Source organism: Thunnus maccoyii, chromosome 16, assembly GCF_910596095.1.
Source record: "Thunnus maccoyii chromosome 16, fThuMac1.1, whole genome shotgun sequence".
NCBI classification, from domain to species: Eukaryota; Metazoa; Chordata; class Actinopteri; order Scombriformes; family Scombridae; genus Thunnus; species Thunnus maccoyii.
In genome coordinates, this window is record NC_056548.1 from 28,206,324 (window position 1) to 28,323,736 (window position 117,413).

The following is a 117,413-nucleotide window of genomic DNA, read 5'->3' on the forward strand; positions in this document are numbered from 1 at the left end:
TCATTAGACTCTGATGTTTCCTCTTTAAAAGCAGAGATTTTGTCCTCATGGAGAGCTGGGTTTAGACACAGTGAATATCCATTGATTTTCATGATAATCTCAGCAAGAGATATCTTGTTGGATCATAGCTCCCCAAACTTAATTTATCAATTAGTTTTATCTAAGGTCAATGGTCAGCTTTGACGTCATTTATTCTCTGTTATAATAAAAACAGTGCCAACAAAGCAACATTTTAAATGGGATAAATTCTTATCTTGTGTTTCTGTTTCAAAGCTTGATGTGCCTGATCAAAACTTTGCAGCTGCAAACCACAGCAGTATGCAACTAGATCCCTCCACCACCCTCACTCCACAGAGCAGCACGTCAGTCCCGGCCTGAGCTGAACGCTGATGTAAAATTAGCATGAACTAATGCAGGTGACATGGTGTGTGCACATTTGAAATACAGAATGAAACAAATAATAACACCAAGACATTAAACTATTGTGTGTTCAGTTCATATTATTGATTATTCATAAGTCATAAGACACAAAATTTTGTGTGGCATCTCTCAGAGAACAGCAGGAGTAAGAATGAATGAATGAATTTTGGAAAAATCAAATCAAATAAAGTTTAAAAAAGGACAGTCAAAAAAATTAGATTAAAATATACATATATATACATTTCCTAAAAGTCTGAGGAGATTGTATCAAACACAATATATACAATGTGTAAAGGCAGTCACACACACACACACACACACACTGCCAATCCCTCTCTCCTGTGGTACTTCATGATTTGCAGTGTAAACATGATACTCAGACAGAGGAGCTTGTAGTGATCAGTTTCTAATTGAAACCGACACACCAATTGCTGTGGTCCGACGCTCAAAGCACATAACAATCATTCGACTTAGTTTCTCTTCTAATAATGCATGTCTGCTGGTAGCGTGCTATGCCTTCAGAGTACCACGCACAATCAAGCTAATATTTTCGTCTTGAGTTACTAATGACTAATAATCATAGGCTAACATAGTGGAAATATTAAGCTCAGCTCCACTCAGCTGGGCTGGGCTGTGCTCCTCTAAAGAGGCAGGATGCCATTTTGGCATAAGATGGTTCATGTAATAAAGTACAGTACGTGCTTTTTAGTGTTTGTGAGACTAGAAACTGTCAGTCATGGAGCACATCAAACAGAATACAACTGCTAGTTTAACTCTGGCCCATCACAAAAATGGAAATTCAATAAATTCATTTTAAGCTTTATTTATCTTTAAAAGCACCAATTAAAGCTCCATTAAAGATCCCCTCCAGACATGTTTTAAGATGCATAAAAATACTCTGCTTAGAATAATTATTTGTGTCTGACAAGTTCTTTCCACAAAAAAGTTAAATTACCTACTCAGAAATTCAAAATTGACATCTCCTCCTTCTCCATCATTAAGTCTGTGAATATACAAATATTTATCATTTCAGAAGTTTAACTGCTGGACACAAGATGTCTACTATCTCACTGTAAAGTCCATTCTCAGTGTATGTGCACTGGAGGCTTCAAGTTTCCATATGAATATTGGATCATGATTGGCTCCAAGTTGTGATGTCACAACTGAGATTTAAGGTGAGCACAGATAGATGTGAAAACAAACTCTGCACATACATCATTCTGCACAGAGGAGAAAACAACATCCAACTGAAAGGAACAAGAAAATAAAACATGTATTTGAGTGGAGGGGTTTTAACTGATATTTTCTTGTATTAACAATGGACGAAATGAGTATGTGTAATGTGAAATGTGTCAATCATGGTGGTAAACCCATAGAACATTATCACCAATTCTGCAGTTTCCATCAGCTCTATGATGCTTTTTAGCCTCTTTGGCTCATTGTTTTGGTTTTACAACCCACAAACTGCACTCCATCAACAATGTTGTCAGGCAGCTGTTTTTAACTTAAAAAGCACTAAAAACCCCACTGTACACTACCTGATCAGCACCAAACAGCAGACAGACACAGTTAGTGACTAGCTGGTGAACATAGTGGAGCATTTAGCAGCTAAAGAGCCAGATATTTTTCTCAGGAGTTGGTGGAGACCAAAATTAGGCATTCATCAGGTTGCCAGTAACTCAACTCCAAATGAATGCATAAATGCTAATGTTCCTCTGTGGCTGCTGGATGAGTAAATGTCTAATTGTTTGCAAACATTTTCACTATAACTTTTTAAAGCAATGATTATTAGGGGTGCACGATTCAGGAAATCTCACGATTCGATTCGATTTCTTGGGATCACGATTCGATTCACAATCGATTCACGATTCAAAATCAGTTCTCAATTCAATACATTCATAGATTTGATTCGAGACTGATGTTTTGAGTATTCTTTCCACTTGACTGCAGTAGACACTTTTATAGGTCTCAAATAAAAAAGATCACGCTGAATCAAATGTAAACATTTGCTACTAAATGTCAACCTGAGTAAGATTTATGTTCCTTTAGTCCACTTAGTCAATAGCGGCCCTGAGAAGGGTCAAATGAATACTTAATACAAAAATAATAATGATTGCAAAGATAAACTGCTAAGTGTAAAACCTCAAATAACTTAAATTCCTCCTTCAATCATAAAATCAAACAAACAATAGCTGCCTGCTACATTTAGCTGCAAAGTGCAAACAAGAAAATTGATCACTATTAGCGAGTGATTATTATAGGCTAACCAATTTTGTTTCTTTTTCTAAATTTCTCATGCAGATTACCATCTAATTGATATTTGTATATTTACTACATGAATATAAAGTAATGAAACAGGCAGCTTCGCTATTTACTGAATTTTACTGACTGTTTCAAAATACAGAACAGCTGTTTAAACGCTTGTTTCACTGCTGCATCTTGTTGGCTCGTTTTTGGCAGTTTGTCATAAGCTTCAAGGAGACGTTTTTCTTTGAGAGAAAATTAATTTCTCATTCCCATCCTCAGATAACCAGCTGGCAGCAGACCTGCTGTGCGTTGTGCGTTCAGGCTGCAGGGGCCGCAGCGAGAAAGCTGAACCAGAATCAACTTTTGGAGAAACGCAACCTGTAACGCCTTGGAATCCTGCCATACGACAAAAACATTACTAGGAAGAGGGGAGGACATTTCTCTTCGTTTGATAACGTTAAAAGTAAAGTTAGGCTTTGCTGACGGCTTCCTGACTCATTTCAAAAAGACGACAGAGAGTAGCATTGGTCGAGCGAGCTAAAGAGTAGATGAGGAGAGGGAGCGCTGGTGACGTTAGTGAGGAAGCTGGTGAATCAGAGCAATAAAATGTTATTTTCTGACTGTTTCACAGCGGTTACAAATAAATAAGCATACAATGGCACAAACCTGCTGAAATGCGTTGCAGCGCCTGGCATTAGTCTTGTCAAACTCCTTCTTCCCTTCGAGATAAGAAAATCCAAAATATGTCCAGACGATCGCCTTCATTGCCGATGGACCAGGTAGTATTTGTACTCCATTACTCGCGGCCTCTCCATGACACACACTTCACTCCCTTCTTGCCCCCGGATTTGGGTCCGGGGCATGGATGTATTATAAGAGCTGGATACCGGGCTAAAAAGGCGCCCATTCAGTCCTATGGGAATTGCTCGCCTGGCACGTACGCCAAAAAAGTTTCTAGCTTCCGGGTTTGCTTCCGCATTGTGCGGCCCACTGAATATGCGCAGTAGTGTTTCTCCCGCTGGCCCCGCCCACGAGCGCCCGCTCGGTCCATAGACTTTACATTGTGATGACAGTACGGATTTTTAAATTGCTTTTCTCGGCTCGAGGAAAGTTTTACAAACATAAAACCTCCATGGATCAAAAGTTCATAATAGAAAGAGTCATAATTGACGTTGTTTGCAGTTCGAGGTGTCCTGTCAACAGTTTTACAGACGTCTCTTTTATAATGGTGGTCTATGGGGAAAATCCTTTTTGGGCCGCAGGGGGATTTTTTTGCTGTAATACTGCAAGTGGCCTGTGGGAAAAATTGGCTGCAAGGCTGAGCGGTGGTGCTGTATCCAGCTCTTATTATACATCCATGGTCCGGGGCCAACCAAGTTCTGACTCCAACTGAGTTTTCTTGAAAAGCAAAGTTTGTTTGTCTGGTTACATTCAGTATTTGTAACCTAAACACATTCTGTGTATTATTGAGCTCTAACAAACACATCAAACACATTCTTGCTGCATTACTGTAGATGATCGAATAGTGTGAAGCCATTAGCAAGAATGTGTATCGTGTCACTCTCATGCTCGTATGCATGATACAAACAAAACGGAGACCTACTTGTAAAATCATTTTGTCAGCTGTGTTGTCCTCTTCCTCTCCTCCCTGGAGTCCTGGTGATCTCCATTCAGGATGAGAAGTGCGCTAACATGGTCTCATTTACTCTGTCGATCATTTTATTAAATTTGTGTGCTTGCTATTGAAGGATTGGTGGTTTGAGCTCTTTATCAAAAAGCAAAAAGTGCTCTTGTAAGAAAAACTTTCGATTCTTTTGATGTTATTGGTGGATTTCTTCTTAATGGAGGTTTGAAATCAGCGAGTCTGAGTCCATAAAATGTGTTCTCAAATGAATACACTTCCTGTGGGAGGAGATCAAATCTTATTTTTGCTGGTGTTTGAATGAAGTGCACAATTAGTTGAAATGCAGTGAGAGTGAAATGTAGTGACAGCCAGCGCTCTGTGGAATAGAGGACGGAGCCAACGCCAAAGCTGATATGTTTTTGATATATTATTATCTGTATAAGGTTTTTTTTTCTTTCCAGGAGAGTTGACATGACTTGAGTGATAACACACACACACCTCTGATGGTGTGAGTATCCCTTTCCATCAGCCAACCTAATATCATACTTTTACACTGTGATTCACCCCCTCTAGTTCAGCTGGGCTCATATCATATTTAAAGTCGCTATGATTGAGTCCCCCCTGTTGATGGCATATTTCTCATTTAGGTTAAATCAAAGAGACGTGGTGTCAGACCTAACCACCGCTCATTACCATCATCGCAGGAGTACGGGGAGCAATTTACCTGTGGAGACATGGTAATGCTGAATGGAAATAGGCCGAGCAGGAGCTGAAATGATATTTTTAATTATGTAGCACCTCTCCCATCGTTCCCATGCTGTTACCCAAGCCTCCAACGCCCAAACCTCATTTCAATATTTGCGTCTCATCAGACAGAGGAGAAGGGGACGAGTATTTGAAGGGCGAAGGAAGACCTGTTTGGGGCGGAGGGTGGTGACCGTCCCCACGCAGCGGCCACAGCACAAACAAATCAAAACAGCTGCAGTCGCAGCATTGTGGAAAGTTGACATTGCGTTGATTATCTGCCTAAGCGGGCGCCATCAGCTCATTTTCCTATTCGCTAACACTCTCTAAGGCTTCAATCAACAGCTTGATTCTCATTTACTTCTGGTTTACTCTGGTTTTCATTACAGAGGCCAGAGCTGCTGTATAATATCAGGTGCTACTGACAAAGGCAACTGAAGCTGAAAACAACTGCTACAGAAAGAATCAGAGAACTTACTGTAGAATTAGCTACATTGAACTTTTCCAAATGAAGTCCTCCTCTTTCTTTAAAGGACAGGTTCAGAATTTTTCAAGTGTGTCTTATAACAACAGTCAGGAGCCCACACTAACAGTGAAACATGTTTTTCTTGCTGTAATCATTCCTCCTGTTCATACTGACCATTAGAAGATCCCTTCATAATGACCTTACAATGGAAGTGATGGGGGATAAAATCCACAGTCCTCCTTCTGTGCAAAAATGTATTTAAAAGTTTATCTGAAGCTAATATGAAGCGATAGAATATCTTTCAACAGTTCAGTCTTTTTAGTGCCAAAGTCCCTCTTTTTGTTACTATAATTCAATTCAATTCAGTTCAATTCAATTTTATTTATATAGCACCAAATCACAACAAAAGTCATCTCAGGGCACTTTTCACATGGAGCAGGTCTAGACCGTACTCTTTAATTTACAGAGAGAGAGACCCAACAATTCCCCCATGAACAAGCACTTGGCAACAGCGATAAGGAAAAACTCGCCTTTAACGGGAAGAAATCTCATGCAGAACCCGGTAACACTGTCCGAGGAAACACAAAGAGGGAATTTGATGCTAAAAAGACTGTAAATGTGTCAGATATCCACTTGATATGACTAACTCAGACTGCTGAAGACTCATATAAGCTTCACATCAACTTTTAAATGACTGTGTGGACACACTGTGGATTTTGGCCTCCATCACTTCCATTGAAAGCACATTTGAAGGATCTTTTAATATCCAGTATGAACAGGAGGAATGATTACAGCGAGGAAAACCTCTTTCACTGTTCATATGGACACCTGACTGTTGTTTTAAGACACACTTGATAAATTGTGAACCTGTCCTTTAAAATGACAGTCGTACTGGGAAACACTGGGAGTCTCAGATGGCAGTTAGAGGTGACAGTTTGAATTCCGAAGACATTAAAACAATAGAGAGAAAAGGACACTGTACTTTCTAGTATGCTGCATTCAAGTGACTGTATGTGAGATCAGTGTTGAGAGGGCCCGGACACCAAATACTTGTAGAAAGACCCGGGAATGATTGTAAATGCAAACTATTGTACATGTAAATCCAGCACACACCATCAAGTGAATGTGTATGAATCTGTGCACCAGTTTCCAATACATCCATGTTGACTGCAGTGGGCCCTGAATACAAGCAGATATATGTTAATGCAGGATACAGGACACACTGTCTGTCCTCTTTGTGCAGTGGTTCCAACCTTTCTGTCCTGTGACAAGTTGAAAAAAAATAAAAGCTTTTGTATGCATGTGCAGGACAAAAGACTTGACATGGAGAAAGTAACACCAGAGCGGCTGGATGAATGGAGAGATTCTTACATGGAGTGATGTATTCTTGTATTTAAAACAAAGTTCAACTACAACTGAAACTAACACAAAGTAGCCTGTTGAAGTTGAAAGAAGCAGCTCCATTTGACTTTGTTAAATTCACACATTTGCACACACTCATTGTCCGCCCTGTCTGTTCCCTCTGCACCATCTGCTCTGACACACGCACACACCAAAAAATCAATAAAAACACATAAATAAGGAAGCAGATGTGTCATCAATACAGTACAAATAAGCAAAGCATTTGTCTAAATAAAGTGCAGGGCAGGTTTTTGGATGAGAATATTTGTGCTGAATTCACCATCTTTGTGTTTGCTGATTATCACTCCTAAAACCAGCTTGTAGTTGTAGACGTCTTTCTCTGTTGCCAAATAAAGATTATTATACATGTCCAAATGATCTGTCTTTATGGTCCTTATTATCAGATGTGGGACACACTTGCCTTTCTATGTGGTGGCACATGGATACAAATTTAAAGGACCAGTGTGCAGGATTTAGTGGCATCTAGCAGTGAGGTTGCAGATTGCAACAAACTGAATACCCCTCCCCTTCCCCTCTCCTTCCAAGCGTGTAGGAGAACCTACAGCAGCCGCGAAACTCATGAAAAACACGAAAGGCCCTCTCTAGAGCCAGTATTTGGTTTGTCCGTTGTGGGCTACTGTAGAAACATGGTGGTGCAACATGGCAGGCTCCTTAGAAGAAGACCTGCTCCCTATGTAGATATGAAGGACTCATTCTAAGGTAATGACAACACAATGATTCTTATTATCAGGTGAGTATGCACTAATTAAAACATACTTATAAAAATTATACTCCGTTTCTGTCAAATCAGTTCTGCTAAATGCCACTAAGTTCTACACACTGCACCTTTAAATGTTCAAGACTGCAAGTGTGTGTGTTAGGACAGACAGAATAACTGATATTTGTACATAAACAAACTTTATTCCTAAACTTTTGTAAGAATTGCAACACTTTATCAAACCATCAAACCATCATCCATTCCCCATCCCAGAGGACAGAGATCAGTTAGATTCATGTTGCAGTGTCAGGCAGCTAAATGACACACAGAGAAGAGAGCAAAAAGCATTTTGCATTTGAAAAATGATGATGAGGATCAAGTGTAACTCTAACCCCCCACCACCCCCGCCCCCAACACACACCCACACACACACACACACACACACACACACACACACCTGGATGTGGTTAGGGGTGAGGAAGACCAGGCCTGTCAGTAACTCTCAGTATTAACAGTCCATCGTTGTCCATCACAGTGGAGCAGCAGATACATGTACTGTAGAATGAAAAAAATCAACATTCATTTTGGTCCACATGTTCATCTGTGCCTGTGAGGTGAGGGTGAGGGACAAACCCCTCAATGACATTTTTCCCAGAATGCCACAGGGCTTTAAAAGTTGGAGAATAACAAGAAGTGGTGAGGTTGAGAGCTGAGCTGTGCGCGCTGAGTGACGGACACTTTAGCGCTAGCTGGGGACATCAGCTCTGCAGGCCACAGCACACAAGGTTTTTTTTGTTTTAGAGGGAAACAATGCAGACAGCCCCCCCCCCCCCCCCCATCCTTCCACTTACATATTTATTCATGCCCTCTTTTGTTTTTACAGCGCAGGATAAATGGCTCAAGTGACACAGAACTAGCCTGCACATTGTCAACACAGGCAATAAGTCACCATTAAGTCTGCTCTTTCCCACACAGCAAACCCCTGACCCTCCATCCACTGCTCACCACACACTGGACTTTACTGAATTTAGCCTACAGCAGAACTGTGAAAGTCCTCCCTGTTTTATTTTCTCTTTTCAAATGTAATAAATCAATTAAAAATACATACACTTTAAAATCAAGTAAAAGAAATAAACACATACACACTTAGAGAATGAATAGAGGCAGTGGGCTCTGCAACCCCCTGAAAATATACAGTTCTGTGCAAAAGTTTTAGGCACTAAAAGTAAAGTGAGAATGCTTACAAAAATGTTGCTATAAATTGTTCTAATTTATCAATTAACTTAACTTAAGTTTGCCTTTAAAACAGCAGCAGTTCTCCTCGGTACACTTTAACACAGTTTTTCATGGTAACTTGCAGGTAGGTTGTTGTAACCATCCTGGAGAAAGAATGTTCTTCTGTGGATTTATTATTTAGGCCATCTCAGGTGCTTCTTCATGTAATCCCAGATTGACTCCGTGATGTTGAGATCAGGGCTCTGTGGGGGCCAAACCATACCATCTGTTGCAGGACTCATCATTCTTCTTGTTGCTGAAAATAGTTATTTTATGACTCTAGCTGTATGCTTGGGGTCATTGTCATGTCATGAATAAATTTTGGACCGATCAGACATCAACCTGATGGTGTTGCATAATGGATAAGAATCTAAACATCTTGGGTGCCTAAAACTTTTGCACAGTACTGTATATTGGTGTTTTCTTTGGGGGGTTTTTTTTCGCTGCGACCACAACCAACACTGTCTGATGGTAACTACATACAATATATGGAAAGGTTCTTGCCATGTCAAAATGGCCAAAGATTGCCAAAAGTCAACCTATTTTTCTGTTTCTAGAAACAAAGAAGTACCTTAAAAAACATCAAAATACTTTTAGTCATTTATCACATAGAAAAGGACAAAACCAGAATAGTTACACCAGTCATACATGATACTAATAAATAGATTTCTCACCATCCTTATTGTTTTGCTTTCCTTCAACTGTGTTAATTTGTGTCTACAAATGTATAACCCACCACTGTAATCTACCTTTTTAAAGTTAAAATGAGTTCAAAACATGTTTCTTTAAAAGTCGCCTGAGTAGTAATGATGTGAATATGTGAAGTCAGGATGCAGTTATGAAGGTTTTAGTATTTTTAGTATTTCTGTTTACTTGAAATTTGATGCTTTTACTTTTCACAGTAAAGAAATCTTGTGCAGATAATTCATCTACATTTGTCCCACAGCAGCAGTAACAGTTTACAGGTTTGACATGCAGAACACAGAGAACATTACTGATGATTGTAGAATATTCAACTCACTTTCCAGTCACAAGATATGCTATTAACTCTGTGAACATACTACGCTGCTATGAACTCACGATGCCAAAGACACACGCAGTTACATCCAGAGTCACTGAGCAGATTACACCCAGGAAGAGCTGCCACTGAGGACACCCAGCTCATGTCTTCAGTATTCTTTTTTTAACAACCTAAGAAGTTTAAATTCCACAGATTACAAGCAGATTCTTATATTTTTTTTACATAAGATATAATTTTTTAAATACATACGGCCTTGTTCTTATACTGTAGTTATACTTCACAGATTAACAGGCTGCCTTCCTGTTTCCCCTTCTACCTGCAAACTGTCCTTGTTCACCTCATCAAACCAGGTACACGCTTCATTCATTTCGCCAGAGTCCTTAAAACCTCAAATACACAGGCTTATTTCATGTAACAGTATGAGTAGATTAGCACACAGCTGGTGACCTCAGAGTCAGGTCTCAGCTCAGTTTACAAATCACTATGAATATAATGTTAGTTCAATTAGCTGAATATGCACACATATGAATATTAATGAATTATTGTGGATGAATTTCAAATGAGCGTTATCGTCTATAGTTTGATGACATTTTGGTTTGACTGAAAAATGAGTTGACTGTAAGCCTTAAGTCCAGACTGAAACCTGATCCTCTTGGTGAACCTGCTCTCCGGTCCCCGGGGCCCACTAAAGCTGCTGTCCTGCTTATACTGCTGTGGTGTATAGTCAGCAGGCACTTCAGACAGAGCCAATATAGTGGGTGCTGCTGACGAGCCTCAGAGCCAGACGCAATGCAGGAGCTGAGCAGATGATGGGCTCGTACAGGGCTGAAGGAGTGAAAACAGCTCTCTCTCTGAGCACTCTGCATGTCAGCAGAAGACGGATTTGACTGTCATGAAGAATAGAGTATACGTTTGCTAGACCTCAATCAGCACACTCGAACTTATTTAAGTTCACTTGGCAAGTACAGTTCCCTTGTGTTGTTTTGCGTGTTGTCTTACAAGGTTTTATGTTAAAGGATACATCCAGTTAACTACAACTTGGGTCTAATTTTTGTACTTTTGTCCATCTATTCTATCAGTTATTACATTGTACTCACCAAGTTAATCGCTAAGATCTGGGAACATGGTGACATCACTAAGACAGACGAGCGGTCAGATGATCAGCAGGTTGTAAACAAACCTCCAGATTAGTCAAATTTATTTGGAAGCGAAAGCAAGTCGATCTATAAAATTATCAGCCAAACTGTCGGTTGGAAACATACCTGAAAGCTTACAGACCCACCTCCTGCTTCAGCTTTGACCTACTGTACTTAACATAGTTAGTTCTCATCCTTGAAAAACCAAAAACGTGCCTGCAAACACTTCCAATAAAGCATAAATCTCATCTTTACACAGCTTGTCCAAGTTTCTTTTTGAGTGTGTGATGGAAAGTACAACGGCACTTCTCACCAGCTGTACTTGCAGAGGCTCTTTTATGCCCTCAAGCCACAGGAGGCAGTAAGGAGCCCATACTGGCAAACCAAAATGAGGTGAAGAGGAGGCCACACTGTAAACGTTACTTTTTCAGTGTGGTTTAAAGCTTAAATCTCCCCTTCTCCACATGAAGGGGACATTTAAGCTTCATCAGGAGATCTCAGTTTCCAGTTCTGTTTTCAAACAGTTGCTGGATCCCAAATCCAATTTTTAAACTTCCCTGCTGCTACTTTGATGTTGTACTGAGATCTTAGCAATTACTTTGATCTGTACAATACTATCATGACTGATGGAATTGATGGCCAAAAGTATGAAAATAAATTATAATAAAATTACATTCTTCTTTAATGGCATGGGAGAAAAAGTGAATTCTGAATAAAAGAATCAATCCCATCTCTTTTTAGACACGTACCACCATTAAACTATATTCACTATCTGAAGGTTCCTGTAAAATGTTCATGGATATGTTTTCATATCTATCATCTAGAGATCATAGATGTCTTCAGGACCAACCTTGTGTGCAGAGGTTGACATTTTGTCCTGAGGGTTTTGCTAAAAGAAAGCTCATTTAATTTCCCTCCCTTCCATCCCTTTTCTGCAGCTCATCATCAGTGTCTGGGCTTCAGTGGCAAGAGGCAAAGTAAGGTAGCTAAGACACCCCTCCAGGACCTCCACATCCTCCAGCTCCTACTGGGTGATCCCAAGACATTCCCAAGCCAGATGGGATATGTAGGCTAATACCATTCTTACTGTTGGATGTGCATGGAGGCATTCTGATCTGATGCCCAAACCACCTCAACTGGCTCCTTTCAATATGATGGAACAGCAGTTCTATTCTGAGCTGCTTTCTCACCCAATCTCTAAGGATGAGTCCAGCCACTCTGAGACGGAAACTCATTTCGACCACTTGTATCCTTGCCCTTTTGCTCAATCGACTAGTTAATTGAGACCTTAGCCTTCAGGTACACCTCCCTCTTCACTAAGGCAGTCCGGGACAACACCTGCGTCACTGATGAGGCAGCATTAACCCGTCTGATAGTCTCATGGTTCATCTTATGCTCAAGTGTGAACGAGACTCAGATAGTAAAACTCCTTTACTTGGGGCAGCAACTTTCTCTGAACCTGAGAGGGATAACCCACCATTTTCCTGCAGAGACTTCTGGCCTCAGACTTGGATGACTTTATCCTAATCTTGGATGCTTCACACTTGTCTGCAAACTGTCCCAGTGTGGCTGGAGGTTGTGGTCTGATAAAGTTAACAGAACTGCAAAATGTCCAATTGGAAAGGGTTTACCCTCTGACGAACATGATTGTGCTCAGTTATTGCCAGATTAATTGGCCTTTAGGATTAAGATTCATCCTCTGAGGACCGTGAACATCCACATTAATTCCACGCACCCTGCAGTTTTTCATCATATCTACTCAGACTGAGTTTTCTACTCAGACACTCAATTAAGCCCACAGGACCACGGTTGAATGACCATACCATTACTTTTTATTGTAGATATACTGGGCTACAATTATAAAAAAGAAAAAAAATCCAAACAAAAAAATTAAAGGTATTTGTGATCCATAAGGTGCAGACCGCAAACCACTGCAGCACGGTATTACAGTATGAGTGAGGAGTTTCTATTCCAATGTCCCTTAAACATTTGCTGCAGGTTGTGATGGCCCATAATTCCCCATACTGATAACAGTTCATCAATCGTTCAGTTTAGCTCCACTCTGCTGGTGTTCTGCTGCTCGGTGACAACGTATACCTCAACAGTCACCGCCGGTGCTCCATGCTGGCTTTATGAGACCAATATCTTGCTGCTCCCCACCCCATCAGCATTTATCAAAGGCAATTTAAGTTCTCTTTTTAACATAGTTACCACTTTCCCATGGTCCTTAATGGAAAAATCCACCGTAAAACACTAATACTGTTGGAAAACATACTGGCTATCTGGGTTAATTTTCTTGTTTGTTGGTATAGTTCTTTTTCCAGTTCCTGTGAATATCTGGCTACATGTAGACAATGTAACATTGAAAAAAGCACTCCAAGGATCTCTGAATCACAGCAGATGTAGTTAGGATTTTTTGACAGTGGTCAACAGAAAATTCTATATGTCAAATATCAAGGTAAACACAAGTCAAATAGATTTAAATTAAGAATAAATATAAAAACAGATGCTGTTGGCATCTTAACATACAGCATCACTGGTGCAGCCTACTGGTTTTAGAGGTTGCTATCCCTGATCCAGGACGTCATACTAATATCATCATACTAATACGTATCGCATTCCTACATTGCTATCTGGTGGAACTCATACATTTCAATCCCTGATCCGCTCATATACAGTTTGTTACAAGAACGCTAAAAATACAAATTCGTCAGATGGTAGGAAATGTTCTTCTGGAACATAGGCAAGTGCAGAGTAACAAAAAAACGTGACTGCCTTTCAGTACATTCAATACAAACCAGAAGATATATTACAGTGTATAACAGTGTTATACCAGTAGCCTTCTTAATATAGCTTCTGGCCACTTGTTGCAGCACTGCATGAGAAAGAAACCCTGCTCCATCTTTGATTGGACATGATTTGTATTGATTTTAATAAAAGAGACATTTCTTGGTCTGGGTAAGTCAACCTTTGCCCAATGTCATTTTTTCCCCACCTTCCAACAGGCTAAGAGGACTACCTACCATCCTGTGAGTTTGCTCAGTGACTGTAATGTGAGAGTTCCAGGAGGTATTGATGCAAGGCTGTGATACGTTAGGAAACATTCTAAACTAATCAGTGAAAAGGTTATTGAGAAGAACCAATCAGGGGAATGATACAAGAAAACGTCCAAGGCACTCAATATCCCTCAGAGCAGTTAGGTCAGTGATAAAAACTGTTAAGACTACGGCACAGGTGAAAATCTACAGAGTCCCCTTGTGAGATAACCACTAGTCGAGGAGTCCTGTGGTCACTCAGAAGGAGCTACAGGTCTTCAGGACTGAGATGGTCTGATGGACCAAAGTATTCCCTTTTGGCCATCATACTAAATGCTGTTTGGTTAAGCCAAAAACAGTGAAGTCCCCATGAAATTTTCCAGAGCTAGAGTAGATACTAAAGCAGTTGATATATACGTTCGCAGATGATGCAGATCTATACGTGAATATGCAAAATGACACTTAATTTGTTTGAAATTATTCAAACATAACCCCTGTAGCCTAAGCTAACGTTAATTTAAGGCGGTTGCTTTTTCAAGAGGCACCAAAAAGCCTTAACTTTATCCACTATTGTTTTTTTTTTTGTGTTTTTATTTTATTTTTTTTAAATCAATGCTGTCAAATCCAAAATGCTTCCACAAATGACTTCTTAAGACTATTTGTTTGATGTGATTTGGCTAGTTTACTCTATTTTGTGTTAGCAAAAACAAAAATAATCTAGTTCACTGACTGACTAACTGGGCATGCACTGGGTCAAACGGACTGTGCATTTTAGGAGTGCCACCTACTGGAGTACAAGGCACAGCATTTCAACTTCTAAATTTGAGTAAATCATTACAGATCGAATATTTATTTTGTTCCAACACAGGAACGGTATTTCAAATTTCAAAAAAGTGATGGCCCCAGTTCACAGAAATTCACTGACTGGTCTAGAAACAGACTAGTGATGTTAGAGACAAGTGTGAACACTACTGTAAAAAATCATAACACACACACACATTATGGTCTATCATTTGTCCAAAAGTACAGGAGCAAGCTGGAGTGGATTTTTCCTTTAAGTTCCCAATAAAAGGGCTGGGGGAGGTTTGTCTTGTATTCCAAACTAACACACCACAGGAGTAGAAAAGAGACCGGGAGCATCGAAACATGTCCGTATGAAAGTAGTCCCAACTGAATGAAACCAAGTGTCAGTTCACCATTCAAGTCATGATTGGACGTGGTAGTTTGACTTACAATTTTTTTTTTCCGAACAACTGTTTAAGGCGGGACATCCAGACATTTTAGCCCCAAATTACAGAGAATCTTTTTACAGTGTATTATTTCAATGATAACTCGCAGGCATATTTTGTCTGCCCTCCCATAGCCCATTATTCTCTTTTAAATAGGTTTGTGTAATACCAGCAATTGAAACAGCAGCAAAGCCTGAACCACAAGTTAGTCCTCTTAACATTACGGCATCATATATACACTTCTTTTTTCCCCCTCCATCTTTCACTCCCTTTCACACTCTGACATGAGGTAAAGTATGGCGCCCAAGTGCAATGCTCAATTGTGCTACATGTACAAAAAGAAAAGAATAAAAACAAAACAAAGAAAAAATCTGCCAGTACAAGAAATATACGTATTCGGCTCTGAATTAACACGTGTCTACCTCAACTTCAGCACTCCCACAAAACAGTCCTCCTTCCTCCATTAAAAAAAAAACAACAAAACAAAACAAACAAACAAAAAAAAAAAAAAACAAAGAAAAAGAGACGAGGTTGTTGGATGCTGATGCCACTTCTGGCTGACAAGATTATTTGTGATCCTTATTTTCATCAGTCACAGACAAAAATAGAGTGGGGCGTGGCACCGTATGAGTGATTTCACATTCTTTTTTAGTAATCCCTCCCCCTGTCCATCTCAGAGTCTCGGAAAATTAGTGTGTTGAGCCAGAAGAAAAAGAGGGCCAAATACACTCCTAATCTAAAGTCTGACAAGGTTTTTCTCTACCGGGAAAATCTAAAAGCCAAAGGACAGATTTTCAGGTCTTTATAGGGGGACTTCAGTCAGACACCTGCTTGAGAAATAATGACAGATTGCACTCTGTTTGATAGTGACAGATCATAGCTAGATATACTGAAGTTTCATGGTGTAACTGCTAAAGTTTACATTTCGTTTTCACATGGAGGATTTCAAAAATGTACATTTAAGCATTCACATGGTTATCTGTGGGACCAAAATATGACAAGTATGGCGCCCGAAGACAGATCTGAGAAGAATTCAGCTGCTGGCAGACCACAGAGATGAAGAAGAGATCAGTCCCAGCAAAGAGTGGATTTAATGAACTTATTATGCTTGTTTTTGACAACTGAATTTAAAAAATGTTGTATTTTCAGTCAGCCAGTCAAAGTGTAGCAAACTACTAACATGACTAAGAACAAATTTATTTAGGAATATGGAACCCTTGAGTAATGTGCCTTAAAGCTGCACTAATATTTTTTAATCTAAACAATGGAGCAAATGACTATTTGTAATGTGAAAGGGAACACAGAATGATTACCAACTCTGCAATAAGCACAGCTCTACAGAGCTTTTAGCTCATTGTTTTGTTTTTCATCAAACTTGTTTTCCACCAGCAGCAGGCAGCTGTTTTCAGTCAAAAAGTTCTGATAAACCCACTGACAGAGCTTAAAGGAGAGTTAATATTGGACTTGGGTTCACCAAGTGGACAGAAACATGACCTATTATAAATGATAATGTTCCTGTGTCTCCAGCTTTAAAGTTGCATTTCTATGCAAAATTAAAGCTGCATTTTAATGCAGCTTTAAAATGGCATAGTGTCTGTTGGATGAGTAAATAGTGAACTTTTGTCCAACATATTCACCATAATCACATTACGAGGTGATAATATGTCAGTGTTCTGTTTAAAGCTTGTTGCACTGCCCCCAGGTGGCAAAAAACAACAGTTACAGCTTTAAGGTCCCCATCACTGTTAGCTGTTATCCACTTAGCTCATTTTGTCTAACTGGTTAGCACGTCTTGGGCAGCGCATTGAAAGGACCCCGTTTTGGGAGCTGAGCTGCTGTGGGGTCAGTTCATTTGAAGTTTTTTTAGTGAATGTGTCCACCTCAGGACTGGGTAGGTTAAGATTTCCTGTGATAAATCTACTGCTGCCATCTCTGGTTAAAATATTTAGTTGAAAATAGGTCATTTTTGTGTGTGTTCAAAAAAGTACATTCACGTTTATTTTCGACTGCATCTCCGAACTTAAATGCTGATTCATTCAACAAGTTCCTTCTTTGTTATTCATGTTCAGTATGATTCTAATAATTTAAATAATCCACTCTGTGCTGAAACTAACGCCCTCCCACAGAAAAGGCACTGAGTTTAGATTATATTCAAAACATGAGACACAAGTTACTGTGAGGGAATGTCGACTCAGTGAAACAGATATATGTGTGTTGTATTCTGTATATGTGAGACAGTACATATATCACAGTAGAGAGACTAGAATGTGTGTCACTGTCAGACAAGGTTACTGAATTGACATGTAGTTTTGTCCAGAAACAAACACCGAGTGCACCGTCCTTTGAGGTAGAAGCACCTGCAGGTGGGATTACTTGACTGTGAATTAGATTTCAGATAGCTATACTAACACAGTTGAGGAACCACACAGGTAAATATCTCTTCCAACCCTTATTCATGAGGATAGATGTGAAGAAATAAGTCAAGTATTTTTCCTGTCAGCCTATGTTTTGGAGTAAAGTGAGAGATTTAAGAGTGCAATCTGATTATCTCTACAAGCATTTATACCCATCTGATCAATACCCATCTGATCAATTAACCCTCTGTCGCTTTTACCCAGAATTCAAGTGATGAAATTAATTTAACTACTAGCTAATGAACGAGGAGGAAAAACAGTTAGGCTTATGTGCAGAGAATACACTTCCTATCCCCCCATGAAAAATCATCAACCTCAAGTATGGGAGGGGGAAGAGACAACAACGCAGCTCTCCTCTACAGCTTGATGGCTGACCGACAGGACAACCAAATCAAACAGATTTCAAAAAAAGAAAAAAAGAAAAAAAAAAAAAAAAAAAAGGTCAAATAAAGAGGTATTACAGTTACAGTGCAAAAAAGATGAGAAATTCAAGCTTAATACAAAAACATAGCACCAAACAAAAAAGAAAAAAAAGACAAGAAATGCATGCAATTAACTGAGGTATTCAAGTGAAAAAAAGGGCTTATTGATGAGGAAAAAAAAAAAAAAAAAAAAAGACATTTAGCGAGAAGCAAAATTTGTCAGAACAGAAACCACAAAAATAAAGAAGGCTGGTATCCTTATCCCTAGGAATTGACTTCAACCTCATAGTGTCACATCTGCTATAGCTTTGGTAGGTATGGGATGTGAGGAACACTAGCATGTTGAAATGAATTGGCCTTTTTTTTCATAAAGACTGTATCTGAAAAGATTCTGTGTGTCTTACACAAGTATCCAATTTGTAGAAAAGTCTGCAGCATATTGTACGTGTGATATGTCTTTCTCTTCTTATATCAAAACTGGATGATTCACTCTGTGGAAAGACATTTAAGTGCGCAAGAATGACTAATTCAACTCCCATCCATTCTTGGTATCAAAACATATTAAACCAAATCACCAAGATAATGCCATAAACATCGAATCTCGCTCTCACACACTCTAGATATATCCATTGATTTAGAACATTTATAGAAGCCATCCAGTTGTCATGGTTTATACATAAGCTACAAGAACATGCAACCTCAAGTGCGGTTAAAAACTAGTTTAAATTACAGTAATTGGGAATGTTGAAATTCCTATCCGTTTTGCAGGATATGAGGGTGAGCCTTAGCATCTAAGGCCAAGAATATCATTCATGTCTTTTATATTTTTATATATATTTATATACTTTGCTACGTATATGATTTTGGTGTCAATGTGACCACACAATTCTCAAAATAACAGACCCTAATGGACTAAGTGCAAAAATGATTAAGAATACCATTTCAAGACAGATTTCAGACAGAAGTGCCACCAGGTTTTTGCTCCAGTGGTATCTGTTAGCCATGTCTGCCGTTAGCGTTTTAAAAACCGCTTTAAAACTGACTGGCACTAGTGCACAGGCTGAGGAGTTTAGCGTTTTTTGTTTTTTTTTTCCGTCTTCCTACATACTTTGATTTACACCTTTTGATTGAACTATGTACAATCTAATACTACACAATAAGCATAAGCCTCATCTCACTGACACAGAGGTTAACAAAGAAAAAAAAAAAACTAAAACAGTGAGGAATAGACACTGCGACCTGACCTTTTTTTTTTTTAAACACTTTGCTAAACGTTAATAAAGCACTCATGTGATTACACAAAGCAGAGAGGGAAAGTAAAGATTGTGTTTGCGCATAACAAAAACAAAACAAAACAAAAAAAAAACCCAACAATAACAACCAAAAAAAAAAAAAAAAAAAAAAAAAAAAAAAAAATCCGATGTGAAATCTGTTGTGTGATCAGTCTGCTTCTTCTGTTGCATCTCCACACAGTGTTCCCTGGCTGCCTTAGTTGTGCCGTCGCAGGCTGAAGATACAGGGCTAGCATCACACTGTGTTGGGAAGCCGACGTCGCTTTTTTTTTCTCCGTTAGCGTCAATAGCTTAGGTGCTAATGCTGCGAGCTCGGAGGGGGAGCTCAGTTGTTTTGGACCTGAGGTTGATTGGCTTTGAGGCTGCGCAGAGCTCGCCGCGCCGCCGCCGACTTGGCGATCCGGTAGCTGCGACCAACTCCTTTAAACTTGCCCTTCCCGACGACCTCCACCGTTACCCGGACCTTCCCATCGTACGTCCTCTCTGCAGGGCTGAACACAGATGACAGTTAAGTTAACATCACTTCAGATACCATAGATTCTTCCTTATTCACCTCAGCTAGACAGAACCAGGCCTTCATACTTCCTCTGTTTACCTGCTAGCTTGATAAATTCACTACCTTCACATGCTAATTATTTCACCAAAACTAATCGACATGATAGTAGTGCATCTTGTCTGTATAATGTCACCTATTCCATATGATGACTGCAGTTTGACACCTGCTCCCCTACCTGAACTTGGCAGTTTCTGGTTCCATCTCGAGCAGCTCCCTCACAGGAGAGCGTGGCACATTGGCAGAGAACTTCTCTGTAAGTGGAAAGGGGATGGAGTGTTATGAGGTTAAAAAGACAATGACATCATAAACATCCTCAGACCTTCTTCAACATGTCAACACAACTGGCAAAAAATCCTGAATCACCGAAGCTCCCTACATGAACTGTTAAACAATCATGACCAAAAAATTAAAAAAAAAACCACAATAATACATGTGCTCTCACTCTTCCTCACCTATAAGTGGCCTCATCATTGGATAATACACCTGCCACACTGTCTCCAATGACATCCTGCTGTCCATGTAAATTGCCCCAGCTAGCGACTCAAAGATATCCCCCATGGCCTTAGGGACCTCGATGTCCTCCTCCTTCTCTTCGTCTTCTTCAGAGCGTCGCAGCTGCAAACGAAAACACACAAAGCTGTCAGGTGATGACATCGCAGTACACACTTTGGGCTTGGTGATATGGGCAAAAATGTATATTAATGCTGTAGATGTGGAGCGATGTGGCCAACAAACATTTAATCATCAGCACTGATGAAAAGGCTTTAGAACAATCAGTACAACCAGCTTTTAGATCTCCACAGACTGGAACAAACATTCTATCATTGAACAATAACGACTTAATAATCAGGTCCTAGCTGAAGAACAGCACAGCACCGCCACATACACTGACACACAATATCAACCTAAAGGTAGTCGGATATAGCAATAACATAGCATCTGAACAAAGTGAAATACAACTATGAGTAGTTAAAGAACAATGCTGGGACTAGGACTGCAATTATTCTCTTTATTGATTAATCTGCAAATTATTTTATGGATGAAGTGTTTTACATTTTAGCAAAATGCCACAAAATACAGATTAATGCCAAAAACAATTTCAGAGGCTCCAAGTTGACATTTCAAAGTTCTTGTTTTGTCCAACCAGCAGAACCAAACCAAAAACATATTTTGTGTACTATCTTAGAAGAAAAAGAAAACCAAATATTCATTTAAGTGAATTTTTGGCACTTTTGCTTATGCTGAAAAATGTCTCAATACCAGCAAAGACCAATATCTGAACTCTTAACAAGCATAGAGATGGCCACATCATAAAATATCAGTGGTGAAGAGCCTCCTACACAGAGCACAACATCTCATCAGGAATACGCTGTCAGAACACGTAACTAGTCTTCAAGTCACGAGGAGGCAACACTTTCCACAAACCATTTAACCCCCAAAGACATCACTGTGGCCTCACATGTGACAGGTGTAGGACACCATAGCAAGGACAGAAACACACAACCAGACCAAAAGCACTCCCAGCATCCACCGAGAAGAGGTCACAGGCCATCGACCATCTCCAGCCCTCTACAACTACCCGTTATCATGTGACTGACATCCCATACTGAGGTCACATGATGACGACTGAGCTGTCAAGACAACTGACATAATTCCATCCACTGATAAAGGCTGAAAGCTCTAGACGATGTGGCTGAAAGCTCTAGACGATGTGGCTGAAAGCTCTAGAAGGGCCTTGTGATAAGAATATTTTGTTAAACCACTTATAGATAAACTTACAACAACATGTGTTGTGAAGCACATGCAAGTGTTGAGTTAGCATCAGCATTAGCTTACTGCTGAAAATGAACAGAGCACAGAACAGCTGTGACTGAATGAATGCAACCCAAACACGCATGCAGTTCCCTGTACTTTACTCCTCGCTTATAAAATTCTCTGCTGACACCATCCAGACTGTTAATGTACTAACACGGCATATAACGGTTTAAAGCATGCTACATTAGCAGCTTCATCGTGTTATTTGATGAACAGTGAACAGTAAAGTGGTACCATGTTACTGCAGCACATTTCTTTATTCCTTTCAGCTGTTTTTTCAGCATGTTTGTGCATGTGCCTGCTGTCCCTAAGGCATACAAGTACCTCTCAAGCAGAATGAGGGAGATCTGCTGCCAAGATAGCCATTTCCAGGCAAATTAAATCCAACTGCATTTTCTCTTCAGTACTGAAATCATTGAATATGAAACAGATTCATAGAAGCAGATTTTTTTTTTGAATGCTGACTATTATTTAAGAAAAAAAAAACAGACTAAAACAGCAAAGATTAGGCTTATTCCGACAAGGCCGTGTTCTTGATAGAAACGGGACTCACCTCTGAGTCCATGCCTTGCATCTCATTCTTCTCCAGCTGAAACTGCACAAAGTCGTCGATGACATGGAAAAGCTCGGGCGAGATGGCCTTGAAGTACTTGTGGTAGTCGTACTTGACAGCCAGAGAGGCAAAGATGGTGTTGTTGACGAGTGCTGAGCGCAGGTCGGTCAGAACGCCGGGAGAATGCTGCCGCGGGTCTTCATAAAGGTGCTTCGTTATGAGGTAGTCTAGAATTGCATCACCGAGGAACTCCAGCCGCTGGTAACAATCTGAAGAGAAGAGGAAACAGACAGTCACATAGCTGCATGGATGGGAAAGAAAAAAACAGATTATTCATGCACCAACTCAAAATGAACCACATGACTAAGTATAATATGAAAGGTATCGCTTGTAGTGACCAACCCACAAATTATCACCCACTCTGCAGTTCCCCTCAGCTCTGCAGAGTGAGTTTTAGCCTTTTCTAGCTTGTTGTCTTGCCAGCCGATTCTATTCTCATCAACCTGGATTCCGGCTGCAGCGGTTTCTAGTGAAAAAGTTCATTCATCAGGTAGTCACGTTCTTAGTAACTTCTAGCTAGTTTCAAACTGGTGATTTACTAAAATGGGTTGGAGTATTAAAAATGCAGGTGGGTCTTTGTTAGGTAAGACTTCAGTAATCTGTAAATTGGTTGCTAGGAAACATACTGTATGTAGCTCCATCCAATTGAAAGCAATACACGATATAAACAGCAAGTCACTGAGGTATCACAAGCTGCAACATAACATGGGAGGTCAAACTTAATTTCCAATCCTTCATAATTGTAGGTATGGCTTTATTTATATCTACATACATGGAGAAATGTGTGGTATTCATGCTAACATAAACATTATTTCTTCACTTAGTCTAATGTTATTGGCCCAATAGTGTAGTTTTGATTTTTTGTGAAATGTTATTGAAAATCTCCCCAGTTTAGATAATTATTAAAACAGAATTTTAATCAAGTGTCAGGTCAGATGTGTTAACGCATCGGATACCTTTTTACTCTTCAATCTAAACAGATCATACATTAGCAAAACTATTTCAGCTGGTTCAGGCAGCTACAAAATACTGTATATCTCCACTTAATAAACACTTACAGTATGTTATCTTAACCACAATCGGTTTAAACTTACAAACACAACTCCAATTGAATGCTAATGATGTTCTGTGTCTGCTGGATGTGAAATAGTCAGCTGCTTGCCAGCATGTTCGCCTTAGTTACTTTAGAAAGTGATGATATGTCAGTGTTGTGGTTACAGCTTGTTATGCAGCCCTAAAAGTGGCCAAAAAATGTGTATTGCTGCTTCTTTAAATGTTTAAACCTGCAGTGCGAAACTCTTGTCAGACGATGCTGATTAAGCCTCCGCCAGATCAATCTCTCTGTATTTTGCAGTACATCAGAGTTTTTAATTTGTCTGTCGGGTTTGACATTCCGTTACTGGCCAGATGAATGGATACTGAGCATGCTTTATGGGCAGAGCATGTGTACTAGAGACTTCCACTGGCCGAGCGGCTAATTTCCAGTTAGCTCTCAGCTGACTTGAATGGGGATAAAATCATTTAATTGTGCGGCTCTTCTATACATTCCAAATGTTATTGGACCAAATGGTCCATTGTGGTCTATCAAATTCTGATAGTGAAATGAGTCATCTGGCAGGGGTTGTGTGTGTTGTGTCAACAGTGTTTTTATAATTACTCTCAATGCCAGAAGGGGGAGACAAAAGTCCCACACTCCAGCTTTAAATATCAATAACACTGAAGCGGAACTCCAGTGATTTTAGTTGGGGCTGAAGTTTGAAAAAGAAAAAATCTGGTGTTGTGGATTTAGAAAGAAGTGAGGTTTCCAGACCTCTGTAACCCACTCCTCAAGTGAACCTAGTTGAATTGCATTGTGGGAAATGTAGGTGCTAGGTTTTGACAAGAAGAATAGAATATATCTGGCGCTGCTGCATTGATTTTAATACTGTGTATTTAGTAACTGTCCAATGTTATAGGGGTGCAAGGAGTTCTTCTTTTAAATTGAATTCTCATTGCTATGGAAAGGCCTGTGCACCAAAGCCGGGCAGCATTCAAGGTTGGGAAGAGGATCAATCAACATGCACTGACCAATTCCAAAAGAAAAAAGATGGATGGATAACCAACTTATCCCTTTATCAATTTTGGCAACTGCCAACATCTAAATTCTGTCATATTGCATTTAATCTAAATAAACAGTCAACATTATCAACCAACAAGCATATTAAAGCCATATGTTCGACATCCACTGCCAATATTTTTTTCCTCAGATGACACATGTACTTCCCAAACATCTTATTCTGAACTGTTCTGTAAATTATACTAAAAAACAAGCTGAAAAAGCTGAAAGAATAACATAAAATGTCCTGATGTTGTGAGGTGCAGTCTGACCTGTGATGGTGTTGTAATGGTAGGAAGCGTGGGTGAAGGCTTGCAGGAGGTAAGCCTTGTTCTGAAAAGTGTAGTTGATCTTTGTTTCAAAGTTCTCGAAGCCAGAGATGAGGTGGTTGAGGGTTCGCTCTGCGTCTGGATGGTCCAGCATGCAGCGGGGCGGGATCTTCAGCCAGCCGTAGCACAGGTCGAGGGCTGTGGTCTGACGGCTGTGAACCACTGCTTCTGTCAGGCTCCCTCTCTCCAATGGTAACACCTGTTGTCATCAATACAAACACAGATTATTTCACAGGAACACATTTTAACATGTACTTAGACATGGAGAAGGTCATCCTCAGGCCTCCTGGAGTGCACATTTTGCTTTACTCTCTGAGGTCTGACAAGGCTCAATAGATGTGACTTTTGTGTGATATTGAAAAGTAACTACACCCCAAAAAACATTCCTCTTCAGTAGTAATCTTCTATTATTCTATTACTTGTCACACTGAATAAAACCATATTGGCCATTCTGTCAACAGCACATGATGTGCTGGTAGAATTTTTTCCCCTCAAAACCAGACTCAGTTTTCCACACTAGAGAAGACAATGAAGACGTCGTCTTGGGCTCTGGGTAACCATAACCGACATTTTTCACCATTTTATGCACCAAACAACTAAGTGATTAATCGATAATGAAAATAATTGTTAGTTGCAGCCCTATACCACAGAGTGAGTGAAACCAACAGGGATTCTTTAAGATGTTTGTGTGTGCAAGAAAAGCTTCACTATATGTCATTAGAGAGGAAAAAAAGTGTAAAAGCAGATTGAAGAAGATGTGGCCAATGACGTTACAAGATCATGATCTGCTCTCTATTCTTTATCACATTTTGACCAGGAGAGTAGATCTGTGAGTTATAGCTTATAGAATTAATAATCAGTGTTTTCCATTTATTATTTATCAGTTTCGAGTGGCTTCTGCACGGTTACCTTCAAACACCTGTGGCTGGGAAATGTGTTTGGGAGACCTCTAGTTTTAAGCTTATTCAGCAAGGCTCCTTTCACAGACACACTTTCTCTTCTGTGGCAGTACACACAACACTTGAGCCCTCTGTTGACTATTATACTGTATATAAATTTAGGGCTGATGAGCAGCATGGCTACAACTATGTACTTGCACACTGTAATGTATCATAACAGGACCCCCGCACACTAACTGTATCAAGAAATGGGAGGTCCGAGCTCACCTTGAGGCCCAATGAGCAGAGGAACATCTGGGCGGCTCTTTCTCCACAGCTGGTCAGGTAACAGCCCAGCAGAGCCTCCACACAGTCAGCGATGCTCTTGTCGGCGATGCACTGCTCAGTGTGCAGGTCGTAGGAGATGGACTGCTTGCCAAGCTCAGCGCCGCAGTTCTCCTCCGACGGATTCCAAAAACCCACCACGAAGTCGTCCTCCTCGCCGGCCTTGCTGGGGTCCAGGTAGCACATGGCGTCCCATGAGCTGTAGTCGAACTCGTCAGCTGAGGGCCCGCTGTGCACCGGCTCTGAGGGGTAGTGGGTTGTGGTTGGATGAAGGGGCTTCTTGGGGGCCTTCCATTCATATGGAGACTCCATAGCAGGGGACGAGCTAGAGGCTGGGGTGAGAGGGGGAGGGAAACCGCTCAGAGAGATCTTCTTACCAAACGCGCCAGATCCCAACAGCATGTTGTCGATGAACTTGATGTGTTCCTTGTAGTACTCAAGGTCCTCCTCCATGTTGACTTCGTCCTTTGGCTCGTCCTTCAACATCATATCGCTGTCCTCATCCGCCTCCTCAACCTCCTCATCGTCCTCATCATAGTCATTCCCAGATCGCCCGTTAGCCAGAAGCTCCTCTTTGGCCTGAATGATGGACACAAAGGTGAAGGTCAAGAAAAAAGTAAATAAAAAAACTAATTATGGTTAAGTAATGAGAAACGATTTTTAGGTCTTGAAGTGTCTCCATGTTCCTGTAGCAGAGGTTCCAACATGACTAGTCTTTCATGAGGTTGACATGCTGAGTGAAACATCCTGCAGCGCAGTGTGTGGGAGATGCTGCCAAACCAAACCCATGACTCAGACACAAGTTACTCTTTGATTGTGGTGGGAAATGGCCTTTATAACAATAAACCTATAATACAAAACCTGTTAGTAAAATACTTATTTGTTTGTAGAAACACAGAAATTAGCACAACAGTCACTAGAGACGTCCTGAGCCCAAAGGATCAGTATGAGGGATGATTCATGCATATTTAAAATAAAGCCGATCCTTTCATTGCTCAGTGTTTTGTCTACCTCTGCCTGCTAGTGTTGCAGCGCTGCTCTCCTTTACAACAGTCCACAGTGACTCCATATCTGATTAACTTTGCAAAAAACACAGATCTGTTCAACTCCAACACTAACAAAACTGTTATCAAAACTGTCTCTCCTCTCTCTGTCTTATTAGCAAAAAGCAGCGTACAAAACATTTAGGTAGAAGCTTGTTAGCCGGCACTGACTGTCACATTCACCCATTACAATGACTAATGATGCTGGCAGCAGCTTATATCAGTGGTCTTTAATTAGTGTTAATTCTGTGAGCAACTTGTTGACAGGCCGATATGAAACTTGTCAGGTTCAAGTGCACTCAGCAGCCGGCTCAGTACAGTCAAAGATTGTTTGTGAGGAAAAACAATCCGCTTTCTAACACCACTGTACAATCAGAGTGGACCCCACAATGCCAACAGAGTGATGCGTCCTGTCTAGTTAAATGATTGTCATGTCAATATCAGGAATTGCATTCTGCAGCTTAACGTTCATTCATATTATATTATTAATGTAACCTGATCAATTTAATAGTTCTGAATATTTGGATCAAGTAGCTCATGAAAAAAAAGGTCAGATTTATTAGGCTACAGCTGATCCACATTTATTCAACAATAAGGTAAATTTAAGTGTTGGATCGGACTCAGTATCAGTAATCAATATCAAAATGACTCTGATAGGGATCAGAGAGGAGACTTGATTGGGACATCCTGGATGGAATTATTTAACCGACATTTTATAGACCAAACGATGAATTGATTAATCAAAAAGATCAATCAGATCAGTATTAATGATTAAATTTGTTAGCTGCATCCCATACAATCATTATGTATAACACAATAACATTTTGGAAACTTTTGTCATGTTTTTGTGTAAAAACCAGGATATCAGAGGACGTACTGAGTAGGAGTGGGTGATGGGGATAAAATCATAAGGTCCGTCCCCTCTGTAGCATTTACACCGATCAGCCACGACATTAAAACCACTGACAGCTGAAGTTAAGAGGGGTTGGATATATTAAGCAGCAAGTGAACAGTCAGTTCTTGAAGTTGATGTGTTGGAAGCAGGAAAAATGGACAAGCGTAAGGATCTGAGTGACTTTGACAAGGACCACACTGTGATGACTAGACAACTGGGTCAGATCATCTCCAAAACAGCAGGTCTTGTGGGGCGTTCTCAGTATGCAGTGGTCAGTACCTACTAAAGTGGTCAAAGGAAGGACAACCAGAGAACTGGCGACAGGGTCATGTGCGCCAAGGCTCACTGAGGCGCGTGCAGAGGTCTGATCTCACAGAAGAGCTACGAATTACTGAAAATGTCAATGCTGGCAATGATAGACAGGTGTCAGAACACACAGTGCATACAGCTTGCTGTGTATGCGGCTGCGTAGCCACAGACTGGTCAGAAGGCCAGTGTTGACCCCTTTTCACTGCCAAAAGCACGTACAATGGGCATGTGAGCATCAGAACTGGACCATGGAGCAATGGAAGAAGGTGGCCTGGTCTGATGAATCACGTTTTCTTTTACATCACGTGGATGACCGGGTGCCTGTGCGTCATTTACCTGGGGAAGAGATGGCACCAGGATGCACTATGGGAAGTGTGGCAGTGTGATGCTCTGAGCAATGTTCTGCTGAGAAACTTTGGGTCCTGGCATTTATGTGGATGTTACTTTGACATGAACCACTTATACCTAAACGTTGCAGACTAAGTACACCCCTTTATGGCAACAGTATTCCCTGATGGCAGCGGCCTCTTTCAGCAGGATAATACACCCTGCCACACTGCAAAAATTGTTTAGGAATGGTTTCAGGAACATGATAAAGAGTTCAAGGTGTTGCCTTGGCCTCCAGATTCCCCCAGATCTCAATCCGATTGAGCATCTGTGAGATGTGCTGGAAAAACAAGTCTGATCCATGGAGTCCCCACCTCGCAACTTACAGGACTTAAAGGATCTGCTGCTAACATCTTGGTGCCAGACACCAGAGGGCACCTTCAGAGGTCTTGTGGAGGCAGGTGGTTTTAATGTTGTGGCTGATCGGTGCGTAATCAATATATAAACATTTAATAACACACTGTAATGCAGTTGTTAGCAGATGTAAATGTTCATGAATGTACTTGTCAACAACTATAACTCCTTATGTGGGCACCCATGAATGGAGGCTGCTGTATAAACAGATAATACACCTTTCATAGATAATAAAAATAAAATAAAATAAAATAAAATAAAATAAAATAAAAATGTCCTTATGGCTGCTTATAACTACATTATAGTGTGTTATAAACCATTCATTAAATGTTTATATATTGATTATAAATTATAACTCGGTGGACTTGAAGTAAAATGCTACCCATAAACTAATTGTGTTTTATTTTTAATACACTTTGAGTTGCTTTTCTTTTACAAATTACTACATAAAACTATTATAACCATATATTGATCATATTATATGTGAGAGTAGACTGTAGAGTCAAGTTGTGGGAATTACAACCAAAACACATTGTTGTCAGACAAGGTGAACCCTGCCCTCTAGTGGCCTGACAACATTAATGACAGAAATGAATGAATGAACATTTTTACTACATGTGTGAGAATGGCCTTTCTCTAAGTTCAATCATTCAGTAATTCTCAACCCTAACACACACCTACTGCTAATGCTCATTTTAATCGCTAACCCTAATCCAGCTCTTTGAGGAAGGGTAGGAATAAGAAAAGTGTCCTCACTGTGCACATTAATACACAATCACACAGCAGAGAGACAAAAAGAGGTGATGAGCAGAGTGTATAATGCAGTGTAGTGAAGTCTATGAAGGAAGTCTACTGACCTCCTCTGAATCCAGTTTGTCAGTGCTGCTCTTGTCCTGGTTGACCACGTAGCCAGGAGGCAGCCAGTTAACAGGGGGGTCGAAGATGGACACCACCATCCTGCTGGGGAGTCCCTTCTTCTTCCCCAGACGGTACAGGTTACAGTTGCTCACCTGGACAACGGGCAGACCATAGAGGACAGGTCATCATCAGTAACACACTGTAACATTTAACACTGTTATTGACCTCTGGATACTCAGTCAGGGAATGGTGTGTATGATATTTATCCACTGTTTATTCAGTTTTTTTAAGGGTAATATGGAATGTCCTAAAACTGACTATTCCAAGCACACGTATCTTTACTCCCATGATGCCCCATCTTCCTTTTATTGAGTCATGAAGTGTCTCACCTTCTTGCTGCGCATGTAGCTGAGTCTGCCCTCGTGGGCGTCGGGGTAGGTGCAGAACAGGTATGTGGTGATGGCGTGCTTGAGGAAAGAGTCACCGAGCATCTCCAGGCGCTCCAGGTTGAAGCCATCGCTGGCGTTGGACAGGGTCAGGGCCTGCAGGATGAGGCCTGGGTTGGGCCCCAGGCTTTTAGGGGAGTCTCCTGCCTCGGCTCTGGGCTGGGGGACAACAGCGAGGTTGGGAGAAGGTGCTGTGGGAGCGTTGGGACCCGTGGCTGCCCGGCTGCAGACTGAGGTAGCTTTATTGTTGTGGTCTGAGGTCCTCCCTGGTGTACATTCATCACTAGGCTGTGGAGGACTCGAGCTGGGCTTCTTCAAGCTGTGAGAGGGCTGCACAGGAACTGAGGTAGTGGTTTGTATTGATTCAGGGCTCAGCAGCCCAGGGGAGCTGGGCTGGGAGCATTGGCAATTGTCATGTTGGTGAAGGTGCTCTTCTTGGTGGCCGTTGTCACCACAGTGGGCGACTTGGGCAGTGCCATTAGTTAGGTTCCTGGTGCAGGTGGCGTCTCCGGGCTGGGAAGAGTGGTGACTACTGGGATGTGTTAGGGAATTGGAATCAGGCGATACAGTTTCTTGGTGCTTACAGTGACCCTCGCCGTCCTCGCTGCAGGACTCAGGACAGGAGATGAAGGTTTTGCTGTCAATTGATCTCTTCCAGCCAAAGTCCAGGTTCGGATACCTGTCACATACAGAGAGACCAGCTTTACATTAGGGTGTAGTGATGTAGAGTTGAGGATGAGCTCACACACAAATTGTAACAGGCTGGAGAGACGGCAAATATGCTAGCAGCATGGCTCTAGAAATGGCAATGTCTGTCAGTCAGTTGGTCCACTACTTTGGTACAGACTTAAATATCAGTCCCCCTGTTTGGCCTAAACCCTGCACTCCAGCTCATGCTGACTGAACCTAAGAAGTGACAGGTTGTACAGAGTATGTTATAGAGACCTGAAGTCAGGAGGGAGGGTCTGGGCTCCCACTCCAGCTTCACTGGCTGTCTGGGCTCTGAGCTCCTCAGCGGTCAGGAGGCAGTGGAGGCGGTAGAGGATGCTGGGCAGACATACTGCTTTTCTCCACAGGGAGGCAGGGATGGGGTGGATGGCACACAGCTCTGGAACCAGGATCTTAGAAACACAACACGCTTGTTAGAGAGGAACTGCTGAAGTACAGAAATAAACGTAATGTAACTCACACTCACATTTTATGTAAGTTTATACCACAGTGCTTAAACAGCAGTGCTTTTACAGGGAAAACCCAGAAGTTGTTTCAGCTATGTGTCCAAAAATGCAAGAGTCTACACTGGTGTGGGACAGTTTCAAATACAGGTACAGCTGAGCAAATTCATCATTTTTATCAAAATTGCTTGTAGAAAAAACAACAACAACAACAGTCCATTGTGGTGCTATTCAAAAACACCACAAGAGTGGTGGTTTTCTTAGTGATCGCCTCACATCAATTTCAGACAGGTATCCTGGTAATTGTGGAGTAGCAGACAGCTGGTGGACAAAGCTGTAGGAACCTCACGGGTAAACTTGTGAATACACTGTGTTGTTTTAATCTTGTCACCTTAAAAGCTCTGAATCAGAACCTCTGAGATTCCGAGCTGTGAACATAACATAATGATGTGACCTTTAACTGGTCAATGCTACTTGTTGCTGAATGACATCACATTGCGTTGCTGCAAAGGTTTAACTAGTTTCCCCTGTTGACAGTGTTTTTTAATGCTGTGCGGTCATTACCTGTTTATTCTGCAGACTCTCCCACTTAGCCTTCCTCTTCTCTGCACTGCTGAGTGGCAGGGCTTTGCCCTTCTGGTTCAGGTGGCGAGGAGTTAACAGGTTCAGTCTGTGAGCACAGGAAAACAAAAGCTAAACCCAACTTTATCTCGACACAAAACTAAGAGGCATGCTTACAAAGAACTGATTCACTGAGTCTTCATGACACTGAGCTTTGAAGTTTGGTTGATGCTTAAGGTTAAAGGACTGACTCAAATGTTTCTGTTTAACCATGTGCAAAATCTGTTGTCTAACACTAACTTAAGAAAGTGTCATAATCTGTTTGCCACTGACCTGGAGGAGGTGTGGTCTACGTCCAAGAGCGGCTGGTTCAGGTTGGACAGGTCCAGGTTGTACTTTGTTTTGTAGTACTCAGCAAACGTCTCGTACTCTGGTGAAGGAAACTTGCTGAGCGGTGTCAGGTCCGTGTACACATCAGCAACGTAGAAGCGATGAGGCTGGTCGAAGTTACGATACCTGGGAGAGGAACAGTGTTATGTCATTATGTAGCTCATTGTATACACAGCCACACACTTCTCACGCTATCTCAGTAAATGTCACATCAGCGTTGTCATGCAGTGCGGTGGTACCTTGGAATGATGACAGCATCCTGGTAGTCCTCCAGCTTGAAGGTGAAGGGGTTCTGCTTGGTGTACTGAGTGGTAGGAATGCCAGTGCGGGCCTCAGACTTCTCTATGTCCTCCATGAACTTAAAGTCCATATCTAGTGTGTTGGAATCCCCAACTAAACAAAACAAACAAATTACTCTTTGTTCATTACTTATGTATTAATGAATCATTTGTTTGTGCTGATTAGATTTTTTTTTAATTCTGAAGGAATATGCACTATGCTAGAACACTACAAACTTGGATAAGAAAGGCCTTACCACTAAATTTGAACTTGGAGGGGTCATCTGCAATATCAGGCCTCAAGATAAGGTAATAATGCAGGAAATGCTTTGGTGATTAAGTTTTATCACACAAATTTGCAATTAACATAATTGCCCCTCGATGAACTTTGGGCCAGATCTCTTAAAATGCTTGAACAGATCATCCACTGGTGCAATTAATCATTTCCCTTAGTGATTAATCTGTGGATTAATCAGTAAGGGAAAGATTATGTTTAGAATATCTTCAAATTGCTTGTTTTATCAGACCGACAATCCAAAAATATATATATTTAAGAACTAAACTGAGGGGTCATAAGGTAAAAAAATCAAAATCTGTGCAGATTGATGAGCTGAGTGAACAGATTAATAAAATAACTGCATGTAAATTAGGCTTTCAGAATATGCATACGAAGTTATGAAATGGAGCATTCAATTGTTATACCAGCTAAATTAGAGAACAGAATAATAACTGCTGTTAAAATCGTGAAAAACCATCATGGTGGCCTGGTGGTCCAAAACATACACCATGAATTATGTCTCTAGTTAGACTCTGGCTAACGAGCTTTGTCACATGTCATTGGTCTTACTCTCTCCTTCTCATCACACATTTATACCAATAGGCCCTCATTGTATTTGTCTGTTTGAAGTGCTGGCTGCAATGGTTACCTGTTGGGGGCTGGTGACATCAGAGGGTGAAGTGAATAGTAATATAACCTACTTTTATCATAAGATAACAGTCTTTGGTGCATATAAATCACCTTTTTTGGTGTTTCCTTACTTTAATGACAGACATATACATACATACCTTTAGGATTTTTAATTTCCTATTCAATTTCTGCCTATAATTCATGTGTGTTTAAGTGTATACATTTCAAAGATGGACAAAGTTTTGATGAGGTATTTGCTTTATTGTATGCCATAACATTTTTTGTGAACATCCAGTCCAAATTTGGTGACATTCTGATCATTATTTCCAGAGATTCATGTGATGAGGTAGACACTGTCCCTTTTGGAGAAACCTATATTTTCCAAACATCAACCAAATAAACTAATTTTGCAGTAAAATATTTTATACAACCATCCATTTCAAAAACTTGACATATTAGAGGTATGAAAAAATGGTTGTGCTTTGTTCTACCTCAGGTAAGGATATCTCAAATTTCAGGGGCCTTAGTTCCTCTACTAATGCTGTTTCATGTGTTGCAGCTGCACTTTTCCCCAGTGAATGTTTGTTTGGTGGCTTGTTCAGTGAGCTAAGGTGCAGGACAAGACCTATGTTCATGTTTGTAATTTAGATAAGGACACTTGTATTTATGTATATATACAAAAAAGCAGTAAAAGTGCAAGAAGCTGAAAACACTTTCTCTCTCACAAGAGACCATGAAAACAGCGAGGGAAACGTTAGCGTGCACTTTCAAAGCCAGAGTGTGGCTCTACTCACCAACATTCAGAGGTAGAACGCAGTAAGCCGAGTCAGCCAGCATAGGCTTGAACTCCAGTGCAGGTTTCTCCAGGCGGAGGATGTGGGAGAAGATGTACTGGTGCAGGCGAGTGATGAGGTCGAGCTGGGCAGCCGTGAGCGTGAAGCCGGACTTCTGCAGCTCGATGGAGATGGTCACCTCCCCCGAGCGAGTGTACACCGGGAAATGTGGGATCTGGAGAGAAGGGGGGAGCAGTGCTTACCATCCATGACCACTGATGAGAGGAAAGTGCTGGAGCCATTTCTTTGTTTTCATAAACAACATTCCTCTTGTGGAAACTCTAAATAAAGCTAGTGATGACTACTGTCAATCAAGGAACTGCTAATAAAATAAAGAGTTATTTGAGGCACTGAGGTAGTCAATCTGACGTACTCGAGGTATGGGTTTGGCAGTCAGGATGCCGAAGCACCTGGTGGTGTCCTCCGGTGGGTAGAGCTTCCTCCTGCGGAAGTTGAGTTCATCAGGGAGAGGGGTGGTGAGGACCATCCCAATCACATATAGGTAGTAAGTCTGCTCCGGCACAGCATAACTGTCTCGCAGACACTCTGGTATCTGCAGATCACAGAGGAGAGAAGACTATTTACTAAACACTACAGGGGCATATCTCACACAACACAAACTAGATACAGATACAGATGTCCACAATCAGCTGGAGATTGATCTTCTGGATTTTTTTTGGGGGGGGCATTTATAGGATTTCAGTGTGCTACAAATGGTAAACATTCAATTCAATTCAATTTTATTTAGAAATAGAGCAGGTCTAGACTGTACTCTTTAATTTACAGAAACCCAACATTCCCCCATGAGCAGCACTTGGCGACAGCAGCAAGGAAAAACTCCCCTTTAACAGGAAGAAACCTCAAGCAGAACCAGACTCTAGGTGGGCGGCCATCTGCTTTGACCAGTTGGGTCGAGAAACCCAACATATACAAACACATGAAGCTAACGGAAATATTTGAATCAGACTCTGATAACATGAGGTTGTTGTCAGTGGGACACCATGGTCAATCACGTGTGATCAGACCACAAGGCCCTGATGAAGCGTGTTAGCATTTTGGAGGTTTTCAGAATTATACTACTCACAAATAATGCCTATGGGTGTCATTTTGCATACTTTAAATTTGTTTTGTTGCTTATTCAAACCTAAATATTTCATGTTATAGAGAAATAATTCATACTCTATAGTCAGCACTAAGCCATCTGTAATTGGTCTGAAATGCAGCTGCTTGGAACTAAGGGAGAAGAACACATTACCCCAATTTTAGTATCCCTTCACTGGCTTCCAATTGTATCCAGAATACAGTTAAAATTCATCATAAGGCGTTAAATGGATTATTTCAGAGCTACAAAGCCCGTGAGAAGAAGAATGAACACTTAGGTCATCAGGAAAAGCTCTTCTTACAGTTCCAAAATCTACATTTGCAAACAGTGGTGACCCTGTATTTGCCGTCATGGCCGCTAAACTGTGGAATGAACTACAGTTTACAATCATATCATCATATATTTTTCTTACTTTTCATCATTATTTCAATACTGTCTCTCAAGTACTATATAAAAAGAGTTGGATCCATTCGCTATTCCAAAATGACAAACAAAACATGATTTCTCAGAAACAAAGTTGGAATAATTCAAAATGATTTCCATAACTTAAACTTAAAGCAACATCTAACAACCACTTCAACTACTTCAGGATTATATCACTTCTTTTAATCTTTTTAACATTCATGACAGACAGCAGAACCAGGCTCTTACGGCTTTAGGGTAGCACTGCCTCCTCTTGGTAGAGCCAGGTCTGCCTGGGACGCTGGTCTCCTCCTCATCATGAAGGTCCAGTTCCTCCTCATACTTCACTGTCTCCTTCCCCACCGGCATCAGGTGATCATCCAGCTCACCTAGGAAGGAAGGAAGCGAGGAGTAAGGAACACACATGCCAAGAAAAGATATAGATAGACTGACAGTGAATATTCCTAATCATGCATGTGCAAAATCTGGTTTTTACCTATTTTGTGGAGTTTCTCACAACATAATAGTGCAACTGCTTTCTCTGCCAGTCTGGCACAATTCATTGTAGGACCCTGTGAAGAGAGTGATGTATCATTACCTTCATAAAATCCAGGGAGGAGGCTGGACAAAATGTATTGTATTGGTGTATGGTATAAAAATGTAGACTTTCTTCCTCACCTTAACAGGAACTCTTAGAGGGGAGTTGATGGGTAAGTAGAGAGTGGACTGGAGGCGTCCGTCCTGCGTCTCTGCTGTTTTACACTTGGGTGCTAAGTGGGTAAAAGGGTCACTGGGCAGCCGAGCACAATACCTGAGCACCAGAGTAAGAACATGTTATACAAGCTCATTACTGTATGATTTTGTTTATAAGGCTTCAAGACTTTGCAGAAAATGTAACCATGGCAACCAGAATCAGTCGGAGTACCTGTTAATGTGTCCGATGGCTGTGTTAATGGTGACCCGGGGACCTCCATCCTCAGACCGAAGCACGTAGGGTGGGAGGATGTTGTCATCATCCAGCACCTGCTCCACTTCAAACTCACTCACCTCCACTGACTTGGAACACTTGTTCCTCAAGATCTGCTCAAAAGAAATCATGACACCATCATAAGTACCTCATTCAGCTTTACTTTCCACTATTCTGATACATGATCTATACCAGAGAGGATCAGACAGACACAAAAGGAGAAGCTGACCTTCTCTATGGCCTTGTAGGTAGTCAGATCTTCCTCGAAGGCTTTGGTCCTCTCACTGTCAGCCAACATGATGTAGTTGGAGACGGGTGCCCGAGCTCTGCCTTTGGACTGGACGTAGGACCTGTACTCTGTGGGCAGGTCGAAGCGCACCACCAGGTTACACTTTGGAATATCCACACCTTCCTCCACGATGCTGGTGGCGATCAGCAGGTTGGTTTCATGAGCCCGGAATTTGCGGAGAACCTGGGAGAGAAAGAGGCGATCCTGGTTAGTACAGTGTGGACACATGATGGTGATATAGAGCTGGTGGCAGGCATGGGTGGTGGTTTGCACACATTGGAACAACCTCCTCCTGCTGACGTGAAAACCCCACCAGAACCTTGTATGGGTTGACCTTTCTCCCACTTCTCTTATGGCCATTTTTCAGGGTTTTTGCAGTGTTCAGTAAATTTAATTTAATGCAACTGAATACCTGTTTCACAGTCAAACTGGTCAAAGAACAGTGGATAGTAATAAGTGGACAGATTCTCTTGTGTATCTTTTGATGAAAAACCACCCTCATGTGGTCTCTTTCCAACTTGATGACAGTTTTTTTTATAAATAATCTATTATTGTAATAAATTTAAGTCTCTGTTTGAATTTTTTTTTTTTAATTTAACTTCATATTTTTATAATATATTTTATATAATATTATGTGCAAAATTAATAAAAAAGTGAAATGTCTAGAGCCGTTCAGTGTGTAACATTTCCACATGATGACAGTCTGTATACCTCCTCTTGTTTCCTGAATTCCACCTCCATCTGCTTGTTGCGTGGCTGGTTCTTGCCGATGCTGTGGCCAGTAATGAAGTTGCTGCTGATGTAGGCCAGCTCTGGGTCCTGTTTCCCCGCCTCTTTGATCAGACTGAGGAAAACACACAGAGACAGTGTCACTGATAACACCACCAGTATACCACCAGTCATTTACTGCACATTAAAGGCAGCACTGTATTGACCAGAAATCAGAATTATTTCTAGTATATATTAATAGCCTACCGGTTGAGGACGACAGCCGTGTAACGCCTCTCCACAAAGATGATCCCGCACAGGATGTTAGTGAACGGTGAGGGGAAGTTGGCTTCAGGCCTCTCTTTGGCCTCCACCTCCTCGTCCTCGTCTTCATCCTCAGAGTCGCTCCAGGACACGTAGTTGTCCTGGTTGCGGTTGTTGTACCACTCCACGCTCTCAAACTGCTGCCGCTCGAAGGGCTTGTATTCATGCAGGATCTCCAGCAGCCGGAGGACCTTTGGCGTGACGAACTTGAGGTCCAGTGAGGCGGGCGAGAAGTGCTCCTCACAGAGGGCGTGCACTTTACGCAGGATGGTGTCGGTGAAGAGCAGGAACTTGCGGTTGAGCTCCTCCTGCTCGTGCTTGATGTACTTCTGGAGTTCACGCACCATGATGCCTGCTGCCTTGTCTGCACACCAGGGCCCCAGAACCTGCAGCACGGCCCGGCAGTCACTCAGGACCTGGACAGGACAGGGACAGTGTGTGCAGCAGTTTGAAAGACTGATTTCTATGACACATTTGCTCACATTTTTCCTATATCTGCATAACACCTGCTTTTTTAGAATTTACCCAACTGTTGAATTTGGCAAACTACCTTTATATCTCTCAAATAGATTTTTGCTTTTTTGGCCTCATTATTATCTTCTCTCACTTGCATGGTCACCTCTTTACTCCTCATATTGACAGACAACTCCACCTCTCCAGCTCTGAGCCACATGTGAGCTCTTTTGTGCTGAACTAACATTGAAATGACACACAGCTGCCCAAGAAGCATTTCTGTTTGAACCCTAAACTTTGGGCACTATTTTGTTTGTATGCAGTTCGAATGAAACCAGTGCTCCCACAGGACAAAAGCACAGGCTCCACCCTTAGTCACTGTGTGACGTCACACTAGCACAAGCAAACTGAAGAGTGAGTCAGTTGCATCAGGTCGGCCTACCCTCTCTGGCAGATCCACCACTGGGTGATGGAAAACGCATCACTAACTGTGCTGCTTGTGATTTGAATGCATGGCGGGAAAGTCGCCACTGGTTCGTAATAATTATAATACAGTACCGCAAATGCAAAAGCTTTCATTAGCAGGCCATAGGCTCAATCACCATTGTGTTACCTCATCAAGCGATAGATAGTGACTTAACAGACATTTATTTAATTGAAAATCCTCGAGATTATAACTTTAACTTTAAAATGAACACAACTTATTCAATGTTCCCAGTTGAAGCCATTGCCTGAACAATACTAGTACAAAGCTCTCTAGCTCTCACCTGTTTGGAAATGAATGTGGGGTCACGGTCTTCTCTGGCAACAGATATGTTGCAGTCATTCAGGAAGTGAAGTGCTTCATCCAGCTCCGCCTGCAGACGGGAGGAGAGGCCACTCTCATCAACGTAGGGCCCACAGTCCAGCACCACTTCCCTTGGCTGAGAGGCATATCTGAAATAAGTGGACATACAGAAGACTTCACACACCGAAGAGATACTGGCATGTCAGTCTCTAGTTGCAGTGCTCAGTTGTAACTAACAAAAATCCTCAAACATTTAGCCATAGATGACGTAGTACCTGTCAAGGACCACAAGGTCAGTGGCGGTTTCAGCGTTGCTCTTCAGGATTCGCTCCAGATTCTGGATCTTATGCTCCAGTTCTGATGGGTCACACTTTCCATTCAGAATGGAGGCTGTGAGGCCCAGAACACGAGGACTACACGAGCAACCCTCAAACAGCTGCACAAAGTGAGAGGACAGCCGGTCATTTCCAAGTCAGACACATTTCAAACGACAATCATCAAGTCTTGCTGCAAGAGGAAGGGACTCAGAGGTCAGAATACTGCTGTTACAGATCAGATTTTTTTATTGTCTCACCTTCATTATCTCACAGTAGGGGTGGTCCGTGATGGCCAGGTGACAATCATCAAAAACCACCAGGTTGATTTTAGACAACGGTAAGATTTTATTCCTCAATATGTACAGGAATATGTGGCAAGTCATGACCAGCACCTGTATGACATAGAGTTGAGAATGACAAGATGTTAATAAAAGGTGCAAATGACTAGAGCTGCCGCTGAAAGTCAACTACTTGTACCATCAGTCTTTAGTCAGACCTTGCGTTGTCAGTTGACACATTGTGCTGTGATTCTTTGTCAAAAGAACACAGGATAACTCAGGCTTTGCTTTATTATTTTGTCATGCCATTCGTATCTACATCTGAATCGAAACACAAAAGACTAAGAATTTAATTGAATTGTGACATTCCCAAAGATTCCCACCCCTACTAGGCAGTCACAGCATGGAAAGAATCATGAAAGCAGTGTGAGTTAGTATTAACTTAATAGGCCAAACGATGTCAAAGGCAATGAGAATAATGGCCTCACCTGATTCTCGATTATCTCTTTACTCCACTGTTGGTCGGTCCATGCTGAGGTCACCTCCAAATCTATGTACTCTCCCACCTGGAGGTCAGAGTGAGTCCTGACTGCAGCTGCTTGCTGAACTACAGACAAAGCTGGACAATGTATATAAGAGACACATTAAACAACTTGGCAAGTTGAATTATTCTACAAACAAAAAAAGACAATACATTTGAATTTAAATGAACAATGAGTTGGGTGAGACCTGAGAATGGACAATACAATTTCCTTCCTGTTTTCGTTAATGTCTAAACATTAGTAGGCATTGTGTCTTGCAGGTACCTGTGTTCACCAGAAAAACAGTCCTCTTCGCATTTTCTTGGTAATGTCCACGGATTTGGTGGGAGAGCTCTTTTGTTAGGAGTACTGCAATAAAGGTCTTCCCTGAGCCAGTATTCAAGCAGACGATAGTATTATGTTCAAGAGCTGCTTCAAGAAGTTCTACCTGTGGAGGAAGGATCAGGTTTACAGACAGTGAGTTGATGGAGGAGGCAGACATTTTTAAATATTTAATGCCACGTTAATACCAATATATCCTGTACATGCTTATATACAATACATCCAGCAGCTAGTAAACACATCCATTTGGATGCCAGCCTCCTGACCTGATATTTCCTAGGTGTATAGATGTTATCATGGATAGCCTCCTGCTGCCATGGCAGACCAAAGAAAGGCCCCATGGGTGAAGTGGCAGGGGTGACAAGCTGCAGGCCTGCCATGCTTCAAAGAGGTGGAGGTGAGGGGGCTGGGCTCCTCCAGGTGTCCACTTTATCTCATTTCATCATCCTCTCAGAAGTTCACTGGCAGGGAAGATGAGGATACTGTGTTAATGTACAATAGACCACATATCACCATAGTCAGGTTTGAGAAGAGACAACTCAGCCATGCACAGCAGCTTGCAGTAGGTCTACCATTGGACAGAGAGTTAATGGCCTGTTTAGAGAAGAGCTTGCTCAGAGGTTGAGCACAGCTTGTCTAGAGGTTCAGAATATTTTTTAGAGGTTGAGAACAGCAATTTTAGAGACTGAGAATAAATTGTTAACAGATTGAGAGCAGCTTGTTAAGAGATTGAGAATAGCTTGTTTAGAGGTTGTTTGGACCTTGAAAACAAACGTGCTTAAAGGTTCTATATGCAGGAATCAGAAATTCCTTCTCATTAGTGACATCTGTGGCCGTTAAATGAGCTGCATCCTGGTGCTCGCGCTTGCATGTTCGCTGATCAAGACTATTGCAGGTGATGTCTTTTTCCTCACTTACACTTCTCATAATTACATATGAAATATACATTTCTTACATAGTGTTTTGCACCGTGTTTCAGCAAAGCATCTCTCACTCCCAGTCAGTCCGCCCCCCCTTCTGTATGTGCATGCGCTCACTCACACACAAACACAGAGGTTCCTGATGCGCCGCACCACCAAACTTGCACAAATATGCATTAGTCAACCACCCGAATCTGACCCGACTCACAAACTGCCAACTTTATTTTTTTACCAACCGTATTTACTAAACACTGGTAGGCTCAGTGAGCTGTGGCCGGGCAGCAACAGGCTGTGGTCAGGAAGCAACATGCTGTGGCCGGGCAGCAACGGGCTGTGGTCAGGGAGCAACACGCTGTGGCCGGGCAGCAACGGGCTGTGGTCAGGGAGCAACATGCTGTGGCCGGGCAGCAACGGGCTGTGGTCAGGGAGCAACATGCTGTGGCCGGGCAGCAACGGGCTGTGGTCAGGGAGCAACATGCTGTGGCCGGGCAGCAACAGGCTGTGGTCAGGGAACAATACGCTGTGGCCGGGCAGCAATGAGCTGTGGCCGGGCAGTAACTGGCTGTGGCTGCCCGGTGCTGCGATTTGTTGTGAAATGTGTGCTTATTACGACCTTTGGACAACCAACAGGAAAAACAAACGTTTTTGTTGTGTCGTTATGCCCCATTATGCCGGTCGTTTGTTGATGTTAGCGGGAGAGAGGCAAGGCTCTCGGGAGCGCACAAAAATGTCACTTCTTTTGGATTTTAACGGAAAATACGGCCCTGGTCCTTCACATAGAAATCAGTCTACAGGCTGTTACAGACAACCAAGAAAGTCAAGGAAGGTCTCATGTTTTATGTTACATTACTACCTGTTCACTCATTGGCAATAAAAAACGATTAATACATATAAATTGCTTCACAATTCTACATATAGAGTGTTTAAGGAAAGATGAGAATTGGCTGGAACAATGCAAAACAGAATTGATTTATTCAGAAATATACTTACAGGTAATAAGTGAGACTTTCTGAATAAGCAGACACTTAATCTGGGCTTCATGATAAAATATCTCTTAATCAACTCCTGATGCTCACCCACATTTAAGTGGGAACAGACCTGAGAAACCAAAAACACAGAGCATTGTAGCAATCATGCATTTGAGACACTGCCATAAATAATGCTTCTGATTTACTTATAAATAGGAATCAACACATTCCTAGGCAATGTGAATTGTTGTAACTATTATATTCAAAAGTAACGCTTCTCACCTCTACACAAACGGGAAGTGGCGGTGACTTTGACTGAGTCCTCCAGCTCTGTAAAAACAAAAGCACAAAGCAAAATGAGAATGCTAAAGTCTTGCTGGGTGCCAGATGCTGACAAAGGTACATGGAGCGGAGGGAAGAAGGGTCCAACACTAGTCTTAGACAAGCTTTTCAACACATTTTTGACACAGCCTAAAATCATCACCAGACCACACAACCCTGCTGTGAAATTTTTGAGCCCAACAGCTGTAAGCAATCCTAGCAGTCAGCTTTGTGAAGTAAAGACAAGTCTTTACATTAGAAGGAGCGGCTCAAGTTTGCTGATAATCAAAAACATAATGCAACCTGATGCTCATCTATGGAGCTACTTTCAAGCAGTAAATCAAATCTAACCTAATTATTCATAGGCCTGTGCCAAGAATGAAGTTCAACAGCTCTGAAGTGAGTTCTCTGACATATTCAGTGCCAAGAGGTGTTTCAAACCAGAACAGAACTGCACTTGGGATTCCAATACTGGCAGCCTCAACATTTCAAATGTACAGGTTGTCAACACTCAGGTAAGGAATTAAGAAGAGAAGTTTAAAGCTCAGTGTGGTTTAGCAGAATTGTGGACGTCAATGTGGTCTGTAATGTGATGAACTCCACCTCAGGGATCATTCTGCCTCTTTAGAGCTGCATTTTCCACACTATTACACTTCACATTTAAAGTTTGTAAAAATACATGATGATCTGCTCTAGCAATATAATTTCATTATTTGCTGATCGAGCAGTGGTAAGAAAAGGTATAGGAAGTAGTGCAACTACAAGTGAATCAGTAGGACGGAAAGGTGCAAGCAAAATAAGTTTATTATAACTTATGACTAGGGCTGGTTGATATATCAAATAATTCAAATTTTTGTTTTTGCACAATGTACAGCATAAAATATCTAAATCATAAAATCACGTTATTACAATATACACAAAAAGGCTATTTTTAGTCAAAAAGTAATGTAGATCATAGCTGCTACATCAGCGTTTTGAGCCATGATAGTCCTGTAAACTATGAGGTGATTAGTTACACTACATGCGCACTTGCCACAGTTTACTAGCTGTCTCTGGCTATCTCGTAGTGACCAACTTACTTGAATGTAACATTCAAGTGAATGGGAAGGTGTGTCCAAACTTTTGACTGGTCCTGTATGTGATACATGAGATGAACAGCTGTCGCCTACTGCACTTCACCCGCTATTTACTTTAAATAATGAAGGTGCTGACTGAGAGCTATTCAGATGATCAAATTCAAATGCTGACAATTAACGAGCTGATCATTTCTCTGGACAAGAGTGTCTACCGTGTGAAACTACAAAAAATACAATCCACTAGCGGTCGTACAGTGGTTAACTATCATTTTAGCCATTAACCCTCCTGTTGTCCTTGGGTCAATTTTGACCCGGGAGGACAACAGGTGTCATTATGTGCTGTCATCAAAAAAATTAAAATGGTTAAAATGTTAAAACAATACAACGTTGATTAACGTTATCTAATCTGCTGCTGCAGTAACTGTCAATTTAACCAGCAACAGCAATGGTCCGCTGAGGATTAAGGAGAGATAAAAGGTTTTATAAGAGCTTTGTTAGCGTCAAAGCTCAATGAATGAAGGCACTTCACAGACTGGGAACTGGATCCAAAATGGAACCGGCCTTCAGAACCCATCCCTATCTTTAACTCCGGAAAGAGTCATCTGATATTGTTGCTGCCACCAAAAGTGCTCCACGAAATACACAGCTCCTAGTGAAAAATATACTACAATCCACTCTGGACCAATGCTGCACTAACCACTGGTATGTAGCCAGTGGCGACACTGCTGGGATACATACATTTATTTTGGGATGGCAGCTTGATTGGTGAACATGTACAGCAGTGGGGGAAGCTCAACCTTGCTTCAGTGACCACACTTGTAGTATAAACAGACACTGGTGACATCAAATCACCTGCACCTTTTGTTTTCTACGTCAGCCCACATAGCAAACAGCATTGACATACGTGTCAGTACAGCTTGATGCACAGCACCGTGTCACAATACACCACAGCCCTTTTCCCCCAGCATCGACAGCATCAATATACCAGAAAAGCCCCACTTCTTAAACACTTTCTTCTTGGATCAGCACACTCAGCTACTGTACTTTGATGAAATCTTCTTGATTCTAGACCTGCTATCTATTTCAAAAAGTTCAACAGTGCTGAAACTACTAGAAAAAGACTTCAATGGAAACTAAAAAACTAAACTAAAATGGATTGTGTAGCCTCATACCATAGAGACAAAAATCCTCAATTAAAAACATTTTCAAGTGCCAAGATGGAACCGTGTCTGATGGTATGCTACTTTTTTTTTAATGGTATGATATTGGTAAATAGTGGTATTTCACTGCTGATTATGGGTATGTTGCTGCTGTTCTACTGGCATATCTGGCAATTGTCATATCATATGATGATTCTTATGCATTAGTGACTACCAACATGCAGATGCTTTGTGCCATATAAAAATGTTATGTTACTTGTGTTCCACTGACAGGTGCCACTTTTCACTGCCAGGTACCGTGTAAAACTGGTGGCTTTTTTAAAAAAAACAAAAACCCACAGTAGCTTACACCACAACTTTACACTGGAAGATAACCACTCATTATGGGAAGGTACTTTTCTGGTATCTAATCTAGTGGAATTATGGGCTGTACAGTGGGCAAGCCTTTAAATGCTAGGTATGTCAGTGGACATTATGTTAAAATGTTATTTTTATTTATTTAAAGGACAGCTTCACAAATTTATAAGTCAACAGTCATTGAAACATATTTTTCTTGCCATAATTATTCCTGTACATATTGGCCATTAAAAGATCCCTTCATAATCCTGTTCAGTCCTCCTGTATTTAAAAACAGTTCATCTGAAGCTAACATGAAGCCATGCTGGCCAAAAATGTATGAAAAAAGTGCTGTGTCTTTTCCGGGTTCGATACATACCGGACCTGTACTGGTATCAACTGTATCCAGGAAGTACTAGTAGCCATGTAATCACATTCTGAGTCCGACACTAACAAAAGCTCTCACCTTCTCCAGAATATTCTGCTTATTTTATGTTACCAAACTAACGGCCAGCGATCAAAATGGAAGCAAATAATGCTAAAAACTCACTTGAGCACTGTGTGAGACCGTTTTCAGCAGTGCATATGACAGGTGACTGACTGACACGTATTCCCCTCTTGGTTTACCGGAGCTCTATGTGCTCAATGAGACTTCAGTACATATAAACCTGTATACTAAATCCGACTGCTGCTGAGACCATTCAGTACATATAAACCAAGCCCCCAGGAACGGCACCGGGCTTTGAAGCCAATTTGACATAGTGGCCAAACCATTGAATTACAACTTCCAGGTCCAACAGGTGCCCAAGAATTTTTCTCCACACACAATCATGGGAATGGGTGGATACATTTTTTGGGCGTCACAACCCCTGCAAAATCACTATCAGAATTTGATCCATCAGCCATATCTGCATGAGGGCTCGACATTAACGGTGTCCCATCGTTCCAGGAACGGTAGACAATGTGTTCTGATTTCAATATATTACTGTGGTCTTTTTTGTTATAATCTAAGCCTTAAACACTTATCAAATACTTATCGGGCAGGTCAGGTCGTAAAAATTACATTCTGATTGATAGCAGATGGGTCACGGGTGGTGAAATAATACATCATTAATGAGGAAAACATTAATTATATTCTCTAAAATGTGAACATAGGGAGCAGAGCGGAGCTGCTGCTCAGTTCCATTTTCATCAGGCACAAATTATTGACTCACAACTAACTAACAACAGGGAATACTAAGAAAGATACAGACACTAATAACAAATACCAGTATTTCTACAATTATACAAAGAGAGACTGCTGGAGAAACTGGTGTACTCAGCATGCTACAATCTTTCCAGACCGCATGGGTTATCAGGAGCAGAAACGGACTGCAGCAGACAGCATATATAGTATAGAAATATGAAACTGTATTGCAAAGGTACAGTTCACCATGGAAGCGTTTACAATTAGGGCCTACTGAAAGCAGCATCTCTAATCTTTAAAGGAAATTGTTAAAGACAACACTCATACATCAACAAGGGCAGATTTAGTGATTTGGGGGCCACAGACAAACTCTGCCATGCTTTACAAAGTAAGGAAACAGCAGTCTGATTTTGGGACAGTTTATATTCACTTGTGGACAGTTCTGGGACGGTAGTGAAAAAAGTTAGTCTGGAGTCCTGCCTGAAGTTTATACTACCATATAGACCTATAGGAGTGTGTTTGCGCCCTTCCACTGTTTCAGCAGCTATGTATATATTTACCCATATCTGTCTTATGTTATTCATCATACCATTTAATGTCATCTCTTACATATAGTGAGAACAACAGTTGTATTACCCCCAGAGCCAACAGATGTTCTTTTGGCTATGGTTAGGCTTTCATAATTTCAAGGGCAAGGCCTACATTGACATCATCTTTTCTAATTAGCTGAACATCTTTTGGAGATAATTTCAAATCCACCATCACCCCTCTTTGCTGTTAATCAAAAGTTTGATTGTGGAGTTGTAAACAATGTAAACCATTAAGCCTAAATGTAGCACTAGTGGTAGCTACATCACTTGGAGGTTATGTAGCCTAATTGAAATTGTGCTTCTTGAAATGTTTAAGCAGGTACCAACGACCGATTACTGGTACTGGAAGACTGGTATGCACACACGCACATAGATGGTTTTAAAACTATGAGGTACCACCTCCGTCTTATTTTGGGCCAGGAATATTCCTGCCTACTGGTGGCAATGTGGCACTGTCAGAGATGTCATCATACAAAAGCTGCAGGTCTCAGTCTAAAAAGTAAAATATTATCAGTTTGTGCATATATTATCATCAAATATTATATGCACATTCAGGATCAATTATTAAGTCTGTGTAAAGGAAAATGAGAGATTTATTTTCAAACATATTATACATGTTAGAAAATAACTGCTGAAAACAAAAGACCTATGTAGAACTGTGTAGTACTGAGTTGTGGAGTTAGAGCATTAAACTGTGTTAAACTGTTTTCCTGAAACAGTGGCTCTACGACGTACAGGATTAACTAGCATGACCACCTGGGATTCACATCGGATAATCCACTGTTACTGGTGAATGGGGCCATTTTCAGTCAACGTTATGCTCAATGACTTATTTTAAACCCAACTGAAGTGTCTGCTGATGGGTGGAGCCGCCAGGGGCTTCAGCTTCAGCACCGGCTGTGCAGCTGGGAGGTCCCCAGAGGGAGAGCATTTGCTGGGCAACTGCTCCAAGGGTGACGGCCACAATGAAGCTGCTTTTCAGCAGAGAAGTGAGAAACATTAAGTGAACCAAACTCCATTCAAAAAAACAACAATTTAACATATAGTTTAACCATACGATGGTTAATGATGGATTACTTGTTAACTAATCATTTAAGTTACATTTTTAATGAAACAAATCCACATTTACCTACAAAATATGTGCCGAATTAAACAGTGGTTCCTAACATTACTTTATTCTTAAATTATCATCCATGCTACTGCCTTACACCTACAAACAAGGCCTGTTTTAAATAGTGTATTTCCATACGGGAGTTTGGAATGAGCATTGTTAACTCTGTTCAGTTGGGTCGTGCTTTCAGCGCCTTCAGCAGACACGCCCCCAGCCTTTCAGAGCAGAGAGTACTGCTTATTTTTCCACAATTTTGAAACCTAATTTTATATGTTTGGCGACTTTTTTAATCAGTCAAATTTGGCTGGGTGGTTAATTACACATTTTTCTGTGGTATGAAATTGCTTTACACAGACTTTAACATTAACAACATGAAGAAGAAATATTAAAGACTGCACAATTTCTAGGTCAGCAATCAAATGCAAATTTGCGGCATTGACCAACTTAACTCCTCTGTACAAAAGGTCAGATTTCCTTGAGTTGTATCCCTTCTATTAAAGCATGTGTTCAGATGACACTCAGGTGGATTTGATCTACTCATCAGAGGCTTGTTTAAGTAAGTCAACTTGCAGTCAGTGTTCACCTGTTATAAATATGGCTATAAAATATAAATAAATATGGCTTCTTCTAAACTTTTTCTTTGTCAACTTCTTTTATTTATATGACATAATCAATTATTTTCATTCATTGTTGAGGAAGGCTGTGTTAAGTTGTGTTAAATTGCCTTTTCTGCATTGTTTTTTATGTAAGCTTACATTTTGACAACCAAAAACCTACTTTGGCTACCAAATTCGTGCCAGTGCTTAAAAATATTAGCCTCTATCCCTGTAAATACAGTTGAAGAGAGAAATAAAGATTAATTAAAAATGCTGTATTCCTCACAATTTTTATTAGCAACATCTGCAATACGATGGGCTCATTGCTACCATCTCATGGTTTCTTATCCCAGCAGTTACAGATTCTTGGCATAACTCTTTGCCTAAATATATAATGACATTTAGTAGAGTTAACATTCATGTGAATGTAGTTGCATTCACTGTCTTTATACACATATTCACCTGTTCAGCAAACATAACACATAAAATACAAAGGAAGGAAATATTTATGCTTACTGTACATATAATCTTATATTAGGTGTTACTTTAATGTCTGACATTAATAACACAATGATAACATCCCTGCTGACAATAGTTAATGCAGATCAATGTGACGCTAGATACCCACATCAATTTAGCTAACATTGAACACATCTCATTGGCTGCTTGTTACAGAGGGGAGGTATTTCTTAAGTGTATCATATCATCATTATGTTGTAGCTTGTGGAGGCTTCTGGCAGTAAGATTAAAAGGTGGGTGCTTGGCTGTGATTGCCTGACACGAGCATGCAGCACGCTCTCATGCACACCTTGAATGACCAGCACACAGAAACTGAACAACTTTATTTCAACTTCTGTAGCATGAACAGATGCTGAGCTCTCCGCAGCCTCAGACGTAAACAAACCGACATGCTAACTGCCCTAGATGTAGTTCTCTATGCAGATAGCCATAATTCTGCTACAGGCAGCTAGGTCATGTGTTTACTTTCATTCAAACTCACAAACTTTTGAGGTGATTCATGTAAAAAATGTGTTTATCTCTAAAGCAGTAGGAGGCTGAAGGGAGATTACCCTGATAACCCTCATTATATGAGAGGCCTTTTCTGCCCGAATCTCAGTTCATGGAGCTACCTGGCTAGCTAGCAAGCTGTACCCAGCATGCCATTTGGCAGCGTCAAATTAAAACCAGTATATCGGATGAATCGTTAAACCGCCCAGCACTACTCCAGATCAACTTTTAAATACATTTTTGTATTTATTTACATTTTTGTACTGTGTGGACACACTGTGGATTTTGGCCTCCATCATTTACATTGAAAGCACATTTGAAGGATCTTTTAATATCCAGTATGAACAGGAGGAACGATTACAGTGAGGAAAAGCTCTTTCACTGTTCATATGGACAACTGACTGTTGTTTGAAGATACACTCGAAAATTGTGAACCCATCCTTTAATGTAAGAAATTGAATATGTTGGTGGAACAGCATGTGCTGTGGGTTAAGCATAGCTAACATAGCAAATGTCATGCCAATGTAGCAAATGTCAGTAATATGCCTGTGAGACATGATATATAGCAGCAGAAGATGAGTGACATACTGCTTATTAGTGACATTCAACAGCAAAAAAATCACTCAGAATCAACATATGCTTCTAAAAGTGTTATATCATCAGTCACCATCAACCTTTGCATCACTTCAAAAACCCCTGACAAGATGTGAACGTTTGTTCTTTGACTTAAAATTTGCATATTCACAGTATTTTGTTCCTACGATGATTCATTAAACAGATTTGCATATGCTGATCATTTGGCCTATGTGTGAAATTCATTATAATGTCTTGAGCAGCTTTCATAACGAGATGCACTTTGTATGTTGAGACATTTGGAGTTTAACACTACATGTACAGTAACTGTTAATGTGACTGTTGTGTGCACAGTCTTCAGACATGTATGGAGAGCTGCGTGTCTGAGCAACTTCAATGTTTTTCAATTTTCAAACATGATAACAGAATGTTAAATATTTACAATGAAGAAGTATTGGTCTGAAAACCTTGATCCCAAAGTCAGCCTTAAATGACTAAATGTGTCACAGCTGTGTGCTCATATTGACACACTGACACATCTGATGTTGTCCCACAGTCTTAGACAACAGTTGCTGCCAGCAAGTCAGGAAAGTGTCTCTGGCAGCTGTGCTAAGCAAGTCACACATGCAGAACACAATGTTCAGTACAACATTAGCCAGAATCATTCATTTGCACTGCATTATATCCAGAAGCTGAAACTGTATGACCTCGGGTCAATATGACATTAATTTCTACGATTTTCTGCACCCTGCAGTACTAAACCAGGTATTAACACACGTCCATCTTTGTGGTATCACCATATTATATTAGCAGCTTCCGCTCTCAAAATGTAAGTTTGAATTAATATATGGCAAATTAAAACCTTCAGCTGAGAAGCTGGACACCTGACCATTAGCGTTAAAGTTACTAGCAGAGACCATGCTGACTAACGTTAGTTAGCTAACGTTAGTTAGCAACCAAGCAGCTACATGTCTGCCAAGCGTTTGCTAACATTGGCTAGCCACGTTAATACGCAGTATCATAAAGCAATTTGATTAAAAATTTGGGAATGCAAGCTTTTAGTTATCTTCATTCACAAGATAAAGAGAGCAATTCAACGTCCTTGGCCTTACAGCTGATGAAAAAGTACCGTGCCGTTAGCTAACATTAACAAACAGTTGGCTGCTAACGCTAACATATAACAAATACGCCTATGTACGTTTCGTTAGCTTAACATTAGCTGGTACCATGTTGGAGAGAAAAATTCGTTACAAATGAATTAAGTTAAACAATCTCTCTGATAATCTATTACCATCTTACACAACGTTACCAACTGAGCAAACACTCGCATAACTGCAATGGAAACCCTGTTGCAGCCCTCATCAGGGTAACTTCACTTAGCACTTGAATATGAAATCAGACGCATCGCGCTTGTCTGGAGTCAGTTATTGACCGTCTCAATAGCCATAGACACCATCTGCCTGTGTGATTTATGGAGCTAAAGTGAAACATGGCTTCACCCAAAATGTCCAGCGTGTAATGCAACACAACGTGTGAGCAGTGACTGCAGCGACCATGCACCATGTCACACAGACACCAGCTAATAGCTAGCAAGGCCAACACATCCAAAAACAAGTATTCCAGCAAGACGAATCGCAGAATGCAGTAAATAATCTCACCTGATGTGTGTTATTCAATTGATCGTCTCGGCTAAAAAGACTTGAAATAATTCGTTTGATATCCTCACTGCCATTCACTCTTGCTGTCCCGATTTGGTGGCTACTCGTCCACGGTGGGACCACTTCCTTTCACCTGGGCCTCTGCTACGCCAAAACATTAACGTAAAATGCGTAACTTTCGGGTCGTACTCTGGTACGCTAGTCTAGGAAAGTGAACGAGAATCGCTGTCCTCCGTAATGTGCTAGAAGTGTGGAGGTCTCAGTGCGTCTGTCACTGGCCTCTGAGGGAAGAAAGACGCTAAGCGTCACTGACTTCGTGTTTTTTTTGGAGCAGCAAAGCAAAATTAGCAGCTGTGCTTGCTTAACTTGACAGTACGCAGTTTTTTTATTTATATTTTTCAAAAATATAAAATCATTTCAAGCGCAGGAACAAAGATTTAAATAACAATTAGATATTATATCAGTATTCAGTATATCGTGTATTTATTTGTTTTTCATTGTATTTTATTGTTCTCTCATGAGCTGTGTCCTTAATAAAGTCTGATTGAAATTGAATATAATAATGAGAAACAGTCTAGAGAGGGAGGGAACAGATTGATAATTATGGAAGGTGAATAAATAAAACAAAAATAAAAAATAAGAAAATGACATTCAAAAGATATACCCATTATATACAGTACATTGCAATACTTCAGCTGGATACACGATTTGTGCACTGTGCAAATGACTGCATGCACAGAAGTAATGAGTCTCGTTAATCATACAGAAGTTGGGATATCTATAGTGTATATAGTATATATATACATATATAATATGAATATAATTATAGTTGCAGTTATGTAGGTAAATATAAAATAAATGAATAAATAAATATACAGCAGTGTTATATATTATGTATACATGCAGCATATACTATAAAGTCAGTGGTTCCCTACCTGGAGCAGTTGTAAGAGTACTTGCACTCTGTCTGTACTTTGGTGGAATCAGTCTGTGACTGAATGAACTGTCCATGTGCAACAGTTCACCACAGAGTGGGTGAGAGGGGTTATCTATGGCACTGATTTTGTCCCTCATCCTCTCTGCCACTGCCTCCAGACTGTCTAGCTCCATCTCGACCCCAGATGTGACCCTCCTGACCGGCTTGTTTAGTCTGCTTGATGACAGAGCATTGGCTGCCACAGACTGATAGCTGGTTGCATTTTTAATAAGCATTCCTAAATTATCCTTATCAATGACATGAGACATGTAACTACTGGAGGCAGGGCACAATTGAATGAGATTGTGAGAGCTGAAAAGCAAATACTGCAGATGCATGAGATTAGATGCATCTAATGCTGTGTGTCCCTATAAAGTGGTAATTATCAACAAATACATTGTTTGATGAACAGTAGAACACACGACACTGTGAAATTCTGTGAGGGAGGGGCATATAATTATCAGCAAGTTTTTATTAAAATGATATAATAAATATCCAATACATTTTCTTAATCCAGCATGCCTCAGATAAACAACAAAAGTGTAGCAGTATAGGAACATTTCTCTGCCTTTGAGTGCAGTTTAGTAATCCAGAAGCTGTTGACTGTGCTGTGTGATGTCCTCCAGATGGCGGCGTTACTTCACATACAAGGTTTGACATTTCCTGAAGGAGAGTTACTGTTCAGTTAATGCCATAAATACAATGTGCACAACAACTCATATTAAACTTACTCAAGCAGTCACCGCACCTCTCCTCTCCTACATAGACCTGCAGAAAAGAAGGAACTATGACATAATCTGCAGGTTTCAGCCAACCCATAGACATATGTATATTATATACGCTTTCGCCACTTCAGCCTGTTGCTGCGATATGCAAACGCGTCTGCCATGTTGGACAGAGCAAGACTGTCTGTACACAAATACAAGTAAACAGGGGAGCTGCAGTTTTTCTGGATAAAAAGCACTATAATGTTTGCATTTCTCATCCAATTTCGATGAGTTGTTCTTATATTCAAAGGTTTATGATCTACGTGGAGTACAAAAAAAAGTTTTGTCCCTAGTTACTTAGAATCTGGATATTTAGGCTATAATTGCTGCTAGATGCTCAAGAGAGGAGTGTGTATCAACATTAGGCTTACAGTACATGAACTGAATTATTTTCCTCTGTTAATACTTGAGGAGACGTCCCTATATAATATAATTTAATGTGTATGAAATGTGCAGAAAGTTTTTTGACATTGTGGAAATGGCTTTTTCTGTCTACGTCCCCAAAATTTTAGCTTTTCTTGTGCTCCAGGTCAGAATACAACTCATTCACTTTGAAATACTGGGAAAAAAATTGAAATAGTGCATCTTTAAGTACTAATAATGAGAAAAATGGAACAAAACTGGTAAATACAAATCAGATAGTGAGAGACTGGCAGCCAGTCTACTTTTTATAATTTCATAGCAGTGAAAGCAAACAGATATATAAAAAGACAATCATAAGATCAAATAAAATATGCCCTTATTGATCCCTGGAGGGGAAATTCAAGTGTTACAGCAGTATAACATATATACATGATATGGTAAAAAAAATAAATAAATAAAAATAAATAAATAAATATGTATATATATATAGATATACATACACACACACACACACACACACACACACACACATATATATATATATATATATATATATATATATATATATATATATATATATATACTAAAACCCTTGGAACAGAACTGTTTTGCACAGCTTTTTTCATGAGTTGCCACTTTGTAATTTGGAATTTGTGGAAGACAGACACAACTAATGACAAGAGCAAATAATGATGGTTGTCAGTTCCAAACTGTGTTTTCTGAATGTGCTCCCTGAGAAAAAACACATCCTCTGAACCAGTCTCAGCCCAGACAGATTGATCAAGGACACTGACGGCTTTCCTGATGATGTCTGGTGAATAAACTGCTCAGCTGATCTGACCACCTCCAGAAGAAATCATCAGCCCTTCTTTGTTTTTCAGTGTAAGCGAGTGGTAGCTCTCTGGTCAAATGATGCAGGCACAGCATCTGTCACCAAGCCTGCAGGGCACACATCACAGGACAGCTTCCTCAAAATCTGTCAAATGACAAACCCTGATATGTACCCAAGGGCATTGTCCACAAGGCCACCAAAGCGGGTTGGTAGGTAGCTATGGTCACACACAATTGCAGAGATGTTAACAAAAAGGGGATGGAAGCTATTCCGTTTCTTCTGCTGCTACAGCAGAGGATATCTCAACAGCAGATAAGGACACAGTCTCATCCTGTGCAGCCACGTTGCTTGGAGAGACATTGCACTGAACCATGAGACAGCAGAAAAATGGCCTGGAACTGGCCTGCAATTGTTATTCCAGTCCCCAAAAAACAAACACACACACACACACACACAGATGCACTCAACGCTTAATACAGATATTTGCTCTTTTCAGATGACAAAGACTTTTTTGAAAAGTCAATTTGAACACTTCTGAAATCTCTACCTGATACCCTGATTGAATTGAAGAGGAGCTCCAAGTTTAACTCCTGGCTAAATCAATAAGTGCAGATATATCGCTGAAATTGTAGCCGTTCAGTATCATCAACATCAGGGTGTCAGTATTGACGATGAACCCCATGACAAGAAAATGTTTTTTCAATAAGATCATGGCAAACCAAGATACCTTAAGAGAGCACCAAGTAATTTTGTTCATTAAAAGTTGTAAATGGACCACAAATATCTATGAGATGTGACACAACAACACAAGGTGGCTAAGGCGGTGAACAGTAATAGAACTTTTGCTCCACTGACTTGCAGTGCAGTTGCAGCTGGAACCCAAGAACATAATATACAAAATGAAGATCATGCTATATTGAAGAAAACTTGAAACTAGTGATTGAGACCATAAATTCATTAGGAAAATGTTTACTGAGGTAATAAATCAAGTGAGAAGTAGGGTCATTTTCTCACAAACTTCCATACAATTGGACTTCTTTATGGAGTCAGTGGAGTCGCCCCCTGCTGGCAATTAGAGAGAATGCAGGTTTAAGTCACTTCCACTCTGACGCTTGTTCACAATGCAACTACCCCGATTAAAAAAGTGTGCACCGCATACAATTTGGGATGAACTCGATGAATCGTTTCTAATATATTTGCATCGGCAAAATCCACTTATTATTAATATTATTAATTATTAGTAGAGGCCCTATGCCTTTATTATTTAGAAATGTGACCAATAATTTGATATTTAGATTGATTCTCCCTCTCTGAACTGTTTCTCAAGTGTGCTAGTAAGCCACAGCTAAATAGCGCTGCCAAATCATTCCGAGTGAAACTCTAGAATTATTGTTCCACATGTCAGAGTAAGTTGATTATTAAACTATTTTGACAGTAATATTTTGGTTCACAGAGCATATGAGTGCAAACTGGAGACAGTGAACATTACACTACAGAGGACTTGTGAAAAGGCCTGTTTGTGAAAGGTCCGAGTGTTTTTTTAGAGGTCAAAAAGAAACAGCATAAATGAGATGCTTACTGAGTTGCAGTACTGGAATATGTAAAGTAAAAATGACACTTTTTTAGTTAATTTATGATTTCCTGTACGCTTAAGAAATAAAATCAAACTCTCTACCATAAGGAATTATAGAGTATCATTCCTTTGCATGGCGTCATATTGCAGTGAGTTGCATTGTGTTGAATCAAATTGTGTCGAATGACAAGGCATTGCAATAGGGATGAATTGTATCGTATCGCAGTGATAGTTGCTTCATATGTATCTTTAATGTATCACACGGCTGGTAATGCATCGAGATGCATATTGCATCGGCCTCAGTGATGGAGATGCACATTCCCCAGAGCCAACGGTGCAGCAGAGAGGCTGCTCTCCACTACTAGAGACATGACGTTCATAACACAGCGGAGCCCTCCACCTCCCCTTCATGTTGTTATTCTCATACAGGCAGGAGACTGTAAAATGCTTTCAAATGAATTAATTCATTAATAAATGCAGTTAACTTTTGGCTGCGGACCATTTATCTTATCTACCAGTTATGTTTATATATTCAAACAGTGGCGATAATAAAAATTGATCAGCAATCAATATGGGAATCGATAAAGAATCAGACCAATAAGCAGAATCGATGAGGGCATTGGTATCAACAAAAAATTATCAATTCCCATCCCTACTTATGACATTGTGAGATTGTTTATTGTTTATTAGTTGTGATGTCACTAATCCTGACCGTATGTACATGTCTTATGTTGAGAGTTAATATGTTAATATAAAGTCAATAAGGCTAACATGTTAGACAGCTGTAGCTCAGATGCACTCAGCAGACACTGAGTCTGCTGATGTAAGTCCAATATTCACTCTCCTTTTAACACTGTTTTGGTCTCCACTAATGGCTGAGATAAATATCTGGCACTTTAGCTGCTAAATGCTCCACTATGTTCACCAGCTAGTCAACAGCTAACTGTGTTTGCTGTATGGTGCTGAGAAGGTAGTGTATTGTGAGTTTTTAAAGTGTTTTCATTGAAAACAGCTGTCTGCTGCTGCTGGAAATGACTAAACTTTTTTTGGGGGGGTTGAAAAACAAAAACAACTGAAAGAGGCTAAAAAGCTCTGAGGGGAACTGCAACGTCAAGCGATAATTCTCTGTGGGTTCATCATTATGAGTCACCTCCTTCATATCATAATTTGCTGTTTGTTCTTTAATGCAGCTTTAAATAAAAATAACCTGAATAACCCATTTTAAGTCTTATATTTAAACAACTTTAAACTATTCCCAGACATCTATAATATCTACCAACACCATGAAAAGCTAAAGCAAAACACACACAACAAGGGACAAAGAGTTTAAAAGATGTCATTTATTGCACTTGTCTGGTGCTGTTGAAACAACTGGAATGATTGTATACTTGAGGCTTCCATACAAAAGCTAATATGCTTTTACTAGGTCAGAGTCTTGGTGGAGGTGGTTGGCGGTGGGGGGTGGCTGGTATAGTCCTGTAGCCATGGTCACTTGAGACACAAACACACACACACACACACACACACACACACAGTCTTACTATATCCTTGTAAAGACCAAGTCAAGTCAATTTTATTTGTATAGCCCAATATCACAAATCCCAAATTTGCATCAGGGGGCTTTACAGTCTGTACAGCAATACAACAGCCTCAGTCATTAAACCCTTGATTCAAATAAGGAAAAACTCCCCCCAAAAAAACCCTTAATGGGGAAAAAAATGGAAGAGCAACAGAGGAGAGATCCTTCTCCCAGGATGGACAGATGTGCAATAAACTTCCTTCCCTCTCTCTTTAACTTGTGTCCCAGATTCTGAAGGACTGCTAAAGTATTTTGGGACTCTGGCCAAAAGGTGACCTTACCCAGTGTATCTTGGGAAAATTAGGACTAAAATCATCTGTCCACGATAACACTTAAGCATACAGCATGTTAAGTAGTCAACATTATATGAAGATAGACATTTTTGTAATTGAAAGGTTCATCTGGTACATACAATCGTTTTCCAGCCCCTTAAACAAGCTTGGAAAGTTAAGACACGCTATGAACATGAACTCACTTTTGATTCACATTTAGGATAATGCTAAAGGCCACGAATTACTTAACTTGAACCTCACTTGAAAAGAAGCATTGGAGAGAGCTTTCTACTAGAGACACTAGGATGACCAATGAAACAAAGGCCTGTAGTACCCATTTAACTTCACTCACATCTAAACTCAGTTCTAAAAGCTTAAAGTCCTTTTACAAATCTAACTTTCACCCTAACCTAACCCCATCTAATCCTTATTCTAATCTTAAATGTGAGGAAGTTCAACTCTAAACTTAAAGTTAAATCTAACCCAAACCAATTTTTTTCTAAATCTTCAACCTATAAGAATGTTTAACTTAATTTAATGCCTATCCTGATGTACAGTATGCTAATTCTAAAAACTCTAGTGTAGACTATTTTTCTAGTTTGTGTACTTGGATCACAGAATGATTATGATTATTATGATGATTATTCTGTATTGATCTGATTGATCCATGTTCGTTTTCTCATGACAGAGAAAATTATTTTATGAGCTAAATTTTGTTTTGTCATCAGTCAAATAATTTCATGTTAATTTCAACATTACTGAAATTATGAAATTCTGAGATTCAAATTCACAAATTTCAATAGATGTGAGTAGGTAACAGTGACTGCAGCTGCAACCAAAGACAAAGTCACTGAAATACCCCTTCAGTACTAAATTTAAAGTATTTGGGATTGACAGGGTACTTGTGCTAGTCAACATTTACACTATAATTATACCTTTGATTTGACATAAAGAAATCCCTGCAGAAACTACTTCATGTTTGCTAAGTATACATATTAAAAGGCAGGAGAGGGGTACGCAAATCCAAATGAACTCAAGCAATAGGAACAAAAACAAACCATTGATAATTTTTGATTCACTCTAAAATCATGGAAGCAAAAAAGTATGCATTTTATTATTTTTGCCTTAATTATAGATCCCACAAATATTTATCTAATGATCACGAGAAGAAAGTTGGCACCATGAAAAGATAATAAAATAATTATTCCACAATCCAAAGAAAACAAAACATAATAACTTCCATGGCCTCATTGACCTTCCATACAACCCTAAACTCAAATCCTATCCCTAAACTAACCATTGATTGAAGGGAGGATTGAGCAAAACGTCTTGTGTAAAACTTAGCTGTGTCCCAGTTCTATACCACACACTCATTCTTAACCAAGTTTGGAATCTGTGACAAAATTAGGTGGTCAAATATGTCAATATGCAAACTAAATCTGCTTGATTTTTGAGTGTGGAAACACTATTGTGCCAAAACGCAATGCACAAATGGAGCAGCGCTGGATCAGCAAGCAGACAAAGCAGACAACTGCCTTGGGACCAGGAGCCATTTTTAATGCGAGTCAGCTGATTTTTGGTAATTTAATTAACTGCCATTTCTTTGAGAATGTTCTTGTCTGTGCTGGCTTAAATTTAAGCATGAAAGCTCTGGAAAAAGTTTGGAAGTGGACTTTTCGTTGAGACCATTTTGTCAACTGTTTCAAACATCAGGAATGCTTAAGTATTAAATCTTCAAGATTAAAGTTGCTTCCTCTTTGGAAGATTTAATTGGCAGTGGCTTTTTCCAAACAGTTTGATTTATATCTGTCGATGCACTCATTGCATCATTTCCCATTAGTACAAAACAGAACAATACATTCAGTTCTTGTATTGTATAACTGCACAGACAGTATACTATGGCAATTATCCTATAATCTGTACTGTGTGCAGTTAGTAAATAGCATGGAATGGGGACACAGCTCTAGTCTTCACAAGGATAAAAGTACAAAAACACATCCACACACACACTTGAGCTCTGTTTATGATGCACTGTGCTGTAGGGCGACCCAGTTTGTACTGAATTGGAATGAATGGCTTTTTTGCTGCCCTTCAGTGTATGAAGGAGCTTTATTTATACTCTATAGTAAACAGAGACTTCACGCACTGGACGGGCTGTTGTGTGAACAACATTTGTGCTTGGTGGATGGAGGACTGAGGAAGATGATGTTCAAATAAATGAAATATATTCACTTTGTCATAGTGTTTCACTACAGACATTGTTCAAAAATAACATAGAAAGATATTACAATGTAAAGCATTCTCTTCCCATTGACAGGCTTGGACGAGCGTAGCTGAATCACATAAAACATTTCTTTATCATAAAACTTTTTAGAAATCCATTCATACATCTTATGAGCCATAAAATATTACAAATACATATTCTGCCCCAACTATTATACAATATAGAGCGGATGTGATGGTTTAGTACAAGAATTATTCTAGATGTCCTATGTGTTAAAAACAATATTTTCATTGTTGGGCTTGTGGTGAGTTGTGCACTCTCTGTATCAACACTTCCAACACTTTCTTTGGCAGTTTGTGGACTCTTTTAAAAGTGCAACAGAAATCCAAAATCACCCTTCATTCAGACTGATTCGCTCTCTTTACAATAGTACAAGTACAAGCCTGGCTTTATCATTTATATTCTTGTTTTCACTTTCCTGCTTCAGCCCGAAGCAGTTTCACTTTAAAACATCTTCATCTGGGTTAAAATGGCTTTTCAGATAGGCAACTGTGCATCCATACATCCATAGTATATATCTCTATCTACAAATCAGTGTGTGCTGTACAGTCGTTACACCTCTGTCTGCTTTGCACAGCAATAAACCACAAACAACAGGAGCAGATCTGCAACGGAGTATTAGAGTCACAGTTAGGAGATATCAAGAAGAAAATAGTAATATGTTGTGAAAAATGTGGCAAAGTTATGAGAATGAACTTGTCATTTTTGGAGAAAATGTTACACAAATAAAGATAATTTTAGGAGGAAAGTCATAATATTGAGCTGAGTTAAGTCTCAGCCTTACAAGGAAAAAGTCTTAATAATATGATGTAAAGATAAAGAGAATACATCCTCAATTTTACTTTCATTTAAAATTACAACTTAATTTGTAATAGTATGAATTTTCCTTCCTTTATTCTTTCAATAGAATTATGACTTAACTCTTGAAATATTATGATTTATCCATGTGAAATAATAACTTTATTCTTAAGATATTATTATTATTATTATTATTATTATTATTATTATTGTACTATCTTTTTGTGAAATCATGATTTCGTTGAATTGCAACTTCATTCTTGAAATATTCCGATTTTTCCACAGAATTATAATTACATTTTTACATTTGTTTTTTTCTCAAAACATTATCACTTTATTTACTTTCTTTGTAAAATTACAACTTAATTTGACTTTTTATGACTTCCCCTTTTCTCATGATTATTACTTTATTTTCATAACATCACAATTTTTTCACACTTTCAAAATATTACAACTTATACTACTATGACTTTTTCCTCATAAAGTTATGACTTTTTTCTTTTGACATTACTTTTTTCCCGTAAAATTACAATTTCATTCTCATAATATTATGAGTTTTGTGTAGAAACAATTACTTTATTTTCACATCACTATGATTTTATTTATCCCCAGCAGTGGCGCTATTACTTTGTCATACAGATCACTTCAAGCCACATCGAAAGCAAAAAAGCAAAAAACTAAAAAAAGCTGAAATATAAGTAGTCTGAAATATACATCTTTTAAACGCCTTCACTTGAGCTGGAATAAGTGTACTGAAGAAGAAAGAGAAGTGGCAGTTGAGCTGTACGTGTGTTTTTGTTTGTTTATACATTTTAGTGATGGTGCATAAAGGTGTATATGTTTGTAACTGATAAAATCCTCTCTTTTTCCATGTGACTATGTTTACGTGTGTACGTATCAGTGTGTGTATGTGTGTATGTGTACCTGTATGTCTGTATATCAGTGTGTGTGTGTCAGTGTGTGTTCAGTGGTTGAGGTTAAGCAGCAGGCTGGGCAGTGACTTCAGATCCATCTGTGGCAGTAGCCAGAAACAATAGAGCAGCAGCCACAGCAGCAGCAGCAGATATGGCTCCCAGCTGTCACTCCACCTACACACACACACACACACACACACACACACACACACACACACACACACACACACACACACACACACACACACACACACACACACACACACACACACACACACACACACAGGCAAACACAAGTAGAAAAAGAGAAAAGAGATCAGAACAAGTTCAGCAGACAAATAACATAAAGAGATCATAGTGGCGAGCAGCACTGCAGCCACCAGGATCTATTCATTAGTCAAATCAAATCTCATGTTTATCACAAAGTAAATATTCATGATACATTTATTTTGGGTGTTCTCATGTGCTGTGTCCCAATTTAGGGTCCACTTTCTTGGCAGTCTGCATTTCAGCAGTAAGTCTTACTAGGTCGCCAAAACTATTTTATTCTAGAAATGAGAGAAATGCTCTCTGCAGCCCAACAACACCAGCGTATCCATTGCAGCCCCCCCACAATGTTGTTTGACGGGTGCACTGGGTCAGCCCCCGTCAGTTTGGAAATATGTGAACTTGACATATTTACCAGCTGCTTGCCTTCAAGTGAGCATAAATCTATCACATAATCTGGGCCAATAAAAAGCCAGTAGAGGAAGTAAGTAAACTAAGCCAGACATAAATTTCAGTTTGATCTTGTTGTCAGTCTGGTTTAAGAGGGTCATTACAGGTAAATTGAAGATTCTTGATATGGGATGCAGCACAGCAACAAAACCCAAAGACATTCAGTTCACTCTCATAGAGAACTAAAGAAACCAGAAAATATTCACATTTACGAAGCTGAAATCAGAGAATGTAGACATTCACTCAAAAGAATTAATCAATTACCAAAATAGTTGACAATTAATTTAACTAATCACTGCAGCTCTAATACTATGAGACAGAATTTTACTAATCTGGAAATTTATCATTACAGCAATAATATAATTTGTCTAAAACAAGGTGCAGTAAACAGTAGAATTATGCCTATATCTACAGTAATGACATTTCTAGCCACAGAGATGAAGATTTGTTCAGATTTGTGACTGTAAAAACAACCACAGGAAGTGTTGACAATGCTAGTGAGGTTAGCTAACACACACTTAACTTGTTACTCACTAAGGTTTATCTTAAAAAAAAGATTAAGATGTTTGTAGAGGAAGTTGCCTACAGTTCAGGCAAACATCAAGCTTAAAATATAACGTCACCAAGATGAGCAACACTTCCTGTGGACAGAGGACAGCGTGCCTGCACCCTGGAGTCTGATCACAGCTGTGGAGTCCTGTTTGACAGACATGTTCACTATCTGTTCACTGACTACTAGCTTGTAACCAGTGAACATAGAAGTCATGAAAGCCCTATGCAGGATAGATAACTAAAGCAGGGAAGGAAAAGTTCTTACCAACAATCAGATTCAGCGTCGTCAGCTTTTCTGGTCAATGCAGTGACGGCTGTCTGATTGTCCTGTGAGTAGAATAAAACACCAGACACGCACACTCTCAGTATACAGTATCAAAGAGAATATTTATCCAAGGATAGCAATATCTCCACGGAGGAGGAAATGGAGTGTCAAACCAACCATGGCCTCAGTGAAGCGAGCCCCCTTCCTGTGGCGGAGAACTGGAGGGATCTGGCTTTCCTCTTGTCTGCTTGAGCTTTTACTGTCACACCTGAAAGAATGAAATCTGATAGTTTAGGTCTCTACGAGAGAGAGCAGACCCAGGAAATGCCGTGCTAAAAGCTGTCATGAATACTACGATTTATTAATAGAAGTGAACCGAAACAAATAAAAGCCTATTTCAGATTAGTCCCTGACCCTTTCCTCTATTTTTAATTACAGTGGTTTAATTTGACTACATGATGACAGTAGAGCAGATAGCAGTAGCCTGCAGTATATGGTGCAGATCATTAGCAGGAGCAACCTGCATTGCACTTGAGTGCTGCCACCCACTAGAATACAGAAAGCTGACATCACCGGGCGGCAGACGCAGTAGTAACTACGCTGCACTACCCCCACAGTGTGTCATCACTTAAAATGTAAGTGCGTTATGAAGGGATCGTCTAATGGTCAGTATGAACAGGAGGAATAATTACAGCAAAAAAAACATGTTTCAATGTTCATTTGGGCTCCTGACTGTTGTTTTAGGACAGACTTGAAAGAGCATAGATTGACATTCTGATGATTTCTGCCCCGGTCGATTTGGCGACACCTGTGGTCACTGGTGGTAACAGCATGTGCTTGATAATAATACAGGTCTCACCACTGACCACCGGGGGCAGCAAACATAACTACGTGTGGCTACTGTGTCAAAAACGGGCTGAGAGGATTCATCTTGTCACACTGTAAGTAAATAAAGACAAATGGAGACCAGATTGTCTGACACAGTAATATTAAACTCATGATAGGACGTGTTCTTCCTTCTTTATTATGTTTATTATGTGCAGATGCAACAACTTTTATCTTCTGCATCATGTCCAGTAGATGCATGCATCATTTCCTGCAACTCACTTGTGTGTGAATACATAATATAAATCCTATGTGTAACAGTATTTACAAAATGTTAATATAAATGAGTGGTCACTGCTGAAAAATGCCGGCCATATATAGTATCATTTTTTTACACTAAAAATCTTAAATATTATAATTAAATTCCTCTCTTGAACATGAACAGAATGATGCCCTTGTATAAATTAATTCAACTATATTGGTGTCTGTAATCCTCATCCCCTCTCTTCATGCCACAGTCTGTCTATCCTCATAAGGCCTGCCTTAATTTCCATCACCAGCCTACATAGATAACTTTGTTCAGTACATTTAAGGAAATATGTGAGCAAACTGAGAGAGGCCGGGTCAGAGAAGTCCCATCCATTGCCATAACACTGGTTTCCCCCTGGGTGCAGTGTGTTTTTCAGTTTACCAGGGAACTGACTAAGAATAGAATGCCTACCTCACGGGCTCTGTGTTTTCCCTGGCAGAGCCTGGGCTCTGTAGCTCAGCCTCAGTGTGATCACTGCCATTCAAAGGAACATCACCACCCCAGAGTCCTCCCATCTTCTCAGGCAACAAACACTGTTCCTGGGGTTCAGATGCTTTGTCAATCTCCTGGTTGAGTTTAGGGATCACCTAAAAAAGAACAAGAAGCAAAGAGAGGAAATCTTTTATCGTACTGTTATTGTATCCAACACTTTTATATTTTGAGGTGTAACAAACATTTCTGCGTTTCAAGAGCAGAAATGCCTTACAACAGCACAAAACACAAAGGACCACTGAAGTTGATGGATATGTCATTAGTATTGCAGGTATTTGTTGCACAAATTGAAATTTTGACCTGATGTTTAAGTTAAGGAACTTTTATGTGTGTAGGAAATTTCATAGTAATCCATCCAACAATTGTTAAGATCGACTAAAAACTACAAATGTCAACCTCATGGTGGAGCTAGAGGAAAAGTCAGGAGACCACTAAAGTAGTAGGATTCATCGCCTGGGAACCATGCATGTCTCTACAAAATTATTATCAATCTGTAAAAAGGTTGCACCTCTCCCTTTTCACTAAGCCCTGGTTCCCAACATTACCAGTGTTTTTTGTGTTAAATCATTAATTTTAGTCCAATTTTCCTATTAATCCGTTGATTTATCAGTCATTTTACACAAATACTGGAATATGGCTTTCAGTTGAGTAGTTTGTGATTCACAATGTCATTTTATTGTTGAAGGGCTTCAGTCTGCTTAATCAGTGAAAGTGACAACAGTTGTGAATCATTAGCTTTCAAGTTGCTGTAGGAAGGATGAAACTATTTTGTAGTAAATGACATTCTGTATAATTTGGTGCACTCATGGCTGTGTGTGTGTGTGTGTGTGTGTGTGTGTGTGTGTGTGTGTGTGTGTGATCACAGAAAATTGTGATTGCCAGCAGTACAAAGAAATCCTACATCAGTGTTATTCTATATGCTTTGAAAGCTTTGTATCAGTGTAGCTCACCCTGTGGTAACCTGAATAGATGGTATGTTCCAGTTAGGTGAGACAGGGGCTGTGTTTGAAATCGCATACTAAGATACTGTCTACTACATAATCAATCAGTATGTACCGCATACTGCCTACTAAATGAAAGATTACGCATGCCATTACCAGTATACTCAAGCAAGATAGTCATGTGACAGCATCACATGACTGTATCAATCACAACATTACCTGTCTGAGCTACTGTTGAATGAAAATTGTTTATCACAAATGTAAAACCTTACATCTTCCACTCAATGTGGAATGCTACAGAGACATTAGAGCCAGCAGTAAATTACCAAAGAGCTGCACAGATCAGTTCATCAGTTCATGTTCTCCCTGGGATGACGACTGACGTTGACTGGTTGATCAAACAGGTGTTATTTGGATAAATTGACCACATATTGGGAATCTAAATGGTTACTTTCTCACGTTAAAAATATTAAATCTTATTAAAGTCACATATTAGTGACATATAGTCCTAGATTGAAAATTACAACAGCTTTTAGCCTGGCTCAAAATCTCTGCCATTGCACAGTCTGAAGAGAGAGGTTGAGTATGTCCAGTAAGCTCACATCACATACTAAGGAATTCTTGCTAGTTTAGTATACATGCGGGCATTTCTTGAGCACATAAAATCCACATACTATGTAGTTGCAACGCACTACATACTCACTTTGACGTCATACTTTGAATAAATAGTTCTTAGTATGCGTTTCCAAACACAGCGTGAGAAGGAGCGAGGGAGTGAGGGAGAGTAGCGTGCTGTGAGGCTGCACATTTTATTTATTTACTTGTAGGGTTTTTTGTGTTTTGCTTCAGTTTAACTTATTTTTATATTATAAATTTCTTTTATTGTTTATTAACATTTTTCTTAATAAACATCACCTTTTTTGCACATACTACTGCCTGCCAACCTGCCAACATAATCCAGTGGTTGTTGAGATGTTAAAATTAAAACTGGGTGATAATTATTATTGTTTATAACCTAAATATAATCTTATTGCAACAAACCATTCATATAAGAATACTGTGTTTTACAGTTCACGTTCAAATGAATAGTAAGTTAATTTTTTTATCATTATCTATCACAGTGTGACATCTTTAATGACTAAGCATATGTTATTTGAAAACGATGTGATTTTATTCTAGTTGAACATGCACACACACTCAAAAAACATTGGATTCAAACAGGAATGAAGATAATTGTCCCTATTTCTGTGAATTGTCAAGATTTCTTGCTGCTGCTTATAAATAATTCGTTTTCAGGAAATATTTCATAATAACAGATAACTTTAGTATGAACTCATCACACTGACAGGTCCTGAGCTTTCAAAGAGCATCAGTGGTACAGAATGGTGTGATCAGATGATGAATGTCAACAGGTCACCCGGTCGTAAGGTGTGATATTGTGGAAGTGTGAAATGTCACAGTGCTTCATGTTCCTCTTCAGGCAGATGGATCATTACGCACACGCACACACACACTCTGAAGGCAGTGTTCTCCAAGATGCCACTTACTTTGACAGAAAAAATACAGCAAAACTACCATCAAGAGTAATAGACTTTTGTTGATTTAACTTTAAAATTCGAATTCCTTTGCTCCTTTGATATCTATTGCATATGTATTGTGTTTCCATTGGCAACCATGATAGGAAACCTGGGAAACAGGTTAAAAATCTTTTTTTATCATTCAGCGGATGGGATATTTTGACCCGAATGTATGCTAGTACATAAGAGACACAAACTGGGGCTAGTTTTGATCTAGTGTGTTTAGTATCTTAGCATTCCAACATATTCTACTTAGCACTAAACACAAAGTACAGCTGGGGATGTATATCCATAAGGCTTAATTTATCCCCTAGACTTGACAGCAAATCATTTTACTAGTACTATAGTCTGTACCAATGCAATGCATCCAAGATTAATCGATTAGTTGATCAAAGTTAATCGCCCAGTTATTTTGATAACTGATTCATCGTTTTGAGTAATTTTTTTAATAAAAGAAAAAATTCTAGATTTTTAAATGTAAATATTTTGTTATTTCTTTAGTTCTCTATGACAGTAAACCGGATATCTTTAGGTTTGGACTGTTGGTCGAGACAAAACAAGACACTTGAGGTTGCGTCTTGGGCTTTGGAAAATAGGGATTCAGTTTTCTGACATTTTATAGACCAAATAACTAATCGATTAATCAAGAAAATAATCAACAGATTAATCAATAATGAAAATAATGATTAGTTACAGCCCTAGTCAAGATATTTACCTTGTCCTGTTCTTGTAATAAATCCCCTCCATTCCTGAAGTCCTCTTCCAGCAGGTTTAGTGGTTTGTCTTCTGGCAGGGTCTCTGAAGCTGGCGCTGGTTCGAGAGCAGATACACTCAAAACAGAGGGCCAGCTCTGCATTTCATTATCAGGTGGCTCTGTAAACATGGGCTCCTCTTTGTCAGGATAAAACAGATCCATGGGCTCCATAAGGTCACCAACTAGATCCTCTGTGGGAGAACTTCTGTCAAAGTCTGTATAAAACAAATCCATGTCTCTGGACACAACAGTTGGTTCAAAACACAAAGTCCCCATCTTACCATTGGGCTGCACGTTACCTGGATCTGTGTTCTGCTGTGTGGTGGCGGTCAAGTTGACTGGAATGGTGTCTCCTTGTTTGTCTTGGTGTCCATCAGGTTGACCAGTTGAATTTATGTCCTGCTCAGTATTCACAGGATGAGTTTCGGCATCCGTAGAAGACTGACAAATCAAGTCCTTGTCAGTGTCCCCTGTCTGAGAGTTATGGTGAGGAGATTCCTGTTCAGCTTCACTTATTTCCATGTTATCTTTAGTGTCTGGCCCAGATATGTCTGCATTTGAAGAATTCCTGATGTCATGTTCATCTGTATCATCCAAATGCCCATCTGTAATTTGCTCCGGAGCTATTTCTTTAACATTTGATATCGGGCAAGAAGAAATCTCAGGAAGGTTGCTGGTATCTTCTTCATTGGAGTCACAACTCAGTTCGTCAGGATTTTCAGGGCTGGTGACATCTGTGCCAGTTCCCTTACTTTCAGACGCCTCTGGCTGGGGCACATCTTCATCCCCAACATGATCTTGTCCTTCTGGGCCACATGTTTCCTCTTCATCCTGTTCTTCTGGCTCACTGGAAATGGAGATGAGAGGAATATTTATGTCCATGCATGGATCCGGACTTGGTATTGATTCTCCGCCTTGGTTGGTTGGATGTGTGTTTGCTAAAGCATCACAAGTCTCTGTGCTAATCTTTTCTTGGGGATCTGGGTAGCCTCTTAGAACTCCTTCACTTGCTTCACTTTGTGTTTCTTTGACCCCCTCATCCTCTTCCTTCACAATCTCTGACTCATCTCTTGACTCCTCTCTTTTTTCTTCTAAAGAAGAATCTGTTTTCTGACATTCAGTTTTCACTTCAACCTTTTCAGAATTATTTCTCTCACTCAGACCATCAGTTTGACCATTAAATAGTCCTTCACCGTCCTGCGCATCCCCAGTGACATCCACAGCTTCCTTTAAACCTTCCGGTTTTCTGTAAGTACTTGCTTCAACACTGGTCTGCTCTACGAGTTCTTCAATATGGTCAGGAGGTGGTAGTTCAGTGTTGGGGCTGGGTTGGGATTGGTTAGTTTGATCAGTTTCAAGGAGATCTCCAACACTAGAATTGGCCAGTTGTTCTGCATCACAGAGTCCAAAAGATGGTTCTCTCTCTCTGGGCACTTCATCTTTTTGAGACAGAATTGTATCCATCTGCTTAGAGACTACTTCTTTCTGACCAGGCATCTGTTCTAGTGACAAGTCCTGGTTATGATTCTCAAGGTTTGCCTCTTTCTCTTTGACTTCTTGGTTGTCCTTCTGATTTTTCCCAGTACGTCCTTGGACCCTCTCCTGGGTGCTCTCCAATGAGGTCAATGAGTAAATCCCTTCATCGATATATGACTCAGTAATCGACTGGTCATCGGAGACTCTATCCACTATGGAGGGGACAAATCCTTCATCAAGAGTTGTGACCTCCACAGGAGTGGCACGGTACACATCCCAGGCTGTTCCGCTGTCACACAGTGAACTGTCACTTCGACTCTCACAAAACTTCTCTGGCATCACTCCAAACTCACTCTCCACCCAGGAGTCTGGAGAACTGATAGCTGAATCGCCCATTACTGACTCAGTGTTCACTGACTCAGGCACTGAAGAGCCAGTGGGCGAGTGAGTGTAAGACAGCTGTGGGGAGTTTGAGATTGAGTTGGGTAAGACTTCACTGTCAGGTTCCTTGGGGTCTTCAACCACACTACTTGAGTTGTCATCCATATGGGGGGAATCCATTAAGAAGTCTTCAGTAGACCATGAGCGAGATGCAGCCGGTCTGAAGTGGGGTGACATGGCCCCTCTGTCCTCTGACACAGAGGAAATTAGGATTTTTGGTGGGGGTTGGGCACAGTCCTTCTGGAACATGTAAGACCTCTCCCTCACTCGACTTCTGTAAGCACCATTCCTTGTGTGGTTGAAGTCAGGGTCACGGAAATTGAGTCGACCCATTGAGACACTTCGTTCAATAAGCTTGCAGGGCTCCTCTGGCTGAGAGAGAAACAAAGAAGTTGGCAGATATCTATCAGTGCTCACCTTCAGAAATGTCTGTTTTGTCAAAATCTGATGTCAGACATATAATCATGCACTGCCAGTAAGGACTTGTACCTCCTCTATGCCAGGGAAGTGCTCCAGGAACTGTGACACATACGTCATGATGGATTGCTCATCTGGTGCGTTGATCATCACATCTGGGCAGATAAAGAACAATTACCACAGTAGCATTTTACATAAAGGCTCCCATGTCAATTAGGCTCCCTCCTAACAGTCATAAGGCCCTTTCAGAGTTGCACTTTATTATGTAAATGTCATGGCAAAATGGCAATTTTACATGTAGATCTCATGTCTGAATAAAGCCATGAGCCACTTTTTTGTAAAACTCATGATGGTAATCTTACTAGGTTGGCCCTATTAACATTTCTGTAACAGTTCCAACATGGCACAAGTCCAAGCTGAATTCTGTCACATTGACACAAAGACACAGGGAGAGATTTTTACATTGTTGAGCAGCTGTCTAATGTCAAAGGTGTCTGTATAAATAGGTTTTGCTTATTTTTTTTTACCTCACAAATCAGGGCAATAGGACTAAAATAATCAGGAAACTACATTAATCATCAGACAGTCTCCCTGCATTTTCATCCATTCCTGCTCATCCATTTTATATCCATGTGAACAAACAGGAATTAAATGAGAATCACAACCTAATGAATAGTCATTTTCTTAACAATGCTAGAGCACTGTTGCATTCTAAAATTGGGCAGCAGAATTCTATATGTCATGCCGAATAAATTATGAAATTGAGTGCAAAAAAAAATTACAGGGCAATCTACACAGTTTATTCTCGTTATCTAACTATAAGAGATATGTTTAATATGTTTATCTTATGGCTACATTAAAGTCCCCCCCGCTCAAAAATATATTTTTCTTCTTATTCCTACAGTTGCATGTTTGAGCTTCACTGTGTAGAAGAATGTTTGTGCAGAGTTTGATACTAGAAGGGTGTTTTCACATTCATCTGCTGAAACTTGAAAGTTTCTCTGTGCTCATCTTAAATCTCAGTTTAACACATGTACAAATGAGCATGAAGTGTGACATCACAACTCAAAATCAAAATCAATCCTGGTCCAATATTTAACTTACACAAGTGTGATGTGGAAACATGCAGCCTCCAGTGTATATACACTGAGAATGGACTTCACAGTGAAGTAGAAAAAATCTTGTCAGTTGAACTGGAATGAGTATATTTGCGTATTCATATATTCTGGAATTTTTAATGAGGGAGAAGCAGTAGATGTCATTTTATGGATTTTACAGTGATAATTATACTTTTTTTGTGGAAAAAACATGACAGACACATTATTGCTCCAAAAAGAGGCATTTTTATGTCTTAATACATGTCTGGAGGGGATCTTTAAACAAGTTGCCATGCCATGAAAACACCTTTCACTTTTGGTTTTCACATTCATGCATGGACTCACACACGATTGGAGTATTATTTTATTACAGTATTTTATTTTAGTGGGGTATTTACTGCACTAACTAGATTATTCATGATATCACAGTGTTGTGTACATAGCACAACCTGGAAGGGACCTAACTACAGAATTTTCAGATTACAATGATGTGTAATAAAAAAACAAGATATTTTCTTGTTACCCTCAGGCTCCAGGAGGCGTGGGATACCCAGGCTGAAGTGGGCTATCCTGAAGGCATCCTCCAGATTCTCCCTGGCGCTTCTCAGCAGGGCCTTCCTCATGTCCACAAGGCTGGTGTCAATGGATTTAATGACAGCCAGGAAGGCAAGACCACTTGTCCAGCTCTTCCCAAAGTCCTGCACTGCCACACTATACCTAGGACAAGACATGTACAATGTCAAAATTGTTATTTTTCAAGACTCCTAAGATTTAATTTAACAATCTTTATATCTTTAATGGCAGACCACACTCACTTGCGTGTTCGCTTCTGCACCCACTGCAGCAGCTTCTTGATGGCCTTGCTGTGTTCTCGCATGGCTGTTGACGCTGACTGTCTCTCGTCTGATGGTGTGCTGCTGAAAGACGTGTCAGAGTCGGAGCTGGTGGGGATGGATGACAGGCTGGAGGAGGAGGGGAACTGGCTCCTGATGTTCCCGGTCAACTCCTTAATCTGGCAGGAGACACAGAATAGGATTATATTCCCCACACTGGCCTGACCACTGTCCCACTGCTTAATTTAGATGTTAAGTGAAGAGAACATACCATTAATTCTTGAATAAAAAACTGGTATTCACATAGTGTCTGGGCCAGAGAGCCAGTCCCTAATAAAAGCCAGGTTCCATTACCTGTAATCCCAAAAACTGCTTAGTGGGTGCCATTCATCCTCTCCATGTCCGGTGCATAAGGTTGTATTTAGACAGGAACTACTGTATCCCGGGTATAAAATAGGATCTGTTCTAGCTTAAAATTCCATGTAAGGATAACAATAAGGTGAAAGGCCCAGCCAATAATGGGATTTATTATATAATGGTTATCATGGTAACCATGACACACCATGTAAACATTTCATCAGCTGTCCTCCACAGTTATGTTGTGATCAAAACCCTCAAACAATCAGAGGATATGTCCAGTCCTGAATCTGTGGTTGGATCTTAGAGATGTAATTAAAGGGGCACTCCACCTATTTAACACAAAAACTTCAGTAAACTCGTCATGGGGAGTATTACTCGGGCTGTAAAAACAGGTGTGAAATCTCCTCGGTGGCCTCTGTGGGAGCTTTCTAAAGCCTGAGAAAATAACACTGATGATGTCATCAAGACTCAGAGACACATTCATAAACAGAAGCCTGTGTTATAAACCGGAGGTGTCACCATCTGGTCGGTAACCAGAAAGTGAGGGTCCAATGAAAAGATGCTATTGGTTGCATTATGTGAAACGTAGCATCAGACTCAAAAGTCAGGACATCTCAGCCTCTGCAGCACAGATTTTGACCATTAAGTACCGCTTTATTACAATTTTATTTAAAAGTTTGATGCATTTTTTCTTTTCTTTTTTTTTGTAAATTAATAATAAGTGAGAAAGATGAACGACTGTGTAACATACAATCATGCAAACAGGATAACTTATTTTATTAGTTTTAGTAAGGTCATTTCACCAGTGGATTATGGCTTTGAAATAAGGTTGCAGCATTTAGTCAATTTATCGATTATTGCATCAACATGAAAATAACTGGAAACTATTTTGATAATCAAATAATCATTTAAGACAGTTTTCAAGCAAAAACACCAATAATTCCCTGGTTCCTGACTCTCATTTATCTGTTTTATGTGATAGTAAAATGAGTATCATTGTGTTTTGGACCTTGCGTTTTAGGAAATAGTGATGGACATTTTTCACAGTTTTCTAACATTTTATAGACCAAACAATTAATGGAGAAAATAATCAGCAGATATAGTGATAATGAAAATAATTGTTGGTTACAGCCCTACTTTGAACAGGAATATACATACTATCAATAACAATAATAAGACTTTACTTACATATCACATTCCACACAGGAATACTGTATGCAATACAATTTGCTTCACAAAAATGAAAAATACACATCAAGAAAACAAATGCAAAAATGGAAACATTTTGTCCAGCTTTCACTTAAACATTAGTAAAGTCTTGGTGTTTTAAAAAAATTAAATGTGTGAAAGAAATACAACCTAATTAGTGGACCATAAGTTAAGATTTTGTGGAATTATTCATTTCAAGGTCAAGAATGAATTTTCATGCTAAAATAAGTGTCAGCTGGGGAAATGGCCAATGCTCTAAGACCATCAAAGAAGCTCAGTGTATCCTGTTCATCATTAGCATTTATCCCAGCTCAGACCTGCCAGTGTAGGCAGCTTCACACAGGGGAATGCCTCTAGAATGAGAGGACAGTCTGAGAGGACTGTGGAGATAATTGTTTCCTCATGGTGTCTGTCCAAAGGCATTGAGCCACAGTGTGGATTACATAAACTACCAGGCAAGCTGCACTTTGATGGACTTTTGTGAATGGAAAGTGCACAGGCTGTGAAGCAGACACTTTATTGTTACACTTGACCTCATTTGAGTGAAAAGAGAGGCGGAGGAAAGGAGGGTGGATGGAAACTCAAAGTACAGATGAGAGTGGATGAACAGATTTTAAATAAGAGGACGGATTAAAGAAAGTGTGATTACCTGGAAGAAGAGGATGATGTTCCAGATGAGTCCCAGGATGATGGAAGAGTTTCCATCTGCAACATCAGCAGCATCGATACTGACCAGCTTTACCTGAAGACACACCAGCACGCACACATTCTGTATGTGTAAACAGTTCAGCCATTAAACATACAGTATCTTCATGCTAATACACGCTGGTACTCACGTTTCTTTCCTCAAGGAAAGACAGGACCTTGGCAATGTTGTTGAGTCTGAAAATACGATGGGAGGACTTCTTGAACCCATGAAGCTGGAAGATCATTCAGAATGAGAAAAATATTATTAATCAGTATAAAAACTGCCTGCACGATCACAACTCTTACTACCAGTACTGCTCTGTGAGCTGCTAATGTTTATTATTATACATAACACTGTACACTGTGTGAAAATATCTGCCACTAAAAACAAAAGAGTCTCACCAGCTTGCAGCCAGAGAGCTCCTCCAACAGGGCCATGAGGATGCGTCCATCCTGTATGTCCCGGAAAAGGTCATGGACCTCAATGGGTGGGTCACACTGAGAATGGAGGGAAAGATAATATCAGACATTACTGCAAAGGCTACGTGCAGTGACTGCATATAAAAAATGCCAAAAGAAGAGTTAAGTTAAAATCCTTCAGATTTTTGCCCTGCTTAATTTGGTGACACGTGTGTTTTAATAGTGTGCTTTAATAGTTCAGGAGTTCTGTTCTAAATCATACATGTAATGACCACTAGGGGCAGCAAACAGCTACTGGTGTTGATCTGTTTACAGCGCAGTCAAACAAACTGTAAGCTGAGAGGATTCATCGTGTCATGTTGTTTTAATAAAGACTAAAGGCACAGTCACACCAGACTGTGGCACAGCAAGAACATCTGTAAAATAGGTGGTGTTTGCAGCTACTCACAAGGCTAGACCTACTGTAGCTGGCTAAGCTAATGCTGACAAGCTAGCAAGCCGGGAACATGTTAGCACTAGTCAGTCACAATAGCACTCCAAGCTTCTTTCTATTTTCTCTGTACTGAACCATTTTCTCCCCCCAGCATTGTGTTGCCAGGGCTGTACATCATTTAATTCAATACAGAGATACTGAAGAGGAAAAAGTTTTACAACTCTTAGTTAGCGAGCTTGTTAGCAGGGCCTGTATTCAAAAGACTTATTTGTACCATTGACTACTGTTTGCAAACCATTCCTCTTTTATAGTTTAGATTCTTACAGATGTGGCTAAATATAAGTAGATGGTGCAACACAGCTAATAATCTACAGTAGCTTTCTTCATTTTGGATTCTCTCTATATCCTCAAAGGTCAGCAAAATTAAAAGAAGAATGCCAGAAAATGTCTTCTGACACAATAATGCTGAACTCATGGTGCAATGTTGCCTTCCATATTATGAGAAATATGCATATGCACCAACTTTAGTCTTCATCATATTCAGGACCCTATGAATGCATCCTTTCCTTTAGATCCCATGTGCATGGGAACACAATTTGAATGATAAGGTCATTACAGAATGTAAATGCACTGAATGGCTGTTGCTGGAAAAAAATGTTGTCCATAAATAGTATCAAACAGGGGGTTTCATCTGATGAAAATCAATACATTTAAATCCAGAACAACAAATCAGCTCAGACTTGTCCTTGCTAGTCAGGAAAAAATGGATTTTGGGTTTGGGTAGCTTCTGATGGACAGTCATTAATTTTAAATTCATTATAAAAAATACTGATAGATTTATGAATATAATCATTACTTGCAGTCCTTCTTCAGATAATACTGAAAAGTGATGAGTCTGATCAAAGCTGATTTGCAATCAAAACCTCATTAATCATTTACAGCCTCTGTATTAGCTAATTATAGTAGGTAATTTGATGATGGGAGTTCCCAAGGCCAAAGTTCCAGTAATGTCTTCTGCAAAGAACAACAACATAATAATAATAAAGTTAGATAAAAATAAATGAATAAATAAAAATAAAGTTAGAAATCATTCCTGTCAAATACACCCTTGAGCATTGATTCAACACTTAAGATGGCGCTGAACAGCTCTCCTTTCAACACTTGTCACTGAAAAATCAACACACAACCATTTTCAGACACTAGAAAGATATATATGGAGATGTTCTTGTGAAATTTGAGTGAAATAAAATACACAAACTGTTAAAGTGTAAACTATGCAGATTTATCTATACAAATCTGTCAGCTACTCAACAGCACACTCAGACTGAGCTAACATTTCTCCCTGTTATCACAACACATCATTACTAACTAGGGCATTTGTGAACTTGTCTGAACATGGTGAACTGTGGCAGTAGTGGGGTAAAGTGACTGGAACTTTCCAAGATGACTGAAGACAAATGTATGATTGTCAATTAGTGGGTCAGAGATTTGATGCAAGGCCAAAGAGTGAGTAAGAGAAAAGAGGCTCATTGTGTGACAGGAGACAAAAGGCTTGATCAGACACTCAGACTCTCGGCTCACTCTGATTCACCCCTGGTTGGGGACTGAAAAACAGAAGCCAAACAGAAGCTCAGGAGTGAAACAGAAACACAGCGTGTCAGCAGAAGCACAGTGAAAGTAAGGCTCTGCTGGAGCTGGCTGGGTCTGAATGTACAGGTGACTATAGCAGGCAGTGAAAAAAAGCAAGAGAGCACTGCTTTCAGAGGTGTGTGTTTGACAGAAAGCTTCACTAGGTGCACACAAGGACAGAATTTCCACTGAGGATGGGAGGGGGGACGTGGGGGGACACTTTTTAAAATCCTACTTTCATATTTTCAGGTTGACTTGCTCTTTAAAAGATCTCTCAACATTGTCCTTTTCATATCCAGCATCCATAATGTAGGTAGAGAAGGAGAGGAGCTGATGAAAATGTTGATATTCTCAGGGTGCCTGTAGTTGTTACCGTGCACTCAGAGCAACAGGCTTTAACAGCAGCAGTGAGTGGTGCAGCGAGGGATTTACATGCTTTTTTTGCCCTGGGTTTTAACTCTCAGGCCACATAAAGGCTGCCCTACCTGGTGCGGGCTGTGGGGGTTCAATACAGCCTAAAAGGAGGACCTGCAGAACCTGCTCAGGGCTGAAAATCACCTTCACTGCACATTTTGGGTGAAAATGAAAAAGAATTCCAAACCTACACCCCTGACAGCACATTTTATTTCTTGTGTGCATTAGTCTCTAATGTTGTGTACTCTCCTATTATCAGTTTGTCAGTCATCTGTGGAGAACTTTGAACTGCACTACCACATATTTGCACACACTTATAGGTGCTGTAACAAATAAAGTTTGACTGACTGATTAATAAATCAATTCAAAATTAATAGTAAACTAATCTGATAATTGATTGATGGTCTGAGTGATTTCAAACAAACAACAACAACATATATTCTGTGCATCTGTCTTCTCTAATATGAAGATTTGCTGTTTCATATCATTGTAAACTGACCATCTTTGGCTTTTAGACTGTTGGTTGTACAAAAAATGTCTTAAAATGTCAATTTAAGACATTACCTTGGACCTTTCTAATTTTCTATCTATATTTACAGTTAACTAATATCAGCCATTATATTTGTATAGGCTGGGCTCTAATTTCCACATTTATTTAACTTTCTTTAAATATGTGCAAATAAATAAATACAGAAATAAATGTAGAAATCAATACATACATTTAAAAAATATGGAAATAAATAAATACACAAATAAAATATAATAATTCTCAATAAAATTGTGTTTATTTCTAATTTAATATGCATATCTATGTATTTATTAATTAAGTGTCCCCTTTGGGCCTCCATACATCCTTAGTTCTTAGTGCCACTTGTTGAGGAACTCTCATTGGCCAAAAGCCTGGAGGAGCAAGGGAGGGGGCTGCTGCTCCTCCACCGGGCCATTGTTCACATACAGGAGCTAGCCGGGCGGTGTGGAGAGGAAAACGACCACCGTGGGCTAACCAGACCCGTAACATCACCACTGTTCTCTCAGAGTAACACTTTACAGCCTCATGAAACTTTAATGCTGCACACATGCAGTTCCACACTCCCACATGTATAATTCAGACAGCGATGAAGAGACTGCAGCTGTTGTTTATGTACAGCACGTGTCTCTGCTGCAGAGTTAAGCGCGTGCAGTGAGTACGGTGGAGTCATCTCAGCATCACGATACACTCTGCGGTGAGGATGGAGCTATCCTGGGTTTTGGGGTGAAGTGGCAATAAAAGAAATTGTCTTGTTCCACCCAGGTAGTGAATGAATGCTCAGTGAGCAGCTCTGTAATAACCAAGGGTGGAAACCATGATTACTCTTTCTCCTCTGTGTGTTTTCATGAAGCTCTGAACAAACCTTTTCTAAATGTAGGTTCATCCATCGTGTGAAGGTCCTCTTCTGAACCACCTCTCTTTCAACTGCAACACAGAAACAGAAGAAAAAAGATATCAGTCATTGGGACACTGAAACCAGGGCCAGAGTACTGTCAGAGAGAGAAGACGCAACTGAGCATGAATCACAGCCTCAAAGGGATTTCATCGTAGCAGAGGAACAGTATGAGAAAAACACACACACACACCTACATGCTCTTTTTCACTATTATCTATCCATCTTTCATGCTCTTATTTCAGATTAAACATCCTGATATTAGAATCAAATCTAAGACTGCAACAATCAGATTAACACAATTCAGAAATTAGACATCTCAACATCGCATTTTGGTTATTTACAGTAATGCCTCGTTCATGTCATATCTGGTTTCACAAGTCTACAAATTGTAAATTATGTTCACATCAACATCCTATATGTGATTAAAACTGAGACACAGATTTTTCTCAAAGCTCTGTTATACAGTATTTGACTTGCCACTTAATAATACAGAACTCCCTCATGACCTCAAGGCCGTCGTTCAATGTAATTAAACCCAAATTTAATGAATATAATGTAGTTTTGTTAATGCACAGTATTTTAAACCTCCACACACGGGAATCTCTGGCATCGTTGAATCCCTCCCACATGACCTGAACACAGCATAACCATTTACAGACCCTGCACACCCACACAGGTGTTTCCACTTATTCAGGCTGATTAGACCTCAGCTCTGGTTGAATTTGGGTGGGGTTATGCTGGAAATTACATGAGGTCACCAAACTCCATGTACCAATTAGAATAATAAAGGTGCTTGTTGTCCCGCCCTCACAGGAGCAACAAAGCTGACAGTGTGAAGGGGTCCTGAGGAGAGGTCTAATCAGGCTAATAAGTTAAAACACCAGTGTAGGTCTTCTGAACTTTCAGATATTGCTATGCCAATGTAACTGTCTTCATATTACGGCTGGGCAACAATTCACTATTATCATACTGACTTTCAGTTGATCTTGATGTTCATATCATCTTTGTGATCCTGACTATATGTAATGCACTAAAAACCTTTTTACATTAAGTATGTCACAAATAAAAAGCATGGAGATGTTATAAATGTACCATTGAAATTGCAACACAAATTTACAGGAGCACTCCACAGATTTAGCATTTCAATCTTATAACATTGTCAGACCAGTGGAAAAAAGGATCAAAATCAATGCAGCAGAATCTGATATATTGACTTTTTATTGGTCCTTGTCAAAAACAAGTGGCCACTAACACGGCTGACACTAATGTGGAAGTTCGTTAAAGATGCTCCAACTGACTCCCATTCAAAAAGCCTCCAGTTCTCTCTAGAAATACTGAGTCAATCATTGTTTCAACAAGTCATTCTGGTCTCAATCTCTAAATCCAGGCCCTCTAATAATGAGCTGGTGTTCATTTTGGAAATTATTGCTCCGTTAATAAGATTTGAAGATTTAAAGTAGCTTTGATGTCTGCCGTGTGGGTGTTGATTGACAGCTGTGATTGAGTCCTCAGCTCTGGAACTCGCACTGAGTTGGACTATTGTCACAATATTTCACTAAGTTTAATGTTATTTGATTATGATACCTGCCCTATTAGCACAATTTAGCTAAAGTAGCTAACGTTAGCCCAAGTGTGCAGCAGTCGGTGTTTCCAGTAAGCTAGCATTAGCTAAGGTAGCGGGGCATGTTTGCAGAGCATGAAAGGCAACACCCCACATCCCTTATCTAGAAGGTCCTGGCTACAAACGGAAAAGATGGTGCCGACCAGAAGCTGCAACTCTGGGCTTCAAACTAACTCTAGTGCAAACCAACAGGTGATGTCACACCTCGCTATGTCCATCTTTATATACAGTCTATGGTTAAAACCTGGCTCCTTCATTACCCACAGTGCTCGATTCACTCCACTGTACAGATTCAGGTGTGTTATGCTAGTAGCAGCTAATGTAGCCTGGAGCTGCTTACACTACTAACATATGAGGTAGAACCCCCCATGCCCACTATGAAAATCATGACCTCTGTGAAATGGCCTTAAAAATCTATTTGTTTTTTGTTTTTTTTCAAATGGAGCTCTTGAACTCACATTTTCCCCACAAATCCCTTAACTAAGTCAATTATGGCTTCATCCACTTAAACAAATGTCTTGTGCAAGTTTTTTATATATATATTTTATACACATTTTTACATAGCACTTCCTACTTTTGGAAAACTTTGGGCTCTTCACTGGCATTAAGTTCTGTTGTTTCTGAATAATGCTTAATTGTATAGCATCAACATTTGTAATGATGGACACACTAATGTACTAACAGATGAGTATAAAGCTTCTATCTATGTATTGTTCATGAGATATTAAAATTACAGGTCAAAATAGCATGGCATATATTTGTTATGGATCGGGAGTTGCAGCATGTTTTGTGTTGACTTGTTTGGATCGGAAAATTCCATTCATGTCTTAGCCCTCCTTTGTAACACTGAAGGAGCTTTAGTGTGCTCAGTCCAGACTGCACCAGAGCAAAGACAGCAGACGTATGGGGGGAATGGCAACTAGAAAGGGTGGGAGGAGCTCTGGAGGGGTTACCATGGTAGCAAAGTCAGCTGTTATTCATCTTTATGTCCAGTATGTCTCACTGGAGGCACCGGGGATAACTCTGCACTGTGCACACCAAGGGTAATGAGTGCTGTGGCTGCTGTAATAATATTGATTTCTGGAATCACGGCTGCTTCGCTGTGGCCTGATGGGTACAGACAGCTCTGCATTATAGCAGAAGCCACAGATACAAGGGAAGAAAATCTCCCTCTTCATCACGGAGGGGTCAAAGTTAGTATCCATATTGGCGTCGGTGTAGAACAGTAGCATGTGGAGGGCTGAGCCACTGCTCTGTCACTGTTCCCCATCAGTCCAACAGCAGTCGGTCCTGTCCAGTGTTTCCTCACAAGGAAACTCCTCAACACAGAGAATTCCCCCCACTGTTCTCAGAGAATGCTAGAGTTGGTATTCAAGAGGCGTCGCTGAGGCTTTAATGCATGAATCTTGTTCAGAGCAGACACAGGGAGGTGGCAGGGGAGGGGGGGGGGTTGGTGAGAAAACAGAGAGAGGATGACAAGAAGAGGACATGATGTGGAAGGAGTGAGAGACAGAGCCTGAAGGGAGATGAGCAAGACATGAGATGAAATGAAGAACATGATCAAGAACATTAATGAAACAACCACTGCTCCAGACTAAAAAAAAAACATCCTACCAAATGTTGGCATAAGTTATTCAATGATGTACAGTGGAAGCAAGCCAAATGATTCTGAATAAATGACATGGCTGAAATCAGAAACACACCAAAGGATCAGATTTTCAAGCAATGAATCTACCAATAAACCCATCCCTGACGAAGAGTTCACCACTCTTAATGTGAAATCTGTGCACTGGAGCACTAGAGCTGTAACTAACAATTATTTTCAAATGTATTCATTTGTTGATTATTGTCTCATTATTCATGAATTTAGTCATATTTTATCTTATCACAGTTGATTAAACTAATAGGTCTATAGGCAGGCCATCTGTTCCTGGAGCTTTTTTTAAAGGTAAATTATTAATAACAGATTAAGTTCTCTTTGCTGCACTGATAAGCATTTCAAATGAGGTGATTTAAGAAAAGGAAGAGGATTGTGTTCTTTTATTCCCGATGTATATAGGTTCTCATAAAATGCTCTAAATTCTTCATTAATGATCTGATTATTTCTATGGACTAAATTAGATTTTAGAGAAATGGAAGCTTATAACTTTTTGACTAATGAGGTTAAATGTTTACCCAATTTGTTAGCAGAAATATAATCAAGTTTGTTAGTTATGCTTGAAATAGCTTTCTCAAGTAATAAGATGTCCAGATTTAATTTCAACTGTAATTCGGTTAACGTTTTACTATTCACTTGTATCTTATCTGCTATTTATGTGTTTCCTCAGTTTATTTATTTCATTATCCAGGTCTGCTTTCCTTTTTGCTGCAAACTCTAACATTATTCCTCTTACGTATGCCTTGAATGCAACCCAAATTATACCAATTTCTAGCCTGTGTTGAGGGTCCCCCCCTTCTACAAGGGATTGGATAAATAAATCAATTTGTCTTTTAATATACTTCTTCAAAAATTCAGTATCCATTAAATATTTCCTATTCATTTGTTCCTGCACAAAAACAGTGTTGGTTTCCCCAAAATGATATAAGACTGTTTTTTATGCCTTCTTGTGATCCATTCACATTCCAGCTTTCATTTAATACTTGGCAACTAATCAATAACTGACTGATTGTTGCAGCTCTAATACAAAACATCAACATCAATGGGTGGCAGAAACAGCAGTAGTGACAACTTTAACATGCTGATAACACACACTAACACGTTAACATTAAACATAAAGTACAGCTGAGCCTGATGGGAATGTCATTCATTTTGCAGGTATTTGGTCATAAACCAAAATATTGGACAAACATGATGATGACACTGGACAAAAAGTCAGAGGATCACCAAAGTGTTAACAATTCATCTTGAGGGGAACATGAATATCTGAACCAAATTTCATGGCAATCCAGCCAATAGCTGTTGAGACATTTCACTCAGAAATTACAAATGTGAACCTCATGGTGGCGCTAGACAAAACGTCAGAGGATAATCTACAGTAAGTTAGTAGGATTCATCTCTGGGAACCATGAGTGCCAATCCATCCAATAACTGATGATTGATACCCACACATAATCCTAAGGGGACCATGAATATCCTACCAAACTGAATGGAAACCTGGCCACTAGCTGTTTCTTTTTTCCCAACTGATGTTGCATTGTGGGGTTTGTATTTTCTTTGAAAACAAATAAGCAATAACATAGTGTGAAAGAAATAGAAGGATCTTTGGCTAGAATAGCACACCCTCTACGAGACCAGACCAAGCAACCAACAGTGGAGTGACTTAACTTAATAACATCTCTCTTTGCCAATTGCAAAGAAATAAATCACCAGAGCTTACAATATAGCACATTCATAAGGATACACTCTGAAGTATCCAAGTGGGTCCGGATACTGTGACCTAATCTTTCATAAAAGAGTCAAACACTCTGAGGCCACTCGGCAGTCCTTTCCTAACACAAACCAGAGCTCCGCTTTGGATATTATACCTGGAAAAATGACATCAGCTGAAGACATCATTTCCACTGCATATAATAGGTTTCTTTTTAAGTTATGGCTAGTTTTATTTTACAGGTCTGACTCTGTGTGTTTCCCCAAGATAACTAATTAAGTAATTACTCACAAAACGGGCGTTGTTAGTCTAATATGGAAAATGACAGCTTTAAGAAAAACACAATAAAGCATTTGACTGCACTGCAGTGGATGTGTGAACATCATTTCTTAGCTAGACACTGGAACACTGAAGTAAAGCCTGTAAGAGGGCGTGTTAGCCTTACTGTTACTGTTTGATCATTTACTCTGAGGCACAGCAAGCCTCAGAGGAAAAGTCCTCATTATGTTTCTGTATATACAGCCTTGTTAGTTTGCTGCTTTGTGTGTGTGTGTGGAAGCATATACTGTATGTTCCATCGGATAGTAACTGTGATGTATTATGCATGCTCAGGGAAATTCATCACTTTTTCCTTGATTCTATAGTTTATGATCGTTGTTTCTGTTCCTTCACTTTGTCAAAGCGTCTCAGTAGTTCAGATGTCTTTCTCCCAACACTCCCAAACCTTAAAGTGTTCCACTTGCTATCAAATAAGACAAAGCAACAACAAATAAGAAAAGCTGCAAATCCTCACATTTGAGAGGCTAGAACTGATTAACGGATGTAATTGTTTCAGCTCTAATCCAAAGCAAATCTGGCCGTTGGATCTCACTCGTATCTCAGAGTAGTGGTCAAAGGCTAATTTTCCCACTTTTGGAATTGTCCTCAGAGAAACTGATCAGTACAGACAGACAGATGACCCTCACCATCCTTAGTCCATGCTGCTGGCAGGCCAAACACTATCTTATTAAATCCCACATTCTTCGGGTGAGTAAACAAGGTCATTTCAGTAGAAGAGATGAATGTGCTGTCACACAGCTGTGACAGGTTACCAACAGCAACCAAATGAAGAAGAAACCAAACACTGCACTCAGGGCAAACACATTTCCTCCATTTTTGTTTATGGAAATGAGCCACATGAAGGCACTTACCCAAATATTTTACATTTCATTAAATCTTATTCATGTTTACTTGTTTTTCTGCATGACTGTGTCCACATTACCAAGAATAAACTCAGGAATATATCTCCCTCCTTGTTTACCAAACTACAGTAATATACTTGTAATAAAGTGGAAACAAATGATAATCCTATAATCATATACTGCAATAGTGACAGGTACCATAAACATACCCATTATGCTGTGAGAGTGAGTTTCACAGTAAGAACTAATAGTGAAAGCAGTATGTTGAGTTTACCTGGGATATTCTAACCCAGTTGTAAATGCTGCAGGTGACAATTAAGGATTAAGGATTAGGATTAGCTCTACAGTCTGCTCTGGCTTTCAGCCAATGACTGGCTAAGTTCAAACACAACAGAGTCAAGTTGCATAATGATATTGTGTCTGTGTACAGGGCTAACCCAGTCTTTATGTGAGTCCTGAGTGGAATTTATTAATAGTGCTCCACTCCCCGCCGGGACAACTGGCAATCCGTTTGAATTCATTCAACAGCCACTGTGCATAGCTGGAGCCATGTGGCCCTGCAGAGAGCTGGGGCTCTGGGAACAGGGCCCACTCTTCTTACAGACGACTGTGTATCGTTTTTTGGAAGCAATTACACAAACGTTTATAGCCAAATCAGCTCTGAAATTAGTGCACCGCAGGTGATGATGAGTTATACTGTAAATAATAGTGTTTTTCACATGTTTTAAGTCACGAGAAAGAAACTAACAGAAGCATGTTGATATTCTGAAACCTATTGGTTCATGGTGGTATACTACAGTGGCCTTGAGAGCTCAACGTACTGCAACTTAGAAACACATATGCAATAGACGACACAATTGCAAATGAGGCAAACATCACTGATTTGTCAACACACCAATAGAAAATATAGCTGCAAAGCTAAATAAAGTTAAATCTTTAACTTGGTGAGTTGAACTCTGGAGCTCCTGAGAACAGTCCCTGCTTCAGTCCGACCAGGAACCTTTGTTGCATGTTGCATGTCATTCCCTGTCTCTCTATCCCCTGATTTCCTGTCATCTCTCTACTCACACTGTCCATCAAAGGCATAAAACGCCCTAAAAATCTTCTTTTTAAAAGTTCGTACATAAACACACACACACACACACACGTCCAATCCAATTACAATAAAATAATAAAATCATGAACCTTATAACCTTACCTTGGTTAGGTCAGTACTTGGGTCATGATTGATAAGATCATCAAGAACACAAGTATAGACAAGAACGCAGACTGAGACCAGACTTTGTGTTTTTATTTCAAGATCTCACACTTTGTAGAAACACTGGTTTTACCACCACAACCAAAAACACCTCTTGCTTGTGATGCTGCACGTACACTGAGTTCAGTGCTAATGCACGGCCCGACACTGTTCAGGAACAGAATGGGCTGGATGGTGATGTGGTCTCACTTCAGTAGCAAGGAATTCTAACAATCAAATAAATGTTTTTCACACGGCTGCTGCAAACTTCCAGGTAATCTGCGGTTCATTTGAAACAGTCAGTACTTGGTATTTGAAGATAAACATGGTGCTTGGTGTGGAAAGCTAAATAACACATCTAAATGAATAAATCACTCAATTATTAAACCCTGCACATGATAAACAGATTAGAAAATGGATTGATGGATTCCTCCTCATACAATCACTTCTGGTGGTAAAAGTTAATGTGGTGTTGCACCCATAATTATCACACATATTACAAGTCTGACTCTCCCCTGTGCCAAGATGTCAACAACAGACACCTGTGGATGCTGCCTTCACTAACAGGATTAGTCTGTGTAAAAGAGCTAACAAAGGACTTTTTGTCATGTTAGCAGAGAAGAGGTGGTCCTGAACATTGAATATGAAAATAATCAGCATGTTTTCCACTCAGTTGGTATGTTAATATTGCTTGTGTGATACCCAACCTGTGTCTGATCTAAACCCCCTGACAAACAACAGCATGAGTGAACACAATTAACATTATTGTTTCGTGATCCACAATCATTTGCTCTGAGAATGACACAGTTGTAGCACTTCCTGACATACAGGTGCATCCAGACCAGCAACATTATTTTTCCCTCTTACAGTGAGGATCAAGTGAGCTTACTGAAGTGACTGCCAACATGTTTAACATGTGCACACACGTACTCACACACGTTTCCTGTTGTAAAAAATCAAGTGTCAGTGATTTGAGATATCCCAACAGGAAATCACACCATAAAATGAAGTATAAAAGTGATTTATTTTTAGTCATTTACTAAACTTGATATTATTCTTTACCTCCTTTCCATCCATCTCTCTGAGCAGTTTGTCTAAGATAAGCACTCACTGACTTTGAGTGCTTGTCATGCAAACAGAGCAGGCTCAGCTGAGTTACCAACCACAGCCTCTTGACAGCTATATGAACGATGTGTTTAACATGATAACTCTTTTATAACGTTTTTGGGCGTCAGAGAGGTGGAGGGGAGGGTGCAGAAGGAGTAAGCAAATATAACTAAGAGGCAGTTAACTCTATGGAGGCTGTAAATGAACACACGTCTATTAAAAGAACTAGACAGGCAATGACTTTTGTAGGGTTTTCTGGCGTCAGTGTCTCTTTGCTCTGTGAAGCTTAACCAAAGCACGTCAGTTAATTGTCCTGTGTTCCCTCAGAGGGAGGATTCATGGATATAAAAGACAACTATGCATCTGACAGAAACAGTGGTGATCACACACACACACAGCACGTATTTTAAACACTGTGGCTCATTTAAGCTTTCTTTAGATAACAAAGTAGGATCTGGTCCATCTTATAATTGTGTGCGGACAAAGAGCAGGTAAAAGGCCGGGCTACCTGAGCTTCTTGTACGCCTGGTAAAGTAAAGCAGGGCAGAGCAAACACAATCACAACTGTGGTAACCACTACACAACAAGTAAATATTACCACAACTGCCTGCCAGAGCTTCCATCCACTGTTGAAGACTTTAAGACAGGAGTTCTCGACTTGTTTTGGCACAAGAGCCCAATTTAAGATCTGAACATTTTTAGACCCTGGCTATTTATAGTATACCATCTTTGCTAGTGGATATCTTTTTAATAACAAACAGGCAAGAGTTATGAAAGGACTGTTTTTAAAATCACTACTAGGCTACATAAGAGTCCTAAAGCACATGTCAACACAAATATTCATTTGAAGTCACCATGTCTACAACAGTCCCTGCAGCCTGCAGTCAGGTGGTCATCTGTCATGTTTAACTTGGACTGGTACTTTGATTTCATGCGTACCAGAGCACTACTGCTAATACAGCTTCACGCAAGTGTGTGCTTGCAGGGGGAACCATAAGTAAAACTAAAACTACTTGTAGTGCTTGATCAGTGCGCCTCCATGCCTGAAATTAAAGCCCCTTTCACACTGGACAAAAAATCTGGCTTTTGTCTTAAGTGTGAAAGGGTACAATCAGCATTCATTCCCAGGTCAAATGACTCTGCAGTAGTCACGGATATTTATCGGCTCCAGCTCTGATCGGTAGTCATGGAAACATGACACATGGGAACGCCAATTTTTGCCCCTTTTCTGGCTGCTCTTTCATCTGTTTCTATGTAAACATATGGTCTCATCCATGTTTACATATGATCAGCATGCTAGGCTAACAGTCCATCAGCTCTGTGACTTTATATCTGTGCTATGACGTCTTTCAGACCACACAAACACTGTAAACACACTTTTCACCTGCCCAGCATGGTCCTGTTAAAGTGGAAACACCGCGGCTACACCGTATTTTTATACAGTCTATGGGCAACAAACAGCATGGCACGGCTATGCTAACGATGCTAGCCATGCTAACTAGCTGCGAGCCGTGACACTGAACCAGAAAAAAAGCAGAGAGGCAAACTCGTCTACTAGCAGTGGGAAAGGATTCAATTGCCTATTTTTAGCTCGTTTACCAATGTTTAACAAACCTGCATATACACGCTAATTTTGGTGTAAAAGGGTGTAAGAGTGCCTGTACTAACTTTTTTTACCACCTGTGCCAACCTATTTCCAGAGGGACTCTGTAGCAAGGATAACGCAACATACTTAAAGCAATCTGTTTTTTAGCATGTTTTAATGTTTTCCAATTTGAATTAAACTTCTTGAAAATGAGTTTGATTTACAAGGACCATGTATTTACTTTATTTATTTATTTTTTTTAGCAATTATCTTGCAACCCCATTTGGGAAAAGATGCTTTGGTGTAACTGAATTTAAGAAATGAACAGTTCTGATTTCATACTTCAGATGAATACAGTCTCTTAAACCATGTCAGCCTGAATTCCACAATAACCATTTTTCTACCTGCTTTCATTTGAGTGTCTGAATAAAATGACATGGGAAGTAGAGGACCCCCTTTTTTGTACCTCAGTGTTTAGCTGAGAGCGTTCGTTCTCACTGGGTGCCAATTAGAGCCATGAAGACGACTTCTTCCACACTGATAAAACGGTAAAAAGGAAAGCCTGCAGACGTGCTGGAACCACCTACGCGAAACCCAAATTCAGAGCAGGAAGTCTTTGAGCACAGACCCAGGAGATGAATGATACCAAGTGATAAATGTTCCCTGAGTATCTCCTCTCTTTTAATGATTCTAGTTGTTTTGTATTTTAGGTCCCCATGTGCCTCTCAACATCATAATCAGACTGGGAACATGAATGTAAGTTTGTGTGAGAATGCCTCTCATGGTAACCGCTAAAATATGAAGAATAACATGTGGGCTTTTTCTTGAAATATTCATCAGCAGCATGACAGGGGTTTCCCTTTAGACTGCACTGCTGCATCATCCAGCAGTATTACATAACTGCAGCCATCAGAGAGAAGCTCTTTGAACTCCTGCCTATTGGAAGAAATCCTCATCATCTTACCTGGTGGGCATCAACACCACATCATTTCACATCCGTGTAAGGTTATAAGAAAGATGTATGTTTGCATGTCAGTTACCATTACCACACCATTATCTGAATTATCATCATTTTTACTACAGGCAATGAAATGTTAAACCCTATCTAGGCAAATAATCTTTTGTGTAACTACATCCTAGTTTCAAATATATATATTTTCTCAATTGTAAATGGCAAAGTTTTACTTATTCATTTGGACATGAGAACTATTAAACAGAATGACTACTACTACTACTACTAGTAATAATAATACAATTAATATATAAGGTAAGTAATTAATAAGTTCACACTCAATCATTTATATTTATTTATAACAACATATTACATAGAATTATACACATTTTACTACATTTATTACATATATGTCTAATATACAATTGTTTTGATTAATTTATAGTTTATATACAATCTGGGTCTAATATTTGGTATTATTCAGCACTAATAGAGTGGAAATGACCTCATTCATCAAAAAAAACTAAAAGTTTCTAACTAAAAAAGTAAAACGTTTTTTAAGTGAAATGTTAAAGTTTCTTATTACTTAGTTAGTTAAGTTAGTTACTTAATTAGTTAACTTATGAAACCGTCTCATGATGCCTCCTCACTATTCATCCTGCAAACAGCTGTGTTTAAAAAAGAAAAATAGTATTCAAAATAAGTAGCGTCCTTCTTTCACTCGCTTCCAAAATAAATGCACATGCTAGCCAGATCTTTATGAAACGAAGCAGTGGTGTTCATGGGAAATGCAGTCTTCACTCTCCACTCTGGGAAACACTACTGCTTTTGTCTACAGGGGCCGACAAAATCAACACAAAGTGAAAGTTCTTGTAGTAACTTCGAGTTTACCCTACCAAATCATTTGGACTCGTCATAGCAGGAAAAAGTACAATAAAGATAACTCTCTTCCATTTACTGAGCCATTGTTAATGTTATCATTCACACCTGTTAGACAAGTCAACATGTCTGCTGTGAGAATATCCATATCAACTTCCATGGCAATCTGATTAGTGATCGCCATTCTCTGCACCAACGTGTCGGACAGACAGAAAGCGACTGACGTTGCAAAAATAGATGGTTAGATGGGACATTGTCTGACAAAGCAAGATTACATAACCTGACTCCAAAAGCTCTGCACTTTATAGAATCACAGAGCAGTGATCAGACAAAGAGACTGTCCAACAACAGAGACTGCTAGCTTCAGTGGTTCTGAATGGCTAATCAATCATTTACAGGAGAGTCATCCAGTCTGTCTCCTCATGTCTTTCTCACTCACCAATGTTCATTCATTACAGGAATAAACTAAACATATACAGTAACTGTCCACACTTTTCACTCACAATAGTACAATCAATAAAGTTATTTTTAAATAACCTCAACTTGGAACAGAGAGGTTATTTTTTATGAGTAATCGTTAACGCTGACACATGACTAACATCATGTTCACCTTATAAAGATGTCTATAAACTGTAATAAAACTGTAAAAGAAAGCACTGCAGGAGCTAATATCTATAAATGATTGGATGGAATGAAAACAGATAAGACGTGGGCCAATCACCATCTGTACATTTCAGTTACTCACCAAGCTTATCTGTTGGAAAGGGTTAATAAGTCATGGAGCAAGGCAGTTTAAACAGAATGAGACTGAGTTTGCTTTACGTATCCAAACAGTCTACTTTGAGGATTATTTTTATGCTTAAATCACAAACTTGGATAATAAGCAGGTATGATGCAACTTCCAAACAGTCCCAGTGACAGTCTGTGCTGCTTCTTCTATGTTTATATTCACTCTCCTGAACTAAAACAATGACAAGATGAAACTTATCCAGATATGAGCACTTATTTAAACTCAAATGGGTTGAAGGAAAATTCTGGTTTATTTCAACTCAGGTCTTGTGTAGGTTTTTGTGTAGTCTTCATCATCATCATTATCATTTCTGTCAGTTATAATAACTGCACCCACTAAACTGTCTGATCTTGTTTCTTGCCCTGTCTGACTTCTCTTCAGTGATGTTACATTCTCACATCTCAGCAGCTGAGTTGACCAACAACTGTTTGTTAAAATGATGTCTCTGTTCTCTAAAAGATCTGACTGGTGGGATACTGTGATAACAGGAGTTATAAGAAAAAAAAGTGTTATTCAAATCTATAATATTACTTATTTTGGTAGTTGCAAGATGTTAAAAGAGCCACATTTTACTTTGAATTTCCAAAAACAAATACAAATTCTTAACTACAGAATATGGTAAGTAAATATGACACAATTTTCTGTTCATTTTTCAAGACAAATAATTAATAAGAGCTTCTGTAAGTAGTAAAGTTGGGTTTTATTAATTGTTACTACAGTGCTGTTTTTTGTCTGAACACCTATCTGTTTTGTCTCAGAGACTAATTTTTCTACAGCCAGTAGAGAATACTACAGAGTAAGCAGAACCCTTCTTCCTCTGAACCATCTTTTTTTAGTTGCACAACAGAAACACGATCCTTCCCTCTAATCTAGTCAGCATGTTTGTGTGATCACTGGTCAATGGCCGGAGGCAAGCGCTCGCCCTTGTGTCATTGCCCCTGGACCACACACTGTCTGCTTAGCACACTGTCACAACTGAAACTGAATGTGCCTTTTTTTTCTGCTTTCTGCTTTTTCTGTTTTGAAAGCATTTAAAGTGACAAGGGGTCTATTAAAGGAGAGGTTCACACATTTTCAAGTCTGTCTTAAAACAACAGTCAGGTGTCCATATGAACAGTGAGAGAGGTTTCCTCACTGTAATCATTCCTCCTGTTCATACTGGATATTAAAAGATCCTTCAAATGTGATTTCAATGTGAGTGATGGAGACCAAAATCCACAGTGGGCCCTTGACCTTGAAACCGTCCTTTAACAGCAGCTCAATTAAAGAGCAACTAAGTGGTTCTTTGCACACAAGAACATTATTTCTTCATAGTCAGATGTTGGAAGATGTTTTGTCCTGTCAGGTATATAAATTGTATGTTTGCGTTGACCTATCAGAGTTCTCTGTTCGTGTGGAGAGGTGTGCATCTAGAGGGAGATGGGAGAAGATGAGAAAATGCTGGAATGAGTAGAAGCAATGTTTTGCCTGCGTCATGGTGAAGCCATTTATTTGCTGCTTCCAGCGAGGCATACTCTTGGAAAAAGGGGCCAGACGTCAAAATGGGAGTTTAAGCTGAAGCTTTACAGGCTGTAGCACTTTACTGGTGAGTACAAGTGAAAGATAACTGCTTTAGCTTCGGACATTTCCACATGGAAACGGACCAGGTTTGTGTCTCTGAGGTGGTCGTGAACTGAGAGTGACGGGAGACAGAATTGGTTGAAGAATAAGAAATACATGTTTCAAACTGATTCATGTTATTGGCCATTAGCCAATTAAGTGTTTGGTGTGTTTCTGGTCAGGGAGTCACCAGTGAGAAGACCTAGGAAAGTTGTGTCTGAGGACAGACAGCGCAGACATTGGTTGTGTCAGGAGTTGAATGGAGTTCATTGGGGATCGGGCTCGAGTTGTACATTGAGATGGTGGTGGTTGTTCAGGTAGACAGCATGTCATGAGGGATTCTAAGGGAATTTGAACCAAGGGTTTCCCTGCCATCTAGACTAAACTCCCCCAGTGACTCATCTCATCCAACCCTGCTCGTCTCTGCACACTGATATATTGTTCTTGTTTCTACTATTATACCAAGGATCAAGGTATATTGACTTGTCTTCTTGAACTGAATGGTGAATGTGTGACTGTTAAAGTAATCCAGTCCAATCTGTTAGTGGATGATTATCTGCTACTGTGTATGGGAAATTACTCATGGAAATTCATAAACATGGACACTTTATAGACTGAGACAAAGATTTAAGTTGAGACATTGTGTTTCATAAAGGAATATAAGTGGAATATTTGATTTCCTATGTGAACTTTTGAACATTCACTGGTTTTGTTATAAAAATTCTGGTGTAAGAAAAGATTGAATTACAACTTTCATTATTCATTCATTCATTATTTCATTGTTGCTCAGTATACTGGTTCATGTTGTTGGTTAAGGACTTACTTTGGAGTAGAGGTGTCTCACCTTCCCTGCCAGATATAGAAAGGGGGGGGAGGGTTTGTGCTGAAGTTAGCTTGAGTTAACAGGCTAGTGCACACTTACACTCCAGGTAGCTCCCGTGTTAGGAGGGGGTTCTGGAGCCCACTTTGACATACTTAATAGTGTTAACATTAATAACACTGCATACCAGGGTAGGTAAAAACATACTTACAGATGTAGGTAATGAGACCAGTTGTATTAGGGTTGGGGAATTACATCTTGTTTCGCAGTCATTCAAGGTAAGTGAGTAATGGTTACACCCCTACAAGGCAGTGGTTTAACTCCCCCGCTACACTTCATTGAATTCCATCAGTGACTGGTTTCAAACTCCATCAGAATATACAGCAGAAAGCTTTAGTTTAACCTTAGAACATTACTAGACATCTCCACTGCAGCATCAAAGAACTGTTTATATATTAGCTAATGCAGCATAAGGAAGACCAGTCGTTTTCTGTTTCTTTTCATGCCTTGTCAGACTCAAGAAACACGTAGAGACACTTTATAACCACAAAGACACCTGAAAATAGACAGCTGTCTTACTGCAAGGCAATAAAGATGGGGCTCAGGAAGGGTAAGAATTTAATCAACAGTATGGATATGACCCCACAAAAGATGATTTATGGATTAATGCTAATATTCTATCAACGTTTCTAGGCCACAGTAAGTTCTGCAGTCAGCAGAGCATCAGGGTAAGGGTGTAAGGGTGTCTTCTAGCAAGGCTGGCTCTCAGCTGTCAGTCAGCCGACCACATGGGAAACCCCCACTCAGAAGCTTGAGGCTGTTTCTCACAGAAAAAGTGAGGGTAATTCAGTTTGACTGACAATATACACATTCTTAAAAAGAGGTAAATGTATAGGAGCATGTGTGTTTGACTGACATGAGTCAGTCCAGGCGGAGGCTACTTGTTTGTCTCTCCTCTTCAGCTGTATCCAGACACCACCGACATTCAGCTCTCTCTCTCTGCAGACTGTAGTTCAGAGCAAATAAAATAAATATATGAAGGCTAGAGACATGTTAGAAACAGACTGGAACCATTAAGCTCTATATTACAGTGGCCCTGAGAGCTCAACACACTGCAACTTAGAAAACACATGCAAATAGATGAAACAAAAGCAAATGAAGAGAACATCTACACCAGTTTGACAACACATATGAATCATTTCAATAAAAGAAATGCTCCATGTGTTGTAAAATTGGTGTTTTCTTCATTTGCATTTTATCTATTTGCATGTGTTTTTTAAGCTGCAGTACGTTGAGCTCTCAGGGCCACCGTACTTTCTACCTGACTGCAGACAGACAGACATAAGACAGCCAAGGTGATAATGAGTCTTTGATCTCTTAGATCAAATCAGAGAAAGTGTCTTTGAGGAAGCTCCTGTCTGAAATGTTCAACTATGCTGCTGAGAGCTCAACACACGGCAAACTGACTGATGTCATCCTGCATCAACCATCTTCAACATTCCAAACAGATTACACAAAGCAGCCGCATCTGAAAAGAAGCTCATGGGTAAGATTAAACTGATAAGCTCACACACCTGAGAATAAAGAGCAACTGCAATCCTAAGAACAAAAAAACTAAGCATTGAGTTAAAAAAAGGAGGACAGATCTGGGTAAAAAAAAAGCAGGTTTACAAGATAAACTGAGCATTTTCAGTTCACATAAACAAAGATGGCATAAACCTTTTCTGACTGCAAGGGGAAAACAAAGTGAAAGACCAGGAGAGAGAGATAGCAGCTCAGGTTGAATCAGTGGAAAATTGAAAAGCAATCCCTGGTGGGTGGGTGTTTTTCTGTGCCGCTCATACCTGCTCAGCGAACGCCCCCGGGGGCCGCAGGTCAACCTGAGAGCGTCGTCTCTTAGAAACACTGCGTGGTGAGGCACAAGGCTCTCTGTTAGCATCTCTGTTAACCCTTCAAAGGCAGCTCTGCTTCAGTAGAGTGTGTTAGTGCCGAGCCATTTCTCTTGCCCGGCCGCGCAAAAAGCCACCTGCATCTCATAAAAACCTGCCTTCCGGACCAATCGCAGACTGCACACAAAGAGTGAGCTAACCCGGGCTTACATCACCCCTCGCTGGAGGTTTATCTCACAATATAACCACTGACCTTTTAAAAAGAGCTGAGGTATTTTTAGAGGGGGTAAAATGGGTGTAGCTTTATAATAGAAGCACTTTCCAGACTTCTTTCGGCTCTTTCAGGGCACTTACCGGGCCGTGGCTTTACAGGTAATTGCTTGGTGGAGACACTGGGAGTGAGTTTAAGCTCTACTAGGCAAGAGGAATGTATGTCAGAATGCATCCAAACAACTGGGCTACTAGTTTGTAGCCAATCATTGTCCAGTATGCATACTTGCATATTCATAGATTGTGGATGTTTCAGTGAGGAAGGAGGAGCAGATGTCATTTTAAGAGTAGTTTTATTGTCTTAAAGCATGTTCTTTAAATTCAGATGAAACAGGAGGGAAGCCACTAGTATTGCTGGGATATTGTTGCTGTTCCCAAATAAGGCATTGTAATTGAGGCTGGGAAATATAAACATTTTTATATTTAGAGACTTTTTACCAGTATATACAGATTACGCCATGATATTTATCTGTGAAATGGTTCAACTGTAATATTTACTTAACAGCCTTAAATAGTTTTAAGATCAGTCTGTTTGACCTTATTACAGCTAGCTGTTTATTTGCTACCGTTAACTATTGTAGTTTTTGACTTGGATCATGTCCAGCTCTGCTCAGCTCTCAGTGATGTACAGTACAGTATGTGTATACTTGATATACGTGCTGTCCAACTCTGCCTTCAATTATCCACCAACACATAAATCAAATATGGTCAAAGTGTAACTCAGATGACAGCAGGTAAGACATCACAGCTGTTTGTCAGTTATGTAACCTGACAGATGTGCTCCCTGCTTTGCAGTATTATAGAGGCAGCATACCTGTAGAGTACAGAAATGGCTTATGTATGTTATTTTTGTCAGTTTGTAATTAATAAAAGACTCTTCTCATGAATATGTTGCATATTAAAATCAGTCATTAAACCATCCAGTCACTACAAGAAAGGGGAAAAGCATAGCTCAGTCTCAGCTGAAGTGAATATCTGTTGGAAGATCCTGTTTCTTGTAAGTGAAGAAAAGACTTTATGAAATGAGGATACCTTCAGTACAAACTCTGGAGCCCTTCCAGTTGGGTGACACTGCTGATCTCTCAACACCTCCTCCACAGAAACCAGGTGCTTATTCATCAAGTGGCCCATCAGCCCACACATGCTGAGTACCCTCAGAGTTTCAGTCCATACTTGCTGTTATGTTATAGAATTGGAATACAGTGTGTGAATGTGGCTTTGCTACTTAAGCATCAGCTTAAAGTCAAACCAGCTTAAATTGCTATAGTTGCATGTTATTTTATTACATGCTAATAAGCACAATAAAGACAAAATACAACAGAGGCTGATGGGAGTGTCATTAGTTGTGCAGATATTTGGTCATAAACAAAAGTAAAGGAAAAATCAGAGGATCACGAAAGTTATCATAATTCATCAAGAGGGGAACATGAATGTCTGTACCAAATGTCATGGCAATCCAACCAATAGCTGTCAGACATTTCACTAAAAACCACTAATGTGAACCTCATGGTGACACCACAGGAAAAGTCAGGAGATCAAATAGAGATAGAAAGTCAGTAGGAGTGTCATGGCAAGCCATCTGATAGCTGTTGACATTTCAGTCTGGAGCAAAGTGACAGACTGACAGACCAACACCCCTACAGCTACACTGCTTGCATGGCTAATAATAAAAAAGAACAGACCCTCCTCCATCTGTTGAATTTACTGAATTTGAAGCTAATCTGTGGAAATAAGAGAGTGTGACTGAATGATTGTGAATCAGTAGCTTTGCTTGTGAAGGCTGGCTGGCTGAAAGTGTGTGCCAAACAGTTGATGAATGGATACAAGGGACAGAATGACCCTTGGAAGGATCAAACCCAGAAACAATCTCTTGATCAAAGCCTGTTGGATTAGCTTTCAGCCCCTGCATGGGATAGAGGGTGGGACATTTGTAATCCAAAAGCATAATAAATCAAAAACTATTTGGCATATTGGTAAAAACCGCTCAACTACAGTATTGGTCCATAGAGCTCTGCTGTTGTTTCCATCCTCTCAACCTGTGGAGGCAGTCCTCTGTTAACAAGAGAGCTGGAGCAGAGGCTCTTATTCTCTGTACTGAAACATCAACAGAGAGAAGCACAGCAACTTTGTCTAAGCAAATGAATATTACATGCAAAGTCTGGAACTGGAAAGAAGACATGCTGTACAGGCTGCTGCAATAGTATTTGCATAAAATCCTCTGAATTCCTCTTTGGAAATCCTGTTTGCACAGCTTTGTTGCAACTCATCCCATAATAACACCTGTTAACACATAGAAATGACAACACACTTTTTCCATAACAAACGTCAATGGGGTAGTATATTCCTAAGTAATTATGTAATGAATATAGAGCCTAATCATATGATCTGTCATCTTATGTTATCATGACATCATCGGTTGAATTACGTCATACGTCTTTCAGTCCTGTCAGAGGGGAATTCAGTGGGAACAAGCTCCTCTGTACACATTATGCCAATACAACTGCTTTAATCCACTCCAGTAAGATAGGAATCACTATCATTATTACTATCATCATCACTAATCATTAAGTAGGGAGAAAGAGCACACAGAAAATGCTGCCATCTATTAACTAAATTGATCACAACTAAACAAAAACAAGCATGTCAGAGTGAGTGACGAGGTTTTTAAGGTTCCCCCAAATCTAAAAAAAATGGATACTCCAGAACAGGCAGCTAGACCTCATGGCTGGAGCCACTGAGACTGCTACTCTTAACATTTATTTGTAAGGAGTCGTGCCCTTAAGGTCACAGTACTCTCTACAACCAAATCAAATTAGGCAGGCTCGTGAACAGAAATAGTTGCCACATTTGGCTTCAATCACTGCTTTTAATGCACTTTGCTTTAAGTCAGCCAGCAGAACTCACCCAATACATCATCACTAGCATCTGCTCGACAGTGTCACGCCTGCTTTCTCACAGTGTATTTTTGCTTTACTTCCATGGAAATACACACGTTTTAGTTTCTATTTCCATCTTATCTTCATCTCACGACATTAAAAAGAAATTCCAGGGCTGGGTCAAAAATCTGTTGCCCAATCACAAAAAACTATTTGAAGGGGAAGTTTTACTAAATGAATTCAAGCCGGGACCAGAGTGCTGCGTACACATTTCTAAATCCAACTAATAGAGAAGAAACTGAAACAGCTTTCACAATCAAATAAATCCATTCAATAATCAAGCTTGTCTTCTAATCTTCATCATGAATCCAGAACTAGATCTAGATTATTAGCCCCGAAGTTAGCGACAACGGGTTAGCCTAACCTGACCAGTCTCACTTAAGGTGGACTGACCTTTTAAGGTGGACCAGCAATTCTCACTCGAGTGACAATTTCAGCCACTTTTAAGCAGAGACTGGAGAAATGTCTGGCTGCTGAGTCCCCCCCCCCCCTCTCCACAATTTTCATCAGGAAAAAAAAAATATCCCCATGTCAGTTTTTTCAAATATCATGCAGCCTTAATGTGTGTGTTTAACATGTGCTGCCTCATGAAAAACGCTGCTGTTACACAGTAAATATCAGCCTGAGGGTTTGGGTAGAGAGAGCCTATTTGCTGTGAACAAAGCGGACATCTGAAACTGTTTACAGAGGCTTTGCTGCAGGAACAATATGGAAGAGGAAATTCAAAAAGAATGAGGGGATGAATTGAAGAAAAGGGACCTTTGTTGCCACCACCCCCCCTCTAACCTCCGAATAACTCATTGCAGAGAGTTTGTGAAGGCCGAGGCTCCGTGCCATCCACTCTGCTCCTGGATGTAGGGGGGGACTGGGCGCACGTTCAAGAACCGACACATTCAGCCCAATGTGAGCAGCAAGAGGCTGCGCTGTCACTGTTGTTTGCTGTCTGACCGTCTCGCTCAGACGCGGAGAGTCAACAGAGCACAGTGAGAGAAGCCTCAGTGTTTGGCTTGTCTGAACTCTCCTTGACCCGCTGTAGTTTGTTGTTCAGCACGCTGGTTTACGGGGGGAATCCTTTACACATGTTTCTGCCTCTCACAATAGATACAGGTTTGACCTCTGTGCTGCACAGGACTGCACATGTACACGCTGACAGATGGTGTACCGCACACACCTTCACACAGTCTCAAAACACCACACACACACTCACTCACACACACACACATTTCAATCGGGAGTCCATTTTTCAAGCAGCAGACCGGAGAGACACATCATATTGTTATTTGTGTGATAAAAATGATTCCCATCACACACAGGATTGAGACACAATTCCATAGAGAGACGCAATTTCATTTCCAGTCTTTCTGGAATAATTAGCATATGCACTGAAGAAAGGCAATGAACCATGATCATGTTCAATCTGTATCATCATTCACTTCAAATGTGTCTCTCAACAACATCTACATCAGCAAAATGTTCGGTTTAAATTGAGCCTTAAACCTTTTTAATAACAAGAAGCTTCTATTAAATCCCATTATCTCAGCTGCTTTAATTCCCTGCTAATATATCTTGTATTAACTTGCTTCTCTGAGGCTTCATTTATAGCAGTGGTATATAATTTAACCTTATATCATGACCGTAGAGAATACTCTAATACGACTGGCTGAAGGCTCTCAATATTATCTACACAGCTTGCCCCGGCTGTAGCGCTCTTTGCAGCGATTATATTGTATAATCTGTCGCCTATTGAAGAGTTACAGCAATGATTTCAGCTATGCACCAGTATGGTGGTGTCTGAAATATTCATACTGTAAGGGAAATTAAAACCAGTATAGCAGATGAATCAGTATACCAGCCAGCATGTTTTGGAATGTTTGTTTCTTACTATGACTGAAAACATGACAAGACAGATCAGAGACAGCAGGCAGACACTGTGAGCAGGAAAACTCCTGAAAATACACACTATGTTTACTGGGGGCATTTGGGGCAGTACAGCATGAGTCATGCTCTTATCAAACACCTGACGATGCTTTCCAAAGATTAAACATGTTCTGCCCCTAAATACAGGTCAGAACATTCTTTAAATAGAAACTTTGTGTTGGCACTGTTTTTGTGAACCTTTGGATAAACGTTACTTTACTAACTAAGTGGGAGAAGCTGCAGCCTTAGTAACAACCACAACACATAGGAGGAGTCCTCTAAGACTTCATATTATTCTGTTCTATTTTGGTCAGTTTCTCTCCAATCAAAACCTTGTTACCCTATTTTCCATCTCCATATTGTTTCCCTCTGCTATCTACTGCTGACACATTTCATGTTTCCACAGGCTGAACTTCAAGGGGCCACACAAGTGAGTTGGAATTGCACGTCCATAAAGTTGGGATTTAAAAAGATGAACGCTCAAAAAGGACAAGACAAGACTTTTAATCTCTAGATTTAGAGTTAAACCTCAAAAACTATAGATCCTACATTTCCCATAATGCAACTTAATGCCATCTTTCATTAGACCCTCGCTGCCTGTTTAAAACCCCATGCACCATGTTTTTTAATGCAGGCTTTCTATTAACAATTTGAAGTCTCCAAGTGCAAGCTGAGATAATCCCTGATGACATCATCAAAGCTTTACAGTTATCTGAAAATAATGCATGTTCTCCAGCCAATCAGAATCCAGTTTTCTACTAGCATAATCTTGTGCCAGAGCTCAGACCAGTAATGTTAACTGTTCTCAGAGAGAGAAAACTGCATCCGAATGAGGTGGGAGGCAGTGTATGTGTGTGTGTGTGTGTGTGTGTGTGTGTGTGTGTGTGTGTGTGTGTGTGTGTGAGGGGGAGAGAGAGAGAGAGAGAGAGAGAGAGAGAGAGCTGTGTGGGATGTGTGATGTGGGAATGTTCAGTTCAGGGACTCCAGCACTGTACTGCAGAGGGAACTGCTCTCCCTCTCTCACCATCTCATCATGTGTTATGTAAGAGCCTCCGGGCCATTGTTTTAAAGCGCTAGCTGCTCTTCCAGCTTTCATGCTGAGAATCACACACACACACTCCAGCCTCTCATCAGATGGCTCGGGCTCATATGGCAGCGTTGCAGAGAATATGGACAAAAGTAGAAAACTTCTGCATCTTTTCAAGAGGCTGGAAAATGTCCAAGTTCACAAAGGAAAAACAGCTCCGTTTATTGCCAGGACGAATGTAGAGAGCTGAAGCCCTCGTGCAACTTGACATGTAGTGAATATGCAACCTAGTCATTAGTGCACATATCCAGCAGAGACAGCACAGGTTGTGGGCTGTTGTAATATGTTTAGCACATTCTTATGGGTTTGACACTCAGTAGCTGATGCCAAATCCAATGCATTGTAACCAAAAATGCGACACTAACAAGTCTTCTGCCTGAAAAGTGACTCACGATGTGTGAACTATGCAATTTCACGCCGGTGCCTGAACCAAATCCAGGGTTTGCATAGAACAGCCAACTGAATTTACACTGAATAGATACACAAGCCTATGACAAATATAAGAAGTATCAGCAGTATTGCATTCTAATACATTTCTGTCTTCTTTGTATCGTCCCTGACTTCAGAGCCACGATTGTGGCTCATGATTGTGACTCACGGTTGTGTGTTTCCAGGGCAACAGTTGCTCACCAGGTGCAATAAGATACACAGTTCACTTTAATCTACTTGTGTGTGTGTTGTCACTGGCACACGTGGGGGCGGACCACTTTATCCATCCATCTCCATCCAGCATCTATCATGTTTCAAGCCCATTAGGAGGAAGGAAGCCTTCATCACCTACAGTCATGGTAGTGAGGAGCATCATGCTAATCTTCTGCATAAGGTTTGGATATTTAAAGTGAGACTATGCAACTTTTGAAAGAAGAAATAATACATTCTTCATCTTAAAAATGAAAAGTTGAACTTATAACGATTAAAACGCGCCTTTGCTCAGTTTACAGTCAGCAGTTTTACTGCTACAGCTTTACTTTGTCTGTTATACCTGTAGCTTATGGTGGCTAATTTTAGCAAATGTTAGCTAGCTTAAGATAGATTTTACTGTATTACATTATTGAGTTAGTTTGCTGACTCTTCTCTTTTTGTGCTACTGTTACTCTATGTCAGCAGTTAGATTCAACCAGCCAGTTTTTCCAGGATTTTTCATTGGGGGTCTTGTGCATATGAAACTCAGGACTAGATGTTTTATTTATTTCTTTTTATAACATTGTTTTGGATTGTATCAGATGTCAAGTTTCACATTAGTAAGTTACAGCTCATTTAAAACGCATTTGGCTAACAATGACTCATATGTGAATGTTCTTATGTTGCACTTCCTTATTGATGATCTACACATGATAAGCCTGCTTCATTTATGGTTGATTGAAAATTCCGTTTTTGTTGCCTTAAAAAAAACATGACATCAATACACGTAGACTACTAGACAGCCAACTATCTGTTTTTGAAAAATAAACCTGTTCTCCAATAGATTACAGTTGTGGAATTAAATCAGTGTTAGAATTGACACATTAAAATATAATTCCTGGTAGTCATAGTTTTAAGTAAAAGATGCAACAAGGTTATACTGTATTCACTGGGATTCACATGAGCCTTGTGTTTATTTTGTTGTCTACAGAAGACTTTTGGAAAATGATGCAAAAGTTTTGATGTAAGCTAGCTTTCATATACGGGCCAAGTATTTTTGCAGGAGGGACAGATTTGGCTCACGGGATGCTATTTGCCTACCACTGCCTTATGTTTTAGCATTAGCATTATCCCATAATTATCACTGTAATCACAGTGGCTGCTGTTGTATAGTCTCTCTTTAAAGGTTCTTGTCTTTACTCTTCAGTTCCCCTCAGTACCAGGAGGCGTATTAGTGACTTTCAGCTCGTTGTCTTGGTTTCATACATGCAGCTGACTGTTTTTGGTTCAGTCTCAGTGTTCTCAACAACCTGTTTTTCAATGAAAACGCTCCGTACACTACCTGCCCAGCACCAAACAACACAAGTTAATGAGATATCATCATCTATGATCTATCACTAACAGTCCTATGATCTAATACTCCATCTCAGCCTACTGTTACACTACTCTGCATCAAAACATGATATGCAGAGATGGTGTGAATGTAGTCTGGTGTTTTTAGAGGCCTACTTGTTACAGGCTTTGGGATGAACTGGGTTAGAGCCAAACAAAGCTTTCATTCTCACCACACTCATTAAATCAATTACTTCCACTTTAAAGAGCAATTATTGTTAGTCTGCTCCTCTAGTCCTTGTTAAGCCCTGTTTGGCACACTGGCAACACATACAGTATATTAGATATTCCCACAAGATTTACAGGATCACTCCAGTTCAACAGCAGAACAAAGACATGTTGGCCTGTATGTTAGTGTTCCAGTGTGGTCTGCAACATGTACCAAAATAGTATAGTATCTCTGGTGCATTTATAGTTTTGTCTTGCTAAATGAACCAATAGATAAATAAACTTTACTTTTCAAACTAATGGCAATAAAGGAAAAACTCCCTCATGACAAAAAACTTGTTCAGCAGAAAATTGAAAAATGATATGACCTGAGTACAGTCATATGATAACACTTAAGTTATTAAAATAAATGTTTCCCAGGTCAAAATGAACTTCCGTGCTCATGTGATGTAACTTGCTGGATCTTATTTGTGTGAATATCTGGTGTGACATCATTCCACAAACTTCCTGTGGCGTCAGTGAAATTTGATATCTAAAATAATATCAGCAGTGAACAACAGGTTTCACTGTCCGTCCATCAATATCAAAAGTAACTTCTTTCAACCTGCTGCAATCCCCAACAGTCGTACAGGAATAAATCCAGTGGAGGAGAGAAAAAGAGAGAACAAGTTCTACACCCACAGGAGCAGAAAATAGACCAGAATGCAATGCAGCTACATGAGAGGGAAGGTTTCCATCACTCAGTAGCTGCTTGGATTACCAGATTCACATTTTGTTCCCACATCAATTCTTCATTGAATACAACAATGTCCCCCTCCGCCCCCCCCCCCCCATCTCTAGGGGTTGTTTAGAGGAATTCTGGGATCTGTAGGATTACTATTAAACACAGAAGGAGATATTTTAGAGCTAATATCACACCCAATATCTCTGCTTTGCCATCCAGGTACACCCAAGTACAAATACAGGTTCAAACAGGTTCTGCTTTACCACTCTAAAAGAGACTTTAAGGGGTATTCCACTAAATTTAAAACCTCAAAGTCAGTTGTACTGTTGTATAACGCTTTCTGTGGCTCTGGAGAAAAATATCAAATACACAACCACGCACTGCTTCCTACCTCGTTCAGATGACAGTTTCTCTGTAAACAGTAAAGTTAAAATTACTGGTCAGAGCCGGATTCTGATTGGCCAGATAAGGTGCATTATTTTCAGACTGTACGGCCCTGATGATGTCATCAGGATCATCTCAGCTTTGGGTGTGGAGATAACAAAAAGCTTGCCTTAAAACTAGGAGTGTGGAGTTTGACAGACATGGGAATTTACCAGGCAGAGACGGTCCAATGAAGGATGCAGTTGCATTATGGGAAATGTAGAATCCAGTGTTTTTGGAGTTTCATCCATCTACTATAATCCAGGATATCTCAGCTTCTATTACCATTCATTAAGTCCCCCAACTGTATGGTAGTGCAGTACTAACTGACCAGAGGACTTTTTGCAAGGACCATGACATCTACTCTGACTGTACACGTCTATAATGACCATGATACTCTCATTCTGCTGCTGATTTGACGTTATTAGACATTTGCTGATCTGACATTTGACAGACACCCACAAATACACCACACACAGACACACACAATGCCAATTACATAATCTGCCAGGTATAAAGAGTAAAATCAATATTGGAAAAGTTGTGAATCATCTCTCCACATACTCTGATTCCACCTTCTCATAAGTGAATGATTTCTTTAGTCCTCTATGACCGTAAACTGAATATTGTAGTTGTGGACTGTTGGTCAGGACAAACAAGACATTTGAGGACATCAGCTTGGACTTTCAGAAAAGGTGATTGACAGTTTTCACTATTTTCTGACATTTTATCTACAGCTTCATTTCATAGACCGAACAACCAATCGATTAATCAATAATGAAAATAATCATTAGTTGCAACCATAATACTGATATGTGTTACATGTAATGAATATCTCTATGAATCCATTGATTTCTACAGGATGGAGAACAATTCATAAGCTGTTCAACTGTCGACTAATCAGTGAAATGGTTAATACCTTCTAAAATGAATCTTCTGCACAGATTTAAAGTGTGTCTGCTTGTAGTAATGCTTCTAAATGAACTTTACACTACAACTGTTTTCTCACTCTGTGCTCTTCATGAATTAAATACCTCCAGACCAGAGCGGGCAGTTCTACTGTTGTGTGTAAAGTCCTCTGCAAACAGCGCGGTTATAAAAGGACTCAGAGCTCACACTGGGACACTGAGCAGACCTGTTTGAGGCAGATCTGGAAAGTTTGGGACTCTGCGGGCTGCTGTGCGTGATGAAAAGCATAGTCTGAAAAGTTCCCAACATACCAAACCCATTCTGTGCGTGAGTCGCAGCATGCACACAGTTTTGCACTGAGGTCGTGCATGCGTGGCCAGGCCACTCACCGCGCTCCCACAGCTCCGCTCTGTTATCAAACAGTCAAACAGCAGGATGCTCCTACCTTGCAGGTTCTGCACTCGGATGTCGCTGATCTGTCCGATAAATTCCTCCCGCTCGAACCAGTCCTCCCACTCGTGTCCAGCCATCTGGACCCGCGGAGAGTGCTGCAGGGATCCCGGGCAGGAACACTCAGAAAGCTCCCCGGCTGGAGGAGGCGAAGCTGCTGCTGCAGCGGGCAGGCGGGCTGTCTTATTGTCCTGCCGGCCGACCGGGACCCATGCAAGCCGGGCACACAAGGCTGAGATGACGGGGAGCGGTGACTCAGTGGCCGGACATGGCTGGTGTTTACTGCGGACTTCTTCTCTCCTTCACAGCGCTGCGCTGGTAGCGATGGAGCTGTGTGAGGAGAGCCCGCGGAGATGACTGGAGAGCAGGGGAGGAAGGAGCTGCAGCACCTGGTTGGTATTTCCGAGGTGGGATGGAGCTGATCCAGACCCCGCCCACCTCTCTCTCTCTCTCTCTCTCTCTCTCTCTCTCTCTCTCTCTCTCTCTCTCTCTCTCTCTCTCTCTCTCTCTCTCTCTCTCTCTCTCTCTCTCTCTCTCTCTCTCTCAGTCCCATTCAGTTTAATTCAAAGGGGCTTTATTGGCGTGGGAAACATACTGTACGTTTACAATACCAAAGCAAGTGTGAAATAAAAACAACATAAAATGTGCATAAACAGAAGAATTATGATTTCGCCTCTAAGACAGATAGACAGATAGATAGATAGATAGATAGATAGATAGATAGATAGATAGATAGATAGATAGATAGATAACTAACTTAAAATAAAAATAGAAAAATGTAGAGATTGCAGTTAAAAATGTAAATAAAAATAGATACAAATAAGAGAGAACTCTGCAACAATTTTCTCTCTCTCTCTCTCTCTCACACACACACACACACTCACACACCAGTAATCAGCGAGGAAGATGCTGTGTGTTTAAGTAGCCTTGTATTTAGCCTGTTTACTTGTGTGTTTAATGATCCATTTTAAAGATGACAGAAGACGTCTTTGTATAACTTTGGTGTGGCCTGGCATCTTTTCAAATCATTTCATATCAGTGGTCATGCAATACCTGAGTGTCAATAGCCTTCCAATACTAACACTGCTTTTCTATTACCTTATTTTGAAAAATCTAACACTGTTTTCAAGTTCCAACTATTCTGATAAACCATTTATAGATTTATGAAGAACTTTACCTAAATAAAGTACAGTCTAAAATTGGGAAAATTCAAACAGAAACTTACTGATGAAAGTATGAGATCATAAATCTGACTGGACATTCAGTGGCAGCTGTTTTCTATACTCTTTGCTATGGACACATATGGACATGAGGTAATAATTCCTCTGCTGCAGCACCCCATGTTTACTGTCTGGTCATTTGAAGGAATACAGAACATAAAAGCACAAAAGTGAAATAAGATTAGGCAAGAAAAAGGTTTTTTGGACCAGATTTTTAAGAAGGATACCCTTTTAAAGGCCAACATCACTTAATAAATTGGGATGTTGATGTTGTGTCTTTGTCCTGCATATTCAGCTTCCAGATAACAAAGCAACAGTTAATGAAATGACCTCAAACCAGTTGTTCCACAGTGAAGCAGAGCTTTCATACCACCTGGAATTGGGAGTTCCCGGGCAACGGATCAGTTGTCTGATTTGCCCATTTTGGTAATGCAGCTTTGAATACAAAAGCTGGTATATATTTTTTCTGCAAATCAAACCATTGCAGACTGATGTATTGTGGTGTGTCCTCCAGCAGGATCCAGATGTTCATGGGAGGGGGCATCACATGTGGAGTCAACTTTAGCTCTAGAATGTGTACATACAGTAAAAACCCAGATTGTGAATCTTGAAGACCAACTGAAAAACATTTGAAAACTGACCAAAAGAATGAATATAGTCATTTTGTTTGCCAGCTAATTATATATAAATGACATCCAGAAGTATAAACTATTCCTAAAGGCATTATAGTTTGAAACAAATCATTTCCAAGGCATCCTTTTGAAGGACAAACCAATACAGCATTATAGTATTATATGAGGTATTGATTAGTTGATTAAATGATGAATTGATTAGCTGATTGAGAGAAATTCGTTGCAGCCTTTTTTATAATTGATGAATTATTTATTTCTCAAGCAAAAATGTCAAACTTTCTCTAGTTCCAGATGTGAGGATTTTCTGCTTATTTCTGTTTTATATCCTTTTAAATAAAAAATATCTTTGGGGTTTTCACTGTTTGACAGTTTGAAGAAATCATCTCTGGCTCTGAGAACTTTCTCAGTATTTTCTGACATTTTATTTGAGAAAAGAATCCACAGATTATTCATTAGTTATAGCCCTGGAGGATATGAAATGGAATATCCCAGTATTTATAATAACAGAGTGTGAGAGAGAGACAGAGCTATTTCAAATCTGCATTACTCAACTGCTATTTACATCCCGTCTTTGGAGCACATCGTCTATTGTATCCCATAGCAACAGATACAAGTGTGATGTTGATAACGGTTAGGATGATCACTGCTGCTTTTGCTTTTACTGTATACACAGTATATAGTATATATACTTCATACATGTGTCATACACACACACACCTATGTACAGTAGATATCTGCACAAATACCGACAGCCACAATAAGAACGTCCAGTTAACAGTCCACTAACCCTTATAATCTCTGTCTGAACACCTGGAAGTTTTATTCCACTTTTTCTTTGGCATAAAAATGTAAAATATCTGGCACAAAGCAAACGCTGTCAACTAAAGTAGTATTGGTCACCAAAAACTACAAAAAAACCTTTATTAGAAAGGAAGTTTAATATTTTATGTCTTCTATGTTTTTGCTGGTATAATAAGAGCTCCTCATGCAAGTAGGATTATGTGAAAACAAGTCATTATTTTCTGTTCTACACTGCTTTGCTGATACCTCTAATTTCATTTTTGCATGAACAGCAGCTGAACAAGGATTCAACGTGAATGTGCGGCTGAATAATTGCGATGCATCTCTTCCTGTGCTGCGGTCATTAAGTCCAGACTGAAGCTGTGTCTGCTTTCTGTACACTGTCACCACACGGGAAATAAGGATCATATTAGTGAAGCGTGTTTATACACTTGAGACAGTCATGTTTGAGTTTACACTGGTGCTACAAGGTTAAAGAGGTGTGTGTGTGTGTGCAGACAGACTGGCACTGCATCTAAAATCTTTCAGTGGCGACTTTTTATGTTTGAGCAGTTTGGATGATCGAAGGACGAAACAAAACCAGCTCAGTTTTAAGGCTTCTCCCATACAATCAGTAGGACTGAACAGTGAGCAGAGCCAGGTTAGCTGTTTCCAACTGCTTCCAGTCTCCATGCTAAGCTAAGCTAACAATGTTCTTACTCCAGCTCTGACCTCAACACACAGACATGAGACTGATATTAATCTTCTATGTATCTCACCCTCAGAAAGAAAGCAAATAAGTGTATTTCCCAAAATGTTGAATTCTCTAATACTTTAATTACATAATAAATAGATAATGACACAATTAGATCAGACTGCTTATTAAATCAAAAGTCAGTTGAAAGATTTGAAGTAATGCCTGGAGTGGCTCAAAGTGAAATGAAGGCGCGTACATGCGAGTTGAACATGTTTCCACTTGAGCAAAATTTGTTTCTCAAGACTTTACGAATCTGTTTCATAAACATACAGAAGCTGTAGATGAACACAAACACACAGAAACACTCCACCATTACTATCTGTAACATAGAATCAGTACATCTGCTGTTAGAGACAAATAAACAGTCCAGAGTGAAAGTTTGTCTCTTTCTGTCTGAACTAGGGATGTGCTGAGGGCCCAGTATTTGTATTTGTATCTGTATTTGTTGAGGCAGCAAAATTATTTGTATTTGTATTTGTATTCAAATAAAAGTGGAGAGAGCCTTAAAAATCCTGTTTTTGTTTTTATTATGCTTTTAATATTAGAAAATTAAAGTGTTACAATAAGTGTTCATGAAGTGTTCCCTTGGGAGCGCTTCATTTGTGTCAGTAGTTCAGCTTTATCTCTGGGGAACACCCCCAACTCCAGGAGTGATGTCTAAATTAGGAAATGTGCATCATGTAGCAGGTGGATGTGACTCCCCTTGTTGAGACCTGCTGATAGACGTAACAGCGGAGCAGAGGAGAGACACTGAGATAGTGATGTAACTGACCTGTGCGCTGGTATTTAAGATGTTTTTTTTTTTCTTCCTGAAAACAAATACTTTTTAAAATATTTGTATGAAACAAATATTCGTAAAAAACCCACTATTTGTGCTTTGCCGAATAACGTATTTGTAATCGGGCACACTCCTAGTCTGAACACATCTATAGAAACCTGACATTATATAATAAAACAGACACCTCCAACAACTGTATGCCAGATACTTAAATACTTGACTAGATCATTTATTTCTATACTTTTCAAGGATCAGCCTCCGTTCTGTTTAACCCACATGTAGAAACCCATACAAGCTAATACACAAACAGGGATTTCTATAAATAAACACAGTTGAGTGTGAGGGAGATTTTCTGAGAGGAGCACATTTGCATGCTGACCCACATTAACCCAGTGCAACAGTTTGGTGGTTATTTTCTCCCTCTCGGATGCTATCTTTCACACAGCAGAGTCAGCACTACTCAGCCCACACAATACAAAGCCCAGGCAGATGTTACCTAAGCATTTCAGAGAGCAAAGCCATCATCCTCCCACTGACAAGAACATGATGTTTTGGTGGCAAAAGGCACTGAAATGAAAGTATCAACCTTAAAGTTGATCCTAATCTTTGGTGAGCTAAAATCAGCAAACCGCTGGCTGATATCATCCAAAGTAATCTGTTTAAAAGCCATCTGGCACATTTCACTGCATCCAGCTGTCCTCGTCAAATAATCAAATCACACAGAAATACTTCCATGACAACAATGTATTTCTTATAATTACTGTCATACAATCATCTCACAGCAAATCCATCCAGTCACAGTGCTAAAAATGGTTCTACCTGTTATTGCACTGCTGTCATCTCTCTGATGTGGATTATTTTTTCTGGCTCAATGCCATGTTTAATTACATAGTTGTGTTGATCTAGTTCACCTTGTTTGTGTGTGTGGCTTCAATATGTAAGTGCATCATCCTTGTAATTGCTTGAAGGGAATGTAGAGAATGCCACAGATGAGAGGAAGCTGTGTACAGAGACTTCAGTTTCAGTATGTGTGTCAGAAGGTTGGGAAAGCTGTTATGAAGGGACGACAGCCTGCTGTGGAATAACAAGGAAGAGTGATAGCTGTGAGTTGCAACACAGTGAGCATGAGCCATGAAATGCTCCATCAAGATGTGTTTCTCAAAAATGAAATAAACATTTGTGACTCATTTAGTGAGTGTGTGTGTTACCAAAGTGAGTGGGCGTTCAGACCTAAAGGTTGTTTAAGATACAAGTAAGACATGAAGAAAGTCCAGTTAGACTAACAGATCCATGAGTTTAAAGGCTTATTAGACACCTAAACACTGCACATAATACTCACAGAAAGGATTTTACAACTCTGGAAAGTTATCACAGGAGCAAGTATTTAATCATTTGTTGTGATGATCACATGGTAAATGGTATAAATACTCTGTTCATGTCACGAAGTGATCTACCATAGGCTGAAGGGAATGTCATTAGTTTTGCAGGTATTTGATCATTAACCAAAATATTGGGCAAAGTGGAATTCTGACCTGATGATGACACTAAATGAAAAGTCAGAGGATCACGAGGTTCACCCATGAACAAACCATGAGTACCTGTACAAATTATTCTGTCTGTGCCAGTCCAGCTAGTAAATGTCAAGATATTCAATGAATAAGTGAAAACTTTGACCTGCTGGTGGCACTAAATGAAAAGTTGGGGATCACCAACATGTTTAGGTTTCATCCTCTGGGGACTTTGAATGTCTGTACCAAATTTCATGGCAACAAATCCATTTTTTAACCTCTTAGTGGTACTAGAGGGGGAGTTGGTGCCTCTCATCAGCATCTCGCCCTGGGGGTCTGGAGCCCATGGGCACTCCTGAGCAGTGCCTGGTCGGTAACTACTGTATCTACTGATAGACTGGAGATGTCACTGTGGGTAAAATGTTTCCACTGCTAGCAGAACCATATTTGTTTTGAATATAAAACAAATTGCATGTAAATAGGTAGATCATAATCAGTGTGACATGGAGGAGTATTATGACCATTTGTAGTAGAATCATCATGGCCTTTGTAATTATTTGATGGCAACTTACGATTTGCCCTTTCACCCCTAAGATTTGACTTTTTGTTTTGTCAGACATGGTTTACCTCTCCATCTTAAAAGTTATTCTAATCATGAAAGGATGACCCTTTGAGGAGGCTTTACAGCCTAGCAACAGAATTTGAATCATACATGCTGTTTGGCTTTGAGATGTAAATGAATCTGGTTGGAAAAGTAAGGATGTCATTGCTTGGTCCTCTCATTATCAAGATTGCTCACAAGCCTTTGAGCAAAAAACATACTCCCATCAGGGCAAGAGTATGCTTAGAACCTTTTTACATGGGTGAAGGTGAGTCCAAAAAATGAAGTCTGGTCAATTTCAGAAAAAGATATCAACTGCCATTTTGCCAAAAACATTGTTTTTTGCCTCTGCAGAACTGATCAAATCTTGATATGTGAAAGGCAGCATTGTTAGGATGATTAATTATGAATTTTCCTTTGGCTTGTCATTTGCTGAGATGCTGAGACATTCCAATCAGTAACATTGCTCTACAGCCATACCACACAGTAGGTACAGCAGTGTGAGCTAAATGCTAATGTCAGCATGCAAACACGTTCACAATGACAATGTTAACATGCTAATGTTTATGTTGCATTCTTGTCATATGGGAGTTACTGTAAGTACCAGTTTCCAACTTGTAACTACTATTCATGTCAACATCCAAGTCAATTACGATAGATATGATAGATCATATGAACATCTCTACAATGATACAGTCATCCTAAATTGTCCGATGACATCTTTCCTACCTCTACTATCCATCCCATTCAACGTGAACGCAGCATTAGCAGGTAATGTTTACCACTGTTACCATCTTAGTTTAGCATGCTAATATTTGCTGATAAGCACTAAACATAAAGTACAACTGAAGCTGAAGAATGTCGCTTGTTTTACAGGTAGTCATAAATTAACTCAACAAATTGAAATTTTCACCTGATGATGGCACTAGATGAAAAGTCAATCGATCACCAAAGTTACAATTTATCCTGAGGGTAACATGGATGTCTGTACCAAATTTCAAGGCAAACCATCTGATTGTTGCTGAAATATTTCAGTCTGGACCAAAGTGCCAACTGAATGGCTGTATCAAACATGTGTCTCACTGCTAGCATGGCTAAAAACAACATGTTGCATATGGTGTGATATGTAAAACATGTAGAGCAGACTAGTAGCCAAGCAGCAACTACCACGGCTTGAGGCTGAAGCTAATGCAGAAGTACCTTAAAGTGCCAATGTTGGCCACTAGATGCTCCAACTGACTCCCATTGAAAAACCATCAACTTCTCTCTAGAAATACTAAGTCAATCATTGTTTTCAACGAGTCATTATGTTCTCAATCTCTAAATTCAAGCCTTCTAATAAGTGTGCTGGTGGCCATTTTGGAGATTATTTTACACCACTGCAATCACATGATACATAACAAGACATATACAGTGTAACAAAACTAGACGATGCGGTAGTGCACAGTGCAAAAAAGTGCTGAACCCAACTACAATCACACAATGCAATAAAAGTTCACCAAATACTTCATTCTCTAGACAATGCTGTGGTGCATACATGCAAAAGGTGCTGCACACAGCTGCAATCAAACAGTAAGCAATACATGACCAGCATGATCAATGTAATTCAAAACCGACCAAACAATGCAGCTGTGCACTCTGACAACAGTTGATTACATTCAACTAGAAGGGATAAGATATTTCAACCTAACCATAAGATACTGCACGTAACCCAAGGTAACGTAAATGAAACACAGATTACATTGTAAATAATAGATAAAATCTTTAAAATCATAAGACATACTACCTAGACTAAAAACTACAACTCCGGGATTCACACTGAGTCGGACTATTGTTGCAATATTTCACTAATGCCGGGCTCAGACTACAGGAGTTTTGGGCCAATTTATCGCCAATTCACTTCTCTTGACAATTAGAGGAGCAATCTGGTCTGGGACCTTGGTTGCTACCGATGTTCAACCCAGATTTATCTGGTAATGTGAGGGGTTTACAGATCCAATCTTAAACCTCCAGAACTGTTCACAGACTCATCGGGGCCGCCTCAATAATTTCAAACAAGTTTGATATTTAGGGTTAAAATCTGGATGATTACATTACTACTTTCCCAGCGGGACCACAATAGCCTATGAGAGAGACAAGTTGGTGTTGCCAAACAACCGTAAACATTTGAGTCCTTGAGGCTAATGTCAGCTTGCATACTACTGTTGACAGATATTAAAACTGACAGTTAAAATCTCACCTCCAGTTCTCACTGAAGAACAGACAACCTGTGCTGACCGCGTCTCCCCCCAACCATTTTCTCATCCAGACTTCAGCCTCCTGCTTTTGTTTTTTCTCACTGCAAAGCATTAAGCTGTTGCACCATGTTAGTCTCTATTTTGTTTACATCTGCTTCCCCATGAGATCACGTGAGGTGGCACAGATCTAGTAGTGTGTGCATGTTTGAGATTAGAGAGAACATCTGTGAAGTTTCTCCTGATGTGCATGATACAACCCAATTTCAAAATCAGTGAGGACTTTAAAACTCCTGTAGTCTGAGCCTGGCATTTAATGATACCTGCCTTGTTAGCACAATTTAGCTAATAGCAACATAGTAGCTCATATTAGCTCAAGTGTGCAGCGCTTGGTGTTCCCAGTAAGCTAGCATTAGCATGGGTCCAAGGTAGCATGAAGGGAACATCCCACACTCCTTATTTGGAAGCTCCTGGCTCCAAATGGAAATGATGGTACCAACCATAAGCTGCAACTCTGGGCCTCAAACTAGCTCCAATGCAAACCAACATGTGACATCACAGCTTGCTATGTCCATCTTTATATACAGTCTATGTAGCAGACTGCCAGTAAGGCCTTGGGAGGTACTGTATTATAGGAAAAAATCAAATGCTGAGATATATGGGTTATTCTACATATTCAAAACTGTATCAACATGTCTGTCCTGTCTTAGATTATCTTTCATATGAGGCTATAAGAGGTTTCAAAAAAGTGAACATGTCCATAAAAGGTCACTTAGATTCTTTGTGGGACTTCATATATGCACTATTTTTGGTAGTTAATAAAGATATGAGGTGGGAGTACAGTGA

General features: G+C 39.9%; 2 protein-coding genes and 1 long non-coding RNA gene across 5 annotated transcripts; all 3 read right to left on the minus strand.

The window, feature by feature from the left end:
* Window positions 1-19,575: 19,575 nt before the first annotated feature.
* Window positions 19,576-52,781, minus strand: dicer1 (dicer 1, ribonuclease type III). 2 transcript variants are annotated; one of them, XM_042389150.1, is made up of 30 exons: window positions 52,502-52,781; window positions 43,169-43,216; window positions 42,909-43,016; window positions 41,265-41,459; window positions 40,942-41,104; window positions 40,624-40,754; window positions 40,115-40,249; window positions 39,816-39,976; window positions 39,521-39,689; window positions 38,244-38,716; window positions 37,980-38,112; window positions 37,209-37,451; window positions 36,938-37,092; window positions 36,691-36,823; window positions 36,509-36,584; window positions 36,262-36,401; window positions 34,882-35,061; window positions 34,470-34,683; window positions 32,730-32,883; window positions 32,434-32,616; window positions 32,104-32,209; window positions 31,313-31,488; window positions 30,311-31,046; window positions 29,921-30,073; window positions 26,019-26,654; window positions 24,796-25,051; window positions 22,369-22,637; window positions 20,453-20,615; window positions 20,176-20,251; window positions 19,576-19,935 (listed from the first exon to the last, which is right to left on the minus strand). In XM_042389150.1, exons 4-30 carry the CDS (start codon window positions 41,376-41,378, stop codon window positions 19,770-19,772), a joined length of 5,694 nt encoding a protein of 1,897 aa, XP_042245084.1. In that variant the 5' UTR covers window positions 41,379-41,459; window positions 42,909-43,016; window positions 43,169-43,216; window positions 52,502-52,781; the 3' UTR covers window positions 19,576-19,769. The 2 variants fall into 2 exon arrangements, with proteins under 2 accessions (XP_042245084.1, XP_042245085.1); XM_042389151.1 differs by lacking the exons at window positions 42,909-43,016; window positions 43,169-43,216.
* A 5,551-nt stretch (window positions 52,782-58,332) lies between these two features.
* Window positions 58,333-108,468, minus strand: clmna (calmin a). Of its 2 annotated transcripts, XM_042388496.1 has the most exons (14): window positions 108,053-108,468; window positions 80,100-80,161; window positions 76,215-76,310; window positions 75,962-76,045; window positions 75,775-75,867; window positions 73,539-73,735; window positions 73,247-73,440; window positions 71,699-71,781; window positions 69,592-71,581; window positions 69,254-69,483; window positions 65,940-66,115; window positions 64,571-64,661; window positions 64,394-64,455; window positions 58,333-63,033 (listed from the first exon to the last, which is right to left on the minus strand). In XM_042388496.1, the coding sequence occupies exons 1-14, from the start codon at window positions 108,135-108,137 to the stop codon at window positions 62,910-62,912; spliced, it is 3,567 nt and encodes a 1,188-aa protein (XP_042244430.1). In that variant the 5' UTR covers window positions 108,138-108,468; the 3' UTR covers window positions 58,333-62,909. The 2 variants fall into 2 exon arrangements, with proteins under 2 accessions (XP_042244430.1, XP_042244429.1); XM_042388495.1 differs by having other exon boundaries at window positions 69,254-71,581.
* On the minus strand, window positions 95,873-97,178 carry LOC121880894. Its single transcript, XR_006091653.1, has 2 exons — window positions 97,116-97,178; window positions 95,873-96,277 (listed from the first exon to the last, which is right to left on the minus strand). It is a non-coding gene; the product is annotated as an uncharacterized LOC121880894 (long non-coding RNA).
* Window positions 108,469-117,413: the final 8,945 nt, after the last annotated feature.

What these genes read in the sequence shown, in the direction of transcription:
- dicer1 (XM_042389151.1), bottom strand. Translation starts at nt 41,378, where the DNA reads ATGGCAGGCCTGCAGCTTGTCACCCCTGCCACTTCACCCATGGGGCCT. An exon ending in GATGCTGTCATCATTCCAAG is followed by an intron (nt 32,617 to 32,729) that starts GTACCACCGCAC and finishes TTCCTCTCCCAG; the next exon opens with GTATCGTAACTTCGACCAGC. An exon ending in ACCCTCCCTCCTGACTTCAG is followed by an intron (nt 31,047 to 31,312) that starts GTCTCTATAACA and finishes TGTATGTGACAG; the next exon opens with GTATCCGAACCTGGACTTTG.
- clmna (XM_042388495.1), bottom strand. Translation starts at nt 108,137, where the DNA reads ATGGCTGGACACGAGTGGGAGGACTGGTTCGAGCGGGAGGAATTTATC. An exon ending in AGCTCTCTGGCTGCAAGCTG is followed by an intron (nt 76,046 to 76,214) that starts GTGAGACTCTTT and finishes ATGATCTTCCAG; the next exon opens with CTTCATGGGTTCAAGAAGTC. An exon ending in ACATCATCCTCTTCTTCCAG is followed by an intron (nt 73,736 to 75,774) that starts GTAATCACACTT and finishes GTCTCCTGCCAG; the next exon opens with ATTAAGGAGTTGACCGGGAA.